The sequence below is a fragment of the Aplidium turbinatum genome, chromosome 16 (assembly GCF_918807975.1).
Source record: "Aplidium turbinatum chromosome 16, kaAplTurb1.1, whole genome shotgun sequence".
NCBI lineage: Eukaryota > Metazoa > Chordata > Ascidiacea > Aplousobranchia > Polyclinidae > Aplidium > Aplidium turbinatum.
Window position 1 is genome coordinate 15,553,377 of NC_137487.1, and position 102,325 is coordinate 15,655,701.

General features: G+C 38.4%; 5 protein-coding genes and 1 non-coding gene across 6 annotated transcripts; 1 reads left to right on the plus strand and 5 right to left on the minus strand.

The window, feature by feature from the left end:
- Positions 1–12,713: 12,713 nt before the first annotated feature.
- Positions 12,714–24,611, plus strand: LOC145785542 (uncharacterized). The gene is made up of 7 exons (XM_082597202.1): positions 12,714–14,961; positions 15,398–15,543; positions 15,969–16,020; positions 16,516–16,610; positions 16,833–16,994; positions 17,698–17,857; positions 23,667–24,611. The coding sequence occupies exons 1-7, from the start codon at positions 12,788–12,790 to the stop codon at positions 23,881–23,883; spliced, it is 3,006 nt and encodes a 1,001-aa protein (XP_082453328.1). The 5' UTR covers positions 12,714–12,787; the 3' UTR covers positions 23,884–24,611.
- On the minus strand, positions 22,520–22,626 carry LOC145786050 (U6 spliceosomal RNA). The gene has a single exon (XR_014291268.1). It is a non-coding gene; the product is annotated as a U6 spliceosomal RNA (small nuclear RNA).
- A 3,355-nt stretch (positions 24,612–27,966) lies between the features above and the next one.
- On the minus strand, positions 27,967–43,520 carry LOC145785933 (zonadhesin-like). The gene is made up of 7 exons (XM_082597627.1): positions 43,269–43,520; positions 41,014–41,310; positions 39,892–40,065; positions 33,453–33,734; positions 32,147–32,350; positions 31,458–31,548; positions 27,967–28,175 (listed from the first exon to the last, which is right to left on the minus strand). The coding sequence occupies exons 1-6, from the start codon at positions 43,486–43,488 to the stop codon at positions 31,460–31,462; spliced, it is 1,266 nt and encodes a 421-aa protein (XP_082453753.1). The 5' UTR covers positions 43,489–43,520; the 3' UTR covers positions 27,967–28,175; positions 31,458–31,459.
- Positions 43,521–45,452: 1,932 nt separating this feature from the next.
- Positions 45,453–57,323, minus strand: LOC145785505 (uncharacterized). Its single transcript, XM_082597156.1, has 8 exons — positions 57,084–57,323; positions 54,131–54,283; positions 50,911–51,114; positions 49,547–49,759; positions 49,026–49,235; positions 47,986–48,618; positions 47,248–47,439; positions 45,453–46,898 (listed from the first exon to the last, which is right to left on the minus strand). Exons 1-8 carry the CDS (start codon positions 57,301–57,303, stop codon positions 46,792–46,794), a joined length of 1,932 nt encoding a protein of 643 aa, XP_082453282.1. The 5' UTR covers positions 57,304–57,323; the 3' UTR covers positions 45,453–46,791.
- A 2,041-nt stretch (positions 57,324–59,364) lies between these two features.
- Positions 59,365–83,608, minus strand: LOC145785812 (collagen alpha-1(XII) chain-like). Its single transcript, XM_082597522.1, has 26 exons — positions 83,492–83,608; positions 82,992–83,143; positions 82,540–82,642; positions 81,941–82,110; positions 80,091–80,253; positions 79,704–79,823; positions 78,774–78,944; positions 77,770–77,886; positions 77,306–77,463; positions 76,860–76,998; positions 76,531–76,664; positions 75,912–76,056; positions 75,191–75,327; positions 74,367–74,511; positions 73,580–73,716; positions 72,845–72,992; positions 66,011–66,159; positions 65,540–65,619; positions 64,481–64,556; positions 63,737–63,864; positions 63,195–63,321; positions 62,570–62,724; positions 61,840–62,103; positions 61,049–61,139; positions 60,091–60,209; positions 59,365–59,504 (listed from the first exon to the last, which is right to left on the minus strand). Exons 1-26 carry the CDS (start codon positions 83,565–83,567, stop codon positions 59,414–59,416), a joined length of 3,495 nt encoding a protein of 1,164 aa, XP_082453648.1. The 5' UTR covers positions 83,568–83,608; the 3' UTR covers positions 59,365–59,413.
- A 4,841-nt stretch (positions 83,609–88,449) lies between these two features.
- LOC145785615 (uncharacterized) lies at positions 88,450–97,477 on the minus strand. Its single transcript, XM_082597291.1, has 13 exons — positions 97,291–97,477; positions 96,604–96,691; positions 95,941–96,062; positions 94,863–94,985; positions 94,172–94,321; positions 93,576–93,673; positions 92,866–92,993; positions 92,047–92,142; positions 91,377–91,411; positions 91,189–91,256; positions 90,866–90,978; positions 90,275–90,343; positions 88,450–89,663 (listed from the first exon to the last, which is right to left on the minus strand). Exons 1-13 carry the CDS (start codon positions 97,305–97,307, stop codon positions 89,556–89,558), a joined length of 1,215 nt encoding a protein of 404 aa, XP_082453417.1. The 5' UTR covers positions 97,308–97,477; the 3' UTR covers positions 88,450–89,555.
- Positions 97,478–102,325: the final 4,848 nt, after the last annotated feature.

The window sequence follows — 102,325 nt, forward strand, 5'->3', positions numbered from 1 at the left end:
GCCTAACAACTTGCTTCTTCAGTAAAAGATGGGATGTGCTAACCAAAATAAATAAACTTTTTCCATAAGTTTTGAAATAGATTTTCTCTTTGAATAGACCTGACTCTCCTTTCAAACTGATTGAAAAGCAAAACAGATCGGAGTTGCGAGAAGACACGAATAAAAGTTTGCAAGTTTGCGACATTCTGCGTCCGCCCAGTTTTTGCTTCAATACCGACGCTGAAGGAGAGTTAGCTTTGTGAGTTGTTATGTGTTTGTTTTCACGTAGCTCAGCCATGAAAATAAATTATACTGCTGCACCTGGTCAAAGTTTAAATTGCGATCGGACGTCTCCAAAGTCACAATGCTTTATATATGTGGGCTTAAAGTGATACTTTTTGTGATTGTTTCAAAATTGAATTCTAGAAAATGCTAGAATAGAACACATATAATTTTAGAATCAGCTGTTTGTGGTTTCTTGTGGAAAAACATGGCATCCCACTGTAGAATCTGTCGCAACAGTGGGCCTTAACCATTTTTACCACTTGAGTTATTTCATACTGTGTTGGCCAGACTATTCTATATTGTCGAGTTGTGGATTGCATACGTCAGAAGAGGCTTTGTCCCTTAATAGGTCACAACAAGGCCGATACGTAGTGCTCTCTGTACGCTACCATAAAAATATGACATCAACAAGCCAATGTAGGTGTCAATTGTTTTCTTGTCTTACGTTGCCATAACGTATGATATAGGCTACGCTCCAATCACTTTCTTTTCTCGTCTGTTTTAGTTCTCCAAGAATTCAGAGAAACGACGCAAATTGCAGCAAAACTACTTGCAACCACAGATGCTTGAATTCAAGGAAAGCGGTATCACTTTACAAGGACTTTTCACGTCTAGTTCCAGAAAGTGGAGAGACCACCTCCTGCTCGCCAGCATTGCTGTCCACCCCTGCTGTTCTGAACCTCTGGTAATTGCAGATCAAACTCATGCTTTGTTGTTTTAGTGAGTAGTCATTGATGCTACAAAGCCAAGTTTTATTCTAGCTGTGTTTCCTGTTTATTTTATAGTTTCTTGGAGGGCGCCGGTTCAACGCCGCTCAAAAGCATGTGGCTGCGTCTTTGGCAAGACACTTAAAGGCAGACTTCAGAGTGACCCCCTTTCGACTATGGCCCTTGTTTTCTGTCATATTTATGAACAGTACACTGCTCTAAAGAGAAATGCCTACGGCCGTTTTTAGGGCAATGGCTTGTTGAAGTTATGTTTTCTACTGTTTTTGTACTGTCCGCAGTTTTTATTCCTGCGATTTTGTCAGTGCAGTAAGTATACACTGGATACTTGATACAACGCTTTCACATGGCATGAACATATTTTAGTGTACAATTTACTGCACTGACGAGACCTTAAGGTCGAAACAGTGACGTCTGCTCTCTGCAGTTATGTAGTTGTTATAATATGCATGACCGATGGTCACTACTTTGAATTGACAAGATGTAGGTAAAACGTTTCTTTCATTTTTTGTAATCTTTGCTGCTAGGAATGTTCTAAAAAGAACAGAGACCGGAAACGGTTTTGACAAAGAACGCAACAAGTATACAGTATACTACTTCTATCACATTTTCCAAAACACTTTTAATGTGATGTTTTGTTTTAGCATACCCGGTAAGCATCCTCTGTTGAAGCGGTCACCCAGCCGTCCGTTGGTCTGGAGGTCTCAAAAGTCAGCATCTGGTACCTTTACCGTTGATCCTTTGGATTTGGAAAAGTCACCCAGTATAGGGAGTTATTCAGCACAATATTCAAGTAATTTTGTTGGCATCAAACTACCGTACGCATTGTTGTTTTAAGTTTCACTTTTTATTTTTTGCCCATAACATTTATAACGTAACTTATGCCCACGTAACTTATTCTAAAACAATAAACTAGCCACAATATTCAGTGGTCTGGTATGCCAATGAACAAGAAAAACTGCCAAAATCTTATAAGGTTAAAAGCGTCTATTGAAATTGCTACAATCGGCTGCCCAGAAACTTATCGTTTATTGGAGGTCTTAATGGCTAGCGTGGAAGCTACACGGTTATGGTTAGCGAAGCGTTACTGCTGCTCGCTGTACTAGCGAGTGATCAGCCTTGTGCTGATGGCCGGGAAGAACACCCCTTCTTCACATCTATTGAAATTGTTAAGATAGCAAGAGTAGGCCACATGTTCATACCCACAAAATAAATTTTTAAGTTGCATGTACAATAATGATAAAATAAAATATACTAAAGAAGATAATAATGAGTTCAGAGCGACGACAAAAACTAAACTCACAAATATTAAAAAATAATGCGAGTCAGTGCTTTGAATGTTTGAACGAGCAGGTTTCAGTGCAGTGTGGTATAAAAAGAGAGGGCGTAAAAGAAACATGTCCTTAGGGTTAAAGAAACCATTCTTTAGTATCCTAAAGTTGCAAGTCAGTTCATTTTTGTGATTGCGTGCTTGAGACGAAAAAGAAAGTCTCAAATCTGCAACACACGATATAGAAAACCAGCACGAAAGTCAACGGATTAAAATTCCTTTGATCCGCTGCACTTTTCAAATTGGTTCACGAAGAAGCATAGCCTGTAAGCGTCTTCAAAAGCACTTGAGATTTGAAGAGGCACCAGTAATCTATGCGGATGTTTCATGGATAAATATCACTTGGCCATTTTGTAACCAACACAGTTTGTATGGCGATATCGAACTTGTAGATTCCACGGTACCTTGTGAGGACGCAGACATCATCACAAGTACAAAATAAGTTCATGTTTACATTGATTTAACATCAGCGGCATCCAGGCCGGATAGCGACTGTCAAAACAGCGACTTCATAATAGCGACGTAATAAAGTGAGCGACTGTCAAAACAGCGACTGTCATAATGGCGACTGCATTAAAACAGCGACTGTTATGATAGCGACTTAACACTTTAAACCGAACCAAACCGAACCCAGCTACTACAAGGCAGAGACCTGACTCAGCGAATGAAAAGATACGTGACAATGAACACACGAATCACTGTTGTACAGCAAAATCGAGGCCAGTATGATCTGCGGCAGTTCCTTCGAGCCCTTGCTCACAATTTAGAAATAAACGTGGCTTGATTTTTATTGCAAGACTTTTGGTTGTTTTAAAGTCCCTTTTGGTTTCAATCTTTTTCTAGACCCTGAATTTTATTGCAAGGCTTGACGACTTTCTGTTGTTTGGCTTGACTAGCCTATTTCTTTTTAAATCATGTGACTTCTATGGATAGTCCAAATAAAATGTTGTTTTAAAGTCCCTTTTGGTTTCAATCTTTCACTACGCAGTGTTTGCCTATTTGTGCGTGCATACGTGTGTAGAGAGGTGTGGGGGATGGAAGGTATGTGTGGAGGGGGTGAAAGAGTGCGTGTGCGCGTAAGCCTTGGATTTAATAAAAGAAGTGAGGTCGCTGTTGTGGCAGTCGCTGTTTTTGATGAATCGCTGTCGTGTAGTCGCTCTATTGACAGTCGCTGTTTTAAATGAATCGCTGTCGTGTAGTCGCTCTATTGACAGTCGCTGTTCTGACAGTCGCTATTTGGAACCCGAGCCAACATCAGCAGACGTTGTTTGCGACAAGATGCTGTGTAATTAACAGTTTGCTCAGTTTAAAATGACGTTGTAGAATCAATATTTTTAACTCGGCTTTACAGCGCGGTTTTTGATTTTTCAAGTAAAGATGCATTGCAAAATTTGTCCTTTAACAGTTCAAAACGCATTTTTCGTTACTTTTGAAGGTTTTTATTCGAGTCCAGAACTAAACCGGGGATTTCCCGAAAATTTACCAAGAACTTCTCCGAGCGATTATCTTGATTGGACTGATGCGATGGGTTCGACGAGGCGCCAGTCAAAACAGCAACGCATCGCCGGTAACTATTCCTTGGTTTACGAGTTGACTTTCTCAGTTTTTGACAGTTTGAAAGCTTTCACAGTGTTTGTTCATTCCCTTCAAGTCCAAAGTACTTGCATATGAAAAGTATTTTTTTATATCGTAGTTTAGTTGTTTTTGGGCGTTCAAAAAGAAACACGTTTGCTTGTTCCTACTTGTAAGGAAATTTCTTTCAGTTCAACAGTTCAAAAATGAAAATTCCACTGACTTCCTATTCAAGACCTAGCAATATACCCAAGTGGCAAGAATACGGCGCGATACTGATGAGCCCAGCCTCATGGGCGAAACACGTGTCTATCGCTGTCAATTCTTACTACAAATTGGCTGCCCAGAAATATACATAATATTGCATATCGCGTGTTGAAGCTCAGCAGTTTTCTGCTGAGTATACTCGGAGTAACCCACGAATACAAGTTTTCCAACATCTGATCTTAGTTTCAGTTCTTCCTTCCTCTTTGTCTAGTCAACTGCGTGAAGGAGTGGTGAGTACGTCTGCGCGGCGTTCTGAAGGACGTGGGTTCGACACCGCTTGAGTGTCGCGGCTCTGTCTCGGCTAGACACTCAATGACATGCCAAAATAATTAATCAGAGCAGCTGAGTCAACGACTATTCGCTGCTTGTCTGATTGTATTGCATTTGTAATCGCAATTGGCGTAAAAATAAAGCATCGCCATCAACCAATTTTAATTATACAGGTCATGAATTAACTCCCATGTCCAAGGTTGCCCTGTCTGCATTATTATTATTTGCGCTTCACTTTTAGTTCCCAAGTTGAAACCGTGTAATTTTTGCATATTGTTTCGCGTGCAGCTACGCAGCCCGCTGGGCGAGCAACTGGAATTACAGAACACCATTCTTTCGTCAATCTTCCATCTTCCTTTCACATGCCAGTCGGCAATGTTGGACACATGAGCATGCAAACAAAATACCCGCAGCTACGAAGCTCGGTGAGTGCTTGCGTTAGTGACTTTTATATTTCATCTTTATACGAAAACTTTCACACCTCTCATACACACTTCAATCCAGTTCTTACGATTTACAGCGTACGCAGTGTTAAAAGTTAACCCTATGTGTTCATTTCAATATAGAATAATATATATAATATTGTATCTGGTTTGGGTGGCCGAGTGGATAAGGCGCTTGACTTCCAGCCTCATGAAGCTGGTTCGATACCTGGCTAAACCGGGGGTTGAAAAACACTCTTACTCAAAGAAAAGCAAACGTTAGTAGGGTGTAGTAATTAAATATCGAACTACGATAAAGGAAGTTGTCAGTATATCATTAACCTAATACAGCGACACAAGAACTTTCATCTGATACCTGACAATTGGTAACCGACTGTAGAACAACCTTAACATTTTAACCGATGAACGGGAACGCTACATCCATATATTTCGCGTAATACGTGCGTCATCCACATGGTTTGAACCGGTAACCTTTCACTTGTGAGCCTGATGTGAATGTGAGCCCTTTTATACGAATTTTAACAAAAAGTACTAATGCCGTTTCTACATACGTGTGTTGTGTGTGTGTTGTGCTATGATTTACGTGTGTTGTGTGTGTGTTGTGCTATGATTTACGTGTGTGTGTTGTGTGTTGTGCTATGATTTACGTGTGTGTGTTGTGCTATGATTTCATGCTGGTGTTGTACTGGCGCTTTAACGCCATCTGACGGTAATTTTTTGTTGTTTCTGAATATGTTCATTTCACCTAATTTGCTTATAGTGTATATTGTGATCATGAACTAAACATTCTATCGACTGAGCACGTCAATGTTTCGGTATGCTTGTAGGCAGGCACGAAGATTGACTTTTTTTCACTCCCGTCCACGTCCAAATTTGCACCTTGAACACGATAAAAATTTTTACGCTAAAATGTTAATGTGTAGTAAAGATGTCATAAATTGTAAAACAATTATAATAAAAATGATTTCATTTTTCATTGACACCGTGTGATGACGTGAATCAAATCTCTGTGTTATTCAACAGCGCATCAAAAAGTTCATCTTGGAGAGTGCCGAATCATTCTCCACTCACAAACAGCGGTCCTTTTTGCATCGATTCAACATCCACAGCCGTTGAATCGTTGTGAAAAGACTTTTTTGTAGTTCGGTTTAAGTTATCTCAGTAATCAGTAACATGAAGCTCGATATCGAGTGTTGCGTATTCTATCGAGTGCGATACCGGGTAATTTGGTGTTAGGTTTTGATTACTGAAAGGCAACAAAAACAAGTTATCACCTGTTGGCTTCAGTCAAAGCGTCTCACGAGCATCGTAGAATTGTGCGGAAAGAAGCGCCCTTATTCATTTGAAGATTCAGTGAGAGCTAGAAAGTTACACAGAAACTTTTTAACCGAGCTTTTTCTGTTTTTAGGTACAAAAAGGTGTATTGCTACATCTACATGTATGGTAATGTTAGCGCAGTGTAACGAATAAACCAACAGTCAGACTAGAAATATCTATGAAACGAATTAATTTAACATTTGTATTGTTAGATGTTGATTATTTATTATCGTGGTCAATTCACAAATGTAGGATATTGATTGCTTGCCAGCTATTTACTTCCGTGTAGGGTTGCACCTCCATTGTAATCTGTGTAACGAAATAAACCAAACGGTAGCCTACTATAGTACTATAGTTCAACTTGACTATATACCAAGATTATGCAGACGCTGTATTTGGAATTTCCCATCAATCTCTTTCCTGTTGAGGTATATGCAGACCCGATTTATATCCCGTATATTACAAAATTGCATTTGTTGGTCTAGTTAGTTAACTAGCTATTAGATGGGACAAATGATGTTTTTTTTAACTCCTGTCAGGCATGTGTTTTGACACTTATTTAACATCACACTGGAAGTGGTGGTAGTAGTACTTAGTGGAATCATAGCGCATGGTGTGCACAACTGCACATCTCAAGTGTTGCGCTTTAGATGTTTCACCCAGTATTTCAAAGTATCGCTTCATGTATAAGTTGATTTATATCCGTCGTTGATTTTGGTCGTAGGAACTCTTTAATTAGATGGTCATAAAAAGCGGCATTACTAGGTAGCCTAATTGATCGTAAATTTTTCTTCAATGTCTAAAGTAACTGTCTAAAAACAGCCTCAGATTGAAAATCATTCTTTTCTGAAATACCCCTGTGTTACAGTAAATAGTGACTTTTTGCTCATCGTTTCAACACCCTATTTTAACGCAGTTCCATTGATAAAGTTACTGTTAAGTAAAACATAGTTGCTGCTGCATGATATCTTGAAGCACTCTCTAAACTGCCTCGAATGCGCAACGATAAAAGTAGAAATTCATTGATTGTATGCAAATATAATAACTACAAGTCAAGGTGATTTATTGCTGGAAATATTTTCGCTGATATTCTTCATGAGCTTGTTGTCAGAATGAACTCGATTTAAGCAAAGCCAAACTCTGGAAGACATTCAGAAAAAAGTACTTGAACAATGAACCACCTTCTCTTTACCATCTTAATATTTTGTGCCATATGACCATCATTTGTGTGCCACAGAAATCTTTCCATGGGGAAGCCCGAAATGGCACATCGGAACCGAATTTTCGCGCTTCTAATGGCACCGCTAGAGGTCAGATACGAGCAAGTCCACCACGCTCAATGTCCAACGGAAGCGCAGTCGTATTCCGCCAGCATCAAACTAGAAAGATGTTGGAACGACAAAAAATGAAAATCTTGAGTGAGTTTTTGTCTTAGTTATCTTTCCAGTGTGTAGATCTGACGCACACGTTTTCGTTTATCAATGCCTATTGCCTAACAAATCTTCTATTATAATATCAGTTGACAAAATCTGGTACTTTACTATCATTAGCTGTATTGGTTGTTGTGTGAATTAAAAAAAGTAGAAATAATTCAATATTTGGTTTTGCTGTTTTACTGACGTTTCCGGCGCTATGGCAGCGTGTCTTCTCAGTAGGATATTTTTGAAATTTATGTACCGCAATATCAAAACGGCAAATAAAAAGTGAATAAAAATACATGCAGAATAATTGTTAATTACATGCAATCATTTACTTACAATGGCGGGCTGCATAGCCGAGTGGTAAGAGCCCAGGAACGGCAATCGAAAGGGCGCCGGTTCGACACCGCTCAAGAGCATGCGGCTGTGTCTTTGGCAAGACCCTTAAAGGCATGCCTAAAGGTGGACACGAAGATTGGCTTCCTTGCCTTACCGTTTACTTAATCTAAATCTTCAACCACCGGGTGTAAGCCTGGATACGACAAACGTTAGCTTAGATATTTTCGGAATTTGAATTGTAGTTGAACATGGCGCATAAAAACGCATGAAAACCATGGCGCAGGCGCATGAAAACCATGGCGCATGAAACGTCAGTTGTAATACAACAGTTTGTGTATTTGTGCTTTGGCTTTCCGTTCATAGAATGGACTCTACAACGACTGCAAGAATAGTAAACAATTCTAAATAAACTCCAAAGGTTTCGATGTTCATACGTAATATTAACGTTATATTCAGAACCACTTAACGTCACCAAGAATCAAAGCAACATGAACAACTTTTGTGAACTAGGACAAGAATAGTAAGTAACCTGGGTTTTTTTATCGCTGAGACTTTTCGGTCATTTGTCCGAAATTACTTAACAAAATTGGGTCATTTTTATTTATTTCGGTCATTTGTTCTGATGAAAGTATTTTCTTTTTGACCGAATTGACTATATATATATTCTTTTTCGGACATTTTGCTAAAAAATCGGTCAATGACCGACAAATGACCGAAAAAAAACAAACCAAAAAAAAACAGTAAGTAACTGCTTACGCTGTAACTGCTTGCGGCAATCGGGCATGTAGCTCATGATGTTGATGCTTCTTTTTCTCAACCAATTATCCATGGACTTCTAAATTTAGAAGTCCATGAATTATCACATGGGAACTGTAACTGGCCCAGAAGCCGGCAAAGTTCATAATAGATGATACGTATTGTTAACTATTTATCAATGTTTGGTGTATAAAAGTTGATTATTTTTTTCAAAAGAAACCGCATACACGGCTGTATTGTCTTTGCCATTGTCTTCGTACTGTAGCTTAACTTTGATACAACCCCGGTCTGAAATTCAAGCCTCTTTTAGCATACCGTATAATAAGGTCTTCATGTTTTGGTACACTTTTCTGCTCTGTGCTTCTTTCGTGATCCTGTTTCCTATGTTTACGATACCCATGCTGAGATTACCAGCTCATTGTCTTTTGAAGTGGAATGACTTGCACTGCAATTGTAATTCAGTGGAAAGCCAGGCCTTCTGATCTTAAGTTTTGTAATCGATTTTGCGACGAAGACCGCAGTAGTTAAGTTTGCTCTACAAAACGAGTTGTGTTTGTGTAAGCCACAGTTAGAAGTAAATAGATTTGAAATAGGAAGCGTGTTCTTTTTGCTGCTGCCTGCTGTTATAGAGCATTTAAAAAGTTATTGGTTCTCTAAGAATTGTAAAGTGTAAAATCTCTTTCGTTTTTGTAAGCACGGAGATTGCAGAAACCACTAAGGTTTAGATTTGTGAGAATCAATATGATAAAATGTGAGATGTACTGTTTCAAAACAGTTGTAATTCTCAACAAAGGTGAAAAAAGCTTCTGCTTTTAAATGCACAACCAGATCCAAATTAACAAAGATGTTTTTATAACGCTTCACCGTCGCTAGACATTGAAACGATGTAAAACCATCAAATCTTGCTGGTGTATTACTAAGAGTAGACCACCGTGTTGTAAGTTGTGGCATGTGGGAATCAACCGTTTTTACATCAATTTAACGTCAGCAGACGTCGAATCAATGTAAAAAAAAAACGGTTGATTTGCTGTCTGGGATCCTAGACAGCAAAATCCGTCATTTTATCTTGATTTCAACGTCTGCAGACGTCTGCATCTATCATATTATGATACTGTTTCACTAAATTCTTACACCTAGACTAGACCTTGCCACACTGCACTATATAAGCGTTCAGGTGTCAAAGCTTTCTATCAAATCCATGTTTTCATTCACGTTCGGAATTAACTCAACAACTTCAAGATGCGTTTGGAAGTGAAGTGCTTGTCCGATTGTGAGTGCAAACAATGGAGTGTGACTGACGTCATAATGACTGATTACAGACAGGTTTTCAAAGAGCAAAGAGGTTTTGAAACGCGAAGAACAGCATAATTTTCCATCTGAGAATATGTGATGTGGGTTTTTAACTTTCAATTTATTTTCTAATTTTGATAGCAATCAAGCGAAAAACATGACTTTTAGACTGATATACAGCTTTCTGGCTACAAGCAAGTTTAATTTTCAATAGCCGTTTTGTATCTCTCATTTTTACAACTCCTTATGAACTTGTCTGATTTGCTAAGCAACGTTTGATTTATGATAAAAGTTATCAGATTTGGAATTTCAGCATTGTTTTGTGCTACTGAGCTCATTTTTTTTAGAATTACGATAGCACAGCTGTGTTTCGTCCACAGCGTCCTTCTACATTACGGATCAGTTGTAGCCCACGGTTGAGTGTCATATTATTTTAAAAGTATTGTAATGTAATCGATTCTTGTTATTTTCTGTTTAAAACGAAAATTTTTTAATAGAAGAGACCACCTGATTTACTGCATTTCTCAATTTTTATTCTCTGTAGTCTATTCACAAGTGTTTGATTGCTGAGACTATTGTCTTTCGAGTATTTGTTTTTCCCAAGTCGTTCAAGGCGCAAGTTTAAACTAGTGATTTGGTAAACACAGCAGACGGCCAATATCGGAATCCATTGTTTATGGCGTTTGCACAGTTAACAAAATTTAAGACGCCGTAAGTTGGTGTGGTTGTTTATTAAAAGTGGTGGAAATATTGGCCTTTGGTCTGCAAGTTCAGTTTGCCATTTCTGAAATCAATATAATTGCTATTTAGTATTTATTTTATAGTTGCATTAAGATATTACGGCATCTTTCGACTGTAAACTCAATAATTTCCCGTCAATTTTTGAAGAAAGTAATTTTATCTAACAAGAATTTTTTGTTCCCTTTTGAAAGGATTTCATATCTCGTTTCCACTCTATAATATTTACAAATGTAAAATAAAATTTGAGGTTGCTCGTTCCAAAATGCATTATATTTCTCTTTTACGTGCTGACGCGTTGACGAGCGTGAAGATGGGTCTGTGATTGTGTTAAACGAAAGAGTGGTTTTGATATGTTTGTGTTTTGGTGTAAGTCTTTTTTTTAATTTCAGTTAATTCTATTCAACAGCACTCGAAAGCTGTTAACGTTACACGATTGTTGCATGAGACCGCACTTCAATGACCTGTTGAAAGTTACTAGAATTTTAGTAAGATTTTGTTTTTGTACTCTTGATAGTCACTGTTTGAGTGTGTACAGTGTGATTTTCTTGAGTAGATTTTTATTCTACTTGTTCAACTCACTTTTAAATTGCTTAGTCTTGCTGTGGACAAGAGTTTGTATGCCTCAATTGATCAGTAAATCCTGTTTGACGCAGTTTATTTGCCTCACAAGGCAGGCAAACGATTTCTACAGAATAGAATAAGGAGCTTAGCGCTGTAGCCTATACTTCCAGTTTAAAGAAGCTTTTAGCATAATTTTCAAGTGAGACTTTTTTCTGTGGAGCTGTATCAGATAAACTGTTTGCAATCACAGTTTAGGTGAAATTTAAGGCTATAAACGTGTAGAATTAAAACTATAGTGGAAGTAAACTGCTACGATTTGCTGTTGCCGAAAAGAAAACAGACTTGTAGAAAAACAAATATAGCAACGGGATTTGGGTTTCCTTGCGAAAACTTTTTAAAAATCTCAAATAAAGCAATCGTCTGATGGCTCCGAACGGGGTTCGGGCTCTTGATGGTGCCACGAAGGTTTACCGAATCCGCAAACTCCGCGATCCGGCTGAACAAACCTTGGAAGAGAACACTGCAGATGCAGATGACACTTTGTCTTGGGATGGCACAGTGTGTATAGGAACTTCTCTAGCCAAACCAAAGCCGCCGCTTCCGATTGTGAGGAAGCAAAGCCGTAATGATTTAGCAAAATTGAAATCTCGAAATGCTGTTGCCTCGTTGAAGAAAAGTGCTCGTAAAGGAATAAAGGGCAAACCAGAACCTACTATAAGATTTCTGAGTAGAGAAAAAACTTTTGAAACCAGTGCAGTGTCCACGAACCTGGAAAGCAAGCATGACGTTTTAGCATCGCTTAAAAAGCTTAATCTGATCAAGCCTTTTCTCAGCAGTAGAACCACTGACATTTCCATGTCGGATTACAACTTGCCGTTGTTACAAAGTAGATCGGTCAAACGTCCGGGCATTTTCCACAAACGCGACGAGGAAAAATATAGCGAACACCAAGGCAATCAACAGGGTAGTAATCTCCGTGTAGAACAAGCTTCAACTTTTCCAAAAGATGAAGGAAATTACTCACTTAAAAATGATAAGCAGCGTGACAGCAAAACTCGCCATTTTAGCGATACAGTGCGTCAACCCGGGCAAGCATTGCCGTTGGGCGATTCTTTCATTCCGGAACTATTTTATAGATTCGAGAACAATGGTAATGGGGTATTGGGCTACAGAGAGACCTCTGACACTAGCGACAATGATTCTATTGTGTACAGGGACGCTTACAACAACAAAATATTTGTCACTGGATCTTCAAACTATAAACTACGTCATGAAGTGCCTTCAGCAGCTGGGGAATTACAGAAAGAAGACGACAAACCAAACAATAAGCAACTTTTAGCAAAGCTTACGCAGAGACAGTTATCTTGCGTTGGTGCCACCCCACCTACAGCGACTGTAGTTGACATCAGCACAGGGGGTATTGTAGATAACAGCCCAGAAGCGACAGACAACGAAGATTTCGTTTCAAATGAGCATATTGAGTACTTGAGGTCTATGGCCGGATCGAAGACCAGTGTTCCTTCTTCGTTTTATTACAAACGTAAAATCAAAAAACGGCAAAAAGATGATGAGCTAGAAATGAATGAGTTGAAGAAACTGAAGAACAAAGCGCGTGAGGAAATCAAAAGCATTCTCAGAAATACAGCGGAAATAGAGGAAAAAATACCGTCTGAGAGAACGAAAACTGCAAGTCCGCAGCAACCCAACAAACGCCCATTGGAATATAAAGTTGTAGATATCCCACCGGTACGACATATTGATATGCTTAACGAAACATCAAAATGTTTTGACAGCGTTGATAAGATTGAAGGGAATTCTTCACGCTCGCCTAGTTCTATATCTACGTCGTCTTCGTTATCTAGTGTAGGTGTTCAACTGGGTGTCCCGAATCCGTCTCCCCAGTTAACTGCAAATCGTGTACACATTTTTCCAACTTCAAATCCCAACACGTTTCACGCTTATACCAACCCTTCGTCTCAACCCACCGTGATAAACATGGATCACTTCGTCCAGGCTCGCATGAGTTTAGCTCAACAACATAAAGAGGAAAAGCCTAAGAAACAAATTGTCGTGCCGGCTAGGCGGGTGGCAACCGGTGGAGGCGTCAAAGTTCTCGTTAGCAATGGTAGATTGAAGCCGCACGAAGCGTTCAACGCAGGTGCTGTGGTGAAAGGTCACTCAATTAATTCCACTTCTGCCAACATGGCCGAGAATTCTGAAAACACCACAAGCAATGAAGCACCAACTGAAAGTAACGACAAAGCTGAAAACAATGCAGAAACAAGCAGTTCAGAAACCGCAGACGAAAAACAAACACATCGACTTCCCAAAGCAAGAAGGTCTTTCCACGGTCCTAGATTTGCGAATGTTAGTGAAGAAAATAAACAATCTAAAGACCAAGATAAAGTAGAATCACGCAAATATGCACCATTGCAATCTCTGGTTATTAGATCGTGTCAGTCTGTGAACCCTGTCCTTGTAGTCCCTGAATCTATTGACCAGGACCCCAGTAGTGCACCAGTAACAAACATTGCACCTGGCCGAACGCAGACTGCGCGTGGCCATCTCAGTCCTCTTAAAGGAATTCGTATCCTTCGGAGAAAAGTTACCATAAAGCATTACGATGATACCAGGTACTCTGACCAAGAAAAAGCAGGTCTAAAAAGCTTATTACTCGAGTCCAGGAACTCACATTCTCGTGGAATGAACGCTAGCAACGAGAATTCTGTAAGAAACTTGCGCTCCGATGCTCTGCGTGGAGGTTTGAGGACAGAGGACTACACACGTTCTGTCGACCTGACCACTTCTGTCCATAACGATGCTCGCAGTAGGTTGGATCCACTTTTAAACAACGCAAAGGTGCCCGGTAAAGATGTACCTACTTTCTTGAAAGGACTGCATCCAGATACACTTGCTGGTTCTTTTCTTCCAAGCAGTATGAGCGTCGACAAGTTATGTTTGAATAGGGACAAAGCTTCTTTTTTGCTTCTGAAAGAAGGAACTTCTCAATCGTTGAATTTCATTAATCCCACCACTGCCCCGAACTTTTCGCTGGGGTCTCTGTCTGAGAAAGATACGAAAGAGATTGTAGAAAAATCTGTTAAGCGCAGAAGACGGAATCAACTGGGTTCCGTGAGTGGGTCGGATGATTGCGTCTGTGTTAAAATTGCAGCCGGGGGAGGTTTTAAATCGAATGTTGCTCGTTATAGTCTGTTACTGCGCCAAAAATATCATAGACACCATGAAGAGCTTCCTCATAAGCAGTTGGAGCAAGAGAACTTACTTGAAATTAGCAAAGCTGGTTTGGATGCTCAAAATCAATTTGAAAGTCACGCTCAGAAGCTTCTAGAACTAATTGCCAGTGAAAGAAATAGCTCTAATGAACCAATCGCCAATGAAGTTGCGGATGAAAGTAAAGATTTGGCAGATCCCTCTGACCAACAGGCCAATTATTCAAATAACGAGTCTCGCCTTCAAATAAGGGACTTACTCACAAACTTGTATTCTGAGGATTCTCCTCTTTTATACCAAAACGGAGACATTGCTATTGAAGAGGCCGTACTTCGTCGAAAATCTTCAGAACAAAGCGCAATTCAAGGTCAAAAACGCGCTATGTTGCTTTCTGAAAGTCACTCAGCCAACTTTGTTCCCTCTGAGAATTTTGAAAGGTAGGCTGTTTGAACTAGACATAATAATATTATGTCTATGATATTATTAATAGCAAGTAGCCTACAGTTCTCTGGTTTTTCCACAATAATTCGTTGTTGTTCATGTTTACTTGTCAATTTTCAACATTTATTGAATCGTTACCGTATGAAGTTGCTGTGGAATTAGCAGCATATATAAAGTACGGTCATTGCTATTTCTTCTGGAACTTTGCGGCTTGGTGTGTGACTTCATTACCTTAATTTTGTCTCCCATGTAAAAGAACACGTCTATAAACCTAACTCACTGATTCTCATCACCTCGAAATTTCACAAGTGTACAATTTCTCAATTGTTTTCTTGTTTTCATGTTGGTGATTGGGTATTGACTAATGCGTTCAATACGCACATACAACTTCAACTCAAAAATTTATATGACATCTTTCTCTTTCATGAACAGTGGCTCTTCGCCGATCTTACCTGGAGCTAGCACCGCGTCATATCGATTGACGCATGACGTGTCATTTGACGAAGGCAGTCGATATAAAGGGGAAGGCGTTGGGGCAATGAGCAATTTCAAGGCCACTGATGGCGATATGAAAAACGGTTTGTTCATATTTTACTTTTCTAAACTGGCAGCCCTGAAAGTTAAACAGGAGAGTTAAGAAATTCCATTTGAGGATATTACTATTTTTTGTGATAATTATTGTTTACAAAACTCAACCAAAATTTAATAAAAGACTTTAACGCATAGTACTGTACTAGGTTATACGTTTATAACATGAGGCCAAGAGATGAGCAGTGTTGTTCTTTTTTAACAGGTTGATCATGCTTTATCACATGTGACTACCTTGATGAACTCCCTCCATTTTGCTCTGCCTTTTGTTTTTGATAATATTTGCGGCATGGTTTCCAGTCTTGTAATTTGTTTGGTATTGTTAAAATATCTCTTTTGCCGCCCTTTAGTTCGTTTGCCGTGCACCATGTTACATGTGTTTCCCGCAACTTTAAGAACTTTTATGTTGATGTAGTTTCAGGAGCCAGCAGGAGGAGAATCGCTTATGCAGGCAATGATAATGAAAGGTGCAGTACGTAGTTTTACTTTATGTGATTGATCTGTCATTTTTACATTGATTCAACGTCTACGTAATCACAACCACCGTAATTTTTTGAGGAGCGATGTTTATACAACGAGTCAATTTTACTTGTTTTTAACCGTGGAAAATAATTATATCTTGTAGTCTGTAGCCTTAACTTACACGAGCATACTGTGTATACTATATATGCCTCAACTTGTAGTGTTGAGTTTGATGCTCAAAAACTAAATTAAACCGAAAGACTGTCTTCCATCATACTAAGCTTAAGATATTTAGCAGTAAGTTGAATCTTCTTTTGGTTGAGGCCAGCATTTGCAGTTGGCCCACTTACGTTACCATATCTTTAGCTAAAAAATGTCTGCTTTTAAACACCCAGCTTACTCTGGTGTTGAACCAGGCTTTTTATGAAAATCTAACTATCTTATATACTAAATTGCAAAACCGTCTTTCGTTCTCGAAATTTTATGTTTTACACCAACAGCCGATTCGACAAACTATCCGATCCGTATAACCGCGAGCGGTCCGGTCCACCGGTTGGACAAACTCATCTATCGCTCATGCGAGTTGATGACAGGCGTGAGTATCTTACCATTATTGCTAACCTTAGATAGCCTATCGTTTTTTAAAATAACTGCATCTTTTAATAGATGTGATAGTTTGTAACCTTTGGTAATATTGACATTTATTCATGTTTTAACTGTTGTTCAAATAATTGGAAAGACCATTAGAATTTTGCTAAATGCTTGAGAAAAGCAAAAACTGTTCAAAGAGTGTCAAAATTTTAAAACCGATTTTTAGAAAATCCTCCTTTTACATTCGCTGCTCCTCCTGGATCGAGAGGCCATTCCGCACAAGCCACCAACAACTCACCGATACCGCTCCAGTCTGGGGGTGCAAGCCGTCCCACTCCATTCCGAGTTACAAAAGAGACCCGGCAAAGTTGGAACCATAAAATGGGCGGTGAGTTTTGAGGATGGAAGGAAGGATAGTTTTAAAGATGGAATCAACTCATTGGTCATTATCGGAACGTTTCTGTTTCTTTGGCGTTACAGTGTAAACAAAGATAAAGCCATACATGGCTACAGATCATATCTTTGACCAAAAAACAAAATTCTGATTCGTGAAATTAAACATCCCGAAGAATTCTTCCTCCGCGATCGGCACTAACATCCACTGGTGTCAATGGTGTTTTACTGGGAAGCATTGCTCATCAAGACAATACAGAGGGAGATTTTTTTGAACGTTAAATAAGGTTTGGACTTTAGAAGTGATTGCCCAAGCTTAGCAACGTTCGCAATTAACCCCCGTCATGACATTTATGCCTGGTCCCGTGTAAGTCACTGTCGCCCGGAAATATTGCAAATTCTTCTAAAATGACTTCGCTTTTGAGAATTTTATTTTTTCCCAATAAATGTGTTCAAACTTGAATACATTTGACCTTTTTTATGCGTTCAGTCGATTCCGACTCACTGTTACTTCATAACTAATCCATCTCCATGATTTCCAATCCTTCGCAACTTCCTTCAACTCGGCCATCTTTGATGTCGACCAATGTGATGAACGGTTTTAAACAATTTAAGCAGCTTGAAAAACAATACTTAAGATTTTGTTCAATTTGGGTGACGTTTCAATCTTTCGATAAAATCTGACTTGTTTTCTGCAGATTTGTCAGTGAACGGTGGAGGTTACTATGGGTCAAGTCCTATCCAACCAGGAGGCAGAGTTGATACTTCCGGTTTCGCTTCATTGAGCATCAACTCGTCGTCCAGTTTCATACCGAAAAACATGCAATCACGTGACAAGAACGGAATGATGTCAACAAAGTAATTCACCTTTCTCGCCAATGCAGATTTGTGTTGTTTAGAGAATTCTCTGGTATAGCTTTGGTAGAGAGATAACTCTTGAATACCATACACCAGGGGCCGCCACGCTGTATCGCTGCGGCCCGCAGAAGGTATCAGCGTAGGCCTACAAGTATAACCAAAAATACTTTTCTTGAGAAGTTAAAGAGCACGAAGGCAGTGTCCGAGTGGTTAGGTGGGGGTTGCTTAAAGTTATTCCAATGCGATGTCCAGCCACACTGTCTCAGCGGTTGATTAAAACGTCTGTTTTCGAATTTCTAAATTGTCTGTGAGCATAGGGTTGCTTATTTTAAGTTTGCAAATGTCATGTAAACACCAATGTGCGTTTCACCGTTATTGTGTTTCACGAGCAGTGTTCTCTTTATGCAAGTTTTTGTTGGCAAAATAGGTCGGTGTGCCAACTCAATTTATAATAAATTGGCAAAATATTGATGATGATGATGATGATGATGTTCGCCCTTCGTTTCCGAAGATGGCCAATGAGACTGAGATCAAGTTTCTTTTTCCTTTTTTTTAGTGTTGACTTTGGTCAGTGTAGGCTACATGAGTGCGGAGATGGCTGATGAGGCCTATCTGTGCGGTGAAACTTCTGCTGCAGGATGGACATTGGAAGGATGGTTGGCTAGGGCCAGGGTTGTTTGAGGCTCGGGCCTTGCGATGTTCTCGTTTTCTGACAGCAGATAGCGTACGGTGTTTCTCAGCTGATTCTGCGCCTTTATAAATAATACTGCGCCATGTTGGTCGTTCTGCGGCTAAGTCTTCCCACGAATCTACGTCGATGGCGAATTCTTTCATGGAAGCTTTTAAAGTGTCCTTAAAGCGTTTTCTTTGACCACCTACATGACGTTTGCCGTTAGTCAGTTCTCCGTAGAGCAGTTGTTTAGGAATGCGATGGTTCGGCATCCGGTGGACATGGCCAGCCCATCTTATTTGTGCCTTTTTTACGAGGGTAAGAGTGCTGGGCATGTTTGCTTTACTGAGAACTTCGGTGTCTGGGACTTTGTCCTGCCATCGAATCTTGAGGAGCTTTCGGAGGCAGGAGAGGTGGAAGTGGTTCACCTGCCTTTCGTGTCTCCTATAAAGAGTCGAGGCCTCACATGCATACAGAAGGGTCGTCAGAATAACTGCTTTGTAAACTTTTAGCTTTGTGGGCAGCTTGATTCCCCGCCTCTCCCATACGTTAGACCTCAATCTACCGAAGGCGATAGATGCTTTGGCGATTCTGTTGTTGATTTCCAGGTCAATGGTGGCTGTGTTAGAAAGAGTACTACCGAGATACTTGAAACTTTGACATGCATGTATTATCTGGTCGTTTACAGTGATGAGTGGTTTGCTATAGGATTTTCCAGGGGCTGGTTGATACATTGCCTCTGTTTTCTTAGTGCTGATTGTTAGTCCAAAATTATCGCAAGCAGAGGAGAGCTTATTTATTTGTTGTTGGATTTCGCTTTTGGAGCAGGCGTTCAGGGCACAGTCATCCGCGTACAGAAGTTCTTTGATGACAGTTTCGATAACTTTGGTGAGTGCTTTGAAGCGTCTCAGGTTAAAAAGTTTTCCGTCACAACGATAGCGAATTGGAATACCATTGCAGTCTTTATCTCTGAAAGCATCTGTTAGCATTGCTGAAAACATCATGCTAAATAAGGTAGGTGCCAGGACACAGCCCTGTTTAACGCCGTTTGTAACTGGGAAGGCTTCAGAGAATTCATTGTCATCAGCAACGTAGGCCATCATTCCATCATGAAATTGTTTTACAATGGAGATGTATGTGCTTGGGCATCCGTATTTGTGCATGATCTTCCACAACCCTTCCCTGCTCACTGTATCAAAAGCTTTTGTCAAATCGACAAAGACAGTGTAAAGGTCTTGGTGTTGCTCCATGCACTTTTCTTGAAGCTGTCTGGCCGCAAAGATCATATCTACAGTTCCTCGGCCCTGGCGAAATCCACACTGGCTTTCAGGGAGGAGGCCTTGCTCGAGATGGTTCAAGAGGCGGTTCAGTAAGACACGAGCGAGAATTTTTCCAGCAATTGACAGGAGGGAGATTCCTCGATGGTTGTCGCACAATTGGGGATTTCCCTTGCGTTTGTAAATGTGCACTATAGATGCATCTTTGAAGTCCTGGGGAAGTACACCTGTAACCCACATTGACTGGAATAATTCAGTAAGACTGTCAACAAGGCCCTTGCCACCTGATTTGTAGATCTCTGCTGGTATAGAGTCAGGTCCAGGGGCTTTTCCCAAGGGTAAGAGGTCGATGGCTTTCTGAACTTCATCAACTGTTGGGAGGGCGTCGAGTTCACGATTGGTGGTTACCTGAGGGAGGCGATCAATGGCTTCGTCGTTTATCTCTGAAGGCCGGTTGAGAACGTCATGGAAGTGTTCGGCCCACCTTTGTAAGATTTGGCTCTTGGTAGTGAGCAGAGTTGATCTATCGATGTTAAAGAGGGGGCGTGGTTTAGAGGTGGACGGACCATACACAGTTTTTAAGGCGGTGTAAAAGCGCTTAGTGTCGTGCCTATCTGCATAGCTTTGGATCTCATCAGCTTTAGCACTGAGCCAAGAGTCTTGCATGTTTCGCAACTTGGCTTGAATCTTGCTGCGTATATTGGTAAAGGCAGTTTTCTTGGAAACATCCAAGGGGTTACGCTGGTGATCTCTAAGTAGAAGTCGCTTGGCTTCCAGCATTTCCATGATCTCTGCATCGTTTTCATCAAACCAGTCTTGATGGTTTCTGACTGCGGGGCCTAGTACCTCAGATGCGGTGGAGTGTACTGTGTCTCGTAGAGTGGTCCATTGACTTTCAATGTTGTTATCACTACTGGTTGTGGTTGAGAGATTGTTTCTCAGGGCACATTGAAACTCCTTCACAGTGTCAGGGGACTTCAGCCGGTTGATATTGAGCCGTTTTGTGACTGTTTGGCCTTGAGGTCTTCTCTTGGGCTTGATGTGAAGCGATAGGTTGGAAACTATTAAGCGGTGATCAGTCCAGCAGTCAGCACCACACATGGCTTTGGTCACACGTACGTCATGTTTGTCTTTGGCTCTGGTTATGACATAATCAATGAGATGCCAGTGTTTAGAGCGGGGGTGCATCCATGATGTTATGTTACGGGTAGGAAGACGGAACATAGTGTTTGTGATAGCTAGGCCATGGGTGGCACAGGTTTTTAGCAGAAGAAGACCATTGCTATTGCACTTTCCTATACCATGTTTTCCAATAATGCCATTCCAGACCTGGTGTTCACAACCAACACGGGCATTGAAATCGCCAAGAATGAATAACGTCTCCGATTTGGGAATGGAAGCAATAAGAGAGTCTAGTTCTTCATAGAATTTTTCCTTTGCATCGGTATTGTTGGTCATGGTGGGGGCATAAGCACTAATCAAAGTGGCATTGTTTTTGCCCAGAGGAAGCTGCATTGACATTAGGCGGTCGTTTACCCCATTAGGTAACTTAGTTAGTTTCTTCACATGGAGAGACTTGATGGCAAATCCAACACCAGACTCTCGGCGTTCGTTTATGCTGCGGCCACTCCAAAAGAAGGTGTAGCCACCTCCTATTTCAGACAGATGTCCTGAATCAGCAAAGCGAGTTTCACTTAGGGCAGCAATGTCGATGTTGTAGCGGGCTAGTTCTCTGGCCACGAGAGCAGTTCTGCGAGCAGGTCTGTTGGAGTTTGGGTTATCGAGCAGTGTTCTGACATTCCATGAAGCGATTTTGAGACTATAGAATTTTCTTTTGTTTTTTTGACCGCGTGAAGGGATCCCCACCAGCTGCGGCAGGCTGGCCAGGGTACGATGGAGCAGGCTATTTTTAGGGCACCTTTTCTAGCCCTGTCCTCAGACTACGGAGGCGAGCAGAGCATTCCTAGATAGGGCTGCTCGGTCGCTCAGGGGGCTGCCGGATTCCACTGCTGCTCGGATTCAGTGGAGAACGACCATATGGCCTGAGCCGCCTGTGTGTGGGATCATGGCTACAGCTTGGGTGTATCCGCACCATCTGGTTCGCCGTTCCTCCATCGCCACAGGGCTTCTTGATCCCGGATCATGACTTGCGCGTGATTTTGTTTAAAGTGAGGAAGGGCTGCGCGGGACTCCAACCTCACTCTCTTGTCTCAGGTTTCAGGGTCCAATGGCAAGACATGGTCAAGACGATTGGGTGAAGCATGAGATGCAGCAGGATGACCATAACGTCTACGTGTCACGTCATGCTCTTGGGCACGTCCTGCAACTGTGATACTGGATGGTGCCTTCCTGTCCGTTGAGCTATGTCCAGTGATGAGCTTCTTCCGCACAGTCTGCCACACATCCAGGTTTGAATAAGGTGACAAGCCGGAGTGGTGTTATTTGACCCATAGCTGGGGCCCTGACAGGTGCTACTGCTACGGGCCAGAGCAGACCTGGGAGTAATGGAAAACTAAGGGGTAACTCCATATTCCCCATAACTCCAGAGTTCCCACACTGGAGCCTTTCCCACCGGTTGCAGTTTTTAACGTCATGCCCAGGATAACGTCATGCCTCATGCCCAGGCAAAATATTATATATAAATTTAAAGACTTTATCTGATAATGTTATGAAAATATTTAGCTTAGTAGCCTACTGCAAAATGTTTTTTTTTTAAGAAATGTGGAACGCTTCACGATTTTGCGTGTCATCCTTGCGCAGGGGCCTTGCAAATTTTCTCTGTATTGCTCCAATTTTAGTATATGTACTGCCGAAGCAAGTACTGCAAAATGTTGTTAATCAACAAATTCTTGCTACACTGATAAGCACCACAAGGGACAGTTGTCTATAATAAAAGAAAGAAGGTTTTATAGACTCTCACATAAAGGATGAAAACCAACTCATTGCTTTTTTAGAGGGAAGACTGTTCATGAATAACGATAGAATTACGATTTTTCGGTGATTTCCACAAGCGTTTGTTTCATGGTGCCCGGTTTCTTTCTCCCTTTTATTGGAGCCTATTTTTTGCTGATATGTTTGCAGGTCACTATTGTTGCCTGTATTGTGATGTGTCAAACATTTCCTTGTTTACTGAAGTTGTTAATTGCAAGATATCTTTTGTGATGCGAAGTGACAACACCACTCTTGCTTGGCGATAAATATTCTGATGAAACCGCTCGCCTCGCTACAAGTGTGCAAAACAAGTGCCCTCGTTTATTAAGTTTTGTTAAAAAAGTCAAAAGTGTTGTAAAAGGAGCTTGGCCTGGCAGTAGCGTTGTAGAGTAGGCGTAGGCATAAGAGTCAACCTACCTAACATTTTATTAGTGCGGCCCGCCACAACTCTCCTTAGTGCCAAAGTGGCCCGCATGCAAAAAAGGTTGGTGACCCCTGCCATAGACAGATAATTGGTAGCAACGTGATAATCCTATCAAGTTGCTGTCAGTTAATTAATTATCTGTCTACTCTAGTTTCTATAGAATTCTCTGGCTTTACCAAATTGCCGAAAGTTGGTTGCTTTACTTATATAATGTTGCTAAAACGAAAAATTCTCTTTTACCGCCAAGTAGGCTGTGCTCGAAGAATTTTTATCCTTGGTATCAGAAAACCTCTTCAAGACTTGATCCAGGCATTTTCACGTGCCAGACCTTTGGACCATGACCACCGGTCCCTTCACTGTGTTTGAATCTCTAAGAATTTTATTTATGGCTTGTCTTTTGATTTATCAGGGTGAAAAGGCTTTCAGATTAAATTATCAGTCTTACTCAGCGCATTCTTATTTTGTTAAAACTTTTCTCGTACGAATTACATTTTTTTATTGATGCAGGTCACGCTTGTCAAGCAGATACGGCAACCGATATGAAGGGTCACATTCCTTCTCCACATCCGCCGGGAAGGAAAGCTTGTATGCCGATCCATGCATAGGTGCCCCTTGCTCGTTTCAACAGAGACTCACTGAGCTAAGCATCTTAGAATCGGATACGATCAAATATGAAAAGTCGCGTAAAACAAAACGCAGAAGCAAACAAGACAAAGACTCCTGATGAGAAATTCCAGAAGTAAATTGAATATTGAAAGCATAAGAGAATTTCATGCAGTACACATCGAAACACAAAGTTTATATTTATATGATCTTTTTTAAGCATTATTTGCTTTCTGACATCGATGGCCAATTTCTATCCATGTCTCCATACGTTGCAATGAATGAAAAATATAATTAATGTTCAGTAAGCTGCATTCCTTGTAGTTGCTTGAGGGCAACTTTGCTGAGATTCCACACGCACACTTGTGTGGTCTTTCAGCCTGGGCTGCAGCGTTGAACTTGACACATTGGACTCTCCATTTTTCAGTATATTTTATCAGTTTATTTATATCCTGCCGTTAAACCTTGAAATCAATAATACTTGCCATAAAATAACACAGATGAAAAAAAGGGTAGAAGCGACAAAACGCTGAATGTTAAAGCCTGCACGAGACCGAAATGGGATACCAACTACCAGGATTTCATACGGCCGCAACACTTGAACAAGGCCGTGACCCGACAGTTTATCGAAAGACAATTTATCGAACGACAGTTCATCGAACGACAGTTTATCGAAAGACAGTTTATCGAACGACAATTCATCGAAACGACAATTCATCGAAACGACAGTTTATCGAAACGACAGTTCATCGAAACGACAGTTCATCGAACGACAGTTTATCGAAACGACAGTTCATCGGAACGACAATTCATCGAAGGGGCTAGAGGCTAGGAGTTAGGGGCTAGAGGTTAAGGTTAGAATTGGGGGTTGGTGGTTGGGAGTTGGAGTTTAAGGGTTAGGGGTAGGGGTTAAGGGTAGGGTTAGGGGTTGGGGGTTAAGGGGTAGGGTTAAGGTTAGGGGTTAGTGGTTTGGAGTTAGTGGTTAGGAGTTAGGGGTTGGAGGTTAAGGGGTAGGGTTACGGTTAGGGGTTAGTGGTTAAGGGTTGGGGGTTAGGGGTTAGAGGTTAGGGGTTAGGTTTTAGGGGTTAGGTTTTCGATTAACTGTTGTTCCAGGCCCCTAGCCAGCAGGGAGCCAGGAAGGCCTCGCCCCCCTTAAAAACAAAACCGCCCCCCCCCCCCTGGAAAAATCCAAACATTCAAGAGCAACAGCTACATTTAAAATGATTTTGCCCATTTAAATTTTTTCGGCCCCCCTTAAAAAAAGTTGGCCCCCCTTGCTCTGCGGTCTGGCTACGGCCCTGTGTCGTTCGATAAATTGTCGTTCGATAAACTGTCGTTCGATAAACTGTCGTTTCGATAAACTGTCGTTCGATGAATTGTCGTTCGATAAACTGTCGTTTCGATAAACTGTCGTTCGATAAACTGTCGTAGTACCGAACAAGGCTTTGGCTTTGGAAAAAAGCCAAAATCCTCTTGGCCTTACATTCTTACTGTCTTCTATACGAAGTACTATGACGCTTTTTACGCCAGCGTTTGCCTACATGGCACTCCGGTGAAGAAGTTTATTTTTTTTTTAAATCTTTTCCATCCTGTTGCTTCGTGTCTCGTCTTAAGCCGCCAATAAGTTATTACAATAAAAGCCGATTCAACCAAAATTCAGTTTTTATTACGTTGATATTTATTATTTCATCACTGCCCTCACCCTATTTAATTTATGCCTATCCCATTCGTTTAGCAAGAGTCCGGCAAAAACTAATGTCCTGAGCAGACTCTTCGTTTTTCAACATCACCAGTTCATCCTAAGATGTTTTCATAGCTTACAATGCTCAAGCACTGCACATATGTTTTTGCACTGCATTGGTGTTTTCGATTTGATTAAAACTCAGTGTTTCACCGATATAAAAGTTGTTTTAGTTTTTGGTTTCAAAATCGCTCATATTTCTTGTGCTGTGACTGCAATGTTTTGTATCGGTTATTTGACTGTATTCTTTGTACCAGTTAAAGTTAAAACTGTGTTGATTCTCAGCTGACAAGTTAAATTCAATATATCTCAGGTATTTTCATAGGGAATTTGTCAAGCTTATCATGATGTAATAAAATGTCAACCCATTAGATGACCAATAACCACAAGAACGTAGGAAGGGATAAATTCGAGTTATTTTTTGTTTATCTGCTGTCTTCACAAATACGTTTTCAAGATGGCCACAATACCTGATTTCTAGTTGGAAGCGTTTTTTTTTCTGCGTTTATATTTAGCCTACTGAAATACACAGTATATTTTTGTTACATCTTAAATGTTATTTATCTTTTTGCGCACTTCAGTCGTAAAAGTCAATCAACTGTAATTTATTGTTAACCAGACGGTGCCTATTTTTAAGTGAGGTGCTGCTTTCATTTTTTTGTAAAGTGTACCCTGTATTTTACAGCTTATTTTTGACAATATATTTCACGTCAAGCATGTGGCTATGTGAATTTTTGATGCCTATTTCTGAAGAACAATATTTGAAAGGAACAGGAATATTTTCTATTAACTCGGTGCTTGCTTTCCGAAGTGATTTAAGAGAAAGCTTCATTTCTTTCCGAGTAAGTTTATTATGATCAGTAAATTGAAAGTTTTTAAGCCCAGAAAGTCATAGGCTACATAGGAAATAAAAGTGAGCATTACTCACGCTTGCGATATAAGTTCTTCAGAGTCAGCTTTTTTATATTTGAATGCTGAGTACCATAACTACGAGATGGATGAACACAAGCTGCTGTGTAGGCTAGTCTTCCATAGCCTATAGTATATTACACTTCAATTTGCATTCAAGATCACACTAGCTGCAACAAACGTTGAGCGAAAGTTTTGGGCAGAGTCAAGACGTGCTGACGACACAAAAGTGAGACAACTGAGACATCTGTAGCTTAAATAAATGTCTTGTTCTGTAAGACACGTGTCCGTTATGAATGGAACCGTTATTAAAAAATCTACTTGACTTATTGTTTAAACTATAAACAGATGAAACCAAGCAACCATACGGCATTTAACATAACATAATGTATTAAACTGAACATGAACTATAAACTACGAACGTTTTCGGCCATACACATGTTAGCCCTTTTCAAGTAACGAAAAAATAACTGATTTTGCATCTACATTGAAATAAATAACTGATCTCCACACTAAATTGAAAACGAAATACATAAGAATGAAACGGCAAAGCAGAGGAGAAAGGCACATCACATGGCGGTTAATTCCGCGAGGCAAACACGCATCATATGATGAATTAAGAAAAGACGGCAAATAAGAAGCACCTGTGGCAAACAACTGCGTTTTGAGGCTAGGATTGCATGATTTTTTTAGCAAAGCCTCGTGGATTTTAGTGTCAAATTCGGTGAAACGTTTACGCAAATCTCTAAAAGATTTCAAGGATGGTTTGTTGTTTAAACATGATTGGCAATCGAATATATGGTCTTTAATGGCACTTCTTCTGTTCAAATTAGTTAAATCTAAGTGCCCCCTCACTCTCGTGGCCAAATGCCGCGTGAACATACCAATGTATGTACAGTTCGCGTCGTGCGAACAGTTCGCACGACATCTTATCGAAATCTTTTAGAGTTTTGCGTAAATGTTTCACCGAATTTAACACTAAAATCCACGAGGCTTTGCTAATAAAATCATGCAATCCTAGCCTCAATACGCAGGTGCTTCTTATTTGCCGTCTTTTCTTAGTTCATCATATGATGCGTCACGCGTGTTTGCCTCGCGGAATTAACCGCCATGTGATGTGCCTTTCTCCTCTGCTTTGCCGTTTCATTCTTGTGTATTTCGTTTTCAGTTTAGTGCGTAGATCAGTTATTTATTTCAATGTAGATGTAAAATCAGTTATTTTTTCGTTACTTGAAAAGGGCTAACATGTGTATGGCCGAAAACGTTCGTAGTTTATAGTTCAAATTCAGTTTAATATATTATGTTGTATGCCGTGTGGTTGCTTGGTTTCATGTGTTTATTGTTGAAGAAAGTCACCTCTACCAAAATTGTATTATTGTTTAAAACTAGACGATCATTCATGGACTATTTTGCTTTAAAAAAACATTTTCAAAGTGCAGTTTTGTGTTTTAAGTTATGATTTCACACAAGTCAAAAAAGAGAACTTATAGCCTGCTGTATTACAGTTTTCATATATGCTGCACTACCCTTTTTTGGCATTAAAATGATGGTTATTGATGTTGTTTATTGAATAGTACTGTAGATAAAAGAAATGTAGTTGTACGATGAATATTTTCTTTTACCATTGGCTTCACAGCTCCAAGTACAAGCCTTACAAAAAAACACAATAAAGGTCAAAAAATATGATAGCAAAATTTTGAAACTTTTCACAGCAAAGCTGGGCATGGGAAAACGGCTGAAGCTGGGTGTGCTGAACTTCGAGCCTGAAAGTAAATCACATCATGCTAACGGTTAAGCTTTTATGACAAGACAGCTTAAAAAAATATCGTTTAGTTTTAGTTTGTGCTGAAACATAATGTAGCAACCGGGACAGGCTACTGACACTTGACTTAAAAATCTTTATCCATAGACTGAGAAAACGTAATCTTGGCAGCTCATACATAAGCTGCCTGTACTTAAAAAGGCTTTGAACCACTTTCACGTAGGCTTGGTAATGAAGTTTGACGAGTTAAGTTTCTTTTTGCTGCCGCTGCTTGTAATTTACACCCATCCACTAGTTACCACTAAATGGGCGACTACCCTTGAAGGACATGCCAAGAGCTGCACGATCGCCAGTGCTTGGTATTGTCATTGCTACTCTTGAGAATGACACGTAGACCTAATGCTTAACCTGTTTACTAGGGTGGCTCATTTTCCTTGATGTTCTTTAAATTTTTTGTCAGTTTGAAATAATGTTCCATTTTGCTCACTGATATTTGTAAACCAAAAATTTTTGTTGGGTTTTGACCTTTGACCCTGGTTCACCCCAGGAGAAATTCTGAATTTTTCTGAAAAATTAGTAAATTTCGAAGTGGTTTAGCAATATCTGAAGAGGGGATTTCTCAAAATTTGACCACGTGATTTTGACGTCACTTCCTCTGTTAACTTTCACGTGGAACATCTTCAGTCTTCACCCTACTCCAAGTCTGTGAGTCACTAATAGTGTATGCGTTTAGTGTCATTTTAGTTGATTTTACAGCCTTTTCGTAGTCAGTGAATTTATAATACAGACCAACAAAAAAATTTGGCACAAAAGATGAGAGTCATTATAGAGTATTTCAGGGCACCTCATTCCGAAAATGCACTTAGTTTTTTCGAATTGGCTCTAGTTTTCGAGATATTCGACAATGAAAATATTTTTGAAATCGTTTCTCAAAAGCTCTGAATTAGTAAATTACTTAATTTCAGCCCTGTTTACCATTATGATGTCATAGTTGCACTTGTCTAGTCCAATTGGTTCATACTGCAGGAAAGTTCAAAACGCAAGCAAAGGTTGAAAAGAACTGTGTTTAACGTAAGGGAGACATAAATATTCAATGAAAACAGTTGTGAATCAGTAGGCCTACATCACAAGAAAAATATCCCGAAAGTCATGTGTTTATGAATGCAGCTTTATATTGAATAGGTAGGCCTATACTGAAATGGATACCGTACTGTACAAATGAAATTTTATTTTAAAGCCTTTACTAAGGCCAAGTCTTTGCTGCAAGAAGTTTTTTTCTGGTCTATAGGCTAAATAAATGGCATATAGGCTAATAAAATATGCCTTTGACAAGTAGGATGCTGTACAAACAACCCAGATATATTTTGCTGCATGAGGCAACGCAGAGGAGCAACGCATTCTGCGATAGATACAGCGCTATATAAAAACAAGCATTATTATTATTATTACTTTGACATGAAGCTGGGTGATCAAGATAAGTTCTGGGTTCCTCCTATAAAGTATGCAAACATTGCACGCAAACCCGTTTCTGGGCTCAAGGCTAAGAAGATCAGAGTGCCATGGCATAAAGAAAGCCGTGGCATCACCATGAAAATTGATACTTCTGCACGGTGAGGATGTTCGAAGGAAGTTGGAACATTATATTCACATGGAGTGTGCAAGGCAGTCATTGCATGGACGTTGCTATTTCTGTTTTTTGTTTGCCCTCTCTAGTTTCAAGTGGTGATTTGCTTGAAACAATAGAAAAACCGGCATGACTGAGAGTAACCTCAATACCTTCAGTAGTGTTTTGGAGCAAGGTCAAGTTTTTTCTCAAAACCATTTCTACCACCTACTGTAGTAGTTAAAGATTTAGTTATCAAAAGTGGTAGCTGGAATCTTGGCTCCTCATCTCGATCAACATGGCATTCTTGACTCCAAGGCCAAGATTACGTTCTTCCGCAGCAAGGATAAAATTCTAAGCAGCTACTTTACTGAATAAAATAACTTTGTATTCTGTAATTATATAAATGGCCTTCATACCTTGATGGGGTGTTGCTCAGTAGGCCAATCATAATAAAGAGTTGCGTTTGTTCATCGATAGCTTTGTTTTGCTTATTTGTCTAGTTTGTTAAGCAAAACAATGTATGCATTTTGTTTGTACTTAGTAGCTTACTTAGTAAGTCTGATACTGTTGAAGTCAACAAATATATTAATGCAAAACGAAAGTTATAGATTCTACATCTTGTATTCTCAGGCTTACTTCACATCATATTTTGATTGTTACTAGGCCAGTAAACGTTAAATAGCTGTTTGTTTGGGTTGTAATCAACGTGATTGGTTCCAAATAGCGTTTATACAACTCAGAAATGTGCCTGGGATTACTTCCAGTTTTTGTCTATGTAGTAAACGACACGACGTTAAATCTATAGGGCCTCAAAATTACGAAAAAAATATTTTTGCTGTAACTCAAAAACTAGAGCCAATTCGAGAAAACTTAGTGCATTTTCAGAATCAGGGGCCTCGAAATACCTTAAAATGACCTTAAAATGACTGCCTTTATATAAAAAAAAGTTTTGTTGGCCTGTGAAAATCGATAAACATCGTCAAATGATTCAAAAAACTGAAAGCAGTATATATTTACTACGGTGAAGGGTGCACAAAGAAAATCATGTCTGAAATGGGGTAGAACTCGATATTTTGAGAGTAATACAGGTGTCAGTGTTCATGGAGCTGCTAATTAAACCACTTTGCTTGCTACAAGTTTGTGTTACTGCCTCTTATTGTGTCCATTAAGATGCTAGAGTGCATTAGAAGATAGCGGGTGAGCAGTTTCAGAAATAAGCGAAAATTCGATATTTTGAAAAAATTCAAACCAGGTGAACCAGGGTCAAACGTTAATATTTTTTTGTGAAAATTGGTGTAGGAGATACATTTACCAAAAGGAACAATATTCCAAACTGACGAAAAGTTTAAAAGAAAAAAAAAATTTTTTCGAGATTTTGCGCCAGCCTACTGTTTACTCTTATCTACACTTCCTGTCAACGATCGCCAAACTATTGCAGAACTTTTAAAGAAGAATAATAAGCCTACCGATACCCTACTAATACCAGTGGCTTATGATACAATTATTCACAAATTGTGAAATTTGATGCATTGGAGTAGACTAGGCCTATGTCTTAAAATAAAGTCGTTGCTTTATCGAACAGTTGTTATTTTTATCATAAGTTTATGTGACAATTATTCTGAGTGTTGTATGAACTCAAGCTGACGAAGTGTTTTGCAAAACAGTTTTATTACTTACGATTAAACGCAGCGGAATCCAAACAATCCAGTTAATCTGCATTCCTGCGGGGCCCTGCATAGTGGGTAGCATCTGTTGGCAGCACGATTAACTGCAAAACATTAACAAGTCAGCATTGAGAATTGAAAGCAGAGAAACATAAGCCTATCTACAGTCACAGAAGGTCGGCGTATATAGGACCAAGGCAGTTGAGAGGATAATTCGGACCTGGTAGCCTACCAATTAGATCCTCGGGCCCAAATCAAAAGATTTGGAGGTGGTGTCTTCAATTAAGTTTCCGGCCCCTTGAAAAGGTTATGGGCCCCTAGAATCATCCCAGGCTTGGGTCCAAAAGTACCTACTGGATTCAGCAACTAAAATTAACAGAGGAGTCCAAGGGTAGAAACTTTGAGACCCAGAATAAATTTATTAGCTCAAAATATTTCCAGGTGACCCAGAAATTTAAAGAAAATGATGCTTATAGTCTTTTATAGTGCATTTGTTTAGCGGTGTCATGTTTTTTTGGCCCTGAGAATGCCACTGGTACCGGTGCAATATAACCTGTCAACTGACCTGTATTTAGCTTTTAGCCACGCACATAGATCACTATTTCACGCAACAACTTCTAGGTCGCGTTATTGAGCTAGCTAGAGCAATAGCGACAAGCCTATCTTGAACAAATTAGACTTTAACGTATGGCGTTAATTTACCTGAACAATCTGCTCCTGATCTGCTGAACGGACATATGCAAGAAGGTATTCCAGTAACACGAGACACTGCGCATCTTCCACCATAAAGACATGGGAAAGAACACTGTGGTGAAGAGGGGTTAGTGACGATTGGTTGTGTATTTCCATTTTCTCCAACACCAAAGTTTGTTTCTTCTATGACTTCTACTCCGGTGTTCAAGGATGCTGAAAATAGTTTATGAGCAATTGAAGAGATCTATGAGGTGTAAATTTTTCAATACAGTAAAAGTATGTAGACCTATTGCACATGGGTTTTTAGGCAATGCACGACCAATTTTTGTCTACAACAATTATGTGCAAATCCAAATTTGAGCTTCAGTTTTAATCTTTTCGGTTTTACTTTCTTTGCATTCAAACTTCCCCACTTCAGCTCGGATGACGTACTTGTACACAAAGAAAAGGTTTTGCTGGAAGACGGCGGACGTAGGCCTACATCTACGCATTTTGGTACATGACAAAAAGACGGCGGACGTATATTTACGCATATATTTACGCATTACGCAGATATATACGTCTTTCGAAAATTCAAATGTTTAAATTATTTTTGGAAACAGTATGTCTTGTTCTTTAGGGGAAACACCGGAAAATGTTAAACTTAATCCCGTCTGAACGACATCGCTGTCGGTAAACAATTCCGTCGCAAGTGGTTAGCCTACTACTACAAACTGTCGCAATCCTCTATGGGCCAATAACCTAATCGTTAAACTATTCAACTTTCTCAAAAAAAACATTTTGTAGTAGCTTACAGACAAATTTTTAGGCTATAGGCCTAGTGTTTTGTATACGAATTTGTTTAGATTATATTGTGTTGCGGTAAAGTTATAAGACAAGAAAATCGAAATTTCATAATAGGCTATCCATATCTTCTTTCAAACCAAACTTTTTTTGATATGATCTTCTTTCAAAACACTGTTTTCGTTTCGTTGTAAAATTTGTCTTTAATTTTTCTGAAGGTGTTGCAACCGTGCCAATTTTTTTTCCTCAAACACATTTTAACGTTCCCGTTTTGTCGCTTCTACCTTTCTCAAGACTTTTGCCATGTTGACGTGTATTGCTTTTTGCTGTGATCGTCGAAAATATAAACAGCTGAACTGAAATGATTTCCCACTTAATCGGGCTTAAAAGTCTTTAGCAAATGTAAGTTCGTCTAGACACAAAACTTGTTGCCCTGATATAGTTTCAATTAAATTATTGATAAAAAATAATTCCTTTCAAGCAAATAAAATTCGTTTCAAACTTTCCTGATGGTGGAGGCAATAGAACTTACCTTCGTTGGGACAATCATTAAGGAAAACACAACGAGTTCCACTTATTAGATATCCGCCAGGACAACCACAACCAGGAACGCACACATCAGTATCACAACGCACGTTCAAGAGCCTGTTTTCGCATGTGCGATTGCACAAACAGTTTGTTGATGTAAGGTCACCAGGGCATTCTCCTCTTGGTCCAAAACCATTCCGATCTGTTACTATTTCAGTTGGAGGCACAGTAAAAGCGGTTGTCGTAGTAGCCCTGGTAGTCGTCACAGTGACTGCAGAATTGCCTCCTAAATAAGTAAATTCACACATTAGACATCAGACTGCTTCTTTTTTTTAGCATATAGGACTGTCAACCTCAGAATGCTAAAAAAGGCTAAATTGCAAAAGAATAGCAAATAAGTTTAGACTGGCGGAATTGCAAAATCATATTTTGCTAATCTATTCTTATCGGGTCGTTCATAAAAGTTTTCATTTAGCTTAATTCTACCCAAAGCCTAGCTACAACACTCTAATTTCTAATTTTCAGAATTTACAGAAGCTGTTAAATTTGAACAATGATTATGCCTAATGGGACCAGTAAATTTTGAAGAAATGAAATTCTAATCAAAAGGTATTTTTGTCATTTAACTCGTTTCATGGCCACCTAAAGATACGGCCTGATTTGTCACATTTTGCAGAAATTTCCAGGTTTTTCTAACTTTGGGCAAACGTTTAAATAAATTTTTCAAAAAACTAGGTTTTTACGCTTTCTTTATTCTTTTCCCCAGATGACACAATTAGACCGAGAGCCTACGACAGAAGATTTCACCCCATAAGGTACAAAAGGTTTGAGCCCTTGAAGTTACTGGGGTCAACCATGTCACTCACAAAAAGTATGGAAGATTGACCGCACCGGGTGGATCTGGACCCTAGAGCCCCCTAAAAAGCCCAAAAAGGGGGTTAATTTCACCCCATAAGGTACATGGACCAAACTTGGTGAAAACGAAGTTCTATGTCAGGACATCACAAAAATATCAAATCTAACAATATTTTCGAGTGGAAAGGTGATGTAAGACTCCCCCCAAAGTGACCCCCCAGGGGGTTAATTTCACCCCATAAGGTACATGGACCAAAGTTGGTCAAAACGAAGTCTTATGTCAGGACATCACAAAAATATCAAATCTAACAATATTTTCGGGTGGAAAGGTGATGTAAGATGCCTTCAAAGTGACTTCCCTTAATGTGACCCCCTCGGAAGGTTTATTCCACCCCATAAGGTACATGGACCAAACTTGGTCAAAATGAAGTCTTATGTCAGGACATCACAAAAATATCAAATCTAACAATATTTTCGGGTGGAAAGGTGATGTAAGATGCCTTCAAAGTGACTTTCCTTAATGTGACCCCCTCGGAAGGTTTATTCCACCCCATAAGGTACATGGACCAAACTTGGTCAAAATGAAGTCTTATGTCAGGACATCACAAAAATATCAAATCTAACAATATTTTCGGGTGGAAAGGTGGTGTAAGATGACTTCAAAGTGACTTTCCTTAATGTGACCCCCTCGGAAGGTGTATTTCACCCCGTAAAGTACATGGACCAAACTTGGTCAAAACGAAGTCTTATGTCAGGACATCACAAAAATATCAAATCTAACAATATTTTCGGGTGGAAAGGTGATGTAAGATGTCATCAAAGTGACCCCCAGAGGGTTTATTTCACCATAGAGTAGGCCTACATGGACCAAACGTGGTCAAAACGAAGTCTTCTAGGGCACCACAAAATATCAAATCTAACAATACTCTCAGTTGGAAAGGTGATAAAAGACCTACCCAAAAGTGAATCTCCTCCTATAGTTTAATTTACTTCATCCCTTTCTCGAACCAACCTTGGTGTAACGAAAGTGCTATGCCAGGACAGTACGAATGGATTAAATTTAAAAATATTTTTATATAGGTTTTGATGAAATACATTCACAAGCTGTCCCATGATGCATGAAATGGAACTATAGCCTACTTTACACAAAGTTTTTGTATAAATCATATTAAGTCAATCGAAAAAAGGCAACAGGACATGACAATACATGGCTTTGTAACACCAAAAACAGAAAGTACATAAGAAGCATATAGGCTACAGTAGCCAGAAAATTGATCCAAGATCTTGATACCACCACTAAATGTGGACTTAATCGAACAACTGACTATCCAAATCAAAACGTTTCGAAATGAATCATTTGGAACGTTAATTTAGGCAGTAATGAACATTTTCCAGCTGCTACAATAAATAACCCAATAAACCCAATGTAGTAAATTTTTGTTTAATGCCATTTGCTTCATGTCTCCAATCAGTTATTGTAACTGTTCATTCATAAACAGAGATTGTTTGTGTAAATGTAAACGGTAACTCAATTGGTTAGCGCGTCACTTCTGGAACGAAGAAGCTTCAAGATCAATAGCGGCGCTGGTTCGACTCTCGGGGTGTGCGCTTGAGCAACGCACGTTAAGGGCTGCTCTCCATTCAGCGGCATCTAATGGATGGAATAATTCCCCGACAACAAGCCTTCAACAATCGGAAACTTCACTCTGTCAATCTCGGTGACCGGGCCTGCGCCAGTGATTCAAAGCCTCTACAAGTATGCGAAACTGCCAGGATTAAGCTCTGCAAGAAGCTTTCCCAGTCCGAGGATAAAGATTCAATCAATCAATCAATCACTGGTGTCGCTTTTACTTTCTTCGTCTTATTCTTCAGATTCATACAATTCTCCTGTTATATACAGAGAAATAAAGACTGTACGAAACAATTGCTATTATGCACTACAGATATGCGTAACATACAATAGTAATTTTATTATCTTTTACAGACGTCTATTTTTCTTCGAATAATGCAACATTGCAACTTACTATTAACTGGAAAAAGTTCAACATTTATTTGTTATTTAGTGCACCCAGGCATTTTTCTCAAGATTGCAGAAACTATTGGTTATAGGTTCCTAAAACGAAACTTTACAGCCAGTTATTGGCTAATGTTTACAGTAAGAAAGTAAACGACTGATAGACCAGGAGAAAGTTTTATATTTATAAAGGGTAACCCAAGCGACATCCAATGCTGTTTACCTTCTTCTTGACTTTCCTGGATGAGATCAGATTCCACGCAGAGACATCTAAAGATGCTTTATACCTTTACCTTCAAACCACACCACTTTATAAGAACCTCCTTCTTCTTTCCAGCCATACTCTAGCAGCAACGTTGCTGCTTGTTCACTTCTAGTTGAAGATAACCACCATCTTGTGATGAGATGTGTGCGCCTTGTCTTCTGGAGAAGTACTCGTAAACAAAGTGGTAGAGTACTACTATCTACAGTAGCTTCTGGTATGCATGATATCCTTTCATTTTCTTTTTTGGGTTTGTAGCCGTCTAAAAACATTTGTAAACGGACTTCGTTGACATAATTAATTTTCTTGTTTTTGTACATGTTACACACAAAGTTCTCTATGGCGATGATAGTGTCTTCACTAATTTCTTTGTCGTGTCCGAGTTGGCTAAAAGCTGCCTGCGCTTCGTGGTTTCCTTGGAGTAATTTCAGCGGCCGCACTTTCCCTTTCCTGCTAAATGACGAGGTGTAATCAGAATCTGTAAAGGCATGATATGCAGGTAAACACTTGCAAATCGTCACTCCAAGTGCGGTAGGCCTATGCAGCTGGTTGATGTTGATGTACCGCTGCGTGTTATTGCTTTGCAAGCCAGCTTCTATCCATATCTTTAATGAAGGATCAAAAGTTCCATAGCAACCTAAGCCAATTACAAGACAGTCAGTGTCAGACGTGCGGATAACCACATTGCTTGGGGCTGGTACATCGCAGACAGCTTGCTTTATCTCTGTATATAACAGGAGAATTGTATGAATCTGAAGAATAAGATGAAGAAAGTGAAAGCGACAGCAGTGACAATGAAGAATAAAGAAACGACCGTTTACATTTACACGAACAATCTCTGTTTATGAATGAACAGTTACGATAACTGATTGGAGACATGAAGCAAATGGCATTAAATAAAAATTTACTGCATTGGGTTTATTAGGTTATTTATTGTAGCAGCTGGAAAATGTTCATTACTGCCTAAATTAACGTTCCAAATGATTCATTTCGAAACGTTTTGATTTGGATAGTCAGTTGTTCGATTAAGTCCACATTTAGTGGTGGTATCAAGATCTTGGATCAATTTTCTGGCTACTGTAGCCTATATGCTTCTTGTGTACTTTCTGTTTTTGGTGTTACAAAGCCATGTATTGTCATGTCCTGTTGCCTTTTTTCGATTGACTTAATATGATTTATACAAAAACTTTGTGTAAAGTAGGCTATAGTTCCATTTCTTGCATCATGGGACAGCTTGTGAATGTATTTCATCAAAACCTATATAAAAATATTTTTAAATTTAATCCATTCGTACTGTCCTGGCATAGCACTTTCGTTACACCAAGGTTGGTTCGAGAAAGGGATGAAGTAAATTAAACTATAGGAGGAGATTCACTTTTGGGTAGGTCTTTTATCACCTTTCCAACTGAGAGTATTGTTAGATTTGATATTTTGTGGTGCCCTAGAAGACTTCGTTTTGACCACGTTTGGTCCATGTACTCTATGGTGAAATAAACCCTCTGGGGGTCACTTTGATGACATCTTACATCACCTTTCCACCCGAAAATATTGTTAGATTTGATATTTTTGTGATGTCCTGACATAAGACTTCGTTTTGACCAAGTTTGGTCCATGTACTTTATGGGGTGAAATACACCTTCCGAGGGGGTCACATTAAGGAAAGTCACTTTGAAGTCATCTTACACCACCTTTCCACCCGAAAATATTGTTAGATTTGATATTTTTGTGATGTCCTGACATAAGACTTCATTTTGACCAAGTTTGGTCCATGTACCTTATGGGGTGGAATAAACCTTCCGAGGGGGTCACATTAAGGGAAGTCACTTTGAAGGCATCTTACATCACCTTTCCACCCGAAAATATTGTTAGATTTGATATTTTTGTGATGTCCTGACATAAGACTTCGTTTTGACCAACTTTGGTCCATGTACCTTATGGGGTGAAATTAACCCCCTGGGGGGTCACTTTGGGGGGAGTCTTACATCACCTTTCCACTCGAAAATATTGTTAGATTTGATATTTTTGTGATGTCCTGACATAGAACTTCGTTTTCACCAAGTTTGGTCCATGTACCTTATGGGGTGAAATTAACCCCCTTTTTGGGCTTTTTAGGGGGCTCTAGGGTCCAGATCCACCCGGTGCGGTCAATCTTCCATACTTTTTGTGAGTGACATGGTTGACCCCAGTAACTTCAAGGGGTCAAACCTTTTGTACCTTATGGGGTGAAATCTTCTGTCGTAGGCTCCCAGACTAAATAGGTTTTAACATTCTCACATGTTGAAAAACAAAGAAAATTTGATTTCGAAGATTTTAATCAGACTGTTAATTTTCAATAACAGTCTGATTTTGCGTTTTTCAACTTACTTTTTCTCATTTGCTACTGCTTCTCCGAGGCAACAAAACAGTTTTATGTCATTAGGAAACCACAAAAAGTAAAAACATCTCAAAAAATGTCAGTCAACCACTAACAGTAGCTGTAATCAAAATCTGCAAAATGTGACAAATCAGGCCGCATCTCCAGGTGGCCATGCTCGTTTCTTTTGTTTGTCGTATCCAGGCTTACACCTGGTGGTTGAAGATTTAGATTAAGTGGAAGGGAAGGCAAGGAAGCCAATCTTCGTGTCCACTTTCAGGCATGCCTTTAAGTGTCCTGCCAAAGACACAGCTGTATGCTCTTGAGCGGTGTCAAAGCGGCGCCCTTTCGATGGCCGTTCCAGGGCTCTCACCACTCGGCTATAGCCCATTAGCCCATGGCCTATAAGTTAAGCGACTTTGCGGGCAAAATGACTGAATAAAAGCGTTTAAAATAATTTGCAACAGCAGTAAAAAAAATTGTAGTGTTTCAAATCATTCAGATACAGTAGTCTTGAGAATTGAATAGACCAACATCAACGTTTTAAAAAACTAAGATGCAGTGATAATGATAATTAAATAGCCTAATTAACGGCTCGGTGGTTTAGTGGTCAGTGCTTCTGCCTCTGAATCGGTAGGCTTGGGTTCGATACCCTGTCGGGTCATACTAAAGACCTTTTAAAAATGGTACTGAATCTTATTCCTGCTTGGCACTGAGCAATAGAATGGATTCGGGTAATAATGTACTCAGTTGCGCCTCTATACGGCTGCATTGACACTGTCTGCTTTGTAAAGCGCTGAGGAGCAACGCAGTCTGAGATGGACACAGTGCTATATAAAAACAAGCATTATTATTACATCTCGGTAATGTAACTTATTAACTGCAATGTAGCTTATGCATTATTATTCCACATTTCGACAATACATTCTAGTTTTCATGTAAAATATTGATAAATTTACCTGGGGCAAAACATTGTGAAGATAAAACGCATTGGTTGGCTTCATTGACAAAATATCCTCTGGGACAAGCGCATCCTACTCGGCATCGGTACGGACACGGCGGTGGACGAGTTTCTTGACCGCAGAAGATATCACAGCGAGCGCAACGAGTACGAATTCTTCCTCCAAAACAACCTACAAAATGTTTACAAAGTTGAGGGATTATTGGCATCACATGAACACACCTCACTGTGTATGTTAACTTAAGTCATAGCCGATAAATACACTTCAGAAATTTTTGAAAAAATCTACTTTATGGAGAGGAGGTTTATCCCAAGGACGTAGCCACAGGAGAGGCTAAGAGGAAGGCAACATTTTGCATCTTTCTCCAAAAAATATTTTTAGTGTTATTACAACGTTTTAATACCATTGTAATTCATGTTAAATAATGTTTGCCCCTCAAAAAGTTGCTTTTTCCCTTCTTTCTTGTTTTTCTAGTTACGTCACTGATTTACTCTCTTGCAAATACAACTTTAAAGCGACTACAACAAAAGCTAATGAAGCTTTGAGAAAAAACGTAGTTGAGTTTAAATATCCGTAGCACTAGCCTAGATACAAGATGAGGATGCTGGATGCAGATGACTTGTGCTATTATTACTCCGCAACTGAGAAAATAAACCACCACGCAAAGGTTGCTTTAATCAAGATAACTTGACAAAATGTACAAACTCAACACTCTGCATATGTAGATCAGTTATTGTTGAATGTTTAAAAGATTCCACATAAGACATCAGGAACTGAAACGTTATGGCCTATTGTTTCGTATTTATATGTGATTTATTTAAGAAAAATGCTGCGTTTTCATTTTCAGTGCTATAATAGTTTTCGAAACGTTTGTACGCTGAAGATAAATTTATCACGCTACTTTTGTTTGCCACACTAAATTTTCCGTTTTTGCCATACCTCAAAACATGCTGCTTAGCCTGAAATTCGTTTTTTGTTTGATTTGATTTTGTTTAATTTCGAGTTACTTTTCTGTGAAAAAGTTTCATTTTTTGACTATACAATCCTTACGAATAACTATGCTTCTTAGGCTACATTGTGAAGCAACATGGCTCTATCATTAAAGATAGAGTTGCATACCCGATGACGTGGCTGGCGTTACAACATATGGGTTGGTTGCTAGTCCTTGTCCAGATTGAGAGGTTTGCGTTGTGGTCAGCTGTGGTCTTTGAATGACAGGTCTGGGGTTGAAAAGAGAGTTCCTGGCGTTTTCTTGTGCACATGCTAACGCACCCAAACATGTACCACTTTGTCCGCGAAATAATCCAGGCCTACAGGAACACCCTGGTCTACAGTTACGACAACCGAAAGGCTGATTGATGTCAGAGCATCTTTTTGTGCAACCGCAAATCATGTAAATTTGTCCGTTGTAGCATTCTGAAAAACATGTCACTTGTCAAAATTATGTACATAACAACACCTCTGCCCAAAAGTGCACAACTAAAACCAAGCTTAAGTGGGCCCAAAGAGTAACCCAAAGCAAGAGTTGTAAGATCTTTAAGTAAGCTATAAAGTATTTGAAATAGCGCATTTGCAGCATTGGATAGCCTTTTTTTATACGTTTGTAATAAAATAAAAACAACTAAGTGAAAAAACAATTCAAAACAAAAAAGTTTATAACCTACTGTAGTTTGTGCTCAAGGCTTTGTACTCATCCACTGTGCTATCATGGCGGACAACATGCTAAAGCTTAAATGGTTGAAATTAGCCCAGTTTGACAGCATATCCTGCTCTGAATATACTAAGCAGCAAGTGTATAGACTTGCTGGTAAGTAATGCAGAAAAGTGGCTTCTTAGAATTTTAGACTACTCATGACACTAAAACTCGAAGTTGCCAAGTGACCGTGCGATTTTAATATTTCATCCACAGGGCATTCACATTATTAACCCTGAACATGGAGAACTTGAATGGCTTTTTTATTCCATGTTAACGTTTTTGGCAACAACGTCAACGCACATTGTACACACTTTAAACACCTTATGATTATGAATACTGCAGCATGTAGCCTACTATCCTTTGAAATGGTCTCGGAACTGCATTCTTTGATGAAAATCACATTTTAAGTGGTAAATTATTATTCAAATTAGATAAAAGTATTGATAGTTTTAAATACATGTTAATGTCTACATATTGTAAGATTGATGCTGACACGGTTTGGTAACATCAACATCATTTATACACGTAAAACGACCTTCTAAAGACGTGCCTTGTGAAATACGAAAAATATCACGGTCCTTACAGTAGAGCTGCAAATAATCCCACCAATTTTGTCACCAAAGAATTTTGCAATATGAAAGCAACACATTTTGCTACTTAAACACGACACACTTGTCAAGGTGGCAGAATGTGTTTTTTTGGTGAGTTGGTGTTTTTCCAGGCAGTAAACATACAGAAAAGCGTTGACCAGCCGTCCAGGAGGTAACTTTTGATTGTTACTTTTTTTGATGTTTGTTACGATCTTTCAGTTGAGCTACAATTTCAAGGTTCAAGAAAAGTACGTTATTGAAAGACCTATAAACCAATTTAGTCAGAGTTGTACTTATAGGGATGGTAGCAGGATAATTTAGATTCAGTAACAATGAAATCCTCGAGCCTCAAATCAAAACACTTCTCAGCAAAACACATCATACCTAAGGAATATGCAGTGATTTCTTCAAACCGCCGGCCCCTTGGAAAGGCTACAGACCCTAAAAATTCCACCGGGTTCAAAAATAGCCTATCTCTTGGACCCCCTTGTTATTGTTACTGGATGATAGAAATGGTATCACACCGCCCTAAAGTTTCACTGCTCAGATGCTCAAGATCATAGCTGAGTAACGCATCACAACGTTTGAAACAAACACCAAACAAAATGCAACCAGCTTGATGACACACAACTAGGCTACTATTCATATAAAACGGCCAGCGGGTGTCCTGCACTGCAATACCCGCGCTCTCTGTGATGTCGTTCAATTAGCTCAACCGTTGTTACAGAAGCGGCAAACTAATGGCTTGAGGCTATGTTTCAGTGTCAGACAACCTGGGTTTAGGTTAGGATATTACAAAATACATTTTAAAACAAGTTAAACTTTTGACTTTTTAATTTTTACAAAAAGTTTTAACTTTTGTAAAGTAGTTATTTACAAATACGATGCATGCCAATAGAGTTCTTTTTTACAAGGGAGAGAGGGAGATTTAGTTTTATCTTCAATTAATTGGAATTTCAACGTTTTTGAGAAACTAAAAATAGAACAACATTTTTGTTTGTTGTATGAAAAATTAAAATTGTTTTCAAAGGGTAGAACTGATAGCATATTATAAATTTCACTTATCTTTAGTATGTTTAGTTGCTTACGTCTAGGATATCCTGGAATTCTTTGAAGATAGCTTGTAATGAATGAGTCAGTGCTAGTTGAACCAGTAAGAAGTCCTCCAAGTCCACCAAACTGTGAATTGAGTAAGCTACTGGTTGAGCTACCCAGGAGACTGGATAAGCTAAACTGGCCTTCTGCAAGTGGTAGTGTCATCAAAGCTATCCCCATCAGGGAGAAAACACACATCCATGCGTTACTCATTTTATTTATTTTGTTTATTGGCTATTCAAATATCCAAGGGCTGCAACAACCAATAATTAATACTGATACTTTCTAATAAAGTTTAATTTTTATATGTATTTGCTTTAATGGACTTCGGTTAAGCATTCTGTTACATGAGGTTAACAACCATGACCTAATGTTTACGTTACAATATTATTAGGACCACAAGTAAAGTGACAAGATAATAGGCGTTCATTCACGAAATAAATCCAGAATCTCCAGTTGCAGTCAGCTCAACAATCATACTGTGATCCTTTTGCTTGGAAAACGCATCATCATCAATAAACTGTACTACAAGCCAAGCGATCCAACGCTTCATGTCTACAACTGATAGATAATATTTGTCATGCAGACTTTCTTTTGAATCTGTGCAGCACTATTGCTATCAATGAAGTCAATTGAACCTGCCTTCCCCTTTGTTAAACGCTCTTATCAAAAAAACATTTTAGAAACATCGGTTATATTATCTTTCTGAGGATTTTCTATTAAACAATTTAGTTTTGATAAACATTGATTTGGTTGTAATTGCGACTCGTCGTCTTAAAAATTCTGGAAAAAAATAAAAACTTAGAGCTCATGAGCTGCTAGATTTTGGAGACTATTTCTCAAATTGTAACAAGTAATATAAAAACAGACGCTTTGTTCAATCGGTAAATGTGGATAGTAATTTTGTCATTGAATTAATGGGAATTTAAAGTTTACACAAAATGTTGCAGTGAAGTTGGAGACAAGCACAGGATTGCCTTTTTCTTCTTGTAGTGACATTTCAATTAACAACGGTCTATTGAGCCTTGTGAAAGGAAAAGTTCCTCCGACTTGGTGATAAACGACATTTGCGGTTGATATATGAGAATATCAACAAATCTGAACCCTTTAACTTTGATATAGTTCCCTCCGGCGATTATAAGCAATTGTGTTAGATCTGAAGCAAATCATGCGTGTCGCTTTCAATAAATCTTAATATGGTTTTATTTATTGTTAGGAATTTCTCAGAAACTGTGGTTAAATAAATTAGTTAAAAGAATTTTTTCTGTGCAAAATGCGCTACTGTACCATAATCAAGAAGTTATGGCATGAAGGGTGCTTAAAGTATGACTCAATTGTCGATGCCCTCAGGGGGTATTGCGATTAGATGTCGGAAGTATTCAACACTGTTAGGAAGTAAATAAACATTATATCACCTGAATAAAAAGTAGTTTATTAGGTATTGAGTAGGCCTGGTATATTCTTATGAAAAATACGTAGCCTACTCTTCTTTCATGTTTTAATCTTAAGTTAGGTAAACTCATAGCACACGCAGTAGCCTCAGCAGTTGAAAAGGATTCCACGGAGTAATTTTTTACCCTGACCCAGGACGACACAAAGGTCTGGAGTTTTTTGCAGGATCCCGAGAATTGGACGAAAATCTGTTTGCATCAGTTCCAGGGTTTTCTTATCTATATTATTACGCGAACGACCTGGCAATTCTCCACTCCACAAAGTAGTAGGTAAGCTTAAAAGACACCCTGAACCAGGATATAAACTCTCTCAGCCTATTTCCAGAAATAGCCGCTGAAACTCAAGCTTCCTATCTACTTAACCGGGAAGCCTGATCATGAGCTAAATGTTCTGAACAATTGAAAATCTCATTAGATAGATCTCTCACATACCGCCACCATTTGATGTCACTGCTCAAGAAGCTGTCATCGCGAGCTAGGATAAACATTGAAAACTAACCAACTAACCCCATCGACTGAAATCAAAACACCCATTTATGCCAGCCGCTCAACTTCGGATCAACGAGACTAATGGACAAGATATCTCTGCGGCTAATTGGGTAGACTATGAACAGAATTCTGAATGAAAGTCAACAATCACCACACGCCATTCGTTCATTCCTGCCGCTGACACCCGTTCCACCAGTCTGACACAACAGAGACAGATGTGAGTGCGCCTAATAATATTAATCATGCTTTTATTTGCTCCCACAGCGATAACATACAAAACACTGCAATCGCAGATGCAATGCAACAGACGACAGGAAGCAGCGAAATAACATATAGTCAGCTGCTCCCCTTATTTTGGCTTGCCAATAAGGGTCTTTGCCGAGGCACAGCCGCGTGCTCTGGAGCGGTGTCGACCCCACGTCCTTTCGAACTTCGCAAAGATGTTCTTACCACTCGGTAACGCAGCCTGGACCGTTTTCGTGCGGCGTCGGACTTTTCCGTTCAACTATGCACCAATGGAAAACGGCCTCTTCCTAATCCTGTGAATGTGATGCTGAGGAACAAACCGCAGACCGTATCATCAACGGTTGTATCATCTTCAAGCCACCTTATGGAGTGGAAGGTCTGCGCGTCTTAGATGATAAAACCAAAGACTGGCTGCTTTCTAGAAGCCTTCCATTGTAGTCCGGATACATCATGAACCTGGGGTGGTAAAAGGATAGACTCCCAGCCCCAGATACTCACACAACAACAACAACAACAAAAGTGTTTAACTAAAGTGTTTGCACATTTTGGGGTGCACTAATATGTTCATTGTTCATTCCGAGTGCTGGTCTGTTTTTAATCCCAGGAAGTAAAACCTTAACTGCAGTCCCATGAAGCCAGTCGAACAACCAACTACAATTTTAGATTAAATGGACAATGGGAAAAATACAATGGAATCATACAGAAAACGGTCAAATGCACGTTGAAATCTTGTATGTTGTTCTTTTATGCACAAAAATGAGCTACCCCAGATTGGGTAACCTGTAATAAATGTCACCACTCTTTTCAGATAAACTAATGGGCAGATGATAACTTTATTTGTCAGTAAAAAAATGTTAGTAGACAAAAAGCCGTAAGGGTAGGCTATATATTGATAGGCTCCTCCGTATGAAGATGTGATGCGGTTTTATGCGGCAATAAGTATGAAACATACTTATAAAGTAAATTATGCGATGATAAGACTGTAAGTTCTTTTTTTCTTCTTTCTGAATTATACTGAACGTATACCGACCCAAGGATAGACATGTACAGTAGACCTAACAACGCTTGATGAATACAGAATTCATTGGCTACTGCGCCTGGATATAACAACGTGACCTGCGGCGGCCTCAAATGCAAGAAGAATTATACTTTTCAGGTAACAAGCTGCTCATTACATGTAGGCTACAATTCTACATACAACGTTTCCAGATAAATCAATTGATGATGTAGGCAAGGACACGACTTTCAGTTTAGCACAAAATTGTTAAACACAAACGAAAGAATAGATGAAAAATGTGAGTTGATCCTCTTCTTGGACTTGTACGATAGCTCACTGGCAGATGTATCCGGCTACCGGGTTGGCGTAGATACATACCTCGTTAGCATCACAAAGAGGAAAGCAACGTCTTGAAAAGAAGAGAGGGCGTCGTGCAGGCACTGCAATTAAAAATAAAATACAAACATTGAATCAATGTAAAAAAGACGGGTTTATCTGGCTTGGAATGTTATTCAGCAAACAGAAAGATTACATAAAATTGTATGCCCTGCCAAGATTAAACTGAAAAAGACAAATTAAAGCGATTATATAGTTTAATTAAAAAACAAAAAAACAAGACAAAATCTAACTAAACAAAAACGTTTTTTAACAAACTGCTTAAATCCTTCTGCATTATGAATGGAATTATTTTACTTGACATTATTTTCGTCATCTCAATTTTGGTGTAAAATGTTTTACAAAATTCAAATAGAAATATACTGTAGCATCAAAGTGTTTATGTTTACATGCCTTGGCAAAAATCGCCTCTGAAACCTTGGCGACATCTGCAGAAATAGTTTCCAAAGCGATCTTCGATGCAAGCCCCATTTACACATACGCCTCCGCATGGTCTTGAGGGTTGTGTTGATGCTTCGGTTGTTGTTGTTGTAGTAGTTGTTATCAGAGGAAGTGTAGATGGTGCTACTGTAACAATCGTTTCTCCTAAAAAATAATTATTTTTCTAGTTTCAGTTTATTCACCAAATGTTTTTAATTTACCGTATAACTCCTACTAATAAAATACTGTTGTAAGTTCAAGAAAATCTTGTAAATAAATCCAATGTAAACGAAGCAACTCAAATTAAAGCATAAAGAAGATAAAAAGTAACCTTTTAGTGAACTCTATGCCTGTTATAATCAATCAATCAATATTTGCGTTCAACTTCGACACCGTTCCATTTTAAATAAGCCATGACACCACTCGGGTGTGGCAGACTCGATGACCAGTTCGGTCCTTCTGTCACTCCCATCGTCATCAGCAAACAACCTAGCTCACATTGTAATCTTGTATTGTTTTGTTTTTTCGCATGTGCTGATGATGCAAAATAAAAGAACTTCTTCTTCTTCTTCTTCTTATACTGGTACTCTGGTAGTTACCGAGACCACCACATATCTGATAGGCATAGCGATCTTTACCAGACTGTACAATGACTTTACCTTAGCAGGTCAGGACCTATACCAGATTATACGCTGTCTGAAACGAACAAACCTGCAGCTATTGCACATTCCGTGGACGTGAGGCAGCTTCCATTCGCATACAAGTAATAATTCTCGGGACATCTACACCCGGGCTGACAAGGAGCCTGGCATTGATCTGGAGTGAAAGTATTCCTATCGGCGCAGGTATATATGCACGTTAGACAAGTGGTATATTGTTGATTTTGAGGACAAACTGGTGTCTGTCTCCCAGCGGTTTCTGTTGGAACTACAACAGCAGTTGTTGGAGGGGTAGTAAGAGTCACTGTGGTCGGCACAAAAGGAATCGCTGATGTTGTTGTTGGAACGTAAGAAGTTGTAGAAACATATGGAGTTGTCGTGGGAACATATGGAGTTGTCGTGGGAACATATGGAGTTGTCGTGGGAACATATGGAGTTGTTGTGGGAACATATGGAGTTGTCGTGGGAACATATGGAGTTGTCGTGGGAACATATGGCGTTGTAAGTGATCTAGGTCGAAGGCATTGAGTTCTAGAAACACAATTTCCTTGTCTATTGACGAAGTAGTTTCTTGGGCAAGCACAACCTTCCCTACAATCAAGAGTGCAAGGTGAAGGATTATCTCTTTGAAAGCACGGGACGTCGCATGTAGCACAACTTGAATATTCTCTGTTTCCAAGACACGCTACAAGAGGAAAAAAATGCAATTAAACACTTAAATTTAGAAAGTTGCATGCAAAACCACTTACCCCAAAGACAAAACTATTACAACCTTGAAACTTTAAATATTTAACGCTCCAGTTCCACCCTTATAAGATGGTAGTCTATGATGCGTGGTTAGAAGTTTAAAACGCGATAAGTGATGAAATAAAACATGTTTTATGTTGCTGAAATGCGAAGTGTTGCATTGATCTCATCTGACGCAGAAAACGTAATATGATGATCGCTGTCAAAACACCAAACAAGACACCAAATTATTTCCTTTAACTACAATGTTGCAGCCTACTTTGCACATTGTACAAACACCAAATAATTTCCAATGCTTGTACAAAGCACCAACTAATTTCTTCTAACGACAATGTTGTACTTTACTTCGTGCAGGTGTTGGCTGAGGTACAATAATCGTGGGAACTGTTGGGCAATCCTCTGCTGCAACGCAATCTCCAACATCATTGAGATAATAATTGTTTGGACAAGAGCATCCCGGACGGCATCTATCCGTACAAGGAGGAGGGTTGGATCTTTCATTGCACATGAGATCACATCTGGCACAGGAGGAGTACACTCGACCTCGAGGACATGCTGAAAATTACATGAGATAAGTTTTCTTTATGACAGTTTTTAATTGTATATGTTTGAAGGTAGACACAGAGATTTGCTTTCTTTTCTTCCCATTCAAGAAATGTTTAAGCCACAAACTTAAAAATGACTAAGAGTTTACATCATTGCTTGAGTCTAGTGTTGGTGTGAAAAGAGATTCAAAACTACAATACAGTGTCTTATGTCATGTTTGCGTGATCCTTGCTCCTAATATTGTAAAAGTTATCACTCCAATTTCTCTTAAACTTTAACAAACTTTTGATATAACTCAAGCTCTATGACTTAATATATACTTTGTCCAGGGCGAGTTGGTCTTAAAGTAGGTCGAGAAAGAAATGCGCGACAACGCCTGGCCATCACGCAATATCCTTCGTCATTGAGGTAATAATTGTTTGGACAAGAGCATCCCGGACGGCATCTATCAGTACAAGCTGGAGGGTCGGACCTTTCGCTGCACATGAGATCACATCTGGCACAGGAGGAGAACACACGACCCCCGGGGCAAACTAAAAAAAATGTTATATTTAATATTAGGGTTGTTCATAACAACAATATTTCGAAGATATTATTAAATTATAAAATATTTCGTTAAGGTACCTCTCCCTTTGTGATTTCGTTTCATTTCGTAATGCATTTCTTAGAGACGATTTTTTTTTCCTTTCGACAACAACAAAAAAAATTTAAAAGCGTATTTGGTATGGAGGCTAGCTATCAAACCAAAAAAATTCTCCACATAATCCAAAACAATGCAGAACAAGACTGTTCATCAAGCATCTATAATTATAAAATACAGTAAATGCAAACAGTGCACACTGTTTCGGCCTTCCAGCCTCCTCAGTGCAGTAGGTACACTGGGTATGGCCATGGAGATACCTCCGTGTGACGTTTTCTTCTTGCTTTCTTCTAGTGACTGCAGGCTAGGTTAACGGTACCACAAAATGTTGAAAATGATAACCTGCTTATGTCCGGAGTTTCTTCAGTTAGCACAACCGATTTTATCAAAATTCTAAAACATAAAAACTACCTGCTTAGGAACGAAACGTCAATATTTCTGTGGTGTGTCATTTTGCTGCTAAACATATAGTTTTTAACTGTTTGAACCCCTTGATAAAGTCAGTCGTGCTAATTCGGTGTATATCTCGTTGGTATTGGAAATAAATATTTTGTGCTTTATAAGCAAAGACCGCAGCGTTGTCGGTACCCGGTCAGTTGGTTGACAGGACAATTGGTCGACAGACATTTGGTCGACAGGACGTTTGGTCGACAGGACGTTAGGTCGACAGAACGATTCATTTTAGGGTTAGGGTTAGTTAACTAACCTAACTTAACCCTAAATCTAACCCTAACCCTAAAATGAATCGTTCTGTTGACCTAACGTCCTGTCGACCAAATGTCTTGTCGACCAAACGTCCTGTCGACCAAATGTCTGTCGACCAATCGCCGTACACTGCGTTGTCGACCAGTGTAAGAAAAATATTCTTTCATTTGTTTATGACATAATGATTGCTGTAACCTAATACGAAAAAAAGCTCACTTAGGCTATACCTTGTGCAGTGTAATAGAAGTAGGCCTGTGTACAGTAGGCTGCGTTTGTGAAGTTTAGTATAGCTTAAAATCCTATATCGGTCTTATTGTATTCAATGATAGTTATATTTACCTTCACCTCCAATGGCGACTTGAGTAGGACTTACAAGTCCACACTGCGATTCGGTGACACAAACTCCCTCGTCGTTAACGAAGTAGTTTGGAGGACATCCACAAAATCGTTGACATGGTGCATTGCGACATCCCGGACCGTTTCTCTGAGAGCAAGGAATATCACATCTGTAGCACTGTTGGAATACTCTGCCGCCAGGACAACCTGAAAGAAAAAAACAAATAAAAAAATACCACTGTCTCACATTTTGATTGACTTATAAAATACGGTCTATTTTTCTTGGTAACCTGTGGCACATGTATTTTCAAGCGAAGTGAATTTAATCCAGGAGTTTATTACAGTCACAGCTTCAAAGAAGATAGGTTTACTAAAGTAAAACCGCTAGGTTGCATGATGAACGAACTGTTTTTGACCCAAAAGTAGCCTAGCTGACAGAGGTATAAAATGGTCTTTGGAATGTACTCTAAGAGTAAATATGAGTAAAAGTGTTATGAACCTTGCTTCATAAGCTGTCTTAGCCAGCTCTGTACAGTAGTAAAAAACAAACCCGGTCCAAATTAAAAATCCAAATCCAAAACCGGCTTATGCTTAAAATTTTTTCGAAATTCAATGAAGCCTATCTGTAGGTCGAAGTAAAACTTTTTAAATCAAATTAACTGTCAAAGTCAAGCTGATCTTTTTAATTTTACGAATTTTATACCTAATTTGGCCCAACATTAGTTCAACTCAAACCCAAACTCAGCCCGACTGAAAACCTTCCCCGAAAGTTTATACTTGACTTACAACTCTGTCATAGTTCAGAAGTGTAGACATTTGCTACATTTCCTCCCTGCTCTTGTTACTTGTTGATTCTGTACACCGGGTGGCGATAAAGAATGGTAAAGCAAATATCACGATTTCAAAAAAAATTGAAAAATTTGTTGATGTTTTTGAAAGCTCAGCTGAAACACTCTATTTTTATGTTTGAAGCCTCTTGGCAGATCCAATATGGCTGGTCATTTTTTTTTTATGAAACTATTATGGTCATTGTTTTTCATATCTTTATCCTGCATTGCGGGAAAGCGGACTTGAGCGCTATGCATCGGTGTATGTCTTTTGACGTACACCTGACCCACTAACCCACGCTGACCCACTAACCCACCTGACCTACTAACCCACGCTGCAGCCGACGGCAATGTCTGTTTCCGGTTGTCTACTCTACTTATGACTTAAATTTGGTACTACCCATTACTCGAAATCGATCACTGGGTAGAGGCAATTATAGTAAAGTTTCTTGCCCAGAGAAACAACAGCAAGTGCGGGTGGCTGGAGTCGAACATGCAGGCTCTCGACTGCGAGCCCAACGCGCTAACCACTCGGACACTGCTGCCGGCTGTCATTCCTGTGATAGCGTGTCATTCTTTTATCACCCCGGGTCAGTGGTTGCTCCGTTGGCGAAATGTTAGGGAAAATATTGAACAGCCATTGTGTTGCTTTGCTTTCCAAATCACTCAGAAAACAAGCCCCACATTTTTGCACGGCAAGTTGTAGTTAATGATGCGGCTCGCGATCTGTTCATCCATGCTGTGGAAATCTCCATCTCAAAATTCATTTGGCTTTTACGCCGACTACGGTTCAACGTCTACCTCTACGATTCTGCTTACGCCAGATCTTGTGCTATAATTTTACAATGAGGTGAAGCCAAAATATTTAATGCCATAGCTGTTTATTGATTGCAAGACGTTTGTATCATATTTGATCACTATCAAAAAGTGGAAAAATGTTATAATAAGTTATAGATTGGCGCTGCAAATAGAATCTTGATCTGCCTGCTTACATTTCCACGTAAAATCATAATAAACTGTTAACAACTTATAATCGTTAACAAGAATTTAAGATCTAAGCAAATTAAGAGTTTTTTACATAACAACTCGTCCCCACACAATAGTCAAATTTCGTTGCACATGAAACCATTGGCATTTGTAGGCTACTTTGTTATAATGCTTTTGATGAAATTCCTACAAAATAAATTCCCACATACTTCTCATACACATGTCGTCCATAAGAAATTCAACAATTGATCTTAATGCGTTTTTGAGTCTCGATTTACTGGGACATACCGGTGACATCTCAAGTCATCTGCATGTGGTTAATTGTGTGAATGGCCGTGGTACAATGTGCTTGGCTGGAACGGCCTGCCCTGTCCCGCGGCTACGTAACCGATCGCTAATATCTTCACAAGTAAATACTAAATGCCAATCAACTCAAATTACAAAATGTTATCCAACGTTGTATTAATGTTGTTACTGAAAATTTTTGTTTAAGTAAATTCGAAACTTGTTATGGTATGCTGCTTGAAACAATTTTCACATGCAGGGCACAATAGAAAACTCAAATGATAAAAAGCCGATAATGTACTGTATAGGTTACGTAATCGAAGTGTATACAACATTCTCAGCAATACTATTACAGCACATTTGGGAATCTATTTATTATAATAAACTTTGTATAGTATAGAATTATGTGCTATGATAAAATTCTAAGGAAAGTTTATAAATATTTTTATTGTCAATGTGATTCACTACATATTGCACAGTGCACACGTATACTACATTCTCAGCAAAGTATGAATATACAGTACTATTGTGTCTTGTGTGTATTCTACGTTTCACTCGTTTACAATGTCGGTTTTTGTGCATCTTCGCCGGTTTGTGCTCTCTCGAACCGGCGCCCTTTCGAGTGTCGAACCAGGGTCCTCACCACTCGGCTGTGCAGCTGACAACGATGCAGTTACAGCGATGATCATACAAAACGTAAAATGTCATGGATACACGTCTCCTAGACACCGAAAATAAATAGTTAATTTCTTTGAGGCTTCCGTTTTGGCTCATATATCCAAAACGGAAGGCAGCAAGAAATTCTTCCATTCCATTCTTCCAATGCTGATTTGAAAACAAAACTGCATTCATTTACTTTTCTTTTTCTTTATGGACTTGTTTGTTGGCCAAATAAATTCTTGTTTATGGAATTGCACTGCTTATTTATGCAGCTTACCCAAAGATAAGGTTTTTGTAATGATGATTGGTGATAGTCCTTTAGCATTGCAACGTTAGTTTATGAATGTGAAAATGCTTGGTAATAATAATTAAAGTTACTTTTTTTTATTGTAAAGTATAGAAACATTAGCCTACTTCAAACACGTACGATTACTGTAATTTCGATTTAAGAATTCCAATCTTACCACTAGGAGGTTCCGTTCCAGATGGGCCTGGCACGAAAACGCAAACTTGTCCATTACCGGTAAAGAATCGCGCGCAAACGCATGCAAAAGTGTTGCCTCTCCTCACACAAACCGCGTTTCTATCGCATGTTGCACAAATAGTTGGACGTCGAGCTGAAAAGCGAAGTAAACAAAGTTGAGAAGCAAAGTTTAAATTCATGAACATCTGCTACTTCTTCAGTCAGGAGAACTATCCCAGCTGACACAACATGAAACTAGGCTTCTTCAGTGCAGTAGCATTGAAGAAGAAACTTTTGAACTGCGTCCTGGAGTGATTTTGGCGACCACCAGTATGTTTATAGAGGACCCGGTAATTGGATAAAAACATTATCTTTATTCATTTTGGACTCGACCCTATCCATCTACGCAGTACCGTTGACAAAAGGTCCTGGAGAAACTTTTGGACCGGGCTCGAGGCTATATCAAAAGCCCGGGAACCAGAAGAAACAATCGGGTATTCTTTAGACTTTGCGTTTTTTCTTACGAATGTCTTAATTTGAGCCCCGAGGATCTCATTGATAACGGGCCCAATATATACTCTCAACGGTCCTGCATTTACATCTACTGTAATCTTTGAACTCCTGTTGCTATGTAGCGCGTATGCATTCACTACAGATTTATTATTGTACAGACAATACCCTTTATTTTAAAGAAAACTACCTCTTTCTTGTGATACAGTTTTGCTTCTCACTTGCAATATTTCGTTTTTTAGAAGTCTTGTTTGAGGTTCATGTCTCTCATTGTTACCTGACTCAAAAAACTATTTTCAACGTCCATACTTTTATGCTTCAGCTTTATTTTAAAATACGTTACTTGCTATAAGTAAAGACTCTGGCATTCGAGCCTTGCCTGAGCCTAGGTGACCAGTGACCACATTAACTTTTGGGAGTAAAAATAGGCTAACTAGCAAAGCTTTATCTTTGAACTTTGGTTAACTTGTCTATTTTGCTATAAAGAGATGGCTTGACACGTTGTGCAGAGAAGAAGTGACAGAGAAATGATGAGAGAGGTAAAATTTGCTGACACTCTTTTCGGAGCAAATTTAAAACTCAGGCGAAATTAAAATTCCCTAAAGTCAAACCAACGTGAATTTTTACTGAGAAAACTCAGAAATTCTTTTAATTAACTTTTCTAACTCACTATCAGGCTCGACAAAAATAGCCTGGCAAGGATTTCATTGACAATGGACCATAGTAGTTTCATTGCAAATTTCTTAATAGCGTGCCTTCCCAGAATGATTGTTGCATCATAATAGTAATCATAATAATAACTATGTTTATTTTACGCCCATTGACATACAATTAACATACAGTACACTGCAATCACAGATGCGATACAACAGACTACAGGAAGCAGTGAAAGGACATATAGTCTTTGAGTCAGCTACTAACCCACGTGACGTCTTTTCGAACCCCGCGCAGACGTTCTCACCACTCACCCACACAGCCGACAACATAAAATTGTAGTATATGAATTTGTAGCGCGCATTGATTACGACCAATTATTTGTATCACATTTTTCAAGTTGCGGTTAAGATCTTATTACGCTTTTATGGTTTACCATGGGTCAGGTGTTTTGCACAACGATATTTAGGCTATATTTTGATACTTATAAAGCTTAGATTAACAACTGCCTCTTAATTCAAAAGCCAAAACTAAAAAGCTTAACTGTCTCTTAACTCAAAAATAAGCTATATCTCTTTTATAACATGGGCACTGTGGGCATCTGTACATGCTAATGCTACCCACCGTGGGCATTATATGCGGTCAGTGGCCTACCGAGCAGTTCCTTCTTTGAGCATTTGTTTTAAATGACTTTTATGCATAAAAGATGCTACATAATTTTATATTTGACTGGCTGATAGTACATAGGCTTAGATTACTGGATGAAATACAAAAGCAAGATAGGATATAAACAACTTTCATTATTTGTTAAATAAATAATCAATAATACGAAAAACCTGGGGTCCTGGGCACTATTTTTAAATTCTCTTCTCGTTAAAGGCTCGTTAATTCTTGTTAAAGTTCATCCTTCTAATTGTTATACAAACCTATAGTCTACTTACATTAGCAAAAAATTAAAAATATGCAGCATACGCTTCACTGCATTGCATTCTTTTGCCCAGGGGCTCGTGATGCTGATAGATACGTGTTTTTTAAACCAGATTTTTCAATTAAAATAATATTTTCAACCCAATAGTTGACCTACCGCAGTGTATTTATTAAAATTATAGTCCACCGTTCAGCATTTTTCTTTACATCATTTTGGTTTTACTGTACGTTTTTAAGAATACTTTGATAACCGCAAAACCACCACCTAGTTATGAGACAAGTAAAAACTTTTAAATGATATTTTATACTTTTTTTTAAAACATACATTACAATATATTTTACGTCTAATCCAGAATACAAATAACTTCCTTTTTTCCTTAAGTCTAAGTATTCAAATTGTGATGTGTTGGCTAGATGGGGGTGCCCTCTTTACTACCTTACTGTACCTATTAGGCTAAATATTCATTAAACTAAACAATAAATACTATTAAAACTTCAAAAAAGTGCTCAAAACCAAGCAAAATAGTCAAGCTGAGGGAATTACATCCAATGTAGTTGCTAGTCACTAAAACCTTACAGGCTGTTTCACCTTTGCTTGGGATCATCGGAAGGATCTTATTCAAATAAAGGGTGAAACAACCTGAAAGGGATTTTAGAGACTAGTAACTGCATTTAATATATTAATTAAACTAAAAGGAGCTGATAGTTCTGCTTTAGCTCTATAAAATTACTATTTGTAATCTTAATAAAATTTCACCGACAATGATAAAAGGTGGCAAAAACAATAGTCTAGTTTAGTCCATAAATCTGTTTCTCTTTGTTTTTATTTTAGTCACTGCAGCAGTATTGCAATATTCTCCTACCTGTTGGCCTGTTTCGAAACAAATTAGTGATGATGGAATATTGCTGGAAGGCAGGATCGCTAACATCTAGGTTAGGAATTGAGAAAAGATTGAAATTTCGGACAGATGTGAGAAAGTCATTCACGTTCATCCATGGTAGAGAAAGCTGAGCAGATGTTGCAGGAACAAAAATAAGACCAAGAGTCATCAGAACAACGCAGCAGGGGACTAGCCTATTCATAGTGGCGTTGCTTTCTGTTTACCTAAAGTCTCGTTTGCTACGTGTGGTGAATAAGCTTTTGATTAAATAGCTGAATTGTAACCGCAAAAATGCGGAAAAAAGGAAGTCGATATATAGTTTCAAGCTTCTTAGTTGTTGTGTTGATCGCCTAAGGGCAAAAACATTATCGCTTGCGTTTCTGTTTCACTGCGTGAGTTAAACTCCCAGTCAACGATAACAAAACATGACATTAACATATTTCAGATACCATTAAAGTTTTCAGATAAATTTGTTTAGGTGGTTGCCTCCACAGTGGGGAGATGTGTATCGACAATGTGTCGTAGTCAACAGCATCGTATGCCGAAAGGCTTGCCTATGTGTTTATGGCGTGTGCCATTTTAGACTACACTTAAAATGATATAAAACTTTAAAAAGTGGTATAAGTGAATAATTAGTTTAAATAGGCTTCTCATACTCACTAAAAAGTTTGGACAAACACAAAAAATAATTACTAAAGTTGATCAATCACTCTGATTTGGACATCTACTGTACGTACAAGTCAAGCTGTTTTACAAGAAAAATAAAACGATGGAAATTTGTCAAAGGAGTAGTCGTGGATTATAGCGCCCAAAATTTTTATGAAACAAAAAGGTTGTAGTGTGATCAATACAATAAATAATAACTATTAATTCTGTTATGATAGTTTAAAAACTCGTTATTTTTATTTACCATATGAACAACTTAAATTTCTCAAATACAGGAGCGGATTGTGATGAGGAAATTCTTAGTTTAGTTCTAAATCAATTTGGAAAATTTTTGTTTGGCTAAATTATTTGTCGTTTTTTGATATTAAATCGAATTAACTTTTTTCGTGAAAAATGTTTTACACCAAAAAAAAGTTTCAAACTGCCCCAGTCAAACAATACTAAGAATTTTTAAAACAAATTTTGCCCTCCAGATATTGTACCGTGTGTGGAAGAATGAAGAAAAAAAATTTAAAAATTTATTTTCCTTCACTGTGTATTTTGTTTGAGAGATCTGCTACACAAGATAAGTACTTCCAATAATTGAACGCCTCCAAATCCTTAAAAAATATTACTGTTAAATTTTTAGCTTCAATTTAGCCTATAATCCGTGGGCTTACTTGCGGCATAGGCTATGTTCACAATGCAGACATCACAAAATTTACAGACAGAAGATTGAAATTGGAATGAAAATGAAATGGAATGGAAGATTTTTATGATGAAATAGAAATTGGGTGGAGGAAACTATCAAGATAGAAGACGTGAAAAACGTCTTCCATTTCATTCCATATACCCTGGGTACAAGAACTAATTGGTGATTTCAAGATAGGGTCAACAAGGGAAAAGTATAAGAAGCGCTGTTGGCTACAATTAAAGCAATGCATTTATATCTCCTGATTACTGTTGAGTATGTCCGCCCCAATAGCTTGGTTGGTTAGCGAGTGACTTCGTGAAGAAGCTTCAAGAACAAGCGGCGCTGGTTCGACTCTCGTGGTGTGTGCTTGAGCAACGCATCTTAAGGACTGCTTTCCATTTAGCGGCACCTAGTAAATGAAATAATTCCCTGCCAATAACACTTGAACAATCGAAAACTTTACCCAGCCAAGCTCGGTAACCACTGGCCCTCCACCAAAACCTCTACACGTATGCGAAACTGTCAGGAATAACTTATCAAAGCTTTGTCAGTCCGATGATAAAGATTCAAAAACTAACCAAACCAAACCATAGCCTACACAGTGCTTTTACACATTTTGTACGTCGTTTGTGGCTTCGAAAAGTTTAAGCTCTGCATTTCACTAGCTGTTTGATTGACCGTCATCTTTTCGTTTCCTGTTCCGTGTCTGTAGGCTTTTAGCAAGAATGTCATCCATGTAGAGACAAGGTATAGCTATGAGTAGCCTACTCGCATAATGAAAAAGAGACAATTTTAGAAACAGCTCCGAGTTGTATCAACCGCATAGAAAAATACATTTATAGTAAATACAACAACATCTTTGTCTTGAAACTTGTGGTACCGTGCGTGATACCTTAAAGACCAAAATTAAGTTTGAAAGCGCATCTTGCTTTCTACCATTGCATTTCTTTAGTGAATTTTTACATCATTTGTTTCAATTGTGATAATAGTTTTGATTTCTTTTGCTTCTTCTTGAGCCGTTTGATTGCTGGCTTTGAGAAAGAGCCATTTTCAATTCACCAATTCTGTAAACAAAAGATAAAATTTGCAATATTATCTTTTTTAAGTAGCCTTCATTTAAGTTTTGCACTCATTTGATGAAGCAAAGCTGGTTTAGCCTTTGCTTTAGGAATTACAGCAGAACTTTATTGTAGTTTTTTGACAATTTAAAGCATTCAGGATGGTAAGGAAAATTTCTAAAGCAATGATGTTTAATTAATGCCTCCAAAACAGTATCAGAAAGTTTTTCAAAAACCATAATTAAATCATTAGGAGGCAACTGTTTCTATAACGGCATTGCAACGATCAAGCAGCCTGTATTGTATTGAAACAAGTTAGGTATTTTAAAGTAACATTTTCAATTTAGAAAGTTCTGGGTGATAGGAGGATTTCTGGGAATACGTTGCAGCATAAAGATGTTTTAAGTGTCGATACAATAATGAATGACAGCGGGATGAACATGGAAGAGCTAAATGATGTTGCGAGGAATCGAAAGCTTTGGAGGATGAAGATTCACAAAGTGACTAAGAATCGAAATCGACTGAATGGATAATGATGAAATATGTTTTATGGATTCTGCAATAAATACGCAATCAACACGTCTTTACTGACATGCCAGTTAAATCATCCATCTGTTGCATCATCCTTGTGATGGCTGATTGCATTTTAGATTGTGCTTGTAAATACGTGGCACAAGAGCATTGCGATTGATCTGGAGACAACGTCGTTACCTGTTGTATATAATGCCAGTTACATAATATATCGTTATCTTACAGAGTCTATAAAAGCAAATGTAGGCTAAATATAAATGTTATTAATGTCACGAAAATAACGTTCAATGCTACGTGCAGTGATTTCGTGTTGATGTTTTATTTCAGTGCGTATACTAATGTCATAATCTATTTATAGAAAATTCAAACATTTTTTTTTTTAATGCCGAGTAAACGAAAGCAGGTGTGGTGTAAATCTATGGGAGGCCATTTAGTCACACGACATACCCAAAAACAGTGAATAAAATACAATATTTTGCGACGAAACATTACCATTTTTTAGGATACATTTCCTCAGATCTTTCAAGCTTATATTTAACTCTTTTTAGCTTGACTCTTTGCGTACTTCATCCATTTTACATTTTTAAAATGCTTATTTGAAAACCAAGTTGCAGTGGTCCATTTCGAAGAAAAGATTTTCTGATTCTCTACCGCACCTCACCTAGCAAAGTTATAGCAACCTTTGCTAGATATAGTGGCATGGCGTAGACGTAGAGGATAAGGCTCTCGCTTTACAATCATGCAATCCTGGTTCAACTCTCAGCTTAAGCTGGTTGTTGAAAAACAACGCTCACCTCTACCCAGGGTGTAATAATTTGGGTAGGCGTAGTTGCTGAAGGAAAGGCGGCCGAGAGAAAGAAACTGGCCACTCTACGTTCCTCAGTGCTGAAGGCTTAGTATAATGAGAATCTTATTTTCTCATCCATCGATGCTTGGATCAAGTATGGGCCTCACCTTGCTAACGGGGATAGTAGAAACAGTGATACATTAAGTTAAACGAATTGAAATACTTTACTCACATTGCCATCAATCGGCTGACTAATCAGATCCTCAGGATAACACGCCACAACAGTTACATTGTACAGGGTGTCTGCATCGAGCGCTTCCATTCTAAACAATAATAATTATTTTAATCGCATATGCTGTACAGTATGTCTTGCAATAACCTTCTAAAACAAATTAAAAACCAGAGGTTCTCAGCGTTTTGAGGTTGAGAACTTAAGTTTTTAGGAGACTTTAAAGTGACATTGTTCTTAGCATTATAGCCCAATATTTAACGTGCAATTCAACTTTCGATATATGACGTTTAATAGGCTGTGCATACAGTTAAATTTAATTAAAAGAATTGACAAAAAAAAAGTTTTATAAACGGTACTTATAATTTTATTGATCATAGCTTTATCGCTGTTTAAAAGAGAAGGAATATGACGTTTTTGCTAAACCACAACAAATACTTTCGTCAGGGAAAAAATTTGCAAGCAAACTGTTTTTCAAGATGTGAAAAGGCTGGAAGAGTAATTTTTGTATACTGTTTCATTGAATTACAGCATAGTATTACTGATTCGCAGTTGATTTGAACGATCGCGCAAGCAATGATATGAAAGTTAAGCTTACTAGAGCAGAGAGGACTTTACCTGGACCGCTAAACTCCACAGTGTAATTAAAGCTAATCGAAAATGAAGAGTTACCGGTATTCATTTATCACAGTTGTTCTAAATTCTGGATTTCTCGATAATGTGAAGTTGTGTCATCTACACAAACAATTACGCATATTCTATAATTAATATTAGAGATACAATTAGTTTCTCACAATAAGTAAGTTGTTTTAATGCCTTCCACAGTTCTTGCTGTCATTTCTCCGGTAAAATACGTCACAATATAACTAACTGGAATCGGATTTCCTTCTGGCGGTAACCAGTGAGCAACAGCGCTCGATTCAGTGACATTGGCAAAGGACAACGGACCAATCGGGGGTAACGCCAAGGTTGTAGCAAATTTTTCAACTTCGTCAGACCGACTCTTCGCATATTGTGCATCGATAGCGATCGTATATTCAGTTGCCGTTTCTAAGTTTCTGCACACAAACAGACCATTTGATAAAGGAGATAGTCGTCAACATATTATTACTCAACCACTAACAAGACACTTACAGGAAAGACTGTTGTTCACATATTTTATAACCCGAGTGTAAAAGTTGTATGTAGACTACTTGGTATTTAAAGAAATATTTAGTTGAAATAGATCTTATCAAAGCAGGCTTCAACTAAAATTTGAACAAGAAAGCTATATATGACTGTAAAAATCGAACAAAATGGCAGAACATGCTTGAATTTGTTTTCACCTTTATGCGGCAATAAAACTTGTGGAGCAAAACTGCCTGCTCTTTTATTGGTGGTAAAGTAGCCAAAATAATATTTCAGTGATTGCAGGTAAATGTTGCGTTGAAAAGATCAGTTCTTACAAATACAACTCATGTTAAAAAAAATCCATGTTAGTTACTAGTCTAGCTTCATACTCAACCCCACACGTAGCCTACTTACGTAAGAGAATGTGATAATACGTCTGGTGATAGTTTTAAGTCGTTTTCGTTTTGTGGCAAATAGGTCGGGGAGTATCGCAAACAATAAGCCCTCAGGTGGGGAACTGAAGACGGAGTCCACGAAACGTTTATGGTTGTAAATCCTATGCCATCAATCTGCAACAAAATTTATGTTAAAATTTTTTTTTTTTATAACTTTGAGACTCAACATGTTAATTTGTGTTTCGCTGAAGCACTTGAACATGGAACGGTTAATGTCGGTTCTGTCAACTAGTAGTAGGACAAACCTGAAACGACCTATTCCATCGAAAGACCTTTCAGCAGCTTTTAATGTATTCTCCTTCTGGCAACACGAAAAGTTTAGTTTGAATATAGCCCATTGAGGCTTACGGTTAGTTCGGTTTAGGTTGTGAAGCTTTCATGCGTTACAAAAACAAAAAAATTGTGACGCAAAGTTTGTTTGTTAGCTTTTTGTACAGTAATTAAACAAATTGTTTAAACATATATTTGTGTGATTGGCATTTCTTGTGCAATATTATAAATACGATCGAGCATCTGCAGACTGCCGAGTAATCTGAACTGTACTTTCTAATCTTGTTTACGACATTTAAATAAGTAAAATTCACCTGTAAATCTAATCGGTCTTTTAAAGTGTTTATTGATGCAACTTCAGGGGGACTTTGTTCATCATTAATTTCTGCTTGAACTTTCACCCAATATTCGGTGTTTGGTTCCAGGTCTGTAAGCAAAGTCCTGGATAGAAGTACAAAAAATTGTGTGGTTTTGTTGATTACGGATCTTGAAAACAATTTGGGGTGGGAAACGCCAGAGCGTCAACAATGTAAAATTTTAAATTAATCTATGTAAAGTTGAGCACTAAACATACCAACAACTTTTAATGGATCTGAGGGAGCTTTTGTTGTTTATTTTGTTTTGTTTTTTTGGCAGGGGAAAGAAATACGTTATTTAGTGACTCCTTAGATTTGCTTGTGTTTAAAGCCTCAAAAGTAATAACAGTTGAAATAAAAACAAGTTTTTTGGTTATGTTCGCAATTCATAAAGCTTATGATATATATGGTAATAGACTCGAACTAGATGTTCCATGATTTTAAGTTAGTCATGGAGTAGCCTACGTCAATTTACAATTAAATTTGTAGTCTTTACTCACGTGGTCTGTCCACCGTTGACAATCTTCACCTGAACATCTTCCAAAGATGAATTGAAAGTGACGTAGTAGAAGTCAACATCTCCTGTATCTGGTGCACTCCATTCTGCTCTGATCGAATGCGTAGTCGGCTAGGATATAAAACAATGATTACAAATTTAAAAGATAAGGAAACCTTTTCAAAACAAGCTGTTAGGCCTACTGATCTTACTCTGCCAGTAACTAAAGAATCATTTTAACATTGATTAATAATAATAAACATAAACAAAATAAATAAGGTGATAATAAATAATAACAATAAGGACAAAATAAATAAGGTTTGCTTAAAAATTAAAAAATCGGGTTGGCTTATGATTAGCCTACCGAGTAAGTTAGTATTGCTATTAATTAGTTAAATCTGTGTTTTGTAATATTAAATTAAATAAGCAAGGCGTGGTTGGAGACTCAAAATACAAATTAAACTTGTCTGAGAAGTAACGCAGTAAGAGTCAGAGATTTAACATATGCACCAACGAAGCAAACGTGGTAAAGCAAAGTGATACACACACACTATAAGCCTATGAGGTCGAATTAAGCCCTACCTCTTTTTGGTGAAATGCTATTTGGACATTCGCACTGGAATGTAGAATAGTTAGACATTTTTAACATGTTTGCCATGTTTAAGACTGGAATATTTGTCAAATAAAATTTATTTGAAATATGCGAAAGTGCTACGCCCGAGAGAAATGTTCGAATTCTTTCCTTTACCTCTTCCAAAAGCAAGTCGCTTGGTTTCGGTGTGAGGGTTGTGGATGATGTGGAAGCTAATTTGCTTGTTCGATTTCTGAACAACAACGATGAAATGAATTACTAGATGCCTAAGAAAAGAAGAGTCATCTGCACAAATTTGATAATATCACCATAGAAAGGTTTTTATTGCCAATATTTTTAAGTTATTGTGAATTACAATAACTTTTTTTAATTTTTGTGTAAGTTATTATTTTATGCACACGGTTAGTCAACTTTTCGAGTTCATGTCTCAAAGGAATAACCTTACTTGTTTTGAAACTAAAATAATAATGAACCAGTTTTTGGTAAATTACATGGAGATATCAATGATAAAAGCATGGCCACTTGGCCAGTGCTAAATTCTTTCCATTTATTCTAAATTTCATTATAGGGATGAACAAGAAAGTGAAGAAAAACTGCAACAAATTATAGTATTGTGCTTCTTTAAACAGATCTATAACATTTATAATCTTGAACTAAACGAGAAGTGGGCAGTAGCGTGCTACTTTTTTGGTAGCGATAGCGGCGCCGTATTTCTATTAGAGTAGCTGCTGCAGTAGCAATGCCATTTTTTCTTAATGTAGCCGTAGCGGCTAGGCGCTCCATTTTCTTTAATCGTAAAATCTCACATACAATTTGTTTTCCACAGTAACGTTAAAACGGCAGTGTAAATCAATGTGGTGTTGAATAATTCGTTTTCAAGGTCATTTTGGCTTTTCAAGATTCTTGAATGGAACTTTTCAGTGTCAGTTTAAGACAAAAATAGCGCTTAAAATGAACGGTAGTACTCGCTACTTTTCGTCCGAATAACGGAAGCGGTAGCACGTTATTTTTCATCGACTGGTAACCAGTAGCGGGAGCGCAGCTTTTTTGGCATATTGTAGCAGTAGTGATAGCGCGCTACTTTCAAAATAGCGGATGCTTATACCTCTGAACTAAACCAGTACCCTTGTGACAAGTGAGCTCCTGATTTGTACAGTATATAATAAACAGCATTAAAATTTTAAGAGTTAAACTCTCATATTGCTAGTTCCTTACCGATAGACAGAAATGAGGTTAATATCGTAGGAGATCGCTGGATCAAGACTGTTGCACTGCATCACAGAGTCTGAAATGAACTGTAAAAATATTGTATTAATCTACGTTTAAGAACGTCAGGCCAACGCCGTACTTGATTTTCAATGTTCAGCACTTTAAGTTTAGGTTGATTGAACTGTCACAATCTATTAAATTGAACTGAAGGTGGGTAAACACTCCCGTGACCAATCAACGATTAGTAACCGCTTGTATCATTAGCTTGCAGGTCTTAAACCATCCCAGTCAAACAACATTGCCATTTTACATGGTTGTATGATCTGAGTCGTTCGTTAAAAATGAAGTTGTGCTTTACTTGTGTCATTTTTAAATATAACATCTTTCACGTTTGTCCACTTTTTTTGAAGTAAGCCAAATAATTTGCTGGGACACGTTCTTTATCTTTATGAAGCATGATGTCATAAAACAACTTACGATTGCCTTTATTGGTGTTTGTGGACCTCTGCCTTGTGAAATGCATTGGCCTTCATAAAAGTCCACATCTCCTGGGGGAACGTCAAATGCAATATCTAAGTAATCTGTTCCCTTTTCAATTACTGTTAAGTTCCTCGGAGGTGCTGGATCTGCAAAAAAACGATTTATTGCTTTTACTTAGTATGCACTTGCTACGATTCTAGCCTCGGCAATCACTTGTTCAACAGGGCATTCGTTCTTGTTAACGTGTATGGTTTTTAGCTGTGTAATTTGTACTCAGTGTCAGTAGCGTTGACAAGAGAGGTCCAAGAGGTAGTTTTGCATCATGCCTGGGTTGATTTTAGACTAGAGGCTCGTAACCTTTCCAAGGGGCCAGGGAACCTGAAAAACCACTTTGCATTTGTTGAATATAGTGCGTTTTTCTCAGTGCGTTTTTCTCAGTGCGTTTTTCTCAGTGCGTTTTTCTCAGTGCGTTTTTCTCAGTGCGTTTTTCTCAGTGCGTTTTTCTCAGTGCGTTTTTCTCAGTGCGTTTTTCTTAGAAGGGTCTTCCTTTGGAGTCCGAAACTTTCAGTGGTACCGGGCCCAAATTATCCTGTCAACGGCCTTGTTCAGTATCCTCATTGACCGCAGGAAACTGGAAATGTTATTGTGCGTTGGCTGATTGCCAGGCAGTTGGATTCGAATAAGATGATCATGCCATTAAGATGATCGTAAGTTACCTATTAAGCGGAAAATCGGACAGAATTTGTGATTATTATGTATCGAGCCAAAAATCAAGTGTAACAATTCCTAAAACATACTCAGTATCCACACGTCTTCTTACGCAAATATGTATTCACGTTTTTAGTCATTCAAGTTTTTGCCTTAGTTACATCGTGGTACATTTCTTATTGCAATAAGTAGGTCTAAGTTAAATGAAGACCTGAGAGAACTACTCAAGTCAAGTATACGACTTTTGAGTAAAAGTAAGTTAAAGTTTGTTTAAAAGGTTTAAATATTTTATCTCTGTTATAGTCGTCATTTTATTTACGTTGAATATATGTAACTCGTGACCAGCGTCACTACATAATCACAGTTCAGCGTTTTCTGGTACAGACGTTGGAATTGATTACTACCGCACTGCGCGTGTAATCAATTGAGCGTTCTGTACCACGTTCCTTAGTTGATTGTTTTGCGTTTCTTTCTTACTATATATTGCGTTGATTTTATACACTGAATCAGTAAGTAACAAGAGGTAAATGGTTTACTCACTTGGTTGGCTATCGCTACAATTATTATTGTTTATTTTATATTAAACGTCTGGAAATACAACAGACATTTAACTGGCGTCATCGGCAGGATCTTTACAGAATTTCTACAGGATTTTAGAAACATGGAGAAGCTGATCGAAGTCCTGCAACAACAAATTGCCAACCAAGAACGCCAAACGAAGGAACAAATTGCCAACCAAGAACGCCAGACGAAGGAGCAAATTGCCAGACAAGAAGAACGTCACCGAGAACAAGAGCAACGTCACCAAGATCAGACGAAACTACTCATGGAACAACTACGAGAAATGCGAGCCCAAACTTCAAGACCACAACCAACAACAATACAACAGCAGGTATCTTTACCTAAATTCGTAACGTTCGATGCCACCACTGAATTGTGGGCAGACTATTGGAAGATGTTTAACACCTTTGTAGCAGCACATTCAGTCGCACAAGACAAAATGCCGCAGGTTTTTCTCACCAATCAATCACCTACAATCTACAAAATGTTAACAAATTTGGCTGCGCAGGAAACAAACCCAAAAGAAGACAACGATCTCACCATGACGGAAATTACAAATTACATGGCTCAACAATTCGACCCAAAACGCTTCATCGTGAGGGAGCGATTCCGTTTCTGGAGCGAAATGAAGCGCAAGCCCGGTGAAACAGCTCAAGAACTAGCCGCCCGCATACGCCAGGCAGCTGCCACCTGTGACTTCTCGTCCATTTCAAATCCATTGGACGAAGCTTTACCTACTCGTTTTATTTGTTCAATAGGTAACGAGGCGGTGCTTAAGGCGTTATTCAAAATCAGAGCTGATGAACTTACTTTCAAACATGCGGTGGAGGTTGCATCAGAAACCGAAGAGGCAGCCAAGGTGGCCAAAGAAACTGTTTACAGCACTCCACCACCACCAGTTGCGAAAGTAAGGACCATCAGCAAACCTCCAAAAACTAGGCAACTTACAGGTACTTTCTTTTCTTCTAAAAATAAAGAATGCTATCGCTGTGGTAATTCCAACCACAACGCCAATGACTGTAGGTTTAAGAAAGCCACTTGCCATTTCTGCAATATTACGGGACACTTACAGAGTGTTTGTCGAAAGAAAGCTAGACAGTTCAAACCTTCTAAGGTAAATTGTATCGAGGAAATTAACATGCTTTCTAGTTCTTGCAGAAAACCTCGAAATTCAAAGTTGGAAGTACCGATCTCCATTAATTCGGTAACCACACACTTAGAACTGGACACTGCTACAAATGAAAATTTCCTTTCCAACGACGTCTGGACTCGGGTAGGCGCACCTCAATTGCAAGCACCAGTGTCGCAGTTCCAATCTGCTACCAAGCATCTAGTACCAATCACGGGTTCTTTCACGGCCCAGGTAACTTGTCCTTCCACGGGAAGGTCAGAAAATATTCCTTTTGTAGTCACGACAGTCAAAGGACTGAACTTGCTAGGTCGTGATGCAATCTCGTCTTTTGGAATTTCTATCGATAAATTCCTTCTGTCTAACTGTTCTACTTTACAGAGTATCCAGTCATGCGACAAGCCTGATAAGAGTCTGGAGAAAGCATGCTCCCTCTTATGTGACGAGTTCAAAGATGTTTTTAAGCCTGAACTCGGGTGCTTACGAGATTATGAACTAGACATAGATTTTAAGTCTGATGCTAGACCTGTTTTTCTCAAACCTAGGCCTGTACCTTTCGCGCTAAAGGAGGACTTAGCACAAGCCTATGATTCGGGCATTGCACGTGGTGTATGGACACCAGTTCAGTTTTGCGATTGGGGCACACCGGTTGTTCCAGTCCGTAAGCCTTCAAACTCTTCAGAAGCGAAGGCCAAGTTACGCATATGTGGCGATTATTCAGTCAGGGTGAACCCTTCCTTGGAGACCCATCGTCACCCGTTACCCTTACCAGAAGACTTAATGCAAAAGTTGGGTGGTGGGTACGGTTTCAGCAAGATAGACTTGGCTGATGCCTACAATCAGATTCGACTTGGTCCTGACAGTCGAAAACGACTCGCATTAAGCACTCACCGTGGCGTACTTTTACAAAATGTTTTACCTTTTGGTATATCTTCTGCTCCAGGTTATTTTCAGAAGATCATGGACGACCTTACAGCCGACCTTCCAGGGGTTGCAGTCTACCTAGACGACATTCTTGTCAGTGGCACTACTGCTGAGGAGCATCTCCAGAATCTTAGACGGCTCCTCGATCGACTTCACTCAAAAGGCCTGAGGTGTAGGAAAGACAAGTGTAAGTTTGCACAACCTCAGGTAGAGTATCTCGGACACATTTTGTCCAGGCAGGGCATCTCCAAAGGTCCCAAGGTAAACGCCGTACTGGAGATGTCTGCCCTCACTGACGTATCTTCTCTTCGTTCATTTTTAGGTTCCTTACAATTTTATTCGAAGTTTCTACCGTTGAACGCTTCTACTGTAGCAGAACCACTATACCATCTCACGAAAAAGGACATTCCTTGGAGATGGGGAAAACAAGAGGAAAACTCTTTTTGTTCAGCTGAAGCATTATCTTTCTACTGATGAGGTTCTTACACATTTCAATGCTTCACTTCAGGTAGGTATCGCATGTGATGCTTCTAGTGTGGGCATCGGTGCTACTTTGTTTCACCGTTACCCAGATGGCACAGAACGGCCTATAGCAAACGTTTCAAAGATATTAACAGCTTCGCAGAGAAACTATAGTCAAATTCAGAAAGAGGCTTTGTCGATAATTTTTGCGCTAAAGAAATTCTATCAATATCTTTTTGGTAGATCATTCATTTTGGTCACAGATCATAAACCATTGCTTAGTCTTTTTGGCCCGACCAAATCGACACCTTCTTTGGCAGCAAATCGTTTGGCTCGTTGGGCACTTTTTTTGTCGCAATTTACATACACTATTGAGTACAGGAAGACAAAGGATCATCAAAACGCTGATGCTTTGAGTCGCTTACCAGCAGGAGGGGTTAAGTCTTCGATGAAGAGGAAAGTGCGGATGACATTGATATCGTCTGTGCTATCGATGCTTTGGATTTGCAGGTCCAGACCCCAGATGCCGCCTCACTGCGTAAAGAATCTTCTTAAAGATCCTATCATTTCCACGGTAATGCGTTTCATTCATGAGGGATGGCCGGCCAAGTCTTCTCCACAAGACCCGGTCGAACCGTTCCGTAAGTACGCAGACTCTCTTTCTACTTGTTACGGATGTCTACTTTACGGTTCCAGAGTGGTCATCCCTTCCAAACTCCGTCCTTCCGTCCTTCAGTTGCTTCATGAAGGACATTTCGGCATTGAGAGAATAAAGCAGTTGGCAAGGACATCCGTCTACTGGCCAAACATCGATCGAGACATCGCGGAACTTTGTCACAAGTGCAGTACCTGTGGCGAATATCAACCGCAATCTAAAACCCAGGTCCAATCATGGACGGTTCCAGAAGCACCGTGGAGTCGCTTACACATAGATCATGCGGTAGAATTCATGGGTTACCATTGGTTACTCAGCATTGATGCTTTTTCTAAATACCCTTGTATTTATGCTACTACTTCCTTATCTTCAACAGCTACTATCAACCTGCTAGAAGATTTTGCTCATTTCGGCTATCCCCATACTATAGTTACCGATAATGCTACTACTTTTAAATCCACAGAATTCCAAACTTTCTGTAAGGAGAGGGGTATGGTGCACATCACGGGTGCCCCTTACCATCCGGAAACCAATGGAGCGGCGGAGCACCTCGTACGTATGTTCAAGCAAGCACTTCGCAAATCGTCCCTGCCCCCGAAACAAGCAGTCTTGGAATTCCTACAGCAGTATCGACGCACGCCCACTCCGAGTGGCTATTCTCCAAGCCAATTACTCAACAATCGTCAGATTCGAACCAAGATCGACACGCTTCTCCCCACACCGTCTGAAGTGGTACCCCGACAAAACCCTCACAACACGGACGCCTCTGAAGTTACAAAACGACATTTCAAACCGGGAGATCCCTGTTACGCGCTATCATTCACTCCACGACGGAGCCAGGATCCTCCTTGGGTTCCAGCCGAGGTGATCAAGCGACAGGGTAGCTGAATCTTCCTGGTACGTCTGCTACCACATGGTCCGACGTGGAGGCGCCATATGGACCAACTGCAACCTCGCTATGCATCATCGGAGGACCAGGAGCCGGGAGAAACTCCTGCACCAACAGTCGACTCCTCCGCTGTCTCCACCTCAGCTCGAACGGACTCGGACGACACACCGACTGTACCGGAATTCGGGCCACACAACCCACGAAGGTCGAGCCGTCGCCGCAGACCTCCGGCCCGTTTCGGACTTTGAGAGTTATTGTTTAATTCGGTGTCTTGTTCATATTTTTCTTTGTGTATAAAAATTATCGGGGGAGGTGTTATAGTCGTCATTTTATTTACGTTGAATATATGTAACTCGTGACCAGCGTCACTACATAATCACAGTTCAGCGTTTTCTGGTACAGACGTTGGAATTGATTACTACCCAGGGAGTCGAACCGTTTGATTTTTCCGGTTCGGGTCCGGTTCTGGTTCAAAGATTGTTGCAAAATTTGGTTCAGTTCCGGTTCAGGTTCGAAGAAACTTAAAACCGGTTTTATAAGTTCCGGTTCGGGTCCGATAAAATTAGGCCTAGGCCTACTATTGCCCAACTACTAACTAGCCCAATTGGGCGTGAAAACCTCAAGATTGGCAACACTGATCTCAACACTACTTTGCTCAATTAACTTGCCTTTGTTGTTTGTTGCACAAGTTACAATCAAACTATATTGTCTATGATGTCACAGAACAGAAGTTGTTTACCTCAAAAATTCCTCTCTTAAGCATCGATGATAGGATGATAGTGGATCTTGTGTTACGGAATAGGCTATATTTCATCCGTACAATGTGGCCTCCAAGATAACAACATGCTACGTACAACTTCACTTACCATAATGCGAACAATGACGTAATGCTGGAGTGAACCGCTTTTTTCAACCGGTTCGGGTTCGGTTAGGGTTTAAGCTAACTCAAATTTTCGGTTCAGTTCCGGCTAAGGTTCAGACAAAATCGCACCAAAACCGGTTTACAAAAATCCGGTTCGGGTTCGGTTCGACTCCCTGTTACTACCGCACTGCGCGTGTAATCAATTGAGCGTTCTGTACCACGTTCCTTAGTTGATTGTTTTGCGTTTCTTTCTTACTATATATTGCGTTGCTTTTATACACTGAATGAGTAAGTAAAAGAGGTAAATGGGTAAATGGTTTACTCACTTGGTTGGCTATCGCTACAATTATTATTGTTTATTTTATATTAAACGTCTGGAAATACAACAATCTCTAAGCAAACACCAGCGTGTGTTGTGGCGAAATTAGCCCAAGTCGTCGTTTCAATTAAAATTTGCGAGAGGACGGGCATTGGCCATTATACAACATACTTTTGGTGACAACTCATTTTTCACAAAATGTGACAAGTAGCTTTTAAACTCAGATCTTCAATTATTTTTTTATCCAGGATAGATTGTGACGACAAGCAAATACTGTAGTAGGTCAGGCCTAAAATGTATGAGCTATTAGCCTACGTCATACTTGTCATGCAAGAAACACTGGCTTTGGTGCTGACGTGTTGATCGGAATCTCCAACAGTTATTTTCCCAACAACCTCAACTATGTAGGTGGTTGCCGGCGCCAATTCAAGAAATTCGTATTGGAATTCGTCCCCGTTTTGTTGAAATGTCTGCAATAATACTATATGAATGACTTGGCGCGCGGTGACTTTGTCTTTGGTATTTATTACTTTACCAAGAACCCTCAGTTATGACAAAATGTTATAAATTATGGAAATTTATAAAAAAAAAAATCTTTTAGACTGGTGTATTCAGCTTAGATCTGTGGTTCTGAACCAGGGTATCGCTATAAGTTATCATAGAGTGCAGTATCAGCTTTTACTTTACTTTTTGACTAAAAGTTCATAATTGCCTCTAGTATATATACCTACGTGCTGCATTCTTTTATTTTATTGTTTTGTGGTGCTGTATTGGTTTCCCTGTCTGTTTTTTTGTTGTTGCAATCACTTACAACTGAGACAAACTAAACCAAGTGAGTTCCTTTGACCCAACGCGTATCAAGCGCAAACTAGACCTACTCTGTTTTCGTAGTTTAGAAGCATAGGCCCATAGGCCTACATACTGTAGCATTCTCTCCCTTCATTTAATCGCATAAGCCTACATCTTGGTGATCGAGTGTCTTCTTGTTGAGTTGAAGCTTGAGCAGTTCCAATGCAGCCAATTTTTTGAAATTTTACTTAAAAGCAACGAAACGAACCTTGTTATCGTTTTCTTGTTTTTCTGGAAATATTTTTCCAATCCAAGAATCTACTTCTGTGTTGATATCACTCCACTCAACTGTAATAGTGGCTTCCGAAGTAGCTGTACATTTCATCAGTGGAGCTTTCAGCGGTTCTGAGTAAATTATTTTGTGAAAAAAGATCCATCTATTTGTTTTTTCATATATTTATCCTGCATGGCGGGAAAGCGGACATGAGAGCGCTATGCATCGGTGTAGCCTACGCCTTCCGACGTACACCTGACCCACGCTGCAGCCGACGGCAATGTCTGTTTCCGGTTGTCTACTCTATTTATGACTTAAATTTGGTACGGTAGTACGGTTAGTAGATGTAGTACATTACTCGAAATCGGTAAAAAATCGAAATACGGTAGTACATTACTCGAAATCGATCACTGGATAGAGGCAATTGTCGTAAAGTTTCTTGCCCAGAGAAACAACAGCACGTGTGGGTGGCTGGAGTCGAACATGCAGGCGATCGACTGCGAGCCCAACGCGCTAACCACTCGGCCACGGCTGCCGACTGCCAACTAGTAACTATTTGGTAAACGGTACTGCATGGATAAAAAACACTGAAACAAAAATTGTAGTCTATAATGTGTCCAAACGTTTTTCCTCTATGACGTAAAGCAATGTCTTACGATTTTTGATTTCACTCAAAGACGAAAGCGTTGGAATACTTTTGCTGTTATACAGTTTTGAGCTGATGATGTTGAATTTGCAGTATATCAAGATCATGAAAATTAGTAAATTATTAGTAACCTACTTGTTTTTCTTTTGCTTTTTCCTTTCGGACTAAGCAGAACACTTCGTCCTTCTGTAACCCTTCCATACACTTCAACCTTGTATAATGTTGAAGGCGAAAGATCATCCACAACAGCCGAATGAGTGTCCCCTGAAACTTCCATTAACTAAACACCACCCAGAAATAAAACAAGTTAGCAAAATGGTGAATAAGCATAATGTCGGCTTTATATTATGATGAAAACGACGACGACACTCGAACAAACATCGTCTTGACATTTATCGAGAGATTACAGTTTGTCTACTTGATGAGAAACTTAGTTGGTTTAGTTTGGAATCTTTATCCTCAACCTGACAAAGCCTTGATAGATTATTCCTGGTAGTTTCGCATACTTTGAGAGGCTTTTGATGCAGGGCCGGTTACGGAGATTGACAGAGTGAGGTTTTTCCGATTGTTGTTGAAGTGTTCCGTTGAATGGAAAGCAGTCCTGAAATGCGTTGCTCAAACGCACACCCTGAGAGCCGAACCAGCTCCGCGTGATCTTGAGCCGAGCAGTTAACCATTGAGCTACCGGGCTGGATAAAAAGCAATAAAGACATACTTGAAAGAGAACAGGCAAAGTGGCTTTTCTGCCTTTCAATCTACTTAATATAGATAATTATTTGTGCAGAGAGGTTACTTTTTATGGTGCATTAACAGTAACATTAATCATAAGCGCAGAAAAATATATACAGTAGGCTACTGGGCTCTTGATGTGCTTTTTTTAAATATTTTTTTTGGTAGGTTACGTATTACATGTAGCTATGTAGCATGGCAATACACCGTCTAGCGTCTGCAAGACTTGCCTTAAACTTTCGCTTTTTGCCCTTTGGAAAGATTTTCACGGTCCATGATGTAACATTAAAATTGATGTCAGACCATTCAATCGTTAGTGAAGTCGTTGCTCTGTTTATCACTTTGACTTCTGGAGTAGTGAGCGATTCTGCATAACAAAGCAAACACATGATATATAGCATTGACTCTAAATAAAGAGTGTTCAAAGCCAAGCAAAACGTCACAGAGAGCCAAAACAAGTAGGCCTATTGTGTGGTTGTTATTATCTAAGACTTTTTAACAGTCTGTGTCTCTCTTAGTGAAATTTTCAGAAGAGCAAGGGATTTTTGTCTAACTCCTAGACAAGAATTTTATACCATTTATTACGTAACAATATTGTAACGGTCACACCAATGTTTGAATCAAGACCTGTTATTTTGTATCATCCAATTTTTTTTTGGTCAAATTTACTCGTTTTATTGGCCAAAGTGTATTTTACTCATACGTAGGCCTACTACTATGCATAGAAAACTTTCGTTGGACACTACTTCCAAGACACATTGGCAGGGATAAATTATAGTATTGCAGCTGTGTCTTTCAGTGTTACTGAAACTGTATACTTTTCCAAATTAGATTTTTAAAACAAATCTTTCAAAGAGATACTAAACAAATAAAAGTTTAACCCTTTTTCATCAGGACTGGGTGTACAAACAACCTGTGTTTATTATTAGTACAAATTAGTTCTTGTCATACTTGTTCTTGCTGTAGCATTTGTCACTGGTGTAATGAAATCTTCTCCTTGTTCCGTGACATGAGCAAACAACTTGACAGTGTATGATCTCAAAGGACGTAGATTTTCGAAAGTTGTAGAAAGATGATCTCCAGGCTCGTCTTTCATCTAGCGTTTATCACGTAATATTTGCTTGAATAACTAACCATCAACAACAAAACCTATTTTTGTGTTGCGAACAACATACAACTATTAGTAACATTAACGACAGCACAAAAAATAGTTAATTTTGTCCTAGTATTAAGTTAGACTACCCGTGGTCAAACTCTAATAGAGTACATGCGATACAAATATTTAGCATGTCATAAAAAAAGTAATTTATTGTTAGTTCTATCGGTGTAAATTATTAAATATATCTAAAGTAGTTTATCTAAAGTAATCAAAGCCTGGGTATCTAAAGTTTTTCTAAAGTATCTAAAGTAATCACATAAAATATTTTTAACGTCAAACGATTGTGTTGTTGGCTTCAACCTAAGTATCCCATGCACAATGAGATATACATGTAAACTGTGTAAACCTCTTAGACTGTAAAAAAATCTACAATTTACCAAGCATGAGGTTACAAAGTTTAAGAACGCCTACCTCAACAACATCTCCATTTTCTTCCAGCAGTGAAACCGACCAACTAGTAACTTCATAGGGAATTTTCTGCCATGCCGCTGTCACTTCGCATAACGATGTATCACTGATAGAGACTTCCGCGCTCATGAGAGAAGCTAACGTTGAAAACATTCTATTAAGAAACTAATGTCCATCAAATTCGCTTTATTCTTTCAATTGAACACTGCTTTACAGTGTATTTAGAAATGTGGTTCTAAATACCGTTGGGATACATTAATATATTTTTGACAAACGTTATAGCATGGGAGACATGAAATTCACCATGCATTATTTTTTTTTATTTTTCTAACCTGTTTTCAGTTCTCTTGAATCTATATCCCCTTCAAGTTGTCCATGGAGAGGAACCACTTTAACAGAATATTTGGAGTCTGGTTCCAATCCTGTTAATGTCATTTCTTGAATATTGGGTGGACATTCCAACTTCAAAACCTTTAAAGATCACATTTCATGTAACGCAGACGTAGAAATAGATGATCATTGGTTTCTCTTTATAATTTAATCTTATTGATTGTGTAATACAATGTCACAGCCCAACTCTTTTGCAACCATTGTTGTTATTTGAACCCTTGTATAGGACGATATCGCCTGTTCTTTTGCCATCCCAGCTAAGTGATGTTTCTCCAGACTACACCAAGCAGATATGAAAAGCAGCTCAGTCTATAGTCTCGTGGCTCCTTTACGCAAACCTTCTGCTCTATTTGATGGTCAATCATCGTAATTAATAATTTTCGCTTACCTCATTTTCTGTTCCACCACTTTGTCCATTTGTACTTCTAACTTTTCGATAAAGGATCTTATATCCTGTCAAGCCATCTCCTCCGGCGGATGTCCACCGAGCAGTTATGGTGGTCATCGTAGGATCAGAAAGCGTTAGTATACTTCGGCCAAGAGCCACTAGAAGTATAGACAATGATCAAGCTACGATACAATGGTGCAGTTGCAACTTGGTGTTTGGTTCGAGGTAAGTCTCAACAGAGGAGCTGCAACCGAGCGAGCCGTCACACATTCTTTGATAAGGCTAGTCCTCGAGCTTACTTACAGAAAAAAATACATCGTGTCAAGTAAAAAATTATTTTAAAAAGGCGTTTTACTGATAAAAAATAAATTAATCCGTAAAAACGGTAGATGTACACGGTTTTCAGCACTAAAAGATAATAATCCTGATAAACACCCAAAAATTTCAGTGTTTAGCCTACTTACAGGTGGTGAAAGTTCTTCGAATCGGAGTGGATGGCAAGCTATTTGCGTTCACAGATGAAACTGATACGTTGTATTCAGTAGATGGATCAAGATCAGTAAGTTCGGTTGTTTGATTGCCTGTATATGGAAAGGTATTCGCGTTTTGTGCTACTCGATGTGGTGGAATGATTCATTAATCTCCGAATTAAGTTCGTTGTTTTTAACAGGAAGTATAGTTTTTTTGCCGTGGACTTAGAATTGCTTTGAGTTACCAAGCATAAACATGTGAGTTACCAAGCATGGACATGTGATAAGGAGGGAGGAGGGAAGTTTTCTTAGAAAGGCACAAGATCTAAAGGTGGATGGGAAGAGGAAACGCGGTCGTCCAAGAAGAACGTGGAAACAACAAGTGAAGAATGAATTTAAAAAAGTCGGACTGAAGGAGGAAGATGCAAGGGACAGGGTGAAATGGAGAAAAGGGATTAAAACAATTGCTGCGCGGAAACAATCGGCCACCCCCACTAGTGGGGAGCAAACCGTACATGGATTATGATGATGATGATGATGAAACAAGGTTATTATGTAGCCTGCTGTTGAATGGCGTAGATAAGAATGATGTACAGAAGTTTGTTAACATAAAGATATGACAACAAGGCTTGTCTTATTATTTTGCTTTGTTGTGCAAATAAATTTAATGAAAATTTGAATAAGATAACGTGAACTGCAAGACTAGTTCAAAGCAAAAATGCGTTTAATTTCTCGGCTTTACTGAAATACAGGGTGGGTCAAAAGTAGGCTTACAGTTATTAAACTTTTTTTGTATGCTGTAAATTGACCTGCGGTACACTTCATGAGATTAAACAGTTTCTGTGTAAGATATAACAAGCATTCTTGAAATTTAAAAGTACCCACATGAAAATAATAAATTTACTATTAGACCCAAACCCTACTTTTTATAACTGTAAGCCTACTTTTGGCCCACCCGTATAATAACTTTTGCTAGCGTATGTTTAGCCAATTCGTACCAAAAATTTGTAGACGCTTTTCCTTTCCACCACCATCAGCTCTGACATACGTAAGCACGAAATGATGAATGAGATCATTGTCTGTACCGTCTGGAAGATCCCATTGTATTTGAGAAGTAGTGTGAGTGATGGTGGGTGTTTGGAGATGGGCAGGAATTGGAGAACGTAAAACTGCAAAAAATGTTGTGCCGTTAATGGTTTTTGATCTACTGGTATTCGTCTAAAGTTTTTTGGGTTTTTAGTTTATATTTTGACTTTCCTCTGCACTCAGTTAACTGATTCAAGGGTGTAATGAATCGGCTAAATTTCTACTGTAGTGGTGCAACTATAGGCTATGCAAAATAGCGTAGGCTACTATTACATGAAAAGCAGCTTTCCAACATACACTTTATTGTGTAAACAATAAATACTATTAATTCTACAAAAAGTGCTTATTGCCAAGCAAAAAGCCAAACAGAGGAAATTACAAGGTTATCATGTTTAATATCTTTTTAGGTATTACCGATTTATTGCTTTTGCATATTTTTCAGGACCTTCTGATGATCCTCTTTTTAGGGTGAAACAGGCTGTAGAGGTTTTAGAAATTAGCAACTATATTTGATGTGGGCTACTTTATTGTGTAAATATTTGAGGTTGGCCTTACTTTTAAACCGATGTTTAGTAAAAAAAAATATGCTACATGAATATGGTCTTAGTATTTCGCTTGCCGAGTATTGGCTACTATATAGCCTACTGTGCATCATGTACTGATATAGCCTATACCATGTTGCTATTAGTTTTTTCTGTGAAACTTTTTTCATACACAGTAGGCTATTATAACTTGGATAACGTGATCCTATTATGAAGCGCAGTGCCTGTTAGATGAACCTATTGTTGAGTAACCAGTTTTAGCAAACAGATGTCTTGGCATTTGCGATATGAATGGCTTACTTTGACAAGTCTTTCCGTCATTCTGCAGCTCGTAGCCTTTCCTGCAGTCGCACGTATAAGAACCGATAGTGTTATTGCATATCTGTTCACAGGTATCTTCATCCAAGCATTCATCTTCATCTAATTGAGTTTTAATGCAAAAAAATGACACCAATCAAACGTTATGTAACAATTTTTGATGTATTTTACGAAGTAGCTATAGCGTAGGTTATATTTTGGAGTTTAACCTCGCCTAAAGTGGAAATGGCCAAAAAGTTCATTTGCTTTTGAATGTGTAGCGTTTGTGACTTGGTGGCGGTGGTGCTCCAATGCAACATCCAATAAAAGTATATCCTCTCGCTATTTTCCTACTGTGTCTTATGCTTAACTCAAGAATAGATGTCTTACCGCAGACTTCAAGATGTTGTAATTGCAAACTAATTGTCTTTATTCCTTCAAAGTCATCCGTGTGAAATCGGTGTTCCTCTTTTGGCTCTGAGGCTATTTCTAGTAGTTCTTTGTCATTTGTCTTCCTTCCAATACCAATTCCATACAACTCCACACCTAAATCCTAGGAACACAAAAAATAGCTCGTTGTTTAGATGCTCATGATAAGGGCGTTTTAAACAAAAAACAAACAAAAAAACACGATGCATTTTCAAAACAGCAAACTTTTGTTTGCTGGGAATGCAATGAGTGTCACGATTTCTTTCTATCTCTTACCAGGAAAAAGACTTGGAAAGATTCAACGACGTAGTTTAATAGGTTATAACCGAAAAGCAGTCAATTAAATGTCGAATGGTTCCACTAGTGAAATGATAATCTAACTTCTTGAAGGACTTTAACGAACGGCTTCTCAAATAACTCTAATTTCGAACACAATTTATATCAGCACCAATTCTCATCTACTTGTATTCGATTACTTCAACTCTCAATCAACAATAATTTCTGCACCAACTACCAATCCACAACTCATAACACAACTCTCGTAATCAACTCGTCATACAACTCCCATAATAATATAATCAACTCAATAATAATAATTACACAAATTACACCACTATTTATAGAAGGTTGTTTCGGTCTAGTAACTTCGAGAAGGTTACGTAATGTCACATTGTTCTGTCAAGTTGCATTAACGTAAACAAGCAGAAGCCCAAAGAAGTTTAAAGAATGTCACGTAGGAGTAGAAGATTCTTACATAATAAATGTTTCGCAATCGGACATCTACTGGTAAACATCCTTATGACGTCATGACAAACGACGCTCAGAAATTATGAAAAACAACAGAACATTCCAGATTTGCATGCTTACAGACGATTCTGGAAATGCGTTACATAATACAGATTTCTCATTCAAAGGTAACTTCAGGTCAATACCCGATAATAACACATCGCTCAAAATTCCATAATGAAAACAGCACATTCTGTCAAGACGCAAAGCAGCCCGACGCGACGCCTTGCACATTGATTGTGACAGTGAGATTGAATTGAACTAGCTCTTTGGCAGAGTGGCTAGTGTGGCAAGCCTTGGTTCTATTTTAAATTTGAATAAACCAAAGACTTTGAAAACTTCATTGTGTTTTTTTGAGAGACAGTTACGTTAGGACGAAAAAGCATTCCTACAAGTTTCCATGGCTGGGGGATAAGCTACCTTCAATACATTTCGACATGATGTAACATCTGGGGCGTGAAGCAACCTTTTTTTTTGATATAGTATATATACAAAATAACGAGCTTTGGCGGAATGAAGTAGTCATTAAGAGAAATAAAAACTGCAGTGACTAGAGACTTTACAGCTACAAAACCATAGCTGCTGTTTTACAGTTAGTCTACCGTGAGGATTAATCCGCCCCGTTAGATCAGTGGTTACGCGCCCAGCTCAAGATCACGCGGCGCTGGTTCGACTCTCGGGTTGTGCGCTTGAGCTACGCATTTTAGAACTGCTTTCCATTCAGCAGCACCTAGTGAATGGAATAATTCCCCGGCAACAACACTTCAACAATCGGAAAACTTCACTCTGCCAATCTCGGTAACCGGTTCTGCGTCAAGAGCCTCTACAAGTATGCGAAACTACCAGGAATAACCTATCAAGGTTTTGTCAGTCTGAGGATAAAGATTCAAAAACCAAACCGAATCGTGAGTGATTTCCAGATAACGGCATAGCCTAATATGCCTATTGTTTCTAATCATGTTATATTCAAGCTAAACGCTTTTATTGGACATGACGTTTCATAGTAAGGTGCAAAAGTGCAATACCTTTGCTTCACGTTGCCACTTTGTCAGCGTTCCGCGATGATAATCTTGTGATTTTCCATCAGTGATTACGAGCGCCAGTGTATGGACATCAGGGTTGCCGAGTCGAGAGCCGTGCGATGGCGTCAAAGATCGAGTGACTAAAAATTTAAGCGCTTCACCTGTCATGGTACCTGTGATGACGGAAAAGAGGATGACGTGGTGTTAAAGAAATCGTGCTTTGTAAACGCTGACTTTGTTGTAACATATAGCAGACATTTTGTACTTAAACAAAAGCAACAAAAGTTTACATTGTGTTTTGGGCGGCACAGAAATGTACTTAAGTTATCAAGTTTCTTAGTCCTTTATTTACTTTCCTTTTCAAGTGTATTTTCAATACACGTACTCAGGTTGTTAGCATAAAATCTCAACACATTACATCAATTAGGCCAACACAACTAATTTTTTGTTACCACCAATACACAGATTGATATTCTTTTATTATTTTATTTTCAGAAATATTTAGCCTACCTGAAAATTCCCTGTGCTATTTTTCGTTTGGTGCGTATAGCAAGTTAATTATCACATAGCTTAGAAAGGTAACATTGCTCGCTTTGACATACCCATTTTCATGTATTTGATTCTGTCAATTGCCTTGAATAGCTTTCGTCTGGTCTTGTACTGGTTAAGTTGAATTTCTTCTCTTACCTTGCTAGCAAACTGAACCTGTAAGTTAAATTAGATGAAAAAAAGCTGGAAAAACATCGAAAAAAACAGAATTTTTCTTATGATAAACATTTTCAAAAAAAAATATTTCCATAAGAGATGTGATGTCAAAGAGTTCAATTGGAAACTGAAGCTGCATATGTTTGTGAGCTTGCTAATCATAAGAGAATGTCATAACACAAAGAGCAATTACATATTAATAAGGTGCATTGGATAGTTCTGTACAGTATATCTGAATTTAAGTATTACCCAGAAAATATCTTTGCATAAAAGTAAACAACATTTAATGCAGATCGTAAAAGTACATCATAGTTTGCGTTATTCCGCATTATTGACATGTTTCAGTTACCACGCCGACTTGTGCTCCAGATGGTCCAATTTCGTTGAAAGTTTTTGTAAAATTTTTCACATATTCTTTGATAGTTTTGAAGTTACGGGGACGAACACTTCGTGATCCGTCCAAAAGAAAGATGACGTCTATGGGACGCTGTTTGCAGATCACTGTAAGAAAAATACAGTTTTAACTTGCTACAGAATTCGAATATTCCAAAGTTTGTGAAGCAATACATTAGGCATTTTGGACGTCATTTAAACTTAAAACGTAGGCTACTTTGCAAGATAGAAAATGAATAGTAGCCGTTTTGTGGAACGGACTTGATAGTCCATGCTGGAAATAAAGATGTTGAGGTTCTGAAACATAAAACATTCGCTTTTGTACGCCATAACAGTAGCGATCCCGGCTTGAAAGATCAGTCAATTTTATGTTAATTCTGCATTGATTGATTCAACGTCTGCAGATTTAATAAGGGCGGATTTTGCTGACTAGGACTTGCGTTTACTAAAGCTTACCTTCACCTTCAGCTTGACTTTGGATTGCAAAGCATGATGCAAAAATGAAGAAGGCACAGCCGAATATTTGCGTCATGTCTAAGTTTCGGAGAGGATGTGGTATTGTAAGCTGACAAGTCTTTGCAACAGTTCGTTTTATCTTCTGTGCGGCACCAGTGTTAGTAACGAGTTGAAGCAATGACAAATTCTTTTCAATGTAGAGATTCTTCAAATTTGCATTAATTTGTAACAGTAACCATTTCATTCAAAAGTGATTTTTTTGTTATCTGCAATTTATCATTTAGTTATTGCTAAAATAGATTTTACTGCTTATTAAATTAAAGATTATTAAGTGCTTTGTTAGCCTATTTGAATTTTGGTAAAATAGCCTATTAAAGCAATATGAAAGCTTAGTATTGTGATAAACTTCTAGAATTTATACTCTAAATTGTACATATTAGTATCATTTGCTGTTAAAAGTGTCACGAGATACTATGATAAGATTAAAGCCCAAGGTGTTTACCGCCTTGAAGTGCCTTGGAAGAAAAATCTGCTACTTTTCAAGTTCTGGTGACGTTGAACTATGTAAAAACAGCAACTTTTTCTACTTGGATGCTTGGTGATACATGACAGTCTATCAAACAATCAACAAAGATGCGGTTTCGTGATAATTACGTGATTATCACTCCAGGCCTACCACTCATCAATGACAGATCTCACACAGTAAAATTCGTCATTTTTTGCAATAATTCAACGTCTGCAGACGTTAAATCATTGTAAAAATGACGAATTTTTATTGACTGGGCAACAACCAAACGCTTATCTGAAAAATCTTCAAAATTCTAATTTCCGCAAGTTTTCTCGCTACTCGTAGCCACAGTTCTATCTGACGTCATAATAAAGGAACTTTCTTATCTCTTTTGCATTCCTAGTTTTGTGTTTACGTCTATTTCAGAAAACTTGTATTTTTTCGTTTTTTCTTCACCTTGTCGAAATTTTTCTGCACAACGTCAAATTGAAGACTTAACTTTCAACGAGTTGAGCTTGCGCTGCTCAGTTGTTAACTTTTAAAACCCACCAACTAACCTTTGTTGGGTTTTTCAGTGCAAGATTATATGGCAATTTGCTGCAAGCTTCTTCGATTTGGCATAACGCTTTTGCATTGCTTCAGATAAAAGCCAACTGAATAAATAACGAAACTACAAAGTAGCATTACTGTCTGGCTTCAAAACTGATAAGAATAGCATTCACTTCCAAAAACCTCTATTTTCTTCTTAATCTTGATCTGCAAGTATCCGGTATATACCAATGTAATATGAACCTTCATTGGTACGTGTGATTTTAACTCGCATAACATTTTAAGCCGCAGGTGTCCTCTTGTTTTGGTCAACTACACAATTTTCCCAGTCGATTGAGGTCAATCATGAAGGTTTTAATATAATATTTTTAATTTCTTGTGGTTTACTTTTTCCATGCCAGGACTGGGTGGCATGGAGAAATGCCATCAGAAAAGATGGACATTTGTTGGCGTCCAACACTCGCAATACGGGGAACAAACAAGAGACGTTAAATCGTATAGATATATACTTTATTTATTTATTTTTTTATTCAATCTCTTTTAGTGCTTAGCTTGTAAGATTTGATTTATTTAGGCTATTGCTAAAATTATGCTTATCGGCATTTTAAGATTTGATTTTAACCCCTGCGTAGAAATTTTATGAGGTTATTACTGTGTAGCCTATCTACTATTGTTCAAAATTGCACTTGAAATGGCCTGCGTTTGTATTGTAGCCTAACTAAAATATTTTGGGTGCAAAAATTAGTTAGACTTGTTTTGAAACCTGTTTTGTCGTGCACATACGTATTAACTGTTGTGCAATGCGTAGATACATTTTTTAGAAGTATTTAAATTTTCAATTGATTAAAAAGCTACTTTCCCAATTACCACGCAACTAAATGCAGACGTATTTTGTCGTATAGCGTTCCATTGGTTACCTTATGCTACTGTATAGCCTACTTCTTACGTTTCAAGCCGTCATACTGAAGCTTAACACTGCCAACAGTAGATCAATCATCCCGATCCCTGCCTTACTTCCGATGTCGGACTAACATAAAAAACAACTTATGCATTAACTACCTTGGCTATTTTGTTGTAGATTAAGTCCTGTCTCAGTTATAAATGCTAGTCTAACAAATAGTTACGAAGTTGAAAAAATGCTTTTGTTGAAAAAGCAACTTTTGAAGTGGAAAGCGCTTGGCTCATTTTGTTGCAACGTTTTGCGAACGCTAGCTTGCAATCTGTCACATGACCACTTTCCACCGAATAGTAAAATACTTCAACAAATTACTTGAGCAAAACTTAGTAAACTTTCAGCTATCTGAGTGCTTGAAGCATAAGACTGCCATGTTGTGAAGTCGCTGAGGAGATAAAATCTTTATATTGTAAATTCTAGACTCGTTTTTCTTTTCAGTTATCATTCGATTTGAAGCTTAGTAACTTTTGCCGGTGCCTTGTTGTAAGTAAAAACACTAGTTTGAGATAACCATCAGCAGTGAACGCTTTGTTTCTTGCCGTAAGACTGGCTAAGTACAATGGAGTGGTGTGTGATACTAGATGAAGCCTACTAAAGCAGCCGCACCTTGTTCTTGACAATCATGTTCACTTGTTTGCATGTGTTGGTAATGCATGATTGAACCAGAGCCGGATTTAGCTGATTGGGGGCCCGGGGCACTTTTAGATCGGGGGCCCCCCGTGCAAAAAATCTTTTTGCGCCTAAGGCGCGAAAAACCACCTTTACGTCCACAGTAGCATTAATCCAGCACTGCACAGCATTTTGCAGAAACGTCAAAGGCTGAAAGAAAAAAAATTAACACAAAATCACATTTTTTCCACGTAGGGGGGCCCTTCAGAAGTCGGGGGGCCCGGGGCACCTGCCCCCTCTGCCCCCCCCTAAATCCGGGCCAGGATTGAACGTACGGTAGCCTATCACCATAGATATATCTATGCTATCACTAAACCGTAAAATGAACCACTTAACAGTATTTTTCAGTATCAGGTCTACTGTATAGTAATTGAGCGGTATAAGGGGGTGTGCAGTACAGTAAATGCTGCAACAAATATTGATAACTTATGATTAAAAGCCAAATAGCATAAACAGGCTACTTTTTACTGTGTCTCTGCAAAAGTTTGCAGCTTTTAGGCTATGAGAAAGGAATAGTTTCATGACAAAAATTCTATGGGAAAGTAATCTGTTGGCAGAAAGGTCACAAAACAAATATGTGATGTGATAAGTTGCGGCGGCATGAACTTTAATTTAGCCGGCACCATAACAAACGTTGTGGGAACCTATCCTGCAATTCTTTTTCGACACGGCGAAGCGTAAAATGATGTCAAATTTTTCATGATCACGTGACAATGGTATAGTAATGGCATTGTTCACTTGAATGAACAGGGTCATTATGACTTTGCAAGAGGTTCAAAGGTTTCTGGTTAAAGGTCAATATATTTAGGCGCACTGGGGCTGCAGCAATGATATCTGGTGTTAAGTGTTGGGAAATGCACAACATGTGCCTACACGCACCTGTAGATAAACAGTGAGTGGGTATCTACACTTCATATGACAATCTATAAAGGGCTTATTAAAATCGTTATAGAGAGTTGCATTAAATAGAGAAAAAAAAACAGCAAAAAATGATATCAGTATTTAAACAACCCTTAAAAAAATAAAAATAAATTTAAACGCTGGAATAAAATATGGGCAGCCAATGCAAGCAAGTTTATTATATGGAAATTACTGTGAAAATATGTTTCGATATTTTTTTAGTAACCTAAAGCATAACCCATTTTTTTGGAATTTTTTTTATTTCAGCTGATGATGTTTTCGAATTAGCAAAACATAGCTAAAAAAAAGTTTTTGTAGCCACGTAACCAATACATCGAAAATGTTTACGCTAATATATTACAGTATGTCATCATAAAGAAAGTTTATTTAAGCGACATAGGTTATTGTATTAAATTTCCGAAGAGTGTCGCAGAACAGCGATCTTTGTGTAGTTGCAATTTGTGGCGTATCACGTCTTTCACATTGGCTAAACTAAACTGATACAAATGAACTAATTAAGATGAATTTTTGTTGATAACGTTTTTGAAGGCTTACTGTAGATAATTGTGATCGGGGTTGCATATTGTCTATGTTAAATATCCAACTAGGGTTTTTTACGTTTGTTACTAGGCCAAACTACCAGTCATAGTTTGGCGTAAACTAAGAAATAGCCGGTAGCTTCCGACTCTGGCCTGCTTTAGGAAACTATATTTTTTACTCAGCCTAAACTGAGGAATACCCAAATGACCTAACTTTACAAAATACGTTTGTAATCCGATTTTAGCGTGGAATACAATATGTCTGCAATCTGCGTGCTGTAGCCTACTCAAAAAGTTGAAATTGCGAGGCTTGGGAGTAATGCCAATAACATCTCTACAATCGGATACTCGTCTAAACCAGTTCAAGCCTGAAACAGTGAATTTACTTATCAGCATTGAGACAAAAAAACTCAAATTGCACACACACTAATTTGAATAAAAGCTTTCTAAAAAATTACGGCTTTGCCTATCGTACTGTAACTTCGTACGCTTGGTTTGGGCGTATCAGCTGCACAAAGAACAAGGCGGTATGTTTTGGAATTCATGCTAGAGCGATACTCGGTGACCGAGAAAGTCAATGTAAGGAAAATATCTTTCAACGGTGCATTGGGTCTTGGTCTTGTAAACACTGATAATTTTTTGGTGCTCAGTTGTTGCTTGATAAGCAGCCCAAACTCGTTGGGAATGTTTACAGTGAACTGCCAAAAACAAAATACAGTTTTCAAGTAGGCTACTTTCGGCTGAGGGATAAGATGAAGCATCAACTTCAAAAATAATTCGGCAAATAAAAATAATTCTTGCAAGTTCAATGAGAAAGTGAAGACTCCAAACATTCCAAGGCATTTTTTATTAGAAAATGATCATCTGCTAAACTTAATAGAAATAGAGAAAACAAAATCACTCGCAATTGTCATACATAAAATACGACGATGAACATCGTACGCATCATCATACTCAACTGTTTTTTTCACGTTCTCGCCGACGCAATGCTACAAACCTAAATAGCTTTCAGGTGCGAGAGAATTGATTCGCCAGAAAGCTTTTCCAGACAGCAAAATCCATCGTTTCAACATTTATTCAACGTCTGCAGACGTTGAATAAATGTAAAAACGATGGATTTTGCTGCATTGGTAGCGACTAAATGTGTCATGAAATAAACTTTGCATAAATTTCGTGTATGGCTGGTGATGAAATCAAGTACAATATGAGTTGTTGAAAACAAAACTTAAATTAATACGTGAGCAATAAACACCACAGTGAAATAAAATCAACAATACAGTGATAAACGTATAAAATTGGTTTTAATGCAGAATTCAAATTACGGGCATTACATTCACGGGTCAGAAAATGTTTCGGAAACTGGACTGTCTTTGACACATTTGCCAGTCTATGGGTGTAGCGTTTACGTTTTGTGCTTTGAACTTATTCCCCAGATGCACCAAACCTTCCAAGATTTTGCTTCTTGAAAAAATCCACATGACAAACTTGTTAATGCAACTCAACAAAACGATAAGAGTGAGAGCATATTTTGCCTGGATTTAGTTTTTAAACGTTAAGAACGTTTTTAAAGAACCTTATCAATGCATGTAGCTTATATCCTATAAGACGTTGTCTGCATTTTTCAGATAGTGCAAGATTTCATTCTGTGGCTCTCCCCTTAAGCTTTTAAGTGTAGCTGTTTGGCAAAAATATTGCTGCAAAAATGCGACCAAGTCCATGTTCAGAAACGAGAGCTTTCGCAAACAAGTGTGTTCATTTTGAAATCAACTTAAAAAACAATTTGTTCCAGACCATGCATAGATTTTCACAAGTAAAAAGGCTATATATCACGAGTGTTTCATTAATGCATTTTTCTGTTTAAAACGAAAGATGCAATGTTGTTTCCCGCATTGCGATTGCTCAGCATGTGTTGCGACTCAACCACGCAACTTAGCGGTGGTTTCTTCACGATTTAACTACCGTATGGTGTTTTGTTATTTCTTCAGCACGAATTCCTTTGTTCTGAGACTTTGTTCTGCCGCTGTTTACGGAGCTTGCCACCTCGTGGTAGCACTGCAAAAGCAATAATAATTATATCAGCAATTATGATAATAATATAGAGATGAATCCAGAGTACAACTTAAACACAGTCGTTTCCATATAACTCTAGAATCTCTACTCCAATTGTTTTCCTTCAATGCTGAATGGAAAACAGCTAAATTCTTATAAGGTTTTGGCGTAACCAGACGAGGAATCCACCCATGATCCAGTGGGGTATCCACCCATGACCAGGTAAGGTATCGATACCATGACCCATAAACTGGAGCACTATCCACTAGGCCAACTATCAACTGGATACAATGCACTTTTCACTTGATTGTCAGTGACACCAGCAATAGTGACGTAAGAACGCTATCATGATCCAAAATCGGTTTTATCCTACTCTCTCATTCTCATTGGGTGTCGGCTGTCGGGTCAAAACATGGCATGATCCAGGTGATTTGCGTCATCAAGTTGTGAGAGCGATAAGATCGAAAGGTCGTTGGTTCCAAATTTGACTTACAAAAACACCATTACTAAATATTATGCAAAAACACAGAATAAAGCACAATTCACCTTAAAAAAATTAAAAAGCGTTAAAAAAGGTCCTTTTTTTAAGCAAACCATTGCATTTTTATACTTACTTTTAAGCAAAATGGTAAAGCGTTCAATTCATAAATATTTTCGTTGGTTTCTGGCGATTTTCGACATTTCTAGAAAAGTTTGCGTTAGAAAAGAAAACACATTAGAAACTTGTAGACACAACATTTTACTCTTAAAATAACCCCATTCCGTCCACTGCTTAGCTTTGCAGTTACATGAATAAATGACATCAAGAATTACAACATAACTACAATCTACAGAAGAAAAAAACACATCGGTTCGACATATACTGTATGCTCGTGGCAATGCACTTCATCATTAGCTTGAATGTGTTTTGATTTACTGGCTGCAACTATCACTTTATCAGAATCTTCATCACCAGATAAAAATGTAGAAAGAATTAGTTAAACATGTATCTAAAGAATCCGATGTTAAAACTTCGATTAAGTCTGTGGGCAATCTCAGACAGCAATACCCGTCGTTTTTACACTGATTCAATGTCTGCAGACGTTGAATCAATGTAAAAATGATGAATATTGCTGTCTGGGATTGAACGTACTGAACAGGAACACATCTGACTAGTTGCGTCAAATAAAACTTTTAATAAAGTTAAAGTAACTTCAATCAAGCACCTGGCACACAAAGCAGTCGGGGTGCCAGTAATTTGACATTGCTTCGATGTAAGAACCTGTTATAATGGTGTCACATCCGTGGCAAGTCCTGGCGTGCAGCGTGAAAAAATCATCTGCAAAGTAGTAATTATAAAACTGATCTATGCCATCAAAAAATTCATTATTTCTCATGATACAACATTTTTTTTTACTAATGATGCAACAGCAACATACATCGCGTGTTGGAACACAATGTTCTCTTTATCGATCCAAAGTATGTGATCCAGCAAAGCAAAATAAATTTCATTATTAACAAACAAACTGGTCTGACCACACTTTCTCACCCAAACAATATGGCATTCCGTCTTTAACTATGTAGGAATCCATCAATGGACAGTTACAATGACAGCACCTGAAAGCAAGATTTCGGATTTCACCAACGAAATTTAATAGTAACGTTTTTCGCAAACCTATTTAACAGTTTCTATTGATATACTTAGTAACCATTCTTATTATTGAAAAAAAAGATCACCTGAAATGCTTGAGGTGCCAATGTCTACCAAGTGCCTGAAACAAGAAAATTTAAACTTGAAGTAAATATATAAACTGACTGTGCAAAAAAAAACAAGACTTGAAATAATAAAAATAAACTGAATTTCACTAAAATTCGTTTCAGAATTAATTGATTAGAAACGAATGCAGATCGATAAGACCACATTGTGTAAAGCTCATTAAAATGCAATTTATTTGATTTGATTTCTAAATGAACTGACTATACATAAAATCAGTTAGTTAGTATTGCAAGACATGCAGCCGAGTAGTTTGAAGCGCTTCGTGGCTTGTTTGACACTTGTCAAAAGATATTGCTTGATTTTTGACAAGACCGATACTTTTATAGCGTTTTTGATAAAACATTTAAAAATTTTAAGTGTACTAATGTACAAACAAAAAACGATGCAGTGATATCTTATTTGATAAAAAAAATTGCTTGTGTAACCTACTGCAACGATCAAAAAGTTGCAGAAAACGATTTGAACTTTGTTTCTCGATTCACTTGGGTGCGTCGAGATGTTCAGCTGCGTTAGAAAATGAATAAACCCAAAGTTCCAAAATCTAAGTTTTGTTTACCTATGCACGCTAATATCGCTCACAGGTATAGTGTTTAATCTCAAAGTTGCAAGTTGCATTGCAGACTTACTTACCTTTATGTATCCTTGGTCGGGCCTTATCCTGTCACCACAGTTGCTACATGACGTTCCGAACCATTTCGAGCGCTCGCTAAGGGCAGTCGGCAATAACTAGGAATGTTTAGAAGATTAGACACTTTTTGCTACAAGTAAGTTGTTTAATTGAATGGACAGTAAATGAAAATTACATTTGCGTGTTGTTCTTTATGCTCAGTGGTTGGAGACCGAGATTAACAGAACAGAAAAGCAAGGAAGCTCTTGGTGAAAATGCTTTGCACAAACACGATTTAACGTAATTTAATATTCACGACTATAAAACAGACACCGATTTAAGTGAGTGTACTTACAACACATTCAAATATCGATAAGCCATTTTAGAGCTACAAGGGATTGCAACCGAAGCCGTTTTATGAACCCGTAATAATGGGTCTGCTACTATTTGGTGAGTCCGATTCGGTGAGAGCCTTTTTCGGTGAGAGCCCTATTCGGTGATTTTTTTGAAATTTTTTTTGAAAATTATCGGGTACCGTAGCCTAATTATCATTGCCGCTTTTACATCGTTTTAACGTCGCTAAACGTTGAAATAAGACCCTAACCCCTATCCCTTAACCCCTACCCTTTAACCCCTATTCTTTAACCCCTACCCCTTAACCCCTAACCCTAACTCTATAACGGCAATGATAATTAGGCTACTGTACCCAATAATTTAAAAAAAAAATCACCGAATAGGGCTCTCACCGAAAAAGGCTCTCACCGAATAGGGAACTCACCGAATCGGACTCACCGAAACGGGTCATTCCGGTAATAATTGCCTTACAAGCCTCATTCACCCACCTCTATGAGACGTACTCGCTTATCGCTGCCTTCAACCTTATGCCTGCCCGTATCGTTGTGAATACAAGGAGTGAGCTGTGATCGTTGTATTTCGCTCCAAGCACTTGTGTTTACTAAGATTTGTCCACCTAAGTATTAGAAAAAGATTATTGTACTGGAAAAGTGTATTGGCACATAAACAGAGAAATAAGATGTTTAAAAAAAGAATAGCCTACTATTGCAAAGTTTTGATGTCCATTTCTAGTAGTAGCTGGAAAACTTTTCCGTTAATAAAAACAGAGAATGTGCGAAAAGTTTATTGCTTCATTGATGCTTTGGCCACCATGATATTTCTCATACTCAGAAAGAATAACGTACAAATTCATTTTCAAAAGAAAATACATTGCTTACTGCAGTAAAGATAGACATAATAGTAAAATAATGCGGATTGCCATGACATATGAAGCGTCAGCGGAGCTATATTTTTGTATACTTTATAATTTATCGGATCCGAGCGAACACTGCAGCAGCTTTTAGAAAATAAAAAGTAGATGTAGACATAAAATAATCGTTTTTCAATGGCTCTAACTTAATTGCTAGGCTTGAAAGGGACCGTGCGCACAACTCTCACACAGAGGTTGAAAAGTTTAGCAGTTGATGCTGAAATAGTGTTCAGTCCAGCTTTGATCATATCACTTCTCCTACGAAGTCAATTCGAAAGTTGGGTTTACCTTTTGCCACTCGCGCGATTCCTACAGCGATGTCGAGTTCCGGGCCACTGTATTTCGTGTTCCCAGTTGCGTATTCGTACTCTGAATAGACTTTACCCCTGCATGAAGAATGTTCATTATCGTCAAAGGTCGTCAGTATTCTTTTGTTGAAAGGTCACTAAAAGTTGAATTGCTTATTAAACAAAGTAGTTTAGTCAACCGAAGCTGAACGTATGCTTTTTTTGCACATTGTTTGTCATGGACACCTGTTAAAGTCTAATTTTGGAAATCCAGAAACTAGGCTTTGATCAGTAAGTACCACCTTTTAAAAAGAGAGATTGTGATAGATTTAGGTAAAAAAACTGTAACAAATAAGTGTTCAAAATCGAGAAAAATAGCGATTTTTGTAACAAAGCAAGGCAGAATTTTCACAATTTTTGGGAGCACCTCCCGCATTCCCTAAGCTAAGACGTGACTCATTCGAGGCTGCATGGTGCATATTCATCAATACTGTGCTTAGTTATGAACAAACAGTGAATTTCTCAATGTTTTTCAAGCTTCTCTACTGATGAAAACTACGCCTCAAACACAAATAAAAATCTTAATGACTTTCAAACCTTGTGATTCCTGTCTGTACTCTTGGCCCATTAAATATCAATGTCCTTCCAGCAAGACCTTGGGATTCCTCGACTCTCGTACAACATTGGCTTGCCAGGACCTCACCGGGCCACGTGGATTGCACAAAAGCAGACTGCATCGTTAAGCAACTAAAGCGTAAATTGTAAAGCGATATTTAAGCCGCAGCTTCAAAAAAAATTCTGCTAACTGCGTTCCGTATAGTCGCAGTTAGCTTAATAGTTGTAGTAGGTACGTAACCACAGAGGCAATCGACACTCAAAATTTTATCTTGCCTCCTCCCCTCAAAAGTGTTATAATACCAGAATGACGTTTTGCCCCCCAACAGTTGCTTTTCCACCCCTAAATTTTCTTTCTAGTTACGTCACTGAGTTGTAGCTACAGTGGAGTAGTCTACTGAGTGTGGTAGTTAAAATACAGACAAAGAAAGTAAAATTAGATAAAAACTAGCAAGAACAGCCAAGGAACGAACGTAAATAACTGAATGTATCAACCACCATCAAGTAGCAACACATCGCAAACAAATTCAATCGTGGCTCAAATAACCACTTTCGAAGACCGCTATGGTCACTTCGCAGCTTCTCGAAAAAAAAATTCTATGTTGGTATGTATTATTGTTTTCGCTTTGGTGTAATAGCGCTGCCAGAAACAAATTGAATCGTTTGTGCATACCAATTTAATGCGTCCCAAGGCTTTTGAAACACAATAAGAAATTGATCTTCGTGACAGGAAACTTCAAATCCATGAAAATCTTTCACACATCGGTAAACGATTTCTTGATAATCAGATAATAAACTGTAACAGGAATGCACATATTGTCAATATTTTATTTGTAACGTCCTTCAAGTATATGAAAAATACCGCTAGAAATACAAGTAGTCAATGATAACTGCATATTGCAATATTTCGTTGAAACACGATATCGGTAACTCACGTCAAAGGACAAGTCGACGATGCTTAGCGCTTTTCGTAAATATGTGATGATGCGTAACTTTTTACTTGCTGCGAAATTTTTTTTTTTTGATTGATAGAATCTTTATCCTCGGACTGGGAAAGCTTCTTGCAGAGCTTAATCCTGGCAGTTTCGCATACGTGTAGAGGCTTTGAATCACTGACGCAGGCCCGGTCGCAACATTCCAAAAGGTACCATTAAAAAACCCCCCTTGCGAAAAAAGAAAAACGCAAATCATAGTTAAATTAAGTCATTCATTTTCCATCGGCTGACTTGGCGCAGAGGGTTAGGGTGGTGATAGGCTAGTCATTTCATTGACGTGGGTTTGATTCCCACCACTGCTATTGCTCTTTTTTCTTCTGTAATTACCAAACAAACTTAAAAGGGGATTTTTTAATGGTACCTTTTGGAAAGTTGCGGCCCGGTCACCGAGATTGACAGAGTGAAGTTTCCGATTGTTGAAGTCTTGTTGCCGGGGAATTATTCCATCCATTAGATGCCGCTGAATGGAGAGCAGTCCTTAACGTGCGTTGCTCAAGCGCACGCCCTGAGAGTCGAACCAGGGCCGCTTGATCTTGAAGCTTCTTCGTTCCAGAAGTGACGGGCTAACCAATTGAGCTATTGGGGCGGACTTGGGAAATTTTAATGGTGTATTGTCTGGTGGCAGTTAGCTGAGCAAGATTATTAGCAGGCGTTTCATAATATTTTCTCCACCATTCAATGCCTCTCGTCATTACGAACAGTTTATCAATAAAAAAACATTTCTGCACTACTAAAATAAAATCTAAAAAACATTACCCGGCCACTGTAGGCGCCGCACACTTTTGCCAAAGTTCCTCTAAACCACTCATCCGTATCGATACCACTGTGATGACACCGCTTGGTCCTCTCCCTTTTGTTACCAGCGGCGAAAGCACAATCTACAAACACCGCTTTTTATACATAGCATAACAATACATTCATTTTTCTGCATTACTGGAAATGAACTGTCATCATTCAGTTGCAAAATGGCATACAATAACAGCTCACTACGACGCTTTGTTCGCTGGATAACTGAAATATCTGCACGTCAGAAAGTCGACTATGGAGAATAAATGACCCATTGAGATAACGTTTATCATTTTGCAGATTTTGAGAACTACATTATTACTGATTATGATACGCGATCATAATGGTAGTGTGATCTCAAGTCTGGGTCGGTCGACACACAACCCTTAGGCCTACCTTATTTAAGCAACTTTTAAGTAACATCTAAAAGATGATCAAAGCAGATCATCTTTTAGATGTTACTTTTTACATTGATTCAACGTCTGTAGACGCTTTACATTGATTCAACGTCTACAGATAACGTAAGCGACTGTTTTGCTGTCTGGGTACTTACTTTAGCACTGAGTGTACCCTGCAGTATTAATGCTGTCGTACAAACCACAGTTAAAGAACAAGCAACATAAATAGAATTACCCTAGTTTCAGGTGGAAGATTACTGCCGGACGATGAAACATTCATCACTTTTTCTTTAGGAAAGTTTTCCTGATCACCATTCAGTACGCTGTTATATAAATATATACATCATGAAAGGTCATAAACTTGATAGAAAAACTAACTTTGTAAATTAAAAACCTTGAAACTTTCTTCAATAAGAAATCATAAAGACGCATTTGAATACGACAATGTCATTTAGAGGATGGCACAATGTATCTCAACGCAAACAGAGTGCAGAAAGATAAGTACACAACTTTATTTGCCAATCAGGTAACACAATAAACATGGCGTTTCTTGATGACGTTGCACATGAATCAGTTTGTGCATTCGATTGGTTGCACTGCACCATTGCAATGATTTAAAAACTATGTTAACTCATTATAGAAATCCCATCTCACAATCGTAGGAGCTGTTCCTTCTGCAATATTACGCACGTGGTCTGCTTGAGCATTGAAATATCAGAGACTATCAGACTGGTCTAAAAAGCAGTATTTACTTTCACAGATTTTCCTGAATTGCACCGAGGCATCAACTTACAAATAAAAAACACTACACAGGTAGCCTACCAAAAACTAGCACTATAAAGTCAACTCTTCATAGGCTTACATTTATGCTTTATGTAAAATCTCTTAAAAAATAGAGGCTATGGAAAGTTGTTTGAATTACCCGTTTCTTCCTGTCATGATTAAAATTTGAGTTTTCTTCACTGCATTCTCACTGCACCAATAAAAGATTACTCCATAAAGAGACTGTTGTCCTTGAAACAGCACAGCCGTTGGTAAGCAAATAAACAGACACAATGGCACATTTCTCACTAGATTACAAGCCTTAACATCCTAAATTAAGTAACAAAAATGACTATAGAAAGAGTCACATTCTCAATTAGCTCCGTTTCGGCTGAATAGCAGTGAAAGCTGAGATCAGAATCCTTTTTTGTGTACAATGTCACTCTAGGCTTGATTAAATCAGCAAAGAAACGGAATGGTGATGAAGGTATACTCTAAGGAAAATTGATCTTATGATTTACCTCAAGTCACAATGAAAAGAACGTAGCATGATAAATTCTATTGAAGATGCTGTGGGCATCATTCAACTTTACTGTACTGCAATGTGAGACCAATTCATCAACAGTACACAACCTGTTAAAACCTTTATTCAGAGCTTACAAACTTTGATAGCACAGTTAATGCAATTTACAAAATAACACACCAATGAAATCATTCTAACTTTAATCGTATCATCTTTGTGTGGTAAAATCAATGACCTGATATATCATGTATATATTATACAGCCTTCTTCTGGATTCTCATTTCAGTTCAAGTATGAACTATTGTATTGTATAAGTTGGTTGTTGAAGTAATCAAACTATCATAGTAAGTTTGACACAACTTTTACTTGTTTATTAGAGTACAAAGTCAGTTTTTACAAAAGAACTATATATATAAGGTGTGACTGAAAAAACTTTTGATTTACAAATATAAAGTTCAAATTTTTGTAAATGCCTTGATTAGTTGAAGTAAATTGCCTTTAAAAAAAAAAATCTTGAATTTGTCATGCTTTGTTTTACTGTTTTAATGCCAAAAAGAACCATGCACACAGTTTTTCAAAACTTTGTCAACACCCACACTTTATATGTACAACGTACATGATAAGCAAGATATTTAAAGAATAGTATTTAAAATCTACAATTGAAATCTGAGGAAGAATAGTATTTGTCCTTCCATCAATCCCAGACCCTTAAGCAGTAATCTTCAATTGTAATCTCTGTCTAATCAAACCCTAAGCTTCAAAAACTATGACACTGTGTAGGCGGATTACTATTAACTGTGCCGCTACATATTCAGTTAGTAATAATCCGCTCATACAGAGCTGTAGTTAGTACATCGAGATCCTGGGAATGATAGGGGTGGACTGGTGGAGATGATGCTGTTTTAACTAGAGCTCTGTATGAAAGGATTACTACTAACTGTGCCGCTACAATACATACCCTACACAGTTAGTCAGTTGATTTAATAAAATCATCAAATCTGGATATCCACATATTTTATTGCAAAATATTTTAAATATAAAAGTCATGCCCGATCATCTGTTAAAAATGTGGTTGAAAGTATTTTGCAACATATGGGACAAAAGGAGTCATCTGCACTCTGTACATATTAAAACATTATAATGAAACATTGAAAGTTGCACACTAAATTTCAAACAATACTTATAATATAGATATATGGTTTAAAATATGTTATGATAAATGGTTATGGTTTCAATGTATGCACTTTACAAATAAAGCATGATTTTATAACTACAGTGGAGAAGCATTTAGAGATTTTATTCGGTTTGTGCAATCTCTGAAATATTTTTAGTCATCAGGAGGACTTAAAAGTCAAAGAAATATATCTCGTCAGCATAGAAAAATCTGGAGTTTGTCTTACTAAAAATACATTTGACCAAAAACAACTCAGTTAAGAGCTTGATTTTGTGCACAAAGAATAGAACAGTGGCAGCTGAATTTGGTGACATTTTGATGTTTCGTTGCCATCCTTGTTGTCATCATCATAATCCATCGTCGGTTTGTTCCCCACTAGTGGGGGTGGCCGATTGTTTCCACGCAGCAATTGTTTTAATCCCTTTTCTCCATTTCACTCTGTCCCTTGCTTCTTCCTCCTTCAGTCCGACTTTTTTAAATTCATCCTTCACTTGTTGTTTCCATGTTCTTCTTGGACGACCGCGTTTCCACTTCCCATCCACCTTTAGATCTAGTGCCTTTCTAAGAAAACTTCCTTTCTCCCTCCTTATCACATGTCCATACCATCTTACTCCATTTGCCCTTGCCAGTTGGTCTATGGTCTCTCTCATCTCTAGCATATCCAACAATTCTTGTTGTGCAAATTAATATTAACATTTATTGTATATTTTGTTTATTCGCAAACATAACAAAATAAGCTGAACAATTCACAGACAACAGCACTTCAAACACAACGGAACATCACTCTGTTAATGTTGATAACCGGCCTGCATCAGTGGTTCAAAACCTCTACAAATATGCAAAACTGCCATAATTAAAGCTTTCTCAATCCGAGGCAAAAGATTACCTTATCCAATCAATTGAATGGGCTAGTGTATGACTTGTACAACTTTTTCAGCTATCAAGATGGTTTCACTTTAAAATTAATCAAAGACTACACTTTTCAAGACTGAAAGTGCAAACATTATATAGCCTACTATAACAGTTCTTAAGTGGTCTTTAAAATGGAGCCAAATTGTGCATATTCTTCTGGTTTTTCAGTCAGAAATGAACTACTTATGGAATTTATGCTAATATATTTTTTCTTAATAACAAAATTACATAGGCCTACAGCTATAGACCTATAAGTAGGCTATAGGCTATAGGCCTACCACTTATAGGCCTACAGCTAGGCCTATAAGTGGTTAAAAAATGCATATTTTAACTTTTAGCTGCAATTCTTTTATCTAAGGTCAAATATAAAACATGCTTAAAAAGAAATGAAACAAAGTAGTTCAACATTTATTCATAATAATTTTTTTGTTATCAATCAACAACCTGAGCTTTCATTGTACCAACACACTGCTTTGGCATAAAAAAAATCTTATTTAACTTGCCTATTCATTAGCTTAGTACCGGTACCATAGTCTACAACACTGCTAGACTAAACTCAGTTGCAGAGTAAGCCTCCCTGTGAAAGCTAATAAACCATCTGGAAGGTGTTTGATCAATAGGCTAGAACCATGCTAGAAAATAACTTTTTTCTCACACTTTGCAAGTGTAGGCTAAGCTGTTTTTTGCCAAATACTCTTGCCTTAGCCAGTGCAATAACATAAACTATGCTTAAGTATTATATGATATACTTTGACAACTGAAGCCATCAAACAGTGCTGTGATACATGACAAGCTATATCAAGAAAGCTACACATAGCTCCAGTACTAGATCTTAACTGTTGCACTCACACTGAGAGTAGCCTACACTGGGTATGCCTTAGCAATCAATGATGGAAGAAAGATTTTGGGCTAAATTATCTCTTTCAACACACTAACACAGGATAAAGCTTCATAGCAGCCTCCTTTCTCCACATTTCCACTCACCCATAAACTTTTCAATGAAAAATGTGATTCATCAATGAAAAGGAAAACAATAGATTAGCGTGTGTAGCATTGTTTGTCACAAAACAAAACGTAAAATGCTGAGAACAAAACGTTCCCATTATTATGTTGCTTTATTGTTGTAAAAATATTGTTAACAGCAAAACATGCTGGTAGAGATATTGTGCAGATAAATTGCTGCAAAAATTGGTATCCACGACACCTCACCACTTCATCAAAGCAGGTAGACATCCTTGAAAGAAGACAGACATTCCTATGAAGACTGAACCTGCACTTGTGTTTACGTTTGACTTTATTTGTATTGCTACAAATATTCAAAATTATAGCCTATTACCTTCACCACGCCAAAATGTAGAAGTGTGTGTTGCCATGGCTGCGGTTTATCGCATTTCGAGTGTGTTGTGTCCATGGAAAGTTGTGCCAACTGCCAAAAAAAAAACATAAGAATTGTAATCTTTGTCAGTGAAATGGTTTCTTAGATATTTGCTACTCATTTCTTTTCACAAAATTTTTGGCCTTCACCGGAAATCTTTACATTGTTTTTTTTTTACTTTTCATCCACCGCATTCACTCAACCGCATCTTCAATGACAAATCATGCGCGCCATTTGTACTTATGCATTCGGGGAAACCACCGAGATTAAAACTTCATGCACTAGTTGAATTTACGTTCTGATAAAAAAAAAAAAAAAAAAGATAGAGATCAGCTAGGAATGATAGCCAGAGGTGCAGCAAGCACATCGTTTTGGGGGGGGGAGGGAATAAGTATTTTTGCACATGTGATTAATCCAGGCCAGTGATGGGCATTATCGGCGATAATTTACCGGCGATAATTATCGGCGATAAATTTTTATCGCCTATCGTTATCGCTCAATTATTTTTTCAGTTATCGTTATCGCCAAAGGCAATATTTGATTATCGCCGATAATCGTCGATAAATTTTATTTCGAATCAACACACAAGTGGAAAGAGTGAAAGACCATGAAAAGTTATATTTTTACTAGCCACCTAGTTAATGAAACTAAAATTGAAACCAGTTCTTCTTCAGTGCCTGAAGTGTGTGTGCACAGGTCGTTGTCAAGGAAGGGGGCACGCCCCCCCCTGCAGCGACAGCCCTGACAACACAATAATTTTTAGAGTTGCAAATTGCAAAGCAATGAAATGCATGCAACAAATCTCTTGTTGTTTTGCTGCAATCGGTAATCGCGAGTGAATTTTAAAATTAAAATGTGAGCGCACAGGCGATATAGCTTCCTTTGAAGCGAAGCGAAAGAAATCGGCAAGTGGTTTGTGAAATGTGGAAGTGTCGCAATACGAGGCCGCTTTCAAGTAAGCATTGCAGCAGAAAGAGAACTCTGATTGCAGCATCGTGTATTTTACCGCACTTTTCAAGATCAAGACTGTGGAGAGTGGAGAATGGGATTTTATTGCATAGGCTTAGATTAGGGGCGTAGCAAGTTAAAAGTTGTTCCTGTTTAAAGTTAAAAAAAATTAGCCATGCAGTAAGTATCAAGTAGATATAGGCTATGTATGACCGTCGAAATAAGATGCAAGAACAATACAGTAGTCAGTAGGCCTATAGTGC

What these genes read in the sequence shown, in the direction of transcription:
- LOC145785615 (XM_082597291.1), bottom strand. An exon ending in ATCTTCCACCTGAAACTAGG is followed by an intron (nt 96,063 to 96,603) that starts GTAATTCTATTT and finishes CGGTGTTTGTAG; the next exon opens with ATTGTGCTTTCGCCGCTGGT. An exon ending in CTTTACCATTTTGCTTAAAA is followed by an intron (nt 89,664 to 90,274) that starts GTAAGTATAAAA and finishes TTGCTTTTGCAG; the next exon opens with TGCTACCACGAGGTGGCAAG.
- LOC145785542 (XM_082597202.1), top strand. Translation starts at nt 12,788, where the DNA reads ATGGCCGGATCGAAGACCAGTGTTCCTTCTTCGTTTTATTACAAACGT. An exon ending in GCAGGCAATGATAATGAAAG is followed by an intron (nt 16,021 to 16,515) that starts GTGCAGTACGTA and finishes TTACACCAACAG; the next exon opens with CCGATTCGACAAACTATCCG. An exon ending in TTGGAACCATAAAATGGGCG is followed by an intron (nt 16,995 to 17,697) that starts GTGAGTTTTGAG and finishes TGTTTTCTGCAG; the next exon opens with ATTTGTCAGTGAACGGTGGA.
- LOC145785812 (XM_082597522.1), bottom strand. Translation starts at nt 83,567, where the DNA reads ATGACGCAAATATTCGGCTGTGCCTTCTTCATTTTTGCATCATGCTTT. An exon ending in AAGTCAAGCTGAAGGTGAAG is followed by an intron (nt 83,144 to 83,491) that starts GTAAGCTTTAGT and finishes TTTTTCTTACAG; the next exon opens with TGATCTGCAAACAGCGTCCC. An exon ending in AAATGCTACAGCAAGAACAA is followed by an intron (nt 75,328 to 75,911) that starts GTATGACAAGAA and finishes TTTGTTATGCAG; the next exon opens with AATCGCTCACTACTCCAGAA.
- LOC145785933 (XM_082597627.1), bottom strand. Translation starts at nt 43,488, where the DNA reads ATGAGTAACGCATGGATGTGTGTTTTCTCCCTGATGGGGATAGCTTTG. An exon ending in AACGCCAGCCACGTCATCGG is followed by an intron (nt 40,066 to 41,013) that starts GTATGCAACTCT and finishes AACATTTTGTAG; the next exon opens with GTTGTTTTGGAGGAAGAATT. An exon ending in TAATGATTGTCCCAACGAAG is followed by an intron (nt 32,351 to 33,452) that starts GTAAGTTCTATT and finishes AACTATTTTCAG; the next exon opens with CATCCTTGAACACCGGAGTA.
- LOC145785505 (XM_082597156.1), bottom strand. Translation starts at nt 57,303, where the DNA reads ATGAATAGGCTAGTCCCCTGCTGCGTTGTTCTGATGACTCTTGGTCTT. An exon ending in AGTCGCCATTGGAGGTGAAG is followed by an intron (nt 49,760 to 50,910) that starts GTAAATATAACT and finishes CATTTTTTTTAG; the next exon opens with TTTGCCCCGGGGGTCGTGTG. An exon ending in GGAATGTGCAATAGCTGCAG is followed by an intron (nt 47,440 to 47,985) that starts GTTTGTTCGTTT and finishes ATTATTTTTTAG; the next exon opens with GAGAAACGATTGTTACAGTA.